The sequence below is a fragment of the Protopterus annectens genome, chromosome 3.part1, assembly GCF_019279795.1.
Source record: "Protopterus annectens isolate FY-2018-M chromosome 3.part1, PAN1.0, whole genome shotgun sequence".
Classification (NCBI taxonomy): domain Eukaryota; kingdom Metazoa; phylum Chordata; order Ceratodontiformes; family Protopteridae; genus Protopterus; species Protopterus annectens.
In genome coordinates this window covers 1,882,914,373-1,883,058,551 of record NC_056732.1, presented here as the reverse complement: position 1 = coordinate 1,883,058,551, position 144,179 = coordinate 1,882,914,373, and positions in this window count along the sequence as shown.

Genomic DNA, 144,179 nt, shown 5'->3' with positions numbered 1-144,179 from the left:
AAGGAGCATTTGAGTGATATCCAACGTACCTTCAAAGCAAAAGGAGTCTTTGGTAGACTGGCTAGACTTTGGGCTTCCATGGCAGGGAATCCCATATGTTAAGAATACTGCAGCAGCGAAGGCAAGGACATCTACCATTATGATGAGATTTTACACAGCTGTACTTTGTTTAATGTCATTTTTGGTATAGACTCTGTATATAGCTTTTGTTGATTGTTATGTTTAGTTAAAATGTATATTATGATTTCATACTATTTTAAAATCTAATAAAAAGTTTTAAAAACAATTATAAGTCTGTACAGTCCTTGTAGCTTTAAAACCTTATAGGAAATAAATCTGATATTGTACAAGGGAAAATATTCTTGTAAAGAAGTTTACTCTTCTTGCATTTCAGTAAAGAAAGGTTTTCGAGGAGTTCAAGCTACATCATATGAAGTAAATTATAAAATGATGTATGAAGGGAGATTTTAATATTGTATATTTTTGTAAGGATTTTAGGAAATATAATGAAGTCTCATGTTGTTAAAGTTATGGCTTGGACACATACCAATAACACATATGTAGATACATATATAATGGAGTAATGAGGAAGCAATGCTGTATCCCAGTGACTGTTGGACATCTGATATATAAATAATGGAAGTTATTATTTAGTTTATATGGAAAAAAGATTATATTATGGTTTGCAGATCAATAAGTATGGGAATATTGTGTATTTTGTCCTTAAGCTCGTCTACAGTTTGTATTTTATGCTTGGAAAAGTGGATACTGATAGCAAAATGTGAACAGACATTAGTGTGGATTATTTGTTTTCTGTTTTTTTCTGTGCTCCATTTATTTAGGCAAAGGAAACAAATTATTTTTTGTAATTGCTTTTTTGTGACTTTATAGAGTCTATCTTTATGAAACATTTATTGCATATCTAAACTCTTTATTAAAGTGCCATTCTGTTTTAGGAACACCTGCCTCAGGTGGGCAGCAGTGTAATGATTCCAGTTTCGGATATAAATGGAAAAGTACTGATGTGGCCTCTAGTTTAACTATTCCTATGGGAGACAGTAGCTTTGATCATGAATGGATTCAGTGAGGTAGACATTCAGTCATGCGAATTTTGCCAAAATATTTATGATCTGAAAGCAAAATAATAGTCAGTAGACATGGAACAAAAATGCCTGAATCAAAATATAAGTATTGGTGGTTAAGGAGTTTGTCCATTTTTGCATTACTTTTGGGACAAAAATCACCTGTCATTCAGGGATTTAGAAGTATTTTACCAGATGAAGAACTGGATACTATGGTCTGTCCAAGTGACTTAATCCGGAATATACAGAATAGTCATAGCAGGTGTCAGACCACTACAGATTTCGGCTGCCTGTGTTTTTATACTGTTGGTGTTTTAAGTGTTCACCCTTGGCAAATGAGCAAGTCCATTATACCTGCACTGACCTATGTCCTCATAGGAAGATTTTGTTATATTGTATAGGATGGGTCTTGGCAAAGAAAGCAGGTCCATTATACCTGCACTGCCTATGTCCTCATAGGAAGATTTTGTTAAATTGTATAAGATGGGTCTTGGCAAAAGAGCAAATCAATTATACCTGCACTGACCTATGTCCTCATAGGAAGATTTTGTTACATTGTATAAGATGGGTCTTGGCAAAAGAGCAAATCAATTATACCTGCACTGACCTATGTCCTCATAGGAAGATTTTGTTACATTGTATAAGATGGGTCTTGGCAAATGAGCAAGTCCATTATACCTGCACTGACCCATGTCCTCATTGGAAACTTTTTGTTACACTGTATAAGATGGATCTTGGAAAAGAAGAAATGTGATGCTGCAAAGTTTGAAACAATCTCTTGAGTTTGCATGTGACAGATTTTTTGTAATAAGATTTCCTTGAAAGAGGGCATGGAAGTCAATGCCACTGATATCTGCTTTAATAAAAATAAAATACAGGGTTTCTATTGTCTGCATTTGGGTTTTTACTAAATATAAAACATGCATTGATTGGAACAACTGACTGTACTTGATTGAAGAATTAAACAGATTGTAAAACTGATAGCTGTAAGTTTTTAAGTGAGAGTATTAACAGGAAAGATGTTATTTTTGGTTTCACTATGTTAGCATATCACTTCTGTAAGTAATATTTTCTAAATTTTATACATCAAAACAAAACTTTAATTTTAGAAATGAAAAAATAAATGTGTTTTCCTGACTAAATGCACCCAAATATATCCAACATACCTCTAAACTGCCCAGATTTTCATAGAATGTCCAGACTTTAGCCTTGTGTTTTTGGTCTCCTCATAGAATTTGAGGTTTTCTGGCAAATTACTGATGATTAATGTCACTAAATTATGACATACATTTGAATTTCAGGCTTCATATTATCTACAAATGCATGCTACCACAAATCCTATTATTAACGTTTTAAGTTTGTATATACAAATTGCCGCTATCACTCCTAAAGTATCCTGTAGCAAAGAGCAGCAGCACAAATGAATAGAGTAACTAGCAGGATACACCACGAGAATACCAACGTGTAGATAAAAACTTCTTTATTCCAACAAGCAGGTAAAACACAGAAGGATAAGCGCTTTCGCGTGCTTCATGCATGCTTCATCAGATCTATTGAACTTAGTCCATCATACCACTTCTTATAATGAACAATCTTGTCAATTTACCATTAACAATTGAATAATTAATTGCCTATTAAAGTTTAAAATTTGAGTTTTTAAAGCCCCATAATGCCAGTGTTCTGGTGTCATCAGCTCAAAACACCATCAAGCTATCTCATAGATTCAAATATCATATATTATGAGTGATGACTAAGTGCATCAAATAAATAAATAAATAAACAGTGTAATTGATGTCAGCATCTACTCAAGAAGACATGTAACATATATAAAAACATTTTTTAAAAAATATATTCCTAAAAGAGCTGTTTAAAAAACACAGTGATTTGACTTCATGTGCGATAAGTTAATCGCATATAAATAGATACAAAAAGGATGCTATCTATGCTGTTTCTCTGTTAGTCACTGTCATCATATCCATGGCACTGTTTTATGAACTGTTACGTAAGAAGTTATATTTCATGAGCCATAACATTGAAGTACCAATTCATCCAAAACTCACACTGCGTCTCCATTCACCTATGGCGCTAATGGACTTCCTGCGTTATAGGATGGTATTAGGGCATATATTCAGCAGAAATCCAGCAGACAACAAGTGTAAACATAAGACAGAATACCATGAATAATAAATGCTAATAAAACCCATTTATACAGTATAACAGTCAAAGAACTAATTTATGCAACCCAGAAATTAGTCCAATTTCAGAGAATTCCCATTTTAGAGTGCTTCAAACACCACAGCGGGTGTAAACTTCCATGCTGTCCTGTGATGTAAATGTTAATGTATATAGTGTTCATGATTCCTACCATCAAGGGGAACCCTTTGACTTAAACCTATCGCGATGTAGAATATTTGACTTTCTGTATGTCTAGATGTAATCCAACGGTCACGTATATCATAATTGTTTAATCAATATTTTATTCAAACCAACTAATTCTCATGTGTATGAAATATATATAAATAATATATATAAAACATATATATTCCTATCTAGTCAATCAAACAATATCAAAGAAACTCATATCATGCATTAAACGGTGCATCTATAAACTAAATATGACATGTAAATTATATGTCATCTGCCTAGTTATATGTCTAATTAAACTAATCAATTCTTATTGATGTATCATATTGTTTTAATATATAATAATAATATTTAAAAAATATATTTTTTAAATTTTTTTTTTTTTCTAAAAAGTTTTTTTAAAACCAATCAATTTTATCTTAATAGTTAACTAATAAAGATATTCATAGTTTCTACATCAATCTCTAGATCTTGTAGATTAATGTTTAAATAAATTCTATATAACAAGTCATATTTATTCTGTTCAAGTAATTAACTAATAAAAATTCATAGATTCTGCATCAGTCTCTTGTTGATGTAGGTTAATGTTTAAATAAATTCTATACTACAGGTCATATTTATTCTGTTCAAGGTAGAATCAATATAGAAAAGTGAAAGGATAGATTCATTCATAAACATGTGAGTTTATTGGTATGATTCCAATAAATAAACAACAAACTAGCCCCTTCCTGTCATATTTCCATGTCACTAATGGGAAAACCCATTGGTGAGGACTATTATAAAATAGAAGCTGTTTATGGTGGGTCAAAACTGATGATGCTTCTAGTATCATGTTAACAGAATCTAGGGACAGCTTACATCTCCTAAGTATTCTTCTAGTAGATTGAATTCCATGAGACCCCGGTCTAACCAAATAATATATTCATTGTTCCGTATACAATTCCTAATGGGTAGTATAAAGAGATCTAAAAGATGATGTAAGAAAGTACAATGGTAAAAAGAAATGTGCAGATGTAGAGGAAATCAGATTTTATTCCAGGAATGGTTTCATGGAGACATAGTTATTAATCCCCGGGTCTCTATGTGCACCTAACCTGAATATCCACTCCAACTCTAATTTCGCTAAGGCATTATTATTGTCACCCATTCTGGGACTGATCTCCAGGACTTGTAGAACTCTAAATCTAAAGTGATGCGTCGGGTTCATAAAATGCCTGGCAGGAGACACATTTAGCCATATATATTAAGTTCTTGGTGTTACAGTCTGTGTATATTCTCGGTGTAAAATCAAAGTGCCCTTGGGGATGTTTATATTCTTGTGTAGTAGTAATGTATTTACACATGTTGCACTTCTTACATGGAAACGTGCCCAGTGTTCCAGTTTATGTTGGATTAACTAAGAGGAGACTGAAAGAGCGTATTTACAATCATGTTTATGACATTTGCAAACATAATGAACTGAATGCTCTGGCCAAACACATAAATTTGAAATTTGATTTAGTGACCGTTGGATTACATCTAGACATACAGAAAGTCAAATATTCTACATCGCGATAGGTTTAAGTCAAAGGGTTCCTATTGATGGTAGGAATCATGAACACTATATACATTAACATTTACATCACAGGACAGCATGGAAGTTTACACCCGCTGTGGTGTTTGAAGCACTCTAAAATGGGAATTCTCTGAAATTGGACTAATTTCTTGGTTGCATAAATTAGTTCTTTGACTGTTATACTGTATAAATGGGTTTTATTAGCATTTATTATTCATGGTATTCTGTCTTATGTTTACACTTGTTGTCTGCTGGATTTCTGCTGAATATATGCCCTAATACCATCCTATAACGCAGGAAGTCCATTAGCGCCATAAGTGAATGGAGACGCAGTGTGAGTTTTGGATGAATTGGTACTTCAATGTTATGGCTCATGAAATATAACTTCTTACGTAACAGTTCATAAAACAGTGCCATGGATATGATGACAGTGACTAACAGAGAAACAGCCTTTTTGTATCTATTTATATGCGATTAACTTATCGCACATGAAGTCAAATCACTGTGTTTTTTATACAGCTCTTTTAGGAATATATTTTTTAAAAAATGTTTTTATATATGTTACATGTCTTCTTGAGTAGATGCTGACATCAATTACACTGTTTATTTATTTATTTATTTGATGCACTTAGTCATCACTCATAATATATGATATTTGAATCTATGAGATAGCTTGATGGTGTTTTGAGCTGATGACACCAGAACACTGGCGTTATGGGGCTTTAAAAACTCAAATTTTAAACTTTAATAGGCAATTAATTATTCAATTGTTAATGGTAAATTGACAAGATTGTTCATTATAAGAAGTGGTATGATGGACTAAGTTCAATAGATCTGATGAAGCGTGCATGAAGCACGCGAAAGCGCTTATCCTTCTGTGTTTTACCTGCTTGTTGGAATAAAGAAGTTTTTATCTACACGTTGGTATTCTCGTGGTGTATCCTGCTAGTTACTCTATTCATTCAACGTTTTAAGTTTATAAGAGCAATATTTAAAATATATCCCTATTTGCCCCCCCCCCCACACATTAGTTTAGGCTCTGTCCTGATTTCTTGCTGTAAGAGGTTGAAAGGTATGATGTCCAATAAACATTTATACTGCTCTTACTAATGTAAGTCAATCACCTTTAGATAAATTATGATACAAGAAATGTGATAAAAATCATTTCCAGAGAACATTGGCCAAGTATGAATGTACTGCTTCTGCTGTTTTTGAGTAAGACTGTGAGATAAAGTTTTCAACCGGATTTGCAGTGAAGAAACCTAGGCAACCTGTTAAAGAACTGAACAGGTTAATAACATACTCTGATAGCATGAAGTTGTGCCATGATCTATAGATGTAACAGACTTTAATATAGCAATACCCATGCCTGGGTGTGGGTAATGCTGGATTTATGAATGTCTCTCCAAACACCATCATATTGGGTGACTTCAACTACCCAAACATAGACTGGGAACATTACTCAAGCCCCAACACCCTAGCCCAAAGGTTCCTGGAGTTCATAAACTCAAATGCTATGGAACAACTAGTCACCATTCCCACAAGAGGAGAAAATATACTAGACCTGATCATCACAAACATGGGGACAAAATGCTCCACACCAGAAGTATATCCCTCATTGGTGAGATCAGACCATAAATTAATCTCACTGGAGATCCATATCCCGCCCCCAACCCCAGCAAAAAAGACCACAGTGAAGAACTTCTGAAAAGCAAACTTCACACTTCCTAAGACTGGAGTGGTATCCTTCAAGGCCCCCGAGCCAGTGGAAACCACAACCCATGCTGCTGAAACCCTTACAAATGCCTTCTACGAGCACCTCCAGGAATGTATGGATCAAGCAATCCCTAATAAAATCAAGACCCTTTCCACCAAAGGCAGGCGCCCAGTCTGGTGGACCCCAGCCATAAACAAACTCTACAACAAGAGGAGAAAGCTACTACATGACAGAGCAAAATCCCTAAAAGGGAAGGCATCTCTGATCACTACTAGCAAAAAACTACGATCACTCATAAAATCATCCAAGGCCAACTTTGAGAGAAAAATTGCCAATGACACAAAAGACAATCATAAGGCCTTCTTTAGCTATGTTAGAAACCTGGGTGGAAACTCCCAGATATGCTCAGAATTAGTCCAAAATGATACAAAAATCACTGAACCCACAGACATTGCCAACATACTGGCAGACAGGTTCAGTGCAAATTTCTCCCCTCCCTCCCCCCCAAAAGGAGAAATATCTATCCCACCAGAGTCTACCCTCCCAAACATCTCAGATGCCCAGGTGAGAGCTGCTCTCTCTAAAGCAAAAAACACAGCATCAATGGGACCGGACAGTGTCCTCGGCTGTGTGCTACATGAACTCAATGAGGAACTAAACCCACACATAAGGCTGCTGTTTAATCTTAGCCTTACTACAGGATACATACCCAAAGAATGGCGTACGGCAACTGTGGTCCCACTCCACAAAGGCGGTGCGTCTACGGACCCTGGAAATTACCGCCCCATAAGCTTGATGAGCCTTGTCTGCAAAGCTATGGAGAGGATCATAATGAAACTCATAAATAAAGACATTGGGGACCTACAGACACTGGATCCTACCCAATTTGGCTTTGTCAAGGGCAGATCCTGCCTCTTGAACTTGGTCGACTTTTTCGAAACAGTCACTAAGGCAATTGATGAGGGTAAGACAGTTCACACAGCCTACCTTGACCTAGCAAAAGCATTCGACACAATACCCCACTCGGGCATCATAGAAAAGCTCACCAGCTTAGATGTAAACCCATATGTCACAAGATGGGTTGCAAACTGGCTCAAGGACAGAACCCACAGGGTTAGAGTTGCTGGTGCCATGTCAGACTCTAAGCCAGTCACGAGCGGTGTCCCACAGGGCTCAGTCCTGGGCCCCCTCTTGTTCGGCATTTATTTTTCTGAAGTGCAGGCAAACATAGGGGGATTGTGGCTGACAAAATTTGCAGATGACTGCAAACTGGGCACCATAATTGACACTCCATCAGACACAGACATCCTCCAGAGAGGTCTCATAGAAATGGATAACTGGTGCCAGAGTCATGGCCTTCAGCTAAATGCCAAAAAATGTATAGTCATACCCTTTGGGAAAAACAAGGTAACCCCTAATTACCACATAGGTGGTAATCCATTAAACACGGAAGACGTTATCAGGGACCTGGGGACCCAAGTTGACAGTAACCTCTCTTTTGACACTCACATTGCCAAAGTGGTTAGGAAGACCTTCTACATTGTCCACCTGATCATGAAGGGATTCACATCCAGATCAGAAGAGGTCATTGTACCCCTGTACTCTTCACTTATCAGACCAATGATTGAGTACAACACCCCATTCGAATGTACCTTACCCGACACCTGCAGCAGTTGGAAAGACCCCAAAAGTTCCTCACCAAAAGGATAAAAGGGCTCAAACATATGTCATACGCTGCCCGACTGAAGAAACTCCAGCTCTATTCAGTCGCATACCATCTGCTCAGAGGTGATCTGTGCCTGACATACAAGGCCATGTCCAACCCGAATTAATGGACATGCCCCACCTCAAAAAATCCAAATCCACCAGAGCCACGAGAGCAAGAGACTTAAACCTCAACACGGATATAAATAGGACATGCTGGAGGGACAGATTCATCACCCAGAGACTCCCTGCACTATGGAACAGAATCCCAGTCCATGTGAGGCAGAGCCCCTCACTGACTCTGTTCAAGAGAAATCTTGACGAGTGGATGGGAGATCGTAGGTTTACCCTGGGAATCATCTCTGTGTCACTGCTGGACAGAGGCACAGCAAACTAATGGGTATAGTATTCTCATCCTAAGGGGTGGTAAAAGCCACACACACTCTGGCTAGGCTTATAAATGCCCTAGGGCAGATAGCCTAGTATGAACCTATGAACCTATGAACCTACCCACGGTTGGTGTGGTTTGGTCATGAGGGCGAAGCCCAATTGGCCAAACAAAGACAACCATGGGTAAATCTAGCATTACCCACACCCAGAAGTGGGTTATTGCTATTATACAATGACATTATTTAAGAAAAAAAATAATTACTTTTCTTAAATAATGGCATTGTATAACGCCTCCTTGCTGCCCTTCCGCAGTTATCTGGTATTCTGCGGCAGTTCTGATGTACTGCACATGCGTATGCTTACGCAGTACATCAGAGCTGTGGGTGGAAGCAACTGAGAAAGCAAGATCTCCGTTGCTTTTTACAAACTGTCTCTCTATGTTAAAGGAGTTTAACATAGCGAGACAGCTTTAAAAAAAAACAATGAATAATTTCGGTTGCTTTTTTAAAGCTGTCTTGCTATGTTAAACTTGTGTAAAAAAGAGTTATACTAATGGAAAAAGTCCAGGCAACTGGACCATTTTCCATTACTATAACTCTGATTTACAACATACACACTGACCAATCAGTGTGCACATTTTGGAATATTAATGGGGGTTTGTTGTATAATTGGCAATAACTCACATATGTAGCAAAAGAGCAAAGAATATTACATTAACTATAACTGCTGTACAAAGTTAATGTATTTCTAGTAAAAACAGAAGTGGCTGAAAAACGGTTTTACTTCAAAAACGATAAAACAAATGAATTTCACATAAAAACCTTACTACAATCCATAAGCGCTTTCGTTTAGCTTGTGCTAAACTTTTTCAAACAAATTACACATCACTTCCTGTTAGTTAAATACTAGCTGAATTGAATCAATTAAATCAAAAAAGACGAACAAACTGTGATCAGTTAAAGAGACAGCAACAGTATGTCAACCACATGTATGTATCATACTATTGTATTTTTAAATAACATTTATAAATTTATATTCAATAAAATTCTTACAAAGTGTATATATTTATATATTAAAGATATTGTGTTTAAATCTCTCAGCAAATTAAATCTGAACATGTCAACTTTCTGGTGTGGAACATCCGGAGCTAAAGGTACTAAAATACTGGAAATAATAAAGACGAACATGAAGACACCAAACTTCTTTCTTTTCATTTTAGGCTACATAGTGTTAGTTTGTAAACAAAAGAAGTTTGGTGTCTTCATGTTCGTCTTTATTATTTCCAGTATTTTAGTACCTTTAGCTCCGGATGTTCCACACCAGAAAGTTGACATGTTCAGATTTAATTTGCTGAGAGATTTAAACACAATATTTTTAATATATAAATATATACACTTTGTAAGAATTTTATTGAATATAAATTTATATATGTTATTTAAAAATACAATAGTATAATACATACATGTGGTTGACATACTGTTGCTGTCTCTTTAACTGATCACAGTTTGTTCGTCTTTTTTGATTTAATTGATTCAATTCAGCTAGTATTTAACTAACAGGAAGTGATGTGTAATTTGTCTTAAAAAGTTTAGCACAAGCTAAACGAAAGCCCTTACGGATTGTAGTAACGTTTTTATGTGAAATTCATTTGTTTTATCGTTTTTGAACTGAAGTAAAACCATTTTTCAGCCACTTCTGTTTTTCATTGGTTTATTTGTCAGTGTGGCTCTTATAGTCTTAGTTTTATTCCTTGGAAATGGCTGAGACAGAGACGGAGGCAGCAACGGAAAACACTTTTGGAAATCTGACTCTATTAATTCAAAAGTTAACAGACAGAATGGACAGATTTCAGAATCTGAGTCTTTCGCAGTGTTCAAATCTCTCACTCCATCCTAATCCGGTAGTGGACATTAATGGGAGCAGAACGTGTGAATCTAATGACAGGCTTTCCATTTCTTTAAACAGCGATGATGTAAATTCACTTGAACCACCTTCTACATCTGCAGTAACAAACGCATTTAAAACAAGTGGCGATGAACTTTCTAATTGGATTAACAGCACTAATGGGTTCGGAGGTATAACAAGTAGTAACGCAGGTACGAGTAAGTCTTTTAATGAAAAATTGGCTGATTTGCACTATGTACTGTTAAAGATTAAAAAGTTACAGATGGGCAACAGTTACTTTCAGGAGTGCATTAAGAAAAACATTGTCCCGAAAGGGTTTTGTGTATGGAGGTTCCCGTCAAGGTTAGTAAAATATTCTCCACTACACATTGAATTGATTAAATTGTTTGATAAGTTTGGCTTGGACTATATGAAACTGGTGGTTAGTGACAATAAAAGATTAATTGAAAATTTAACAAAACGAGCTAGTGAACTAGATACATTGGTGAAAGGATTTAGCATTTTCTACAAATGATTATGACTACAAACGTGTATTTAAATCTATTGATGAGAAAATTAAAGTTATAAAAGAAAGAAAATCTAAAAAACTAGATTGAGACACATTGGCTTACGAGCAGTGTACAGCATACCCCCCACCACCTATATCTCAAGAGTGGGGTCAAAAACTAACGGTTCAAGATGAAAGGAAAAGTATTGACCTAGATATAAGTGGTGATGAACTTGACATCGAAGAAAGTGCAGATTTTTTAGGAGCAGAAGCCTTTCCGCCCCTAAGAAGGTCCGAAAGGTTAAAGGAATGCCAACAATCTCATTCCCAAACAAGAACAAACTGGCGACCTCAAAACCAAAACTGGGGACGAGGATCTTTCACGAAGGGGAGAAACAACTCCAACAGGGGCAAATGGCGAGGTTATTAGATGATAACAATGATGAAAATCAAGGTCCAGTAATTTACACAAATCATTCTAATGACTTCACTGTATGCAATTATTCTAGTTACACATTTGATAATGAAATTTGCGATTTAATGGCACGTGAACAAACATTTATTCCTACAAGAAAAATGAATTTTGTTAAATGTATTATTGATTTAAAATTAATTGTGAGAAAATTGAATTTAAACTACTTATTTCATAACACTGAAAGATTAATAAAACCTTTTTATGTTTCCAGCTCGTATAATCCACCACAACACCAAAAGCTAGAGAATTTTGAAAAGTTATGTGAACTTGACTTTCGTGCCTTAGAACATTCAGGCACAAAAAACAACAGACAAAATTTGACAAAAAATTAATTTTTTACATTAAACACTTTAAATGAATGTAAAGATGTCAGGTTTATAAAACCCGACAAAGGAGGGGGAATGACTATATTTAACATCAGTGATTACAACCTTGAGTTGGAACATATTTTGAGTAGCAAAACATATAGATTGAGTTCTACCAATGAATTACACGGAGCATATAGGCGAATAAGGGGGATTCTTTATGATTTATTTATCGATGGAGACATCAATATAGATGAATTCAACTGTATGATTGTCGACCATCCTAGGACTCCAACTATGTTTGGAGTTCTGAAAATTCATAAAGATTTGAATAAACCCCCTTTCAGACCAATCGTAGATGCACAAGGTTCAGTAGCATATCCAATAGCTAAATTCATTGATACAAGTCTAAAATCATATATATATATATATTGAGAAAGTCATTTATTGAAAGATTTGTGGGATTTTTTATCAATTATGGGAACAACAGTTTATAATGATAATGATGTCTTTATTACCATAGACGTGAGAGACTTATATTCTGTAATCCCACATGATATCGGTATGAGATGGTTCAACCAATTCTTAACGGAAAAAGGTTTGACACAGGATAAAATCAATTTATTTGACAAATTATTGGATATAGTTTTAAAAAACAATTTTATATGGTTTAATAATAAGATTTATATGCAAAATGAAGGCGTGGCTATGGGGTCCCCATGCAGGGGCCTCTATGCAAACATAATGATGTTTATTTGGGAAAAAGAATTTGTCTTTACTTCGTCATTCTTTGAGAATTGTAAGGTATATTTACGTTTTTTAGACATATTTATTTTATGGAGAGGAAACAAGGAAGAACAAATCAATGACTTTTTATCTTACATAAATACAACAACCTCATTTTTGAAATTTACAGCTACAAAGGATATGGCTTCTATTGCATTTTTAGATGTATTATTAGAAAAGGACAGTAACAAGAAAAAATTTAAATCTAAAATATTTCGGAAGAAAACTTACTGTAACAGTTTCCTCCACTATGAAAGCTGCCACCCTCACAGTCAAAAAAGATCAGTACTAAAGGGGCAGTTTGTAAGGGCAACAAGAATGGTGAGTTGTAGGAACGACTTTATCAGTGAATGTTTGAACCTGTCCAAAATGTTCACAAGTAGAGGCTATCCAAAGAGGTTAATTAATGAAATAATATATGAAATTATAGAAAAAAAGAGATAATTTACATTTTAAACCATTATTAATTTTTGGAACAGATTGTAATTTAACGAGAGGTATTGATGAAACAATGCCAAGTGAAACAGAGTCCTTGTTGCACTCAAGGAGCATCAGTATGAAAGATGACATCACATCAACAAGATCAAAGAATTTTAATACAAGTTTTATTACTACGTATAATTCAGATAGCGTAGCCATAAGTAACATCATAAAGAAAAATTGGCAATTGGTAACATCTGATCCGTCACTGCATGATTACTTTGACAATAGTCCTACGTTTGTATTTAAAAGAGGTATGAACTTAAAACAAAGATTGGAAAACAACCGCAACAACACATTAGGTAAAACAATTAAATGCGGTAGATGTAAATATTGTTCATATGTGTTTGAAACAAATGAACTAAGAATCAATGGTGTACATATAGAATTAAAAAATAAGGCTAGTTGCAACAGTGAAAAAGTAGTTTATTGTGCCATCTGTTTTAATTGTACAATGTTTTACATAGGCAAGACAGAAAGAAAACTTAAAGAAAGAATAGATGAACACATAAGAGCAAATCGTGACAAAAATGAATTAAATGCCTTGGCAAAACATATTTGCTCATACCCAACACATTCATTTAAATTCGTTGTCTTAGATGTTTTAAAATCGAACGCCAGGGGAGGACCCTGGCAACCATTATTGGAGAAAATGGAATTGGAATGGCAAATAAGATTAAACGCTCAGAACTGGCCGGGTACGAACAGTGCCATAGCAATAGCAAGTATTTTAAAATTAAAATCATTAGAAAGATATACATAAAACATATAATTAGAGAGATGTTTTGAACTTTTTGAATTTATATTTAATATATTATTTACATATTTATATAGATACATTTAATGTCATAAAGTAGATAATACAATATATACATTTTATTTATTCATAAATATATTTACAGCTGTAGTTTGGTAGATGTACTCAAACAATATAGGAATTTTAAATCTGAGGTATGAAAAGCCATTTTAGGCTACATAGTGTTAGTTTGTAAAGAAAGAAGTTTGGTGTCTTCATGTTCGTCTTTATTATTTCCAGTATTTTAGTACCTTTAGCTCCGGATGTTCCACACCAGAAAGTTGACATGTTCAGATTTAATTTGCTGAGAGATTTAGACACAATATTTTTAATATATAAATATATACACTTTGTAAGAATTTTATTGAATATAAATTTATATGTTATTTAAAAATACAATAGTATAATACATACATGTGGTTGACATACTGTTGCTGTCTCTTTAACTGATCACAGTTTGTTTGTTTTTTTTTTATTTAATTCATTCAATTCAGCTAGTATTTAACTAACAGGAAGTGATGTGTAATTTGTTTGAAAAAGTTTAGCTGATCACAGTTTGTTCGTCTTTTTTGATTTAATTGATTCAATTCAGCTAGTATTTAACTAACAGGAAGTGATGTGTAATTTGTTTGAAAAAGTTTAGCACAAGCTAAACGAAAGCGCTTACGGATTGTAGTAACGTTTTTATGTGAAATTCATTTGTTTTATCATTTTAGAAGTAAAACCGTTTTTCAGTCACTTCTGTTTTTCGTTGGTTTATTTGTCGGTGTGGCTCTTATAGTCTTATTTCTAGTAAAAGGTTATGAACTCTGAGAATATTGATAAGGCATAAATATGTAAGGCAACTTAATTTAAATGAAGTTTGGCTGTGGGTGTAGGCACATACAGTACTTACAGTTGCTGTATTTTACAACTTCTGTAGCAGCTGAATTAAGAAACATACCCAAAAGAATCAGGTCAATTTGTGTGTACTGAATAGCAATGAATTAGCCTGTGTTGTTAAAATATTTACATTTGTTTGTTTTGGTCAATGTTTATTGCATTTTCATAAAGTGTTATATTCCCTTCATTCCTAATATAGAAGGGAATACTACTATATGCTAAGGAAATTGAGAAGGGTGGATGAACAAGCTAATTTACTGTATCTCCCCTCAGGAAATAAGCGGCTTTACTAAATGCAGCTTATTTGTGTGTGTGGGGGCACTATGTCTTTTTATGACAAAGGTTGACCTCAATGTAATTTGTAACCAGTTTACAGCGTGCCACAGTGATGTTCATTTGATGTAGCAACCATCGATTGCTCAATCTTCTCCTCCCTCCCCCTCCCCTGCCTCTACTCATGAAATATATCTTGGCATAACCCCCCCAACTATTAACAGAATGCAAGTCCTGGTGGAACTCACTAACACCAAAAACACAGCCTCGGTGGGCTCGGACAATAATCCAGGATGCCTCCTGAAAAGTTTGAAACATGACCTATCAAGACCACTTGAGTCACCTTTCAACTATAACCATGAGAATAGAGGACTATAACAGTTATCCCATTTCACAATAGTGGACCATCATATGACCACAGAAACATTAGTTTGATTAGTTTAATATGCAAAGCCATGGAACAAATTATCATGGAAATGATCAAAAAAGACATACGCAACCTTCAGATACTGGGCACAACCCAATTTGGCTTTGTCAAGGGAAGATCACGTCTATTTAGGTTAACTATTGTATTCTCGAAAGCCGACAGTGTCGAATCCGATATTGTCAACATGAGAATAGTGAAAGTGCAGAATGTTGAACGGGTAAATGGAAATCTCCGTAAGGGGAGATTTCCATTTACTTCAATGTAGTGCAGTTTCAGAGTTGGTATATTTAAGTAGCGGGCGCTGTGGGTTTGTTTAATTTATTTTTTCTGAACATTTGAAATTTTAATGGTTTGATCATTGAAGATCGACCTTTAGTGATTCGAACCATTAAACTTTCGATGTTCTAATATAGACCCATCTATTTAACCTGGTGGACTTCTATGAGAAGGTCACCAAGGCAAGTGATGAGCAGAAACAGGCATGCCACCTACCTGGACCTGACAAGCTCACCGAACTGGGTATAAACCCCTGCATAACTTGTGGGATCACCAGCTGGCTGACAGATAGGATCCAGGAAGTCATGGTTGCGGATACCACTTCCACTAAGAGACAATTCACCAGTGGGGTACCTCAGGGCTCCTTGCTGGGACCATTGCTGTTTGGCATGCACTTCTCAGAGGTAAAGGCTAATGTCAAGCGCTTTTGGCTGGCGAAGTTTGCAGAAGACTGCAAACTGGGAGCTATCATAGATTTTTCCCATGACACACACATCTTACAAGAGGGTCTAACACACACAAATGACTAGCGCTAATGCCACAGACTAAAACCTAATGCCAACAAATGCATTATAGTGCCTTTTGGGAAAACTACTACCCAGGGTAATTACTCCATCAATAAGACACCCCTAAGTGTTGACCTGGTAGTCATGGATATGGGAATGTATGCAGACAGTAATCTGGCCTTTGACCAATGTGTAGCCAAGGTAGAAACAAAATTATTCTGTCACCAACTTCTAAGTGAGGGCATGGCACCCAGGTCCAAGGAAGTCCTAGTACTACTTTATTCTGTCCTTATCAGTCCCATAATTGAGTATAATGTCCACCTTTGCATGTACCTGACCAGATATATGCAACAGTTGGAATGCCCACAAAGGTTCTTTACCAGGAGAATCCAGGGTATAAACACATTGTCCTATATAGATTGCTTTAAAGCCCTATTTCTATACTCCACCTCCTACAGGTTGCTGAGAGATGATGTATGCCTGGCATACAAGGTATTCTCCGATCCATCTCTGATGGACCTTTTGCACATCTGCAGAATTAACAGTGTCAGAACCACCAGATCCAAGGAATTAACTTTTGTGTGTGACATAAATAAAACATGATATTTGTCTCAGAGGATCTCCATGCTCTAGAATAGGCTGCCCATCCATGTGAAGCAGATTCCATCCCTAACCCAATGTAAGCGTCATCTTGACCAGTGGATGGGAAATTGGAAATTCACCCCGAGGCTGGCCACCCTGTCTGTCATAGGACAGATGCAGAATAATGCCCAAACTAACATACCCCTCACATAATCTCTAGAAACTTCCTAACTAACATAACCCCTCCTAATTTATGCCTATAATACATTGGGGCACAATTGAGTTAGATTGCATGGCTAGGCCTATGACCTATGAACCCATGATCTAAACCTTCTATTTCCAAAATGAGGAAAATTATCTTTCATGATATGTAACAAATAGGCAATCATGGAGCACTTACTAACAGATTACTAATATTTTATCTAGGAAGCTTAATTTTATTTATATTTATAAAGCATTCTTTTAACATATTAATATAATTTAGTATATAATTTAGTATTAATTACCATGGATATCATTAAAAAAATAATACTGAATGTGTGACAGACCTTTCCAATGTGGAACTTTGAGTAACGTGGACTTTTAAGACTTAAAGTGAGGAATATTCCTTATAATGAGGTACATTTAACATGTATGGTAGAAATGTACTTATTGGCATTTATTTACAATTTGATAGAAGAGAAAGTTTAATGAACTTTAATACTGTATTTTCTTCAAGTTAGATGATAATTTCTTAGAAGGAGGACAGTGATGGCAATAGCTTAACTAGCTTCTGAGGTTAGTAGATGAGAACTTATAAGTCATGTCCAACTACTTTTGAATTTTATCAGACTGGTTATGAGTTTGAGAAAGAGAAAATCAATGTTAATCTAAAAAAATAGCAAAGCATTTTTGATGAGTAGTTTGAGTAATAGATGTTCTGGCAGAATCAAAGATAGTTAGCTTTTGGGACATATTTAGCTTTTCCTGAGTTCAGAAAGACATTTACTTAGTTATTTTACATTTGTTTACCGGGAAAGTCCGACTGGATATATGTCCATTTTCAGCGGAGGCCCGGGGAGAAATGCTCCAGAAAGCAGAGTACAAATACATTAGGAACAATAGAAACATTTTGAGATAAGTATAATATGCAGTTTTCAGTAGGGTTACAAATTTAGATAAAACATAGTAGACAACATTAAAATAATGTGGCTTCAGTTTCAGACAATAATACATGCAGTTATGGGCTAAGTCTCATCAAGAATTCATACACTTATTAGAGTATATGATTGAAATGCTTAGGGAGAGTTTGCAGAACAGCGGGTGGTGATTAATCGGAGTTTGAGCATGGGGCATTGCCAATGCTGTTGGAAGTGTAGTTTGAAGCTTTTTTTGAACTGGCTTAAGGAGGATTGGTGAGCAAGTTCAGCAGGTGGAATATTCCAAGTTTTGCCTACTGAGATGGTGAATAGAGAGTCCCCAGTCAGATTTATGCTCTTAGTTGTTTGTACCAGCAGTTTGTCAGCAGTGCTTAGTGACCTCAGGTTGCTGTATGGTTTGATGATCTTATTTAGTGCTAGTGTTTTTTTGGGTTGATATAGTATTTTGTGGGTTATTACAAGTTGGTTGTATCGGAGATGACTGGGCCACTCTAGCCACCCTAGTTGAGTTGGGTTGATACAATGGTGGGTCCTAGAGGTAGCACCTGTAGCAAATCTAGAAATATGGTTGCAACAACTAGCAAGTTTGGTAAGGGTGGCTTGGTTCAGGTTAATGAAGAGGAGGGAGGCATAGAAAAGGGTAGAAAGTAGGTGGGACCAAGCGAAAGTGGTTCTTGCAAAAGGAGTGAGGAAGGGTTTGATCCCGTATAGGGAGCCCAGATTTTTGTTGACAAATTTGATGGTTTTATTGACATGGATATCATATTTTAGGGCATTATTGACTTTGATGCCCAGGATTTTTGTGTGTGTATCTGGGGATATGATTGTGCCATTGTTGGAACTTACAGTAAAGACTGGTAAAGAGGATATGCAGGTGGGGGAAAAGATGAGCAGTTTAGTTTTATTGGGTTTTATGATGGATTGTGAAACATTTTTCTGCATCATTGAAATTATTCTGGGTTAGGGCCATAAGCTCAGTTGAGGAGGAGGTGGTACATATTAAAGTAGAGTCATCTGCCTATTGGATGCAGATGGCCTTGGGAGTGATGGTGGGTAGGTCATTGATAAAGACTGAGAAGAGTAGTGGTCCTAGTATGGAGCCTTGAGGGACTCCTAGAGTAATGGGTAGACGTGTGGATAGGGTATTCTGCCATAAAACAGGTAAGATTGGAACCATTTAATAGAGCTACTATTCAGTGACAGTTCCTTCAGGATACGGAGGAGCAGTTGGTTATTGACCTTATCAAGCCCTTAGAGAGATCAAGGAAGAGAGCAGAGGTAAGTTTGTTATTGTTTTGGCTGATGTTGACAGAGTTATAGAAGGATAGGAGGACTGATGTGGTGCTGTGGTGTGGCCTAAAACCATGCTGAGAGTTGGCCAGTAGTTTATGTTGGGTGATATAGTGCATTAATTGGTTGTGGATGCACTTTTCCATAATTTTGGCCAATGGTGATAGTATGGCTATTGGTCAGAAGTTTGAGAGGTCTAAAGAATTCCCTCCTTTATGAAGGGGAATGACATGGTAAACCATCCAGAGAGAGGGGATAGTGGCTTCAGTCAAGGTGCGGTTTATTATGATCAAGACAGGGTATGCAATGGCATCTGCCCCCTTTTATAAATATTCTGGTGGGAGGAGATCAGTTGCCAGGGTAGTGGGCTTTAATTTGTTAATTAGAGATTGGATGGTGGATGTAGATACAGGTTGGAAAGCGAAAGGGAGTGGGGTAGTGCTTGTGGAGGAGTTTTGAAGGAGCTGGTGGGGGATAGTTGGCTAGCTAGTGATTGGATGGTTTTGGTAAAAAAAATTGTTAATGATGTTAGCAGTTTCCTCTCGAGTTTTAAAGTCGCAAGTTGAGGGGGTGGAGGTTTGGCCAGGGTGGAGCAGTTTGTTTATGCCTACCCAAAATTTTTGAGGTTTGTTCTGATGTTTTTGCTGAAGGTGTTGATAGAAGTTTTTTTTTGTCTAACAGTGTGGCTTTCTTGGTATTAGTCCTTAGTTGTCAGAATTTAATATGGTCAAGTGGGTCTTTGGAGGTGCGTCATTCGTCCCGTGCTTTATTTCTTGCTATGATTTTGGTTTTGGTTACTTTAGATAGCCAGGGGGTGGTCTTAGCTTTGGCTCTGAGGTTGCGGATAGGAGCGTGGGAATCTAGAATGGAGAGGAATTTAGAATTAAAGTAGGCTACAGCATCATCTAGTAGAAGTTCTTTAAGTATGGCCCATTTGCATGGTCTGAGTTCATTCTGAAAGTCAGTGGAGTTAAAGTTCTTGTTGTTTCTGATAGATTTATGTAGAACTTGGTGGTTATCTACTTTATGTTTAATTATGTAAGTGAGTAGGTGGTCACTTATATCATCTGGGAGGGTGCCCGTTTTATACAGGTCTGGGTGATTGTTGATAAGAATCCAGTCCAGGATACTGCCTTTGTAGTTGGATTTATTTATTCTGGTGGATGAGGATATAAGTTGGGTATAACCGTGAAGGTTTATATGGTTGGTGGGAGATTCAGAGGAACAATTGTTCCAGTCAATATTAACGTCTCCTAACACCATAGTTTCATGGGGGTATGTGTTGGAAAGCCATTGAAGGAAGTGTTCTAAGGTATTTGCATTGTTGCCTGGGGGGATATAAATGCAGACAATGAATATAGATTTACTTTTGTTAAGCTGTCGTTTGCTAACTAGGGCATATGCATTATTGAACAAGGGAGGTTGTTATGGGGCTAGAGTGACATCTATTGTGTTTTTAAACAGAACTGCTACTCCTCCACCTTTCCTGGTGTTATGGTCTAGTCTAAGTATGTTGTATCCTAGTGGGATAACCTCATCATTTTTAGTTCCTGGTTTTAGCCAGGTTTCTGTAAGACATAGCACATCAGGTGAGTAGGTAGCTAGAAGGGCATGAAGATTATGGACCTTGTTGTTAATACTCCTGATGTTTAGGTGACAGGTCAGGAGAGAGTTAGGGGACCTTGAATTTGACCATATGTTGAAGGTGGTAGTGGGCTGGGAGCTTGTGGGAAGGGTGGGTCCAGGGTTTGGATATATGTCCCCATCCCTCATCAGAGTAAATTGTACAGTGATTATTAGTTTCAGGACTTTACTTATTATTTTATGATAATATCTAGTTTTGGGGGAGATGACCTGTGGTCTAATTAGTTGGTGGTTGTTAAAAGTGGAGAGGATAGGTTTGTAGTGAGCTAGGGGTTGATCTGATTCACTCAAGGTGGGAACAGAGATGGTATGTGGTAAGAGCCAAGATAGGACTGGTTTTCATAGATGGTGAGGAGATATAGCCCAGGCAATATAACTGAGAGGAACATAATTGGTCTCATCTTGATAGTAGTGGTACTTGGTAAGGAATGTGGGTGGGGAATTAAGATGGTTGTTGGCAGGAAGCAGTGGTGTATGGGGGTGGTGTATGGAGGTGTGGGTTATCTGTGATAGGTTGTAGGAGGGGGAGTGGCTTATTGGACTTAAATTTATCACTAGTGGGGTGGGTGAGATTTGGGGGTAGGGTGGGGCACGGAGGAAGCCTGAGCAAAGAGAGAGTGAGTGGAGAAGGGATATACCAAGCTACAAGGATTTCCAGGGTCTGTGAGTATGCAGGCTTAAAGAATACAACTTTAGAGTGATTTTACTCGGTTCTTTTTAAACTGAGCTGCAATTTATCCAATTTTACTCAATTCTTTTGAAAGTGAGCTGTGTTTTACTCAATATTGTATTAAACAAAGTTGGTAGTTTAGCCAATTTACTGACTGTTGGGAGTAAGCAAGCTTTTAACCTGAATTTTGTATAGATATTAGTTATTTCTTTAGCAACTGTGAGATGAAGTAAGCAGAGAGAATGTGTTATACAGGCTGTATGTGCTGAAGAATGCTTATTTTATTACTTATTACAGCAGCCTGAGTAGGGAGTCTAAGACATCACTGCACTAAACAAGTTTCTACTAATGTTCTTTATTGTGATCTTACTCACATTTTGAAATATTTATTTATTTATTACAGTTGTTTACTGGATAATGTCTGATTGGACCAGAAACCCATTTTCAGCAGAGACCTGGGGAGAAAAGCTCCTGACATACAATAGAGAATTCTAACAAATACTAACAAATGTAACAATACTAATCATGCTTGATAAAAAACAGTGTATACTTCAAAAGCAAGCAATTATTAATGGTACAGATATGAAATTCAGCTTCAAAACAATATCACATATAATATCATTGTCAAATCCATATGATACTCTATAGGTTCATAGGTAGGAACTAGGCTACTAGCCCTAGGGTCTATATAAGCCTAGCCAAAAAAGTACCCTGGCTTTCACCACCCAAGAAAATTATTTTCCTGTGCTCCAGTCAAGCAGAGCCACAGAGGTGATCCCAGGGGTGAATTTCCTATTTCCCATCCAATCATCGAGATTTTTCTTGAAGAGTGCTAATGAGAAGCTTTGTTTGATATAGATTGGTAGTTTGTTCCAGAGTATGGGAAGTCTCTGGGACAGGAATCTATCCCTCCAGCATGTCCTGTTTATTGTGGTGACAAGGTTTAGGTCCCTAGAGCATGTAGCTCTATGATGATGTATGATGATTTGTTTTCCAAATCATTTCAATGTTTCTAAACTCTATTAATGTATCTTCATCTGTCTGTTCTACGTGTATTACATAGGTTGGGATCATCATTAGAGTCATGGAAGCCAAGAACCTGTGAAGCAAGATGGCTGACAGACTGTAAACAGCATCTTGGTGCAGCTCTTCTTCACAAAATCGAATCCAATGACACCCTGTTCACAAATCAAGACTATTCCTCCTTAAACCAGGACTATATAACAAAAAATGGACTAATTGGAATTCTTCACTCATGTATCTGTGGATGTTTTACTGATTATTATGCACTATTATTACACTGCAACCGATTAAAATACATGAGTACAAAGTGAGATTCACTACATCAACAGATCAACACTTCAATATTTTGTTAACCACAACTGACTGTTAAAATGGCTCAAGATACTAGCCTTATGGACAGTCAAACAACTAAACTCAAATACTCAGTGATCATGATGACTGAAGAAGTCCTTAGAAAAAGAACCAGAACTTCATCTTAGGATAAGAAAAAAATAACTCACTGTGAAAAATTCAGGCTAGATCCAAACTTCATTATAAAGAACTCAACTGTGTACTTCAACCTATCTGAAATGCAATTGATCAGATTTCTAGTAAGCTTACCAATATAAATGACACACTCACCACAATTGTGACGGATGGATTTATCCAAATCTAGCTTATCCCATTGAGAACATAAAATAAATACAATACAATCAACAGTACAACTTACATGATTTTATTTATTTTATTTATTTAGATATATGTCCATTTTCAGTAGAGGCCCGGGAGAAAAAAACCACACAATGATCAAAAAAGCATTTTAAGTAAATATGAATATACATTAGGTAATAGGAACAAATACCTAAGGCACTTACAGTTTTATACTAGGTCAAAAGTAGCATAACATTAAATTATCTAAAGATTAGCAATTAGTTATCAATAATCAGTCCTCTATCAATGAAAAGCTTTGCAACCTTGAATCCTGTAGCCATTACAACAATGTATTAATTCAAGGAGTTCCTGAACCAGTTCTACATGCAGATCTAATCAAAACAATATATGAGATTTTTGCACTTCTTTTTCTTCTCAACACCAAGACTGTAGACCACATGAAAATAGTCTTAACACTGCAAATTGTATATAACAAAATTTTAAATTATCATGAGAGTTAAACAATCCTATAGGCTTTTAGTTAAAAAATATATATATTATTTGGAACAGCAACAAAATAAGGATCTTGCAAGATGTGTCATTAGCCTGCAATCTACAGAGACAATGTTACACACTATACCGTGCTTGCCTAATCCAGAATAAGGTAAAATTTCAAATGATATCTCCTGTGTAATTGTCACATATAAGTTAGTAAATGTACAATCAAATCAACACAAGAGGCACAGCAAATATTCTTTCAGTTATTTAACTTCAGAGCTGCTTGAAAAGCAAAACGTTTAAAGGTTTTTAGAAACTTTAGAACTTACAATTTGTGAGACAGTATCTCTCTGCACGTCTGTTGATTCTTAACTGCCGAATGAAGCATGCTGCACTTGGAGACTGTTGGCTCCTTTTCCTTTTTGTATATAAACTAGAGTGCTCATTTGAACAGATCTCAAGTCCTTACTGATCATTCAAATTACTTCATATTATTTAATGGGATCTAAAGAGCATGAATTCCAGTTTTCCATTTGAACTACTTTTTGGGTTACACATCCATATGTACTTTGATATCATGTGGTTACCCGGAAACAATATCAGTACATAAACAAAATTGTATTCCTTGTGAGGCTGAACTGCTCCATGACCCATGAGACTGAATACTTATTGTTGCTGTAGTAAGTAGTCTTTAATCGACAATAAAATTATAGTTTTCCAAATGTATTGTCCATCCCTAAACTGATTATGTATGAATAGTGACTATTTCAATATGGCATTAAAATACCAGTTGAGACTAAATATTGACTGGGAAATTACTGTCATATCAAGTTATTGTTGAATGTTATCTCTTTTTTTACTATAGTTTATAATTAAAACAGTTAATATTAACGGTAGTATTATTTGAACTTATTTCAATTTATTCTGAATTAGACATTAATTACATTTGAACATAAATGACAGTCTTGGGATTATGCGACAAATGATATTTGCAAACTATTATGAGATTTCAGTTACCCTAAAGTTTGATTATAAGTGCCATGTTGTACTAAGGTATATATATTAAAATTAAGTCTCAAAAGATTTTTTACCAAGGAAGATTTTACTTGATTTGTGACCAGTTTAAATTGCTTATCTTCCTAAATCTTTTACCTGATATTCTAAATAATTTTCGTCTATGAAGCCTCTTTATCAACTATTTATATATATTACAGTTTTCAACAATAGTAATAATATAACACCTTCATTACATTTCTTTATTTATATTATTTATTTATTTAATTATTTAGCTATCCCTTGTTGACCAGGTTAGATCCATTAGGCTAGTCTCCTCTTTCAGAGGAAAGGCCAGGGTTATTAAGAGCTTCCCCTAATTTTTGGAGTTGCTAGATGGTGCCAGAGATCTCCTACAGCAGAAGAGAAGATGCCTAATGGAAGCAGCAGCCTGAAGGAAGATAGAAAAGCCATGGAGATTTTGAAGGTGGAAAGTGAGAATTTGGAGAAAAATGTGTTCAATATTGAGCTTCAGAATGTAAACAAAGATTCCCATGTGGTGGATATTACAAATGAGCTGCATATAGTTGTCTCCATACAGAATGAAGTAAGTGATTCTGTTGAAGTGCTGCAGATAGCAGAACTGGTGTCAGGAGGGATTGCAGATGGCATTCTGTTAAATATAATTAAGTAGGGTGATCCAGGTGACAATTCTGCTGTTTCATGAGGTAAGATGGTAGATATTTTTTTCCAGGAAGTGCTGAAGATTGTAATGTGGAAAAGGAACCAGGTGATTTGGCAGCAGAGAATGCAGCAGTAAAAACATATGCAGTAAGGACAGAAAGTAATGGAGGAAACCAGCAACAAACTAAGAAAGTGTCTGATTTTGCAGCAGCAGATAATGCAGTAAGTAAAACATATGCAGCAGTGACAGCAGGCAAAAAAGGAGCGCAGCAACAAACTGTAAATACAACTGTTTTAAAAGGAAGAGAATGGCAACTGTGAGAATAAGAAAAAATGAAGTAAACATTCCTGAGGAAGGACGATAAGAAGTTGGGGGAGAGCTTGAACGAGGTGATGAAGAAACTGTAGAAAAGAAAAATACGAAGTGGAAATTTGTGGGGAGAGAGAGAGTGCATGGAGGAAGGGAGGTCAGGAGAAGGGATTAAAACTAATAATCGTTTAGAAGTTCTAGCCAGTGAAAAATCTGATTCTGACTATCAAGAATTATCTGGACATAGTCCAAAGATTGTTTTCCTCAGGTAGACAGCAAATGTTGGAGGTGTGATGGGGAAGAAACAGGTAACTGGGTACATATTTTTGTTTGACTTTAAGGATTCCCTGTGGATTGCTTTGCCAGGGATGGTGGAAGAGCACATTGGTACGGCTAAGTAAATTATTTTTTGAGCTATTATACAGAATTTGAGTTGCCCAGACATAGTAAGGCCTTACTGAGTCTAATTATCATGACTGCCAAAAAAGTAATTACTAGAAAATGGAAATCAAAATCTAAACCAACTTTACTAGAAGTAATAAACATACTAAAAGAGATAAAACAACTGAAACTGAGATCTTTAGAAAAGGGTAGGGGTAAATTACATAGGAAAAAAATGGGAACTGTGGGCTCAATAAATGCAGAGGAGGAACAAGGTTTAAAAGAAGGCAGGATTTGTATGGTCTACGTAATGGCTGACTGACAATGACTGGATAATATGTAATGTTTGCAGCTATAGGTGTGCCAGCATGGTTTGTAATGTATAATGTTTGTAAATGAGATTGTGTCTGTATAGTTTACTTTCATTTATATAAATGTAAGATTGCCTATCTCATACATGATCATTTACTAAAGATGTTTCTTGTTTAAAAAAAGGATTATTTGTACATACACTTAGAAAAATATTCAGTTGATGAAAGAGTAAAAATGAGAAAATGAACATTGAAAAATATTTCCCTAAACTTAAAAAGAAGGAAAAGCAATAATTTTAGAGTGTTTTCAGTAAATGTGAGCAGTGTTACTAACACTATAAGAAGGACAGGGTTACTGCAGTGGTGGGCTAAGTGTAATGTTGATTTTTTTTTTTTTTATGTTAGAAGATGTAAGATTCCTGACAAGTGAAGAAAAACTGCAAATAGAAAAATTGTGGAGGATTAAATATTTATTTATTTATTTGTTGACATTTGGTGACCAGGAAAGTCCAACTGGGTCAGAAACCCATTTTCAGCAGAGGCCTGGCGAGAAAAGCTCTAAAACAGATATAAAACTTAAAACATTTTCAGTTAAACTAAATAATACATATGTTACATCTAAAGACATTAATAGCTAATTACAGTTACACATACGTATTAATGTTTCTAAAGATAATACAATTAGAAGTGTGGATAGATCAGAATTGCAGGAATTCTAAACAGTTCTGTCAAAGTCTAGTTTAGCAAGGTAGATTACTGAAAGAAGATGATAAGCAAACAGAAGGCGTACAATATAGAAGTTGTGGTTTGTATGGTTAAGGGTGGATGTTAAGTAATGGTAGAAGAAGACAGGAAGAAGTAAGATTAGGTAGAGAATTATAGTATAAGTTAGGGATTATTAGAGAGATGAGGTGATGAATAGGAGATAATTGTGGAATAGTTTTGTTTGAGATATCAGAGAATATTAAGGAGTGATTTTGTAGTCAGATTAATAAGGTAGATAATGTATGAGGTATAGGAGATGTTGTAGTGAGGGATTTGTTGAGAGAAGCAGGTATTGTAGATGCATTTGGAACAAAGTAGTTAAACAGAAGTAAAAGGATTCAAATATCTAAAATGCAGAAGAAGTAAAAGACCTAGTGGTGCAGTGGTTAGCATTGTTGCCTCACAGAAAGAGGTTATCCAGTTCTAATCTTGGCTGAAGTGCCTTCTGTGCAGAGTCTGCATATCCTCTTTGTGTTTGTGTGGGTTTCCTCCCACATACTAAAAACATGCATATGGAGCATTTCTCCCTAGACCACCACTGAAAATGGTGTCTGTCCCAGTCAGACTTTTCCCAGTAAACAAATTTTACATAAATAAATAATATGGAACTTAGGAAGTGAATATTGTTCTGGATTGGTTGTGTTGAATTTTTTAACAATGTTTTCATCCAGTGATGGTCTAAACAAAAATCTGTCTTGCTTTTTAACTTTGTTTGTCATAGAACGCTTTCAATTCACGATAAGTGAACTATACTACACTGCAATAACTGTATTGGAAATAACTGCATTAAACTGAGGTAGACCCCAGAAGTCATGGTGGTTCTATATCCTCTGGGTACATTTTATAGTTTGTTAAACAGTCTTTTCACCCAGTGAAGTTATGAACAAAACAGAAATTCAGTCTTTTTTGCTCTTCTATTTTTTTTGTATCAATTCAATCTACCCAATCTGACAAAGATTACTCCGTAGTAACTAAATTAAGTTGGGGATCTCAGAACTGCTAGAGTCCCAGAAGCCATTGGGTTATAAATGCTCTGATATATATTTTAGAGCTTCTTTCAACCTTTTAAATCCAGTGATCATCTGAAGAAAAATCATGCATAAGGAAAGAAATTTAATCTTACTTTTTATTTCAAGGAAGAAATAAGTGGTATCCAAGGCTTAATGCTCAAAGATGACTTTAAAGCAGTTCACATTAAACAGAGAAGGCAAATGCTTGTGATAATGCATAAAACCTATCTAGAAATAGTAACTGGCTCCCTACCCCATCTTAAAAAGGTATGCTTTTTGTGTACCCCCATCTGGTGTAAAATTGGTATGAAATTAAAGGATGTATCACCACAGTCATATATTTCAGGTTGCTGCTTTTGCATGCATATACAGCATTTCTCATCATCCATATCAGCAAAAGACAGTCACTGTCGTTGTGCCCCTCTGGAATCAGACTTGGACAAATCTGAAAAAAAAAACAAGAAACAGACCTATATAAACAGAATGCTTCTTCCCTTAAAAAAAAAAAAAAAGAATTCCACCTGTATATGCAAATGATGTTTGTAAAGGGAATGAAAAAAATATTTATAGTAATGTTAACAAATTATTACCTGACAGCACACTGCTCCTGTGCCACTTTAATGACCCTCTGTGCACTATTGTAAACTTTTTAAGGGAAGTTAAAGAAATAAAGTACATGCTGTCCCCAGTACAACACAAGACAGTAACCAGTGAGGTTTGGAAGGTAAGTTAAAGAAATAATGACATCATCCCCATCTCCATGCGCAAGCTACAGTGACCTTCTGTGTACATATCTGAGCAAGGCTTGTTCTAATTTAGTTTGATTTAGGGGAGAAGCATTTTGTTTTTGTTCAAACTAACAGTTTTCACACATAAAAATATTCCAAGTTGCTTCCCACAAATCACACTAGACCTGCAAAGATACACTAATAAGTAAAGGTCAGCGGGCAGCTAGTCAAAGATAGCCACAGCAGTTTATCCCTACTCTGTTTAATTTCTCCAAGTCTTTTGGGTTTCTAATACTATGAATGGAATAGAGCCCACTCCTCCCAGACTAGTGTCATTAGCTCATTCTACCTAACACAGAGAGAACATCTGAGAAGGCCAACCCACTTAGGTTCATAACCTTAAATTATCTTCTGTTCCTGCTTTCTCCCTTTCCACTTTACTAAAAAAATGGCTAGAAACTCCTTGTGTTCTGATTGAGTGTGCTTCTAGCTGATAAGTATATATGTTGGTACTTTTTAACTGTTCAGAGTTGAATAAAACAATAATTGAATTCAGTTCAGAATACAGTTTGAATAAATTGCATTTATTTAAACTGTATTTGCTCTAATATTGTTACACACCAGCTGGGGTAATTTCATTGTCATATATATCTCTTTTTCAGCCAGATTTGTGTAATGATTATTTCTGAGGAATATGTGGCAATACAAACAAGTATGTCCTGTATTTTATTGCATATAATAAATATGCACGCATAAATAAATAAATAAATAGATATGCTGCACCTGGGGAATAGAGAAAGACAGAATAGTAGTTTTAATATTGTGCTGTTTTTTTTATTTTTGCCGTTGTGTGATGCTAGGGCTTGGGTGAATGTCTCCACTGATTTTTTTGGTGGAAATTTTATGAAGGGAAGTGTGTAGTCAAATGCATTTGTGCTTTACTTTTATTGGATTTCATATTGTAACATACATAGATTTAAGGTACCTGTAGCTGAAAACATCTAAGAAGGTTTGCTGGCACAGTGTGGATGTTGTGGTGATTGATAGAGTTGGTCTAGACAGTGTGGGTTTGTAGGTGTACTAATTATATGCATGTGGTAGGTATGGTAGATGGTAAAGAGTGGTGGGAAGTTGCTATAATGGTTAAGGTGTTTGCCTTCTAGACACAAGATGCACAGTTTGTGTCTCACATGGAGTAATTGGAGTAATTTACTAGGCTTAAAACGGTCCACAAGGGCAGTTAGCCTAGTACTAATCTATGAATCTATGCGTGCTAATATGCTGAGGCGATACACTAGTAGGGTTTGAGTCACAATAATTTTATATGACGTGCAAGTTAGGTTTTGCTGAAAATATTGGTTTGCCCTGAAAATGTTACTGGGTAAGAGTAGTTATAGGTACAGCAGTATAAGTTATAAAATAATATGCTGGGTTGCAGCAGTTTAAGTAAATGAAACAGAGTACAAAGGACAAGTCCAGATAAAATCACTTCAGCTAGCAGATTTAGGAGAGACCATGCCTGTTACCTTCCCTGTGGGAGGAATAAAGATGCCTTATTGAAGTTTCAAGTGTTTTATTCCATTAAGTAGGTAGATGTGAGTGTTCTTGTTCTAATACATTATATTCAATATGTCAGGTATTTAAAGCCAGGTACCAACAATGGTAGAAGGGTCCAGGGAGCTGACTGGAGAAAAATCTGGGAGATTCCAAAACAAAGAGCCAATCTTAAAGCTTATAGGTTAGTTCCTTATTTTGATTTTCCTGAAGGATGTGTGGGGGTTTACCAGCTCAACAGCCTGTGGAACCTAATTCTTAGTTATTTTTTTTAACAAACAAATCATGACAACATATTATGAGCTACAACTATAGCACTACATTTAAGAAAACGTTTGCCTGAGCTTCATCAGGTCCATCTAATACAGTGGTTTACACTTTAATCATTGAAAATGCCTGCTTTTGTGAGGATATCACCAGACTTTAGTACCCTGTTTTGTACCACATGTAATATAAGAGGCTGTGTCTGCCTTTGTGGGGCTTGTAATCCTTTCAGCTAATTATGAAAGCTTTATTTTAGAAATGTTTCCAGTCTGACTTGCCCTTATCAGTGCTAGTATCGCATGTAATATGAATGGCTCTGTCCACTTTTAAAAGGCTCATATCTTCCGAAATACATTATGAAAGACTAAAGACTAGAGTCTTCTCTTTTATAGCAACAAGGTTTACAGTGTCTGCTTATAGGAAGCTCATATACATGATTAATGTGACCAGTCTCTATTCTTCGTGATAAAGGGCTTATAGGATGCTCATTATACATGATTAATGTGACCAGTCTCTATTCTTCCTGATGAAGGGTTTATAGTAAGCTCATTATACATGATTAATGTGACCAGTCTCTATTCTTCATGATGAAGGGCTTATAGTAAGCTCATTATACATGATTAATGTGACCAGTCTCTATTCTTCCTGATGAAGGGCTTATAGTAAGCTCATTATACATGATTAATGTGACCAGTCTCTATTCTTCATGATGAAGGGCTTACAGTAAGCTCATTATACATGATTAATGTGACCAGTCTCTATTCTTCCTGATGAAGGGCTTATACGAAGTTCATTATACATGATTAATGTGACCAGTCTGTATTCTTCCTGATGAAGGGCTTATAGGAAACTCTTTATACATGATTAATGTGACCAGTCTCCATTCTTCCTGATGAAGGCAGACCTTTTTATATGCAGGGGAGGTAGTTAGAGCCACCTTAGTTAGGTGGCCTATTTTTTGAACAGTACATGCATCCAGAGAAACAGCTTACAGCGGAAGTAAGATATTCATCGTGTTTCACTGTTGCAGTCATTACACTTGGGTTATCCTGCTGGCAGGCTACCCGCACTTGGCCTGAATTCCAAAATCCTGGTCCGGCATCGGTTGCTGTCGCCTCTTCCCTGACGTCAGTGCGCCAGATGTATATAAGATGCAGCCGACGCCATTTTCTTCAGTCTTTCTTGCCGCGCGGTGCCCGAAGCAAAAGCAGTTCGCAAGTGCCGGTCGGCCGACTCCTGAAATTTTCAAAATTGAATTTCAGATCCGAAGTCTTCAACAAAGCTAAGTACCCCATTGGGGAAACGTTTTCTTGCTCCAGACCGATGTCAGTAAAGGTTAACAATTGTATTTCTTGTGGGAAGCAAATACCTCATAAGGATTTTCACTCTTACTGTATTCCTTGCCTAGGTCCTGACCACAACGTTGCTAGTTGTCGGTTTTGTGCTAGATTCAACCAATGCACTGTTAAGCATCAGTTTGATTTTGCTTTGCATTACTGTGGCCGAAGGTTTAACTACATAATGCCATCAGAACAACCGACGACCGGAATTCATAAAAAACGCAAAGACAAAGAAAAGGACAGGCATCCGAGGTCCAAAACCAATGATGAAGCCTCTTCTATGCCAGTCGCCGGCTCTCAGTGAGGCGCTTTCGCAGCCCCTGACACTCACTACCTCAGAGCCACAGGCCGCCTCCGACTCCCACGTGGAGACAACTAGGCCTCTGGAAACTCAAGGTATTGGGCATGCGGAAACTATTCCCTCAGATGGTTCCGGAGCCACTGAGCAGGCATTGGCTTCTGAGGGTGTTTTCAGACCTACACAGCTTACTATCAAGTCCACTTCAGCAGCCAAGGCAAAGTCTAAAACACCATTAAAGACAAAGAAACAAGTACAGCATTCTCCTGGACAGTCATCCATGCCCAAGAAACAGATGCTTAAAATGGCCGAGGACCTAATTACTTTGATCAGGGGTTCTCATCCCCCTCCTGATAAAAGGCCTAGGCAAGACACTGATTATGACTCATCTGACCAGGTTTCTATTTCCTCTGATTCCTCTTCAGAACAGGGATATTCTATTCCTCCCTATGAGGACTCTGATGCTGAAGAATCTATCCCTTCAGCCTCTCCTCCTGAGGATTACTCTTTTGGGGAAACCTTGCACACCATGAGGGATCATTTCCATTGGGAGAGCCAGGATTATTCAGAATCCAAGAAAAGGCTCAGAGACTTACTTTTACTGCCTCAGCACAGGCCCCTTGCTAAACCCCCTGTACTAGATATTGTAGATGATGTTTTTTTCTGAATCCAGTTTGACTCCTGATTCTTTACCCCCTGCACCAGTCAAGCCAGATAGGTACTACAGGGTCCCAGACTCTCATAAATTTCTTTATAAAAACCCTGCTGCTGACCCAGAAACAATTTCTCAGAGTCCCAAAGGGGTCAAGGCTTCCACTGCAAAAAACCCTGTTTTCTCTGATAGGGATTCTAGAGCACTGGATAGATGGGGGAAAAGTTTATACTTCTGCTACTTCAGCTGTAAGGGCTTTAAACTGCCAGTTTCACATGCTTAAATATCAACATTACCTAATGTCTTTGCTAAAACAGAAAATGCTTACAAGCTCAGAATGTTCTGACAATAAGGAAATGCAGGATTTATTGCATGCAGCTGAACAAGTGGGATTGCATACTCTGCAATGTGGCTTTGATTCATTAGAGGCTTCTTGCAGAGCCGCAGTTACAGGCTCTGTCATTTGAAGGCATGCTTGGTTAAAAGAACAAAGTTTACCTGATCATGTTGGATGCTCCATTACAGCATGATACTTTGTTTCGTGTTAAGGCAGAAGAGGTGTTAAAGAAAATGGAGGATAAAGCAAAATCAATGCAGACAGTAAAGGATTTCTTACAGGTTCAGCCACCTAGATTTAGCAGGAACTGGCTGTTGAAATATTTGGTCCTTTCCAGTGTCAGACAGGCCACAAAGAGGCAGATAAAGATGCCCAAGAGGCAGATCTCAGCCCCAAGACTCATACAGACCTAAACAATGGGGTGCTTCAGCCCCCAAAGGCAGAGAAGACAAATCACAACCTTATAGGAAACAGTCCCAATGACTTTCCTCTACAAATACCAAGCACTTACCTTTTGGCAGCAACCTTAGGGGGAAAACTAGCACTTTTCTCACAAAATTTGCACATGATCACTCAGGACAAATGGGTACTGAATATTGTTTCTCAGGGTTACAGGTTCCACTTTCACACCCTACCAAGGTCAAAAGGTATGCCAGACCTGCCACAAAATCAATGAGCAGAGGCACAAAAACAAATGTCTGCTCTCATGGACATGAGAGCTATTCAAAACTATCACAGCAAGAACAGGGGCAAGGATTTTACTCAAGACTTTTCTTGGTACCCAGAAAGGACAAAGCCTGGAGACCAATACTGGACCTGTCAATTCTAAATACTTTCCTGGATGTTACAAAATTCAAAATGTTAACACTGCAGCAACTTCTACCCATGCTGGGCAAGAAGGCTTGGCTATTTACATTGGACCTCAAAGAGGCATACCTGCATGTCCCAGTCAGACAATCATGCAGAAGATACCTCAGATTCATAGCTGGCTCAATGCATTACCAATTCTCTGAACTCCCTTTGGCTTATCTACTGCACCCAGGGTCTTCACAAAATGCCTGGCACCAGTAATTGCATTTTGCAGACAAAAAGGAATTCAAATATATCCCTACTTGGACGACTGCCTTATTCAAGCAGAGAGCAAGGACATTCTACTAAAGCATTTGGTGTTTGTAAAATAATTACTAATTTGCCTTGGGTATACAGTAAATGAAAATAAATCAAAATTAGTGCCCTCTCAAGAGATAATATTCCTGGGTGCAAGCTTAAATACAACTGCCCAGATGGCTCCTCTCACGCCAGACAAGCAAAGGCAACTGACTCATTATTTTCAAATGATGGCAACAAAGACCCAGCTCCCTGCAAGAAAAATTCTGCAGGCTTTTTCGGATTCCAAGATGACTGCCGACTAGACTAGTCCCTATTCTTTGAGCTCCTCACAGATTTGTATCACCTTTATTTTTTTACAACTTGGGATTAATATTTTTCCTCAGTTTTTTTCATAAAAGGATTATACAAAGCTTTCTACATATATTTGGAATATTTTTACCTTTGGAATTTTTATTTTGAGACACATTTTACCTCAGAACAGTTTGTGGTGTTATCTGATTTGGGCACCTGCTGCTTCAGAATTTTCCTGGAACTTGTCACCCTGGTTACAACATCTAATCTCTGGGCATGGCTACTAAATCGGAGTCTATGGATGCTCAGTCCACGAAGGCCAAATTTTCTTCAGTTCACTCACCTGAAAAAGATAACACTTCCAAAAGATTGAGAACATCCAAAAATTCTCCTGAACCTGCCAAAGTAAGTAACAAAGAATTAAATGACTCAAACTTTTATTTAGATGAGCTAAAGCTAGCATTAAAGCCTATACAAAGTGCCATTCAGAACTTTTCAGAAAAATTTACTGACTTTGGTAATACATTAAAGCAAATAAATGACAGAATGAGTACTATTGAAAACAGTAATTCAGCTTTGGAGATAAAAATTGAGTCATTGGAAAGCGATTTAAAGTCTAAAGACAAAACTATTTCTGAAATACAATCTAAATTGATAGACTTAGAAGCCAGGAGCCGCAGAAACAACATTATTATTCGTGGTCTGCCAGAATCTTTTGATAAAAATAATCTGTTGTCTGTGTCCAAGTGTATTTTTGAGGCATTACTAAACTGTGAAGCATCCTCAAAAAATATAACTGTTGAGAGAGCACACAGAGCACTACGTGCAAGTCAAGATGCTTCTTCACCAAGGATAATATATACAAAATTATTAAATTTTCAAGATGCTTTTCAAATCTTGCAAGCAGCTAAAAGTAAAAAACAGTTTGTATGGAAATCACATAAGTTATCATTCTCACAGGATTTTCCTCCTCAAATAAAACTAAACAGACAAAAACTTTCTCCCTATTGTGCAGACTTAATCAAAAGAGGGATAAGATTTCGCATGTCTTATCCAAATACCTTGTCTTTTACATTTAATGAAAAAAAGTTTATCTGTTCTGATCCTAAGGGAGCAAAAGATGTTTTTTTTAAAGCATTCAAAAAGCTTCCGGATTCAATTTCCTAACATTTCATGTATATGTTTGGGTACAAATGTGTTGAAAATATATATATATATTTCTTTCTTATAAAGGATATTTACATACAGTTAATAAGTCTAATTTATTGTGAAATATATTCTTACCAAGGGTATACAAAATGTTTATATATACACAAATATGTTTATTCATTCTTTTTTCTCTTTAGAAAACAGGAAATGTTTTTGCTTTCTTTATTGTGAAGTCAGAAATGCAAACTCAGCTTTCAGCCCTTAAATAAGTCTTGTGGTTCCCTCACTCTTTGAGATTTAGTTTTTATGTGTTGTTTAATTATAACATGTTAAATGCTACTACGACAATTTTTCTCATAAATGCTAGGCTATTACAGAAAATATGAGATATATATCCTTCAATATCTGCTTCTGTCAAGAGTATGTACAGTGCCTAAATATATAAGCACAAATATATTTCTTTTTTACTTGAAGAAAAGGGAAAAACGCTAATTTGTTATGTGCTTATATGCTTTTTTCACGAGCAAGGTGTTGGCATTTAAAGTTGAATTAGCATTGCAGATATTTTTGTTTATGTCTCCCCAAATAGCGTACATGTGTTTTTTTTTTTTAGTTTAAGTAACTACAGTGCCCTAGTTTAGTCATAAACATTTTGGAGGGAGTTATTAAGACTCTCGAGACTGGTCTGAGAGAAAATCTTCTATTTACCTCATCAGCAGATGCTAGTACTATGCCACGCACCTTCATGAAGATACGGAGCTCGGCGGTGACATCATCATTGTAGAGGAGACTCGCTAGTGTTAATGTAGAGCTAGCTTTTGAAATGTAATGTGCACTAATTCACGCACATTGAATCATTCACTTTTTTCTGTTGTTCCTTTGGGTGAATCACTTCAGGGAGCGATTCGCTCATGTATAACCACCTCATTTTGAATGATCTGAAAACTATAACATATTTTGGGGCCATATCATGGAAAGCACAGTGGGTGCTCAGTGTTCTAGAAACAAAGCGCATTTGTGTACAGGTGGATGCTCTGAGGGGATGGTCCTGCATCTGTAGACAGCTGGTCGGGTGTTGATCACGGCTTCGGGGCCAGCTGATTGGGTGTCATCAAAAACAAGAGGGTTTGGTGTAGACTGTTCATGTCAATGCGATGAGCCACTAATTAGAAAAATTAATGGAATGCTTCATGACGAATTTGGAGAGAGTGAGTTGGGGTTGTGCAAGGTTGTTATATCCTAGCGGCTTTGTCAAGATGAATGGACAGGGTCCTGAAATGTGAAAGGTGTGGTTTCTCGAGTGTATAAGAGAAACGGGGGGCCTTTATACAGGACTTGAGGTGGGGAATCTCTTTAGCCATCATTGTTGGTGTCCTCGGAGAATGATACAGGATTCAGTCTTGTCATTTTCTTCAAGACAAGGTGTGCTGGATGTCCTGAAGCCCAGAAATTTGGTGACTGGTGCGCTTGTGAGGGTGTCGTTTCATGCAGAGAAATCTGAATCAGATGATTCTGCAGAGGGACATTGTTTGCTTGGATACTGACTGATGGTTATGGCTTTGAACGCATCAGTCTCACAAGATACTTGTCATCCCAGGTCATTCATTGCATAACCATATTCATTGAAACACAGTAATAATACGGCTGAGAGATTCCAAATCACTTTTGAAAAGTTACAGCTTGAACTTCAGAGAAAATGTCTGATACATTTCTCATATTGACTAATTAAAATGTCATCTGTGCTGCCTGTGCCAGATTGTACCTGCTCTCATTACAAATGTGGTTCAGGGAGCAGGGATGCGCTGCAATTCTTACAGTCATAAAGCTTTCCAATACTTCCTCAAGGCAATTATGTTGCAAACACAATTTGTGATGTTAGTATTTATCAACGCTATGACTCAGAAAAGTTATCTTGAGGGAATATGCCTTGTCTAAACAGTAACATGCAAACAAAATTGCAAATATCACAGTTGTTATAAAGATACTTATCTTTATGCTACGTGCTTCAGAGAAATGTGTGTGCTTCTCACTCCTTTAACACTGCTTCCCAAAAGAAGAGAGACAATATTTGTTGAAGTGAAACTCTTTGAAAGAAATACGCATTAGGTATGCAGGTTTCTGACTGCATATACAACTCATAACCCAGATACTCAGCAACAAGGAAATCATAAATGGTATTCAGACATACATACTTTACTTATTTTACATTTGTTAACCAGGAAAGTCTGACTGGGATGGATCCCACCTTTAGCGGAGGCACTGGGAGAAAAGCTTCATATATAGCTATTATATAAAATATATATAAGAAATTATACAAAATCTATATTGTACTAAGCGAATTATAGTCACGGAATGGCAAGTCTAAACGAAGACATACAACTCAAAAAACAGCAGTCACAAATAAAAATATGTATACGCTAAAGGGTAATTGTTCTGTTTAAATTATTTTAAGTGTACATACAAAAGATTGGTAGAGAGCATTTATTAATAGTTTACTGTTTTATTTAATTTAAGAAATGTCTCTCAATTATATAATTTTATAATAACGCATTTATTTGTTCTAGGGCTGAAGGTTGAAAGGTGCTTCAGGGGGTACAGTCATGAATGTCTTTCAGAACTATGTTTCATATGTTTACACTCTGAGTTAGTCATTATTGTTATGACTGTTCACAAATATCATCAGAATGAAACACAATGTTTTTACTGCTTAATTATTTGTTTGATTTTAATACATTTTGTTTATGCTATATATATGTCTATCCTATGCTTAGTTATAACAGCAATTTATCTTTGATACAATCAATATTAGTTTGTACAGCAAGTATTATATATATGGGGTAACATCAAACTTATTTTCCTTATACTTTTCTTATATGGTAATATTTACATAAACTTGATTCATTAATATCTGGAATACAATGTTGAGGAATTTCTTTAATTTGCTATATATTCTACTCAAAATTGGAGCTTATATAATGAATAAGTGAGTAGGGATTGTGCATGTTGGACATCTTGATTTCAGTTATATATGTAAATATGTTTGATATTACAATAAGGTTTTTTTGTTTAGTTAAGCAAATATACAAAGTTTATTATGTTTATACATTGCAATTGACATTGAAAATGTTAACCAAATTCACTTATATAATTCATTTTTATTTTTCTTCTCTAGTAGGGGTTGGGTGGCTAGGCACTGGGGTACTTGGGAAGAAATTTTTCAGAATCTTTAAAACAACTTTTTTAGGGAGACATTATGATTCAGTATAACAGGTATAAGGTACTGAGGTCTATAGTTAATATTACATTTTGTCAAATCTTAGTTATATGTTATATATCTATCTTTATTTAATATTATGACATTAAATATTGACTCATGGAATGTGAGAGGATTACAAAATAAAAACAAGAGATCCCTACTATTTCATTTGTTATTTAAATCAAAGGCTAATATTTGCTTTTTACAAGAGACACACCTAACTAAAGAAGACTTTGATAAAGAAAAAAACAAGAAATGGATTAAAATGATAGTAGCAGCTGGTAATAGTACAAAATCAAGCGGGGTCGCCATTATAATTAAAAACACATTTCAGGGAACTATTTCAGAGGTGAAATATGATGTGAATGGAAGATGGTGTTACATTATTTCCAGTTTTCATAACATTGACAAGCCAGTTATACTTTTTAATCTTTATGGCCCTTGTGAACAACAACATATCTTCTTTATACAAATATATAATATTTTATCTTCTTTCAAAGATCATTATTTAGTTCTGGGGGGGGATTGGAATGCTATCATTAATCCTGAAACTGACCATACTAGTAGATCTTCCTCGTACAACTTTCAAGCATCCATTGCTTTGGAAGAAATTATAATAGATTTAAATCTTACAGACCCTATCTCTCTCATAACACAGTATGATAAAAAAGACTTTTTCACATATTATTCAAAATGCTATAAATCATGGTCAAGATTAGATTTTTTTCTTATTTCTAACTGTCTTACTCATAGGAAGATTAATTACTCTCTTGAACCTAGATTTTTTTCTGACCACTCCAGAATATCTCTTGGAATTAGTTTGGCCTCACATGCACCAAAATTATTCTCATATAATAGTTGGACATTGAATAATAATTTACTTTCAAATGAAAATACACATAAATTAATAACTGAAACAATAAAAGAAACATATCTTAATTTAGTCACATCAGATATCCCTTTAGATATACAATGGGCCGCATGCAAGGCAACTCTTAGAGGTATATTAATTAACAAAGCATCATATTTTAAAAAACAATATAGAAATAAAGAATTACAATTAAAATCAAAAATTCAAAATTTGGAAAATCAATATAGAACATGTCCCGATTCCTCTACATATGAAATATTATTGAGTTCCCAAAAAGAATTATTGCTTCTACATCAACATAACCTTACCATTTCAGAGCAAAGGTTATTAGCTACATACTCTGAATGGGCACAGGTTCCTTCTAAAGTGTTAGCCAGAATAATAAAAGGTAATCAATCTCTTCCTAGAATTTCGTCACTAAAATATAATAACAAGAGTTACAACACTGATCAGGAAATTTTGCAGCTTTTTACATCATTGTTCTCAGAGATATACTCAAAGGAAAATAATCTTAGGGGTAAACAACATATAGTGAACTTCGCGTCTTCTATTAAATTTCCTAGATTAAATGATCGACAAAAAAACACACTCTCTGCCCCATTGACTATTAAAGAAATATCGGAAGCTATTAGTAGACTTAAGACCAGTAAATCACCGGGACCAGATGGCTTCACACCCGAATTTTTTAAAACTTACTCATCTGAGCTTTCACCCCTTCTCTTTGAAATTTTTAATTATATAATGATTCATGGTATATCTGATTTGTATTGGAATACCTCAAAAACCATTTTAATTTTGAAAAGAGACAAAGAAAAAACTGATCCTAATAATTATAGGCCTATTTCCCTGATTAACATTGATATTAAAATCTTAGCTTCTTTACTTGCTTCTAGACTAAAAAATGTTTTACCATCTTTAATTTCTTCGGAACAAGCGGGCTTTATGTCACATAGACATTCATGGGATAATACCTTGACAATTGATGCTCTTATTCACTTTACCAAAAATAACTCAAATCCTATGTATGCATTAATTCTTGACGCTAAGGCTTTTGATAGGGTTAACTGGGACTTTTGTTTCACATTATGTCTTATTTCAATATACCATCTACTTACATAGACTCTATTAAAATGCTATATAAAACTCTTATACTTTTCTTTATATTAATAGGAAAATATCCAAAAATATAAAGATCATTAATGGCACAAAGCAAGGATGCCCATTATCTCCTTTCCTATTTAATTTATATATAGAACCCCTATTATTATATATAACACAAAATACCTTCCATAATATTCCTAGAATTTTTAACACTAAAGTTTGTTTGTCCGCTTTTGCAGACGATCTTATATTATATTTTCAAACACCCTGCTCAGATTTTTCTAAACTAATTTGTTCCATTGAAAAATTCTCAGAGGTCTCTGGATATCAGATTAATACTCAAAAAACACATATTCTTCCCATAAATCCACTTGCTCACAAGTCATATTTGTTTCCTGACTCCACTTTCCGGATAGTTCAGAATTTCAAATATTTAGGGATTCATATAAATCATAATGGTCTCTCCACATTTCAAAATAATCTATCTAAAGTATGGTCATTGATTATACTTGACTTGAATAGATGGAAATTGCTAAATCTATCACTTTTATCAAAAGCAGCTATAATAAAAATGAATATTCTTTCCAGATTGTTATTTCAATTCAATGCTGTGGATCAGCTGATTCCAAAATCTTTTTTCTCAAAAATCAATAAAACTCTGGCTAACTTCTTATGGTTTCCTAAATCAGTAAGAATTTCTTACATTAAGCTAATCTCACCTAAAAATAGGGGAGGACTTGGTCTTCCCAATTTTCATCTTTACTATTTGATTATCTTGGCCAATAAATTATTATCTATCTTAAATATAAAGACTGAGAAGTATAGTCAATATCCTATTTGGACAAAATTATGGTATCAACATATTTTAACTAAAAACATCAATCCACTAGCTCTTCCTTTCCTTTCATTAGGTGTCATGAATAAGTTAAAAATTCCTAACTCTTTAAAACAAAAAATTATTGCTTTTCAAGAACTGTTAAAACTTGTAAATCTAGAAAATATATTTCAATTAATGCAACCTCTCCATTTAAATCCTAATATTAACTTAGACAATATTTCTTTTAATCTTTCAGATTTTCCCCTGATTAAGGATCTCACTGTTTGGGATCTGATACAATACAAGAATGAAACTATCTCTAATATACGCAAAATTCTCAAAGTTAATATTAATTATCTAACCATTTTACGTCAATTGAGAGATGTTATTAATGCTAAATTTCTACACATCAATGTAGATAGCACCGATATCAACAACTATAAAGTGTTTTTAAAAGTCCTCATGCTCCCAGAGAAAATGTTATCTAAATCTTATAATCTCATAAATCAAATAATTCATAATGCAGTATGTCTCTTTTCTACTTATTGGGACAAACACAACTCTCACATATCTATAAATCAGAAACTCTCAGCTATCAAAAATACATTAGAATACTCACCCTTCAAAAAACTCTTTTACACTCAACTAATGATTAACAATAACGCATATTTCACTCCTTCTAAACTTAACAAATTTGATCCTAATAAATCGCCCTCATGTTCTTGTTGTTCACATCCTAATGCAGATCTTTTACACATTTTTGGTCTTGTCATCATTCACACAAACTTTGGACCATCCTAAAAGTTCGTTTACAGAAAATGGGATATCATAAATCCACCTTATCTTGGGAGACTGCATTACTACACTTACCAAATATTTATCTCTCTAAATTGGACATGCAAGTGTTAATATACATATGTTCACTTATGAAATTATATATCACCCAAAATTGGCTGGATCGTACCAAATTGAATTGGAATAATTTTAAAATTTTGGTCCATACATACATCAGTGCGCAGAAAATGATAGTGCAAAGTCCCAAGAAGTTGACATTTATTAGCAAAGCTATAGAAAAGGTGTTACATATTATTAATAGCGTATAGATGGCCACCTTCTTTTAGGGATTTGTAGACCTCAGTCTCATTTATATTCTTATACTTATTTTTATTTTAGATTAATACTTACCTTGATATATTCTTTGGTTAACATTTGTATATGATGTAGATAGTTAAGTGTATATTCTCAAACTGCATTGAGACAAAACATTCATTTTACAAAATTGTATCTTCATAAATATCTCCTAATGTTTCATTTTTAATATGTATTCTAATTTTGTTGTTGTTGTTATAGTTCTGTCTTGTTAAAAATTCAATAAAAAAGTTTTTTGGAAAAAAAAAAACAATGCTCTAGCTAAACACACAATTGAATGTACTGATCACACTTTCAATTTTGCCATTGTGCATCAAAGGGTTCCCGAAATTAGAGGTGGCCCTTGGCAAATTAAATTAGAGATCGACGAACTTATGTGGCAAGTTCGGACTAGGGCGCATCTTACACCTGGTATTAACGATAACCTGTCCATCAAATGTGTGCTTAAGTGGTTATCACATAATCGATGACACAATCAACGAGTCAGAATTCAGTTATTTTATATTTTATATTTTTATATTTTATATTTGACTCTTTAATAGTTTTACACATGATATGGGCTTATCACAACATCTAGATTTAAAAAAGTATATCTAGGTGAGAATTTGCCCTCATTTGCCCTTACACTAGGGGATTATTGATTCACTTAGTAGCACAAATGAACATATTTTGTAAGGAATAACCAGCATTTGTATGTTCACTGGTTTGTGTAAATGTATTTCTGCTTTAATGTTCCTATGGTAACAGTGTACTAGGAAATGCACTTTATGTTGATTGGCAAAGTAAATTCTTGTTACACTATTTAAAGTTTTAACACACACTCCTATGCTGTTTGTCTGATGAAGGCTGGAGATTGCTCTGGCTGAAAGCGCTTACGTTTTACCTGGATTTAATAAATCGCTATTTTATTTCAAAAAAAAAAAAAAAAAAAAAAAATTCTGCAGGCTTTGGGCTTCATGGTATCTTGCATCCTGTTAATTCCATATGCAAGACTGCATATGAGGAAGCTACAATGGTACCTAAAAAGTGTTTGGACTCAACATTGCCACAGCCTGGAAACAATAATAACTCTTATTCCCTGCCTGTAACATGAGTTTCAATGGTGGGCACTGACCTGTCACCACAACAAGGGACAGCCTTTCACTTTACCCACAGCCAGGCAGACACTAACAACAGATGCATCGGATTATGCCTGGGGGGCACACATGGCAGGAAAATGTATTCAGGGCACGTGGCCAATGGACCAAATGCACCTCCACACCAATCAAAAAGAGATGCTAGCTGTACAGAATGCCCTGACAGCCTTCAAGGATCTACTACATCCAGGACAACTATTACTAAAGACGGACAATAGTACAATTATGTGGTGCATAAACAAGCAAGGGGGCAAACATTCCTACCCCCTCTGCAGGCAAGCTATGACTTTGTGGAACACAGTACTGATCTATCAAGTACATCTGCAGGCACAATTCCTGCGAGGAAAGAAAAATACTCTGGCAGACGAACTAAGCAGGAACCTCATGGACCCTCACAAGTGGAAACTAAATCCACAGGTCTTCAGCATGATAACAAGGAAATGGGGACGCCCAGACATAAATCTATTTGCCAAACAACAAAACCAGTAAATTTTCTTTTATTAAAAGCACAAATAAACCTCTCTCTAGCGCCTCAGCAAAAAAGCCTTCCAGAAGATAATACAAACCAAGAAAAAACTTTTCTTATAAAGATACATCAATTACTATGAGTCAACCAATAAAACAATTAGCTAATTCTATTAGCACTTTACAATAAAAATTTCTAATTACATACCTAATTTAATCCACCAGGAGTTAAAGTATTATACTTTAAAATGAAGACTGCTTCTTTGTACAATAACTTATTCTTTAAACAATGTACATTTGTTGCTGTAATTTGTTCTAGAACACAGCCTTTTAAAACTACATAAGCCCCCCCATGCATTTCATTAAAATGGGAAGCTACTGGACTTTCTAATTTTTTATTTTTAATATCATGAATATGCTCTTGCAATCTAACTTTAAAAGACCTCTTACTTTCTCCAATATAAAATAAATTGCATGGACATTTAAGAGCATAAATAATGCCCACTGCATTACAAGTATACTCTGTTACTGGTTTGTATTTTATACCACTGATTTTATCAAAATATTTAACTACATATGGACAAACTGAGTAATTTCCACATGCCCAAGTACCTGCTCTTGTAATTTCATAACTCATATTAATACTTGGTGGAGAAAAACTTGCATGAACTAACATATCTTTTAAATTGCGACCCCTCTTAAATGAAATCAAAGGAGAATGCCACACATTATTTAATTTATATCTTCCTTTTGTTAAGAAGGACCAATAATATTTTATCGCCGCTATAATATCATCAGAAAGTACATTATATGAAGTAACAAAATAGATTATTTCCTGTTGGATTTATTCTGTTTTGTAAAGAACTATTTCTGTTTTTGTTCTTATTTCTTAAATTAACATCAGAAGAGCATCATTTTTCTAGGGCTTCTCTAATAGCTTCAAAAGTATATCCCCTATTTTTAAACATCTGACAAGAATTAAGGATTTCTCTCTCTAAAGTATCAGAATCACTGCACAGCCTACTAACTCTTAGTAATTCCCCATAGGGTAAAGAATTCAAAATATGCATTGGATGACAACTATGTCCATCCACAAAATGTCCATCGTCATCAAACTTTCTATACTCGTTTGAATGTTTCGTTCTTGATTACTACCCTTCAATATTAGATCTAAAAAACAACTGAATTTCCACTTTGTAAACCTTCAAATACTAAACCTAACTGGTTAGAATTTAACAAATTAACAAAATCTGTTATAAACTCTTTACCTCCCTTACATAAAAAAATTAAATCATCTATAAATCTAGAATAACGAACTACATACTTTTTAAAAAAATCTAACCTATACAAAAAATAATTTAAAAATAACTCATAACCAGGTTTGCATACATAGGGGCAAAAGGTGCCCCCGTAGCCGTGCCTTGTATTTGCTGGTATATTACCTGATTAAATTCAAAAAAATTATTAACTAAACTAAAATAAAGTAATTCAATAACATAATTTGCCACTGGACTATTTCCCAGAAAAAATTCAAGAGCATCTATACCTATTGAATGTTTTATACTTGTGTACAGGCTCTTAACATCCAATCCAATCCAATAACAATCTTCCTCCCATGGTACATGTATAATCTTATCTAAAAAGTCAAAAGAATCCTTTATATAAGAGTCCAAACATGTTACAAATTTAGATAAATAACAATGCAGCATAATTCCAATGTTATGTAAAAAATAATTACTAGCTGCCACTAAAGGACGACCTAGTGGATTTATTGAATCTTTGTGCACCTTGAATAAGCAGCAGAATTTTGCCATAGTACAATTATCTATATTAAATTTTACATCTATGTCCTTTTTAGACAGATAACCAAGTCTGTAACCTTTTATTATATCTTTAAAATTTATCACTGCTTGTTCATATTCCCCAATATTAGATATTTTATACACTTCCCTTGAGTTTAAGTGGTTCATACACATTTGCAAATATTGAGAAAAATGTAACACCACTATTTTATTACCTTTATCTGAAGGTTTAATAACTAAATCTTTCATCTTACTTAAATTCTGTAAAGCCTTCCACTCTCTTTTACTAAGGTTATAATTTATAACATTTTTATTCTTCCAAAAATTCAAAAAAAAAAGATTATCTAATGAATGATGTACCATCGCTGAGAAATGTGAAATTCCCTCATGTCTAAAAGGCGGAATAAAGGTACTTTTGCAGTACCTATCAAACAATAAGCATTTGTTTCATCGCAGTCTAAAGAAGAAGAATCACATGTAAAAACACGTTCACTCGATTCTGAATCACTTTGGTCACTTTCTACTATTGTAAACATATCTTTGTCAAAAAAATTAGATAAATGTAACTTGCGTATCAAATGAAAGACTTCTATACATGTAACATGCTTTCTAGGAAGAGCAGTAGGTATGAACTTTAAGCCACAGTTTAACACAGCCATTTCACATTCACTTAAACTGTGACCTGATAAGTTCATAACAAAATCATTTCCTATATTTCTTTCAACATCTTTCAATAGTGACAACACATCCAAACATTAATATTTAGTCCGTTTTTGGAGGTTATCATACCTCTGATATTGTCCATCCCTATAATTGTCTGTGAGCTCTTTTTTTCTTGCATAGCTGTCCCTTTCATTCCGAAAATTGTTACGCAAGTATACTGGATCCTGTGGACTTGGTAATGAAGGAAAATTAGCTGCTACTTCTTCCAATTCTCCCAAGCTACTAATTGCTTCTGAAGATACAAAAGAAACACTTTGTTTCAAATTAGTTCCACCCACGCGTTGCCGCTTCTGTTGTTTATGTTGAACTGCTTTCTTAAAGGCATAGCCACTGTTGTAATCACGAATGTCTCTCTCAAGTTTATCAATTTTTCTTTTAATGATATCACTAGAGACTTTTTCCAACTTTACATTATAACTGCCCAATATTTGATTGAACTGTTCAGAACTAAATTGTGCACTCAAATCATTACAACAAACTTCTATATCTCTCTTTATTTTACGTTGTTTCAAGATGTCTCTATCAATGAGAATGTGTAACCATTCCGTCACACATTTGTGAGCCGCTTGTGCCCACCTAACTTCAAATTGTTTATCAATTGCATCAATGACATCAAAAGGGGTGGTTGGTGCTTTCACAAAATGTAACCCCCTTGGTGTAATGTCAAGATCTATATAACGTTGTAAACTCAAAATATTGAAATGCAATGAATTTTCTTTAAACAACAGATCTGAAGTAGTTAACTTCATTTGTGCAGCAACCTATGGGAATCGGATCCGACCTCGGATCCGAGCTGGCAGTTTTCAATAGCCTTAGATCCAAGCTCCAAGCTCCTCCCCCTACCCATAATCCCCTGCCAACCCTGACTGACCCCAGATCTAGTTTGCTGCGGTTTACTTCAGCAGCTTGATTCCGAGTTCCAGGCGTTTTCAATCACTTTTGTGAGAAAAATTTAACTTTTCTTTCTTAAACATTTGGTGTGAGTGTGTGTTCAGGTCCCTTTCCTAAATTTAATCTCTCTTAACTTATTTATATTTTTCATATTTAACCTCCCCCTTCCTTCGTGGTTCCATCGGGGTTGTGTGCGTGTGTTTGGGGCCTAGTATGTGTGGGTTTACCTTTTTTGTTAATATGTCTGAGGCCCCAAAGCCAATTTTTTCTAAGTGCACCGAGTGTGGCCATAAGCTGTCCCCAGCGGATGGCCACACTCGGTGTGTGTTGTGCCTTGGGGTTGAGCACCTGTCCTCTGGTTGTACCATTTGTGCGGTGTTCAACCCCAGAGCACTCAAGGACTGGAGGTCTAAGCTGATTCTGGTGGGTCTTCTGCCCCAGGACTCGGCTTCTACCTCCAGTCTTCCCATGGCTCCCGCTGTGGCTGCGATGGCTGCCACTCCTGCTTCCCTCCCACCAGCCAGGACTCAACCTCTCGCCTTAGGTCCAGAGGAGAGGGAGGCAAGGAAAGAGAAAAGGAGGGAGAAGCACTGCAAGCAGCGGGCCGAGGCCTCCGCTTCGCCCCCCCCTGCTAAGCAGTCTTCTCCCTCCAGGTCTTCTGGGTCTCCTCCTTCTCTGATCCGGTCCCCATGCTTTTCACCGGGTCCTGAGGAGGAGGAGACCCGATCTCCTTCGAGTTCATCGAGGCAACACTCCCGCCCCACCTCGGTGGCCTCGTCGAGATCAACCCGAAGTCTCACGGATGCAGATTTGGACCGGATGATGAGAAGATTCCTCCAGGCCCAACTGCAGATGGGAGTGCTCCTGCCTCCCTCCCCCTCCGGGGGGGGAGCTTGACCCCCTTCTTTGCCGTGATAGCTCCTTCTCCGTCCTGTTTCACTGGTTCAGAGTCTTCGGAGCTGGGTAGCCTTGGAGCCGAGGGTGTGTCGGTGCCGATAGTCTTGGGTACTTCAGCGCTGACACTTCCCTCGAGTCTGTCAGGTCCATTTTCTTCGGATTCAAGCTCTCGGAGCCGAGGGCTGAGCTTCAGATCCGGGGTATTGGTATGCCTTCAGCTCCATCCAGGTTGAAGCATACTGGTCCATCAGATCCGATCGCTTCGGCGCCGGCCCAGATCCGTCCATCGGATCCGAGCGAGGGTCTGCTTCCGGATCCCAGAGAGAGCAGCTCTCCCTCGGCATTCGACGTGATGGAGAGGGCCCTGTCGAGGGATTCCAGGCCCCTGGCCTTTGCCACAGCTCCACCCTGCACTCCCTCTCTGTTGGGTCCGACTTCCATCACCCGGCCCCAGGGACAGCTTGCTTTGATGTCCCAGGTAGTTCCATTGGAACAAGTCGTGGCTGGTGAGATGCCCTCGGACAGCCCCCCTGAGGAGGTTCCTCACAAGCGAAGGTGCAAAAGGAGGCACCTGGACTCCCCCGAGTCCTTGACTGAGGACATGGATTTGACGGAAGGGGAAGGCTCCCCAAGATCAACCCCCCAAAGATGTCTCATTTGGTGACATCATGGAGATGCTTAGAATAAGGGGGGGTGGTCTGCCCCAAAGCCTACCTTGGACAAATCCATGTTCCTGGAGGCATTTGAAGCAGGCCCGTCTACCTCTTGGGTGTCCCCTCTGGCTGACCCCCTGGTAGACTTGATTACTACCAGGGCGTGGAAGGAGCCGGACACTGTGCAGCCAGTCCCTAAGCGCCCGGACAAGATTCTTAGCCCACCCTCTGACAAGTCCCACTGGAGTAAGGGTCCGCCTGTAGATGCCATGTTGGTAGTGGCGGCCACCAAGAGGAAACTAGCTCAGGATAGTTCCTCGGTTCATCCCCCGAGCAAGGAGTCTCGGTCGATGGACCGCCTAGGGAAGCAGGTGTTTAATTCGGCTACCTTCTCTGTGAGGTCGCTGAACTACATGGCACATGTGCTTCAACTGCAGTGGGACCTTATCAAAGAGTACGCTGCGTCGCCCCCCCGAGTCCATGTCGGCAGAGGACAAGCAATTGCACTCCACCCAGATGGCCACTCTACAATCCATATGTAACACCTCTATGTGGCTACTGTCCCATACCATGGAAGGAGCTTCTAGAGCCAGTGGAGCTGGCCTCATCATGAAACGTCAGGCCTGGCTCCGGCACTGTGATTTCGCGGAACCCTTTAAGGCATCTTTCGCTAATGCCCCATTCGATGGTTCTGCCCTTTTCGGCAAAACCGTGTGAGGTACCTTGGTCCAGAGCAAAAAGGATGGGTAGACGTTGTCTGCCATCAGAGTTCGCTTCTCTGCTCCCCAGAGGTCCTTCTCTAAGAACCAAAAGGGACAGAAGAAGATGTGGTTCTGGATGTCACAGCAGTCCCATCCCACTCCGGACTCCCAGCCCTTCCGCAGCAGAGGAGGGCAGGGTGGACGCCACCCTAGAGGCAGAGGGGGCCCACGGATCTTTGGATCCAGAGACCCTTCTCGGACCAACCCATGCAACACCCCTGAGGGGTTTCCCAACTGCTCCACTCTGGAGGCAGTCAGGGGGCATTTCTCAAAGCACCCAGCAGCTTGGGAGTCCATCACGACAGACCACTGGGTGCTTTGCATCATATCCAGAGGATATCAGATCCCCTTTTCTCATTAGCCACACAGCCCCAGATACCTCCCCGATGTTCCACCTGATCAAAGGGAGGCTGCAGCAATGGAAATCCAACACTTGCTGGAAAAAAGAGCCATCCAACATGTCCCCCCAGACCAGTGCGGGTCCGGATTTTACTGCAGGTTCTTTTTGGTGCCAAAAAAGACGGGGGACTTAAGACCAATCCTCGACCTCTCTTCCCTGAACCCGTCTGTAACCAAAGAGAAGTTCCACATGGTCACTCTTCAATCCATTCTCCCCCTTTTGTGGGAGAATGATTGAATGTGCTCTATAGACCTCAAGGATGTGTACTACCACATTCTGATGGACAGGTGATCCAGGAGGTTCCTCCGCTTCCGGCTAGGAGCCAGTCATTTCCAATTCAGGGTCCTCCCCTTTGGTCTCACCACAGCCCCCAGGGTGTTAACCAAAGTGTTAGCAGTAATAGCGGCCAACTGAGGCTCCAGGCAATTCAGGTCTTGCCGTACCTGGATGACTGGCTCCTGACTGCCTTGACAAGGCATCTACTCTGTGCAGCCAGAAACTACTTTCTTCGTCTAGCTCCCCGGCTGGCGATCACTGTCAACATAGAGAAGTTGTCTCTTATTCCGACTCAGACCATAGACTTCATAGGGGCCAGATTAGACACAAACAAACTCCTAGCTTTCTTGACCACAGACCGGCTACGAACCCTGAGGCTACACGTGCGGGCCATTCTACATTCGCCAGCTCCTCTGGCGGAATTGGTCCTGAGGGCTCTTGGCTCAATGGCGGTGGCATTCAACCAATTGCCAATGGCACGTTTGAACATGAGGGTCTTACAATGGACCCTTCAGGTCCAGTGGTCCTTTCTTCAGTATCCTCTGAGCCATCCCGTTCCCCTCAGCAGGGCTTGCAAGAGGGCCCTCCTATGGTGGCTCCAAGCTCCGGACCTCCAGCAAGGATGCCCTTTTTCTATGACCCCTCCACTAGCCACGGTGACCACGGATGCCTCCTGTCTTGGGTGGGGGGGGCATTGTTCGGACAGGACAGTCCAAGGCACGTGGGACCCCACGGAGACCTCACTGCATATCAACGTCCTAGAGATGAGGGCAGTGCTGCTAGCATTGCAAGGACTTCAGGACCTTCTTCCTGTAGGAATGATTGCCATTCAGATGGACAATATGTCTGTTGTCTGGTACATCAACAAACAGGGGGGAACCAGGTCTTACCCACTCTGTCGAGAGGCCATGAGGGTGTGGGAATGGGCGATTTCCACCAACCACTTTCTCATAGCAACGCACATTCCGGGGTGGTCTAACATCCTAGCGGACAAACTAAGTCGCACCATCCTGTTACCATACGAGTGGTCTCTGAATCCCGAGATAGCAAATCGGATTTTCGCCAAATGGGGTCAACCCTGTTGCGATCTCTTTGCCTCTCCCTCGAACACAAAATGTTACAACTACTTCGCTCTCATTTCCCCCTCCAGGGAACCCCGAGAGACACTCTGGTGCATGCTTGGCCTCCCGGTCTTCTTTATGCTTACCCTCCTCTTCCTCTGATGCTGAAGTTTCTTCAGAAAGCCAGCCGGTTGGGGAGCAGGATTATCCTCATTGCCCCATTTTGGCCTCATCAAACCTGGTTCCCTTACCTTTGGTCTCATCTGGTGAATCCCTCTTGGATTCTGGATCCCTGTCCGGATCTAATATCCCACCCCCTAGATCTCCCAGTCCCGAACCTGGACAATCTCAAGCTCACAGCTTGCCTGCTCCAGTTCCACTCGTAGCTAGGACTCCCGGTATCTCTTCCCCAGTTAAAACTATTCTAGTAGCAGCGCACAAGCCTTCTACTAGAAAGATCTATAGTAGCAAATGGAAACATTTCTCCATTTGAGCGGAACGCCAAAATTTGGATCCTTTCACAGCTCCTTTGCCCACTGTATTAGACTTTCTGTCAGGGCTGTTTCATCAGGGGGCTAGCTCCTCCACAGTCAAAGTTCAACTAGCAGCTATCTCTCATTATCACGTGGGAAATGAACTGGGCCCTTTGATCACCACAAAATTGTGTAAGACCTTTTTGAAGGGCACCTTTCTGCTCAGACCTCCAGTGAAAGACGTAGTCCCTCCTTGGGATTTAACGCTGGTGCTTCAGGCCTTGACAGCACCCCTGTTTGAGCCTGTAGCTTCAGTAGATCTTAAATTCTTGTCATGGAAAACAGCCTTTCTTGTTTCTATCACCTCGGCTTGAAGGGTCTCTGAACTACAGGCCCTCTGTGTAAAACCCCCATACTTGATCTTTCACAAGGATAGAGTTTAACTCAGGACCAGTCCCTCTTTTCTTCCCAAGGTTGCCTCTGAATCAAGTATTAACCAGTCCATTAACCTGATGGTCTTTTTTCCTAATTACCGTAACAAAGGGGAATACAAGTTACACCCATTAGATGTGCATAGACAACTTCGCTTCTACATCCATAGGACATCTAGTCATAGGAAATCCGACCAGTTGTTCGTCTCCTTTGCCAAATTTAACTTGGGTAAATCAGTGTCAAAAGTTACACTGTCTGGGTGGATTTCACAGTGTATCCTATTAGCATATGAAAGTTCTGGCAGGCCCACACCTCAGGGAGTCCATGCCCACTCTACTCGATCTATGTCTACCTCTGCGGCTTTTAGAGCTAGAGTCTCTTTGGATGATATTTGCTCGGCAGCCACTTGGGCCTCATCTCATACCTTTATCAATCACTATAAATTGGACATAATCTCCAGAGGGAGAGCATCCTTTGGCTCTGCAGTGCTCCGGAACATCCTTCCATGAAGGCCACCCAAGGTTCAGGTAGCTGGGGACTCTGTCCCATAGGTTGCTGCACAAATTAAGTTAACTACTTAAGATTAAGAAGTTATGTACTCACCATAACGTTCCATCTGAGTAGGTAAACGTCATTTGTCAGCAACTGTCCCTCCCTCCTGCCCCCTCACTTGCGAATGTATTCATACTCAGGTCTATGGGTTTTACCCAAATTTACCTTGAGAATAATAATCTTCTAGCAGTTTCTGCTGTTGGGCAAACTTGATCTGAGGTCAGTCAGGGTTGGCAGGGGATTATGGGTAGGGGAGGACCTTGGAGCTTGGATCTATGGCTGTTGAAAACTGCCGGCTCGGATCCGAGGTCAGATCCGATCCCCATAGGTTGCTGACAAATGAAGTTTACCTACTCAGATGGAACGTTATGGTGAGTACATAACTTCTTATTTCTCAAGAGAATCCAAAGACTCTTGTATTTCCACTAAAACATTTGCCACATTTGGGCGACCTACACACTGAAAGGGGTTATGCGATCTTTTCTTACCCCCTTCCATAAAAATACGTTCCCAGTTTTTAACAGCATCATTGCTCTTGGACACAGAGGTGCCTTCCAATTGAATTTCTCTCACCTCTCTAACGTCTCTGGGCTGGCCCAAAAACTGTTCCATAGTTTGTCCTCACTCGGTTCCTTCTTCCCGAAACATATGGGGCAGTTGTAAAAAAGAAGAATCACTGGCCATGAAAGATTCCCAAACCACAATTGTAGAGCAAAATATTCCAAATGACAAAAAACAGCAAATTTTCTTTTATTAAAAGCACAAATAAACCTCTCTCTAGCGCCTCTGCAAAAAAGCCTTCCAGGAGATAATACAAACCAAGAAAAAACTTTTCTTATAAAGATACATCAATTTCTATGAGTCAACCAATAAAACAATTAGCTAATTCTATTAGCACTTTACAATAAAAAATTTCCAATTACATTCCTGGTTTAATCCACCAGGAGTTAAAGTATTATACTTTAAAATGAAGACTGCTTCTTTGTACAATAACTTATTATTTAAACAATGTACATTTGTTGCTGTAATTTGTTCTAGAACACAGCCTTTTAAATCTACATAAGCCCCCCCATGCATTTCATTAAAATGGGAAGCTACTGGACTTTTTAATTTTTTATTTTTAATATCACGAATATGCTCTTGCAATCTAACTTTAAAAGACCTCCACTGGGGATGCACAAGCCAGTGCATTTCTTTGTGCCGGTCCCAAGCCCGGATAAATGGGGAGGGTTGCGTCAGGAAGGGCATCCGGTGTAAAAATTCTGCCACATAACTTATGGCGTGAAAATTTCATATTTCCATACCGGATCGGTCGGGGCCCGGGTTAACAATGACCTCCACCAGTACTGTTAGCCAACAGGGTGCTGGCGGAAATTGGGCTACTGTTGGCCAAAGGAGAAGAGGAGGGCAAAGGCATGCCCGAAGGCAGGAAGAGAGGAGGAAAGTTAGGAGTGTAGTAGTGAGGGTAGGAACTTTGAATGTTGGCAGTATGACTGGTATAGGGAGAGAGCTAGCTGATATGATGGAGAGAAGGAAGGTTGATATATTGTGCGTGCAAGAGACCAGATGGAAGGGAAGTAAGGCCAGGTGTTTAGGAAACGGGTTCAAATTGTTTTATCATGGTGTGGATGGCAGGAGAAATGGGGTAGGGGTTATACTAAAGGAACAATATGCCAAGAGTGTTTTAGACGTGAAGAGAGTGTCTGACAGAGTGATGTTTATGAAGCTCGAAATTGATGGTGTAATGATGAATGTTGTTAGTGCATATGCTCCACAAGTTGGGTGTGCGATGGATGAGAAAGAGAAATGTTGGAGTGAGTTGGATGAAGTTGTGGTGAGTGTACCCAAGGGTGAGAAACTAGTGATTGGAGCGGACTTTAATGGGCATGTTGGTGAAGTGAACAGAGAGGATGAGGAAATGATGGGTAGGTATGGTGTTAAGGAGAGGAATGCAGAAGGTCAGATGATTGTGGATTTTGTGAAAAGGATGGATATGACTGTGGTGAATATGTATTTTAAGAAGAGGAAGGAGCATAGGGTGATGTACAAGAGTGGAGGAAGATGCACACAGGTGGATTATATCCTATGTAGGAGGGCCAGTCTGAATGAGATTGTAGACTGTAAAGTGGTGGCAGGGGAAAGTGTAGTTAAGCAGCATAGAATGGTGGTCTGTAGGATGACGGTGATCAAGAAGAGGAGGAGGAGTGTGAAGGCAGTGCCAAGGATTAAATGGAAGTTAAAAAAGGGTGATTGTGAAGTGGAGTTTAGGGAAGAGTTTAGACAGGCACTGGGAGGCAGTGGAGAGTTACCGAATAGCTGGGTAACTACAGCAGAACTAGTAAGGAAGACTGCTAGAAAGGTGCTTGGTGTGACAACTGGACAGAGGAAGGAGGACAAGGAGACCTGGTGGTGGAATGAGGAAGTACAGGAGAGTATACAGAGGAAGAGGCTGGCGAAGAAGAAGTAGGATTGTCAAAGAGATGAAGAAAGTAGACATGAGTATAAGGAGATGAGGCGCATGGCTAAGAGAGAGGTGGCGAAAGCTAAGGATAAGGCATATGGAGAGTTTTATGAGAGATTGGACACTAAAGAGGGAGAAAAGGACCTGTACCGATTGGCTAGACAGAGGGACAGAGCTGGGAAAGATGTGCAGCATGTAAGGGTGATAAAGGATAGTGAGGGAAAGGTACTCACAAGAGAGGAGAGTGTGTTGAGTAGATGGAAAGAGTATTTTGAGAGGCTGATGAATGAAGAGAATGAGAGATAGAGAAGGTTGGATGATGTGGGGATAGTAAATCTGGAAGTGAAACAGATTAGCAAGGAGGAAGTAAGGACAGCTATGAAGAGGATGAAGAATGGAAAGGCTGTTGGCCCAGATGACATACCAATGGAAGCATGGAGGTGCTTAGGAGAAATGGCAGTGGAATTTTTAACTAGATTGTTTAATGAAATTTTGGAAAGTTAGAGGATGCCTGAGGAGTGGAAAAAAAGTGTTTTGGTACCTATCTTTAAGAATAAGGGTGATGTGCAGAACTGCAGTAACTACAGAGGGATAAAATTGATCAGTCACAGCTTGAAGGTATGGGAGAGAGTAGTAGAAGCTAGGTTAAGAAGGGAGGTGATGATTAGTGATCAGCAGTTTGGTTTCATGCCAGGAAAGAGCACTACAGATGCGATGTTTGCTCTGAGAGTGTTATTGGAGAAATACAGAGAAGGTCAGAAGGAGTTGCATTGTGTCTTTGTAGACTTGGAGAAAGCATATGACAGGGTGCCTAGAGAAGAGTTGTGGTATTGTATGAGGAAGTCGGGAGTGGCAGAGAAGTATGTAAGAGTGGTACAGAATATGTACGAGGGTAGTGTGACAGTGGTGAGGACTGCAGTGGGAGTGACAGATCCATTTAAGGTGGAGGTGGGATTACATCAAGGATCGGAGCCCTTTCTTATTTGCAGTGGTGATGGACAGGTTGACAGATGAGATCAGACAGGAGGCCCCGTGGACTATGATGTTTGCAGATGACATTGTGATCTATAGTGAGAGTAGGAATCAGGTTGAGGAGACTCTGGAGAGGTGGAGATATGCTCTAGAGAGCAGAGGAATGAAGGTCAGCAGGGCTAAAACAGAATATATGTGTGTAAATGAAAGGGAGGGTAGAGGAATGGTGAGGATGCAGGAAGTAGAGTTGGTAAAGGTGGACGAGTTTAAGTACTTGGGATCAGCAGTTCAGAGTAATGATGAATGCGGAAGAGAGGTGAAGAAGAGAGTACAGGCAGGGTGGAATGGGTGGAGAAGAGTGTCAGGAGTGATTTGTGACAGACAGGTACCAGTAAGAGTGAAAGGGAAGGTCTACAAGAGGGTAGTGAGACCAGCTATGTTATACGGGTTGGAGACAGTGTCATTGACAAAAAGGCAGGAGTCAGAGCTTGATGTGGCAGAGTTGAAGATGTTAAGATTTGCACTTGGTGGGACTAGGATGGATAGGATTAGGAATCAGTATATTAGAGGGTCAGCTCATGTTGGACAGTTTGGAGACAAAGCAAGAGAGATGAGATTGCATTGGTTTGGACATGTGCTGAGGAGGGATGATGGGTATATTGGGAAAAAGATGCTAAGGATGGAGCTGCCAGGTAAGAGGAAAAGAGGAAGGCCTAAGATAAGCTTGATGGACGTGGTGAGATAGGACATGCAGGCAGTTGGTGTGACAGAGCAAGATGCAGAGGATAGGAAGAAATGGAAAGAGATGATCTGCTGTGGCAACCCCTAATGGGAAAAGCTGAAAGATGATGATGACTTTCTCCAATATAAAATAAATTGCATGGACATTTAAGAGCATAAATAATGCCCACTGCATTACAAGTATACTCTTTTATTGGTTTGTATTTTATACCACTGATTTTATCAAAATATTTAACTACATATGGACAAACTGAGCAATTTCCACATGCCCAAGTACCTGCCCTTGTAATTTCATAACTCATATTTATACTTGGTGGAGAAAAACTTGCATGAACTAACATATCTTTTAAATTGCGACCCCTCTTAAATGAAATCAAAGGAGAATGCCACACATTATTTAATTTATATCTTCCTTTTGTTAAGAAGGACCAATAATATTTTATCACCGCTATAATATCATCAGAAAGTACATTATATGAAGTAACAAAATAGATCTTATTTCCTGTTGGATTTATTCTTTTTTGTAAAGAACTATTTCTGTTTGATCTATTTGCCTCCCCTCATAACTGCCAACTACAGAGATTCTGCACAAGGACTTATCACTCCCAATCATAGAAAGTGGATGCTGTCTCTTTCAGCTGGAAAACCCTAACAGTTTATACCTTTCCACCATTGCCTCTCCTTCCCAAGGTGCTCCAAAAAGTCAGACAAGATTCTGATTGCCCCCGACTGGCCATGCCAGCACTGGTACCCAATCCTAAAGAGCTTGTCTCAGGGCCCAACCTGGACATTACCTCAAATTCCTCATCTTCTGACTCAACAAAACAATCAGATCCTGCACAGCCAACTCAGAACCCTAAATCTGGCTGCATGGCGGATAATATAACCACTCAGAAAACACCTCTCTCTAAAGCTGTTATGGATGTCATTTTGGAAGCCAGGAGGCCCAGCACCAGGAAATCTTATGCAGAAAAATGGAAGAGATTCTATGCTTGGAACCAGGCACAAGGACTTGAACCACTTGTTCCAAATATTCCTCAGATTTTACAATACCTAACTGAGATGCTGGACAAAGGCCTATCCTTCTCATCAATTAAGATCCATGCCTCTGCCATTTCAGCTCATTACAATACGGAACCTCCTATTTTCTCTCATCCATTGCTAAGACAGTACCTCAGAGGGGCAAAAAACATTAGACCCCCAAGGAGAGCACCGATACCTACATGGGACCTCAACTTTGTCTTAGAAAAGCTCACACTGCCTCCCTTTGAGCCAGCCAATACAGCTGACATAAAATTCTTATCATGGAAAACTGCTTTGCTCCAAGCAATAACTTCAGCAAGAAGAGTCTCAGAGTTACAGGCATTAATGTCAGTGGAACCTTTTATCATTTTCATCTGGACAGGGTTTCTCTAAGGACAAACCCAACATTTATGCCAAAGGTAGTATCCAGTGTGGCTCTTAACCAAACCATTCATTTGTCAACATTTTATCCAAATCCCCAGAATAAAGGGGAGAGACTTCTGCACTCTTTGGACATACACAGGCAGCTATGCTTCTACTTGGACAAAACAAAAGCTTTCAGAAAAACTGAGCAACTGTTTGTAGCATATGCTGCAGGATCACAAGGAAAGGCTATCTCAAAGCAGACTATTTCAAAATGGATATGACACTGTATTCGTTTCTGCTATTCACAGCATGGCAAGTCAGTGCCTAAGAATATTAGGCCACATTCTACCAGGGCAGCAGCCACTTCAGCAGCCTTTCTCAGAGGAGTACCAACCAAGGAAATTTTGGAGGCTGCAACTTGGAGTTCAGTGCACACTTTTACCAAGTATTAAAACTTACCTCTTTACTCTAAATCCAGAGCAGGCTTTGCCACTGCAGTTCTGCAGGGCCTCATAGCCACTCCTAATCCTATTTAGACCCAGCCACCCTACCTCAGCTTTGGGATTTAACCCAAGTGTAATGACTGCAACAGTGAAACACGATGAACATAGTGCAGTTGTGTACCTACCATAAATGTAGATGTTCGAGTGTATTCACTGTTGCAGTCTAGGTTACCCACCCTCCATCCCCCTTTCTTTGCTGGGACTTATCTATACTTCTCTATCCTATACAACCTATGTGGTGTATTTGTTTGTAGATGAAGGTATTGTTTTTATTTTACTATATGTTTTTATAAGCAATATGTATTGCCTGCCTTCTTGGGGGCACCTGACATCTGGGGCAAGAAAAACTGAAGAAAATGGCGTCGGCTGCATCTTATATACCCCTGGCACACTGATGTCAGGGAAGAGGTGACAGCAACCGATGCTGGACCAGGACTTTGGAATTCAGGCCGACTGCGGGTAGCCTGCCAGTAGGATAACCCAAGTGTAATGACTGCAACAGTGAATACACTCGAACATCTACATTTACGGTAGGTGCACAACTGTACTTTATGGTGCTCATTTTTACAGCGCTCATGGATGTGCACAAGTAGAAGAAAAAATGTAAGCAAAGTCTGAGGCCTCAGAACTTTTTGTATAGGCTTTCTGTGTGAATGGAATAACACTCCACCAAGTAATGAACTGCAGAGCATAAAAACTTAAAAAAAAAAATAAGACTCATGTTTGAGCAAAGGCAAACTGAGCCTGTGGTGTAACAAATACAGCAATGTGGAGTGGTGCCCTGGGATAATGAATTTCATTGTACTGCAAATAACGGAAATGTTGTTAAATGTAGGCCAAGAGGCTAAAGTGCCTATACGTGGTTACTGTGGGGTAGCTTCAGTGAACAGTCTCTATTCTTCCTGATGAAGGGCTTATAGGAAGCTCTGTGAGATGTGGAATGTTCCTGGTATCAAAAATGTATGGTTTTCCAGTCTGGGGCCTTCACTATCAAGCTTCTTCCTGAGTCTAGCAGTAAGTGAGGGCTCGTCTGTTCAGATTTTTCCCCTCTTCAGGTTCTGTATGGTGAAGTCCGAGCAAATGAGGACTAGATAGCTGTGTGCCTGACTAGATAAAGGGTTAGAAACTGGTAGGGATCAGGTGACAGGGCAGTTAACCAATCTCCTGAGAGAGGGACTGGTACCATGAGGCCTGGGGTGGGGTTAGATGATTTAAGAGGCTGATGTAATCAGTATGGGGATGAGCTGATATTTTAAATAGGAGGCTAGTGTTTGGCCCCCTTTTCTCACTCCTAACAATAAAAGGAAAGCCCAAGTCCTAAATGAGTAGTAGAAAACATTTTTAAATAACAGAGAGTTGCTGTTTGTTTGTGCCCATCATGAGAAAAAAAAGCATTTTCAAACTGATGACAGTTACTGTTTGAATTTGTAAACATCCTGAGATTGTGCAAAAAAAAATAGCAGTAGCTAGAGTTAATTAACAGTTATGTCCAAATCATGGATTAAACAGTGCAGGTGTTTTAATTGTATGATTTATGTTTTTTAGTGCAAGCACACTTTTAATGGAAATTCACGAGTTTAGACCAGGATGGTGTGGGCATCCAGCCTGATCTGCCAGCTTAAGTTCCTTTTTTTCGAATATGGCATTTTTGTTTCCTTCAAGTGGACCCATGGGGACCTTGTCCAGGATGCTGAATTGGAAACCTCCATGGTCTGGGAAATCACGGCAGTTCTTCGCTACTTGGTTTTCAAGGTCTGGATTCTGATGTGTGATAGGTGGTGTGCCACCCTGATTTTGAACTTGTTCAGTTTTCCCTACTTAAAAACTACTGCAGCCATTACACTGTGCACTGTGTATCACAAAATCAGTGGTGCATTTACCAGAACAAGTGCTGATATTTCTTCTGAGTACTGGACAAAAGAAGTAATCTTTGTTGCTCACATATTTACAGGAAATGCAAAAAGGGAGGCCGCAGGGCTAAGTTCCTCTGTTGTCCACCAATCTAAATTTACACTCTACCCAGTCTCTAATGTTCCTGACTGTCTTGAAAAGAAAACAAGGATGTGGTCCTAGGAATTGTTCTAGTTTGTCTGTAATCAGCACCCAGTTGTTGCTCATGATCTTTCTGAATGTTTTGTAATGTACTGTAAATGTGTGTGCCACGCTTCTTTTTCAAGTTGTTTATTGCCTGTAATCATCACCCAGTTGTTGGCCATGATCTTTCTGAATGTTTTGTAATGTACTGTAAATGTGTGTGCCACGCTTCGTTTTCTTTGCTCTTCCTGATGATCCCAGTGTTGGTGTCTATTGAGCCCTAATTTCTCCCAGAGGTCTCTCAAAATAGGGTCTTCTGTCTCTTTTAAAGTTCTGATGAGATTGAGGATGGAATTCATTAGTCATTTGAAAATTTGGGATCATAACATCCCAATTCTTGAGAAAATCCTTGCCTGGGCATCTACTAACATAAAAATAAAGCTATCATACTGGGAGACATAAATATCAACTGGCTAGACATATCCCCACACACCTCTCACTGCAATATCAATCTATATAAGTTCACCCAGCTAGTTAACACCATAACCAGGCCTAATAAAATTAATACTAATGGCTCAATCCTAGACTGGATTTTAGTGTCCAACCCAAATAAGATAACGTCTGCTGTTACACTCTCCAGTAGTATAAGTGACCACTTACCAGCCTTTATACAATGTGGATGTACCACAATAAACATCAGTACAAGGTTACCAGAGATGAATCCCAGTTCTGGCCATCTAGCTTTAATCAAAGTTTGCTTAGCATCAACTGGGATGCCCTAAAATCACTTTCCCTTGATGAGGCAGTTGAGTTTTTCAACTCAACCTTCCGCAGCATATTAAACAATCTTGCTCCCCTTAGACAAAAGAGAGTAAAGACCAACCATGCCAGTTGGCTAACAAAATCCACAAAGGATTTCATGAAACACAAGGACAAATCATGGAAAATGTGGCAAAAAAAAAATCCTGACCTCGCGCAGTACAAACAGCTCTGAAACCAGGTTAAGCGCCTAATACTACAAAACAAAAAAGAACACTACCTTACATTACAAAATCAACACAAGCAAAATCCAAAGAAATTCTGGAGCTCTCTCAACTCTTTATTAAACTCAGGATCTAGTAATAATTCTTGCCCAGACCCAAATATAGCACCCATTGAAATTGCTGCAACCTTTAACTACTATTTCATCGATACTATAGTCAATCTGCCCGCTAACTTTCCCAAGACCAACTTGTCCAACAACGACCTCTCCACAGCTAACACCAGTACACCTCCTATTCCCAACCTTACTCTCACCTATACCCACCTTAAATATTAAAAAATTGCTTCTAAAACTCAAACCATGCACAAATGCCCCTGACAATATACCTGCCAAATACCTACAAATCTCAGCCAACTCAATCGGTTACCCTATCAGCATGTTTCTCAACAGATCTATCCAGGAATCCTATATGCCCATCATCTGTAAAAAAGCTTATATCCTCCCTCTACACAAGGGGGGGCCCAACATAGACACCACCAACTTCCACTCCATTGCTATACTATCACCCATCTCTAAGATTTTGGAAAAATGTATTCATTCTCTTCACCATCTGACTCACAACTACATCCTCTCCCCCACCCCACACAGACTTAGGCCAGGACATAGTATCACCACTGCCCTCATATCCTTCATGGACACTGTCAACTGAGCCAGTGATACTGGTAAAATCATATCTTCACTATTTCTTGATCTTTCTAAAACTTTAGATATCCCACTCCCTACTTCTAACAAAACTCTCTAACATAGGTACCTCACATCAAACTCTAAACTGATTCACTAATTACTTCACTAACAGGCAACAATCAACTAAATGGCAGAATTCTTACTTCTCTAAACACCACCACTGGTGGTCCTCAAGGCTCCATTTTAGGCCCACTTCGGTTTAGCATATGTATCAATAACTTCCACACCGCACTGTCTCAAGGCTCAGTCATCCAGTATGCCGATGACTCCAGTATCATCTGCATTGCAAACAACTCCTTAGAACTACACCAACTCACCCAAAATGTCCTTACTTTCACTGAAATTTGGATGTTCAATAATCATCTTGCCCTGAACCCCAACAAAACCAAGCTAGTAATCTTTGCCCACAATAAGTTCACACCCATACAAAAACAGAACTTCACCAGTCAATCCCTAAATGGTACTACCACTGACATTGTACTTTGCAGAAAACTCCTAGGTGTCATCAGAGACAAAAACCTGACATTCGGCCTGCACATCCAGTCCAATGTCAAAAGCTTGGTATTCTCTACCGATACAAACATCTACTCAGTGTGTCAGCCCAACTTTCCCTTGCCTCTTCTTTTCTATTACCCTCTCTTTTATATGGTGCTCCCCTCCTCACAAACATTCAGTCCTCTCCAAAGTCCAAACTAGACTCATGCTACAACAAAATTGCTAAGTTTGTAACTATTTTATTTTACATTTGTTGACCGGGCTCCTACTCATCCCACCACTGCTTATCATTATACAACCTAAAATGGCTTGAATTCCCCAACTATCTCACCTTTATCCAACTAACTACAGCTCACACACTCATTCATAATCCATCCATATGCCCTTCTCTGTGTTCTATACTTACTTTATACCATCCTAACAGACCACTCTGATCCAACAACCAACTGCTTGTAAATGTAGAAAAACCCAAACTTTCAGCTGGCCAGATGCTTCACTCCTTTACCATCGCTAAACTTTGGAACTTCCTCCATCAACACGTAGATCCACCCACTTAGTAACTCTCAAGACATCTCTGAAACAACACCTCTCCTCATCTTGGCTGTGCACATGTGCTAACACCATATCTCATATAACCTAACTTCAACCATCACAACTATTCTCACCCCCAGTCTACTACTCTGGCATCCTCCTTTCACATCCACCTGTCTTTTTATTTACTCCGCCTCTTCATCCTGTCCACATCCCTCTTCTACTAACCCTCATTGTCCTACCACTGATCCCTCCTGTCTACTTCCTTCTCTTCCTAACACTTATAGACCTGCCATTGAACCAGGTGAGACATTCAGGTACTCTTGCAGCCTACCTTCATATCATACCACCACTTATATCTGCAACAGTATCCACCAACTTTGCTGATTCCTGCAAAAGGACTCATATAGCCTATCACTCAGCTATTACACCTCCTAAGTTTAAGTACCTAGTCTCTAACTAATTCCTATATCTGCTTTGCACCCACTGCATGAAGTGTATTGTATAAATTTTGCTAGCTGAAAACTACTCATATGGAATGTTCTCATGTATATACTCTTTATTGCTTGTATAATACCTTTGATTTGAGAATGATTACTTATGTCCTGTTTTTTCACCAACTGTATAAGCTGTCAATAATATGTACTAAATGTCTTTATTAATGTAAATTCTGTATTCTATGTGAAATGTCTTGCATGTGGAGCTTTTCTCCCTGGAACTGCAGTGAAAATGGGAACTCCTGGCCCAGCTGGACCATCCCGGTAAACAAATGCAAATAAAAGAAAATAAATAATTTGCGGTACCCCTAACCAGAATGCTTTGGTCTAGGCTGATTAGATTTGTTTATAAGCTCCTTGAAGACATTTGCAATTCTCATTTCCAGAGATTTTATAACTTTTCTCTTTGAGGTCTGGGGGTGCAGGCTTTTACTGGGCAGCAGCATATTAATCCTGGTGGGTTTTCTGAACAGGTTATTGGAGAGGAATTTGTTCTCAGTGTCCTTAGATATGGTTACGTCTAAAAAGCTGACTGCTGACTTGCTGTGAGAGGCCATGAATCTCAGGAAGCTAGTGGATATGGTTGTAAAAGCATTTCATTGTGGCTTCATCCTCATCCCAGATGGCAAAGATGCAATCAATGAAATGGAGATAGCATTTCATCTGTGCAAAATAGAGGCTTTGGTACACTACCTCCTCCTCTCATTTTCCAAAAGGCACATTGTACAGGCTTGAGGTCATGACCTCCCCATAGCTTTTTCATTCGTCTGCTTATAAAACCTGTTGTTAAACATGAGGTGTTCTTAAGGGCTACATCCAGTAACTTTCTTAGAAATTCTGTCCTGCCTGGTAATACTTTTATGTCCTTTTCATATGCCACTGTTATACCTTGAATACAGTAACTGTGTGGAAGCACTGTATAAAGTGCTTCCACATCTGTCTTGACCAAAATTGTGAAATCACTAACTGGAATATCTCTCATTTCACCCAGAGAGTCTAAACAAACTAAAAAAAATATTGACATCTGCCATTTAGTTTTATCAAGGTAGATGGGTAATGTCTCAGTTATGAAATCATCATTTGCCACTACTGGTCTGCAGGGAGCTTGGAATTTTTGGGTGGGGGTGAACAAAAAGTCAAAAAGCTTGGCATCTAGTAAATCATCCTCATGCAGCATTCTTAGTTGCTCTCTCCAACTATTACAAGCAACATTTACAGTGTTAACATTACATTTACTGTAGTTTTGCCTGTTATTGCCACGCATGTCCTGAATCTTGCAATTATAAGCAGATGTATCTGTGATGAGGATGCCTCACTCCTTATCTGTCTTCATGATTCTGCAAGCCTTATTTCTGCTCAGATTTTTAGAGCAGCCAGTTCCTCTCTGCTAATGTTGTATAACTTTGTCCTAGTTGGTTTACTGAGAGCCCTGTGGATATCAGCCTCATGATTGCAAAAGGACTTGATTAAGGAAGTTTCAAACTCATGTTCAGGGGCCACTACTGCAGAGGCCCAAACTTCTGTGGCCCCACAGTTGGCTACCCTTCAGTCAGTTGTGAATTCATCCATGAGGCTCATCTCACATGCTGCAGAAGGCACCTCAAGGGCTGTGAATTTGGGCATTTCCATCAGGAGGCATGTTGGCATGCACTTTTGTGAATTTGCAGAGGCCTTCAAGTCATCTTTTGTCAATGCTGCTTTTGACAGCTCCTCCTTGTTTGGCTCCACAGTGAAAGACACACTCTCCAGGTGTGAGAAGGATGGGAAGACCCTGTCTGCAGTGGGCATACATTTTTTTAACCCGTCAACAGACCTTTTCCAGAAACTAACACAGAGGTTGAAAGACGTGGTTCAACAAATCTCAGGGTCCTTTCCAAGACACATGCGGAGGTAGTTCTCCCAGAAGCAGAGGGAGGCAATAATGACAGAAGATAGCCCCGTGGTAGAGAAGGCCAGCAAAACTGAGGGTCAAGAGATACCTTTTGTAACATGCCCTTTCAGTGCTTCTGAATGGAGGTCTGATGGCTTCCATCTGGAAGCAGTCTGGTGGCTTATCCCTGCACCAGAAAGCTTAGCTAAAAGGTGCAAAGAATCATTTCTAGAGGTTATATTATTCATTTTTCCTTCCACTCCCATTACCCAGGAAAATCCCAGATGTTCCACCCAATCAGAGGGAAAGTAGCAGCACTAGAAATGCTAGGCAAGGCTCAAATTCTAAACCTACCACCCTAGAACACAAAAAAGGAAAAAAACTAAGGGTAATGCTGCTCAATGCCAGAAGTCTAAATCTCAAAATGCACGCACTCGAGGCCCTTCTCAGTATGGAGAACATCGATGTCTGTGCAGTGACAGAAACCTGGTTCAAGGCTCCTGAGAGCACCCCAGCACTATCAGGTTTTACCTCTTATCATGCGTTCCGGCCCCAAAATCCGGACAATACCAAGAAAGGAGGTGGGGTATCCATATTCATCAAAGACACCCACACCTCAAGACTGGTGGCAACGCACGATGCATCGGAGACCATCCAGGTGCAATTAACCATAGGCAAGACTGCTCTACAAATTGTAGCATGCTACAGGCCACCCTCACAAACTCAGGAACCTCACATGGCCTTCCTGAAAACACTAGAGGGGATAAATGTATCACCAAACACCATCATACTAGGTGACTTCAATTACCCTAATATAGACTGGGAACACTACTCAAGCCCAAACACCCTAGCCCAAAAGTTCCTGGAATTCACAAACTCAAATGCCATGGAACAACTAGTCACCATCCCCACAAGAGGAGAAAACATACTTGATCTCATCATCACGAACATGGGAGCACAATGTTCAACACCGGAAGTATACCCCTCACTGGTGAGATCAGATCACAAACTAATCTCGCTGGAGGTCCTCATCCCACCCCCACCTGAAATAAAAGACCACAGTAAAGAACTTCTCGAAAGCCGACTTCACACTTCTAAAGGCTAGTGTGGTCTCCTTTAAGGCCCGCGAGCAGGCAGAAAACAGTACTCAAGCCGCTGAATCACTTACAAATGCCTTCTACCAGCACCTGCAGGACTGCATGGATAAGGCAATCCCAAGCAAAACAAAGACTCTTTGTACCAAAGGCAATCGTCACTCTGGTGGACCCCAGCCATAAACAAACTCTACAACAAAAGGAGGAAGCTACTACAAGATAGAGCAAAATCCTTAAAAGGTAAGACACCCTTGATCACTATAAGTAAAAAACTAAGAGCTCTCATAAAATCATCCAAAGCAAATTTTGAGAGAAAAATAGCTAAAGACTCAAAAGACAATCATAAGGCCTTCTTTAGCTATGTTAGAAACCTGGGAGGAAACTCCCAGATATGCTCAGAACTAGTTCAAAATGATGTGAAGATTACTGATCCTACAGACATTGCCAACATACTGGCTGACAGGTTCAGTGCAAACTCCCCCCCCCCCCCCCCAAAAGGAGAGATATCTATACCAAGTGATTGCAGCCCCCCAAACATCTCCAACGCCCAAGTGAGAACTGCTCTCTCCAAAGCAAAAACACAGCATCCATGGGACCTGATGGTGTCCCCGGCTGTGTGCTCCATGAACTCAGCGAGGAATTAAACCCACAGCTAGGACAGCTGTTTAATCATAGTCTTACCTCTGGATACGCCCAGGAGTGGCACACTGCAACTCTGGCCCCACTTCACAAAGGCGGTGCCTCCACCGACCCTGGAAATTACCGCCCATTAGCTTGACAAGCCTTATCTGCAAAGCCATGGAGAGGATCATAATGGACCTCATAAATAAAGACATAGGGAATTTGCAGACTTTGGATCCATCCCAGTTTGGCTTTGTCAAAGGCAGATCATGCCTTCTAAACTTGGTTGACTTTTTGAAACAGTCACCAAAGCCATTGATGAGGGAAAGGCAGTCCATACAGCCTACCTCGATCTGGCGAAGGCCTTGATACAATACCCCACTCGGGTATCATTGAAAAACTCATCAGCTTAAATGTTAACCCATACATCACAAGATGGGTTGCAAACTGGCTGAGTGACAGAACCCACAGGGTCAGAGTTGCTGGCGCCATGTCAGACTCAAAGCCTGTCACAAGTGGTGTACCACAGGGCTCAGTCCTGGGCCCACTCTTGTTTGGCATCTACTTTTCCAAGTACAAGCAAACACAGGAGGGTTATGGCTGACAAAGTTTGCAGATGACTGCAAACTGGCCATAGTAGAAAACACATCTGACACAGATATCCTTCAGAAGGGTCTCACAGAAACGGATAACTGGTGCCAGAGCCATGGCCTAAAGTTAAATGCCAAAAATGCATAGTCATACCCTTCGAAAAACAAGGTTACCCCTAGCTACCAAATAGGTGGCAATCCACTGAGCACAGAAGAAGTTATCAGGGACCTGGGGACCCAGGTTGATAGTAGTCTGTCATTCGACACCCATGTAGCTAAAGTAGTTAGGAAGACCTTCTACATTGCCCACCTTATCATGAAGGGATTCTCATCTAGATCAAGGGAGGTCATAGTCTCCCTATACTCATCACTCATCAGACCAATGATTGAGTACAATGCCCCATTCGGAATGTATCTGACCCGACACTTGCAGCAGCTGGAGAGGCCACAAAAGTTCCTCACCAAAAGGATAAAGGGTCTCAAACATCTGTCCTATGCTGCCCGACTGAAAGAACTCCAGCTCTATTCAGTCGCCACAGCTTGCTCAGAGGTGACCTTTGCCTAACATACAAGGCCATGTCAAACCCAGATTTGATGAATATGCTTCACCTCAAAAATCTAGATCCGTCAGAGTCACAAGGGGAGACTTAAACCTCGACACGGCTATTAACAGGACGTGCTGGAGGGATAGATTCATCACCCAAAGACTCCCTATGCTGTGGAATAAAATCCCGGTATATGTGAGGCAGAGCACCTCGCTGGCCTTGTTCAAGAGAAATCTTGACCAATGGATGGGAGATCGCAGATATACCCCAGGGATTACCTCAGTGTCACTGCTCAACAGAGGCACAGCAAAATAATGGGTATAGTTCCCCATACTAAAGGGGTGGCGTAAGCCACAAAACTATGGGCTAGGCTTGTAAATGCCCTCGGGCAGATAGCCTAGTATGAACCTATGAACCTATGAACCTAAAAGCAGCCAGGAAAAAGTCACCCAAGGGTCCGTCCAGGTAGATAGAATCCAAAACTTATACAAGATTCTTTTTAGTGCCAAAGAAAACAGGGGACTGGAGACAAATTTTAGATCTTGGTGTATTGAACAAATTGGTTTGACATACTATGTTCTGGATGTTCACATTTCAGTCCCTTCTTCCCTTTCTGAGCAAGGACAACTGTATGTGCTTGATAGACCTTCAGGATGAGTACTATCACATAAAAAAAGACAGGCAATCCAGAAGGTACTTACTCCTCTGGCTGGGAGATGGTCATTACCAGCTCAGAGCACTGCCCTTTAACCCTACCACAACCCTCAGTGTGGTAGCAGCACCCTTGAGACGGCTGGGAGTCCAGGTGTTTCCATATTTGCATAACTGGCTCATTATCACCCTGATCAGGCATCAATTGGGAGACCAGGTGTTGGAGACTTGTTCAGATCTTGGAATAACCATCAATTACAAATCACACTTACAACCCAGTCAGATGCTTGGAATTCATAGGAGCTATGTTCAACACAGTCCACGGTAGCATCTTTCCTCATGTTGAGAGTACAAGCAGTAAAACCTCAGCTCAAGAAAATAATCATCAGTACCAAAATGTCAGCCCAGCTGGTTCTACAGGCTGTAGGTGCAATGTCAGCAGTGATAATTCTAGTTCCTTTAGCAAGATAGCATGTGCATGCTACAAACACAATGGTAAGTGCTCTCTTAACCCTTGTCCACAAAAATAAGAATAACTCAGGTGTTCAAACAGTATCTTTCCTGATGGATGCAGTAACAACAACTGTTACAAGGCTGTCCCTTTGTTCTTCCTCAACCCAAGGCCATAGTGACCATGGATGCCTCCCAGATTGCATGGGGGGGGGGGGGCATTTTTCTGGGCAAGACAGTCCACAGCACTTTGTCCCCCAAAGAGGCCAACTTGCATATCAATGTCCTGGAAATGATAGTAGTGCTTCTGGCATTGCAAACATCCCAAGACTCACTCGCTGTCAGAACAATTTCAATCCATATAGACAACATAACAGCAACAAAGAAGGGGGAAACAAATCTTACCCCCTATGTCAAGAAGCCCTAAGGGTATGGAAATGGGTGATTGTTTTTGAGAGACCACTTGTGACAAAGATGGACCTGCTCAGTTTGTCTATTACTTTAGACTTCCCCAGAATGTGCTTTGCAGTTAGAAAGCAAAGTACTGGACATGGTTTTCTGGAAGTGGGGCCAGGCTTGCTGTGATCTCTTTGGATCTCCCCTAAACAACATGTGCAGCAGCTTCTTTGCCCTAACCCCCCCACAGCGAGAGTGACTGATGGATGCTCTACTCCAAGATTGCCCCCCCAGTCTTCTGTACTCTCATTCCAGACTCCTTTAATTCCCAAATTCCTTAAGAAAGAAGCCAGGTTGAACACCAGTGTCATCCTCATTGCACCTTACTGGCCTCAACAAATTTGGCTTCCCTTTATTTGGCCTCATCTTCTGGACCCACCTTGGATTCTGGATCCAATTCTAGAAATGCTGTCTCACCCAACAAGCATGGCTCATATAGAAATCCCAGACCTCAAACTGACTACATGGTTTGTCCAGTTGCATTGATATTTCGGCAGCCCATGCTCTTGTTGCCTGTTATCCTCCCCTAAATCCTCTACAAGGAAATTCTATAGAAGTACATGGAAACAATTTGTTTATTGGGTAGAGAATAATTAGGTGGACCCCTTTTTTGCACCAATTCATTCTATTCTTGAGTTTCTAGACAGTGTGTTTAATAGGGATGCTAGTTTATTGACTATCAAGATCAACTTGCTGCCATCTATAAGCTTCACATGGGGTTAAATAATTCATCCTTGGCTTCTTCTAAACTATGTAAAGCCTTTTTAAAGGGTACACCACTACTATGACCTTCCCCTTATAAAGATCCTATACCACCATGGGATGTAAATTTGGTACTGCAGGTTTTAATACACTCTACCTTTGAACCAGCAGCTAAATGTGATTTAAAAATTTTGACCTGGAAAACTGTCTTTTTAGTAACAATTAATATGCTAGGAGAATTTCAGAACTTCAAGGTTTATCTTCCAAGCTACCATATTTGGTTTTCCACAAGGATAAGGTCACCTTGCGTACCAATGCCTCTTTCCTACCTAAGGTGGTATCCGAATCCAACATTAACCAAGCCATTAACCTGCCTGTATTTTTACCAGACTTTACAAATAAAGTAGAACATTTGTTGCACTTAATGGATGATCATAGACAATTATAGGTCTACTTGCATAGAAAAAAAGATATTAGTCAGACCAACTAGTTGTTTTCTTTGGTTTTAACAAATTGGGCAAATTGGTTACAATGGTGACCCTAGCTAGATGGCTAACAGATTGCATTTCTTTTGTGTACAGCAAATTGAATCTTCCCTTACCAAAACCTTTGAAAGCGGACTAGGTCTATGCCTACTTCCACTTTTTTTTCAGTCTAGAGTTTCTATAGACCAGTCTATATTAAAAGAACAAATGTTCAAAATTGCGAATGCTCAGATGAGCGAAAATGCATCAAATCGAGGTTTGTTTTTTTTATCGCAGTACAGTGGAGATCGGAATATTTGTCCTTTCTTCACTGTAGTGTGATCTCGGAGTTGGAATATATATTTAGCAGGGTGTGTGGGGGGACACAGCCCCCCACAATAACGTTTTCCAGTTTCTCCATTTTCACTCATCTTAGCATTCGCAATTTTGAATATTTGTTCTTTTAATATAGACCCCTATAGACAATATATGTGCAGCTGCAACTTGGCATAATCCTCATACCTTTGTCAGTCATTATAATCTAGACTTGGTCTTGAGGGGAAGGGCAGCCTTCAGCTTGACTATACTCAGGAATATCCTTCCTTAGAGTCCACCCAGGAATTCCGGTAGCTGGGGACTCTGCCCCATATGTTGAAGAATGAATGAAAATTGACCAGATCAGATAAAGAAGTCATGCACTTACCATAACATTCCACCTGCATTGTCCATTTTCATTCTTCCCCAACTTCCTTCCGTCCAGCCCACTTCCATTTCTCACAAAGAACTTCTGGAGGAATGAGTCTTCTAAGGACACCACCTGCTCTTTGTACTGAATGCCAGGTTTGGTAATTCCTTTATGGTTTCATTCTCTCTCCCTCCATCTCTGTGTCTCAAGCTATGAATAGTATCTGAGGAAATTTGGGCTGTATGCCTTATGGGTAAGATGGCAACTATGAGCTAGTGTTATGGCTGAATGGGATCCAAGGATTGGATCAGAACCCATATGTTGGGGAAGAATGAAAATGGACAGCACAAGGTTGAACGTTATGGTAAGTACATAACATCTTTTTTTTTCCTTACGTACAGTTTAACATCTATCACAGTTTTCACCAAGTTACTTCTGTTAACTCGTTCACTCCAGTGGACCTCAGGAAGTTTGCACTGTAACTTCCAATGGATGGAGCCTAAGCCTTTTGACATAATCAAATTGAATTTGTTAAGTCACAGAAAGGGTTCAGAGCTGATCCTTGATGTAATCCCACCTTCACCTTGAACGCATCCGTCACTCCTAATGCAGATCTCACCACTGTCGTCCCTCGTACATATCCTGTGCCATTTTTGCATACTTCTCTACCACTCCCAACCTCCTTATACAATACCCCAGCTCCGTCTAGGCACCCTGTGATATGCTTTCTAAGTCCAGAAAGGCACAATGCAACTCCTTCTGACCTTCTCTGTATTTCACCATTAACACCATCAGAGCAAACATTGCATCTGTAGTGCTCTTTCCTGGCATGAAACCATATTTCTGCGCACTAATCATCACCTTCCTTCTTAACCTTGCTTCCACTACTTTTTCCCATAACTTCATGCTGTGGCTACTCAGTTTTATCCCTTTGTACTTACTACAGTTCTGCACATCACCTGTATTCTTAAAAATGATAGCAATACACTTTTTCTCCACTCCTCAGACATCCTCTCACTTTCCAAGATTTTGTTAAACAATCTGGTTAACAACTCCACTGCCATCTGTCCTAAACACCTACATGCTTCCACAAGTATGTCATCTGGACCAACAGCCTTTCCATTCTTCATCCTATTTATAGCTGTTCTCAGTTCCTCCTTGCTAATCCATTGCGCTTCCTGATTCACTATCCCCACATCATCCACCCTTCTCTCTCTCTCATTCTCTTCATTGTTCAGCCACTCGAAGTACACTTCATATCATCATTTGTAATATTTTGTAAATAACTTACAGTATCTCAGCAACCTCTCAAGTTATACACATGCTGTCAGCAACACTTTATTCATCCAGATGAGAGCTTTCATATGAGGCTAAGGAGTTCTGTATGTGTTACTTGGTTGTTGAGATGTTTAGAAAAATGTGAAAATTATCTATATAAATGAATATCATAAAAACAACAGTTAATATATATCTATCCACAATAGACAAAGGTCAAATATAAATGCAGTTGAGTTTGCTATTGTATAAGCTTTAAGATGAAATCTTTTAAAACCTTGTACATAGCATGGCTTTGGAATCACTGATGCAAATATGAACAAGCAATATTTGTCACCTAGAGGCATCAGTAGGAGTTAACTATAGATGCACCTGTAGGCATCACTCAGATGTAGTGAGTTAAACGGAATAAAACTCAGATCCTTACCAAGACATAATGAGTTAAACGGAATAAAAGTCAGACCCTTACTAAGATGTAATGAGTTAAACGGAATAAAACTCAGATCCTTACTAAGACGTAATGAGTTAAATGGAATAAAAGTCAGACCCTTACTAAGATGTAATGAGTTAAACGGAATGATGTAATGAGTTAAACGGAATAAAAGTCAGACCCTTACTAAGATGTAATGAGTTAAATGGAATAAAATTCAGACCCTTACTAAGATGTAATGAATTAAACCAAGTAAAAGTCAGACCCTTACTAAGATTTCTTGCTGTAGCTGAGTCAGTGGTTTTGTCAAGTGGTTCCAGAAATTAGTACTGTTTTGTTGTTGGTTCTGATGGGTCCCTGGTGGGTCCCTGCTGTTGTGTCGATATTGCCAAGTCCCTCAGCTCTTTGGCCCCTTTCCAGGACCTGTACTTCTGTTGTTGGTGCCCTTGTGGAGACCTCTGAATCAGGGTGAAATGTTGCTCTGTTGTGTCCTTCCTTGCTAGGCCTGGTGATTCCAGTTTGGTGGGTATCTTCCTCTGTGGTATTGTCCTCATGTCCTCTTGACCCATGCTGCTGGTGGTGGGGGCACCTAAGTCAGGAAGGAGGTTCCTGGTGACCCTTGTGAAAATCCTGCCTGCTGCCTCCCTCCACATCTCTCTGGTCAGCAATAGGTGTGGCCAGGCTCTATTGTGTTCCAACATCATGCTTGGGATGGAGGTTAGGTTTGTCATGATTCCAGTGCCAGCAAGATATTTCCATTATTGTGTCTAGGTGGATATCTCCGTCTCCTGGTTGACGTATGATGGTTTTGTGGTATCTCCGTCTCCTGGTTGACGTATGATGGTTTTGTGGTATCTCCGTCTCCTGGTTGACGTATGATGGTTTTGTGGTATCTCCGTCTCCTGGTTGGTTTTGTGGTATCTCCATCTCCTGGTTGCTTTTGTGGTATCTCCATCTCCTGGTTGACTTATGATGATTTTGTGGTATCTCCATCTCCTGGTTGACGTATGATGGTTTTGTGGTATCTCCATCTCCTGTTTGACGTATGATGGTTTTGTGGTATCTTCATCTCCTGGTTGACGTATGATGGATTTGTGGTATCTCCGTCTCCTGGTTGGTTTTGTGGTATCTCCATCTCCTGGTTGACGTATGATGGTTTTGTGGTATCTCCGTCTCCTGGTTGACGTATGATGGTTTTGTGGTATCTCCGTCTCCTGGTTGACGTATGATGGTTTTGTGGTATCTCCATCTCCTGGTTGACATATGATGGTTTTGTGGTATCTCCATCTCCTGTTTGACCTATGATGGTTTTGTGGTATGTCTATCTCCTGGTTGATGTATGATGGTTTTGTGGTATCTCCATCTCCTGGTTGACGTATGATGGTTTTGTGGTATCTCCATCTCCTGGTTGACATATGATGGTTTTGTGGTATCTCCATCTCCTTGTTGATGTATGATGGTTTTGTGGTATCTCCATCTCCTGGTTGACGTATGATGGTTTTGTGGTATCTCCATCTCCTGGTTGGTTTTGTGGTATCTCCATCTCCTGGTTGGTTTTGTGGTATCTCCATCTCCTGGTTGACGTATGATGGTTTTGTGGTATCTCCATCTCCTGGTTGGTTTTGTGGTATCTCCATCTCCTGGTTGGTTTTGTGGCATCTCCATCTCCTGGTTGACGTATGATGGTTTTGTGGTATCTCCATCTCCTGGTTGACGTATGATGGTTTTGTGGTATCTCCATCTCCTGGTTGACGTATGATGGTTTTGTGGTATCTCCATCTCCTGGTTGATGTATGATGGTTTTATGGTATCTCCATCTCCTGGTTGACATATGATGGTTTTGTGGTATCTCCATCTCCTGGTTGACATATGATGGTTTTGTGGTATCTCTGTCTCCTGGTTGACGTATGATGGCTTTGTGGTATCTCCATCTCCTGGTTGACGTATGATGGTTTTGTGGTATCTCCATCTCCTGGTTGGTTTTGTGGTATCTCCATCTCCTGGTTGGTTTTGTGGTATTTCCATCTCCTGGTTGACGTATGATGGTTTTGTGGTATCTCCATCTCCTGGTTGGTTTTGTGGTATCTCCATCTCCTGGTTGGTTTTGTGGTATTTCCATCTCCTGGTTGACGTATGATGGTTTTGTGGTATCTCCATCTCCTGGTTGGTTTTGTGGTATCTCCATCTCCTGGTTGGTTTTGTGGTATCTCCATCTCCTGGTTGACGTATGATGGTTTTGTGGTATCTCCATCTCCTGGTTGACGTATGATGGTTTTGTGGTATCTCCATCTCCTGGTTGATGTATGATGGTTTTGTCATATCTCCATCTCCTGGTTGACATATGATGGTTTTGTGGTATCTCCGTCTCCTGGTTGACATATGATGGTTTTGTGGTTCCTGTTTGTCCCTTAAGTTCCTCTTGATGTTTTCCAGTTTCTTCTCTTTGACTTTCTTTTCAAAATCAGTGATTTTGTTTTCAAGATATAAAAGTCTGGAAGGGGAGTCAAGGTTGTCCTTGCATAAATTTTCTGGGTTTAGGATGGTGCAGATAGTTGAAAAATGCTTAGGCTGTAAGTCCTACCTCATGCAAACTTTACTGGATTACACATGCATATCTACTTTGAACACACACAGACACAGAAACACACCTCTTTCAAGGATGGACTTCAAGCTTTAGTGTCACTTTAAGTAAATAAGTCCAAGATACTAATTGTATGACAACTGCTATTGAGTTATGTTCTAATTGTTTTGATGCTGAGATAGGTTGGGAGAAGTGTAGTAGTGGAGCAGAGTAGGAGAGTGTCTGAATTCGGGGTGGGTAGGGGAGTCAAGTGAGCCCATGTATAGCAGATCTCAACCAATGAATCCGCAATTTAACAGTGTTAAGAAAAACATTTGGTACATTTTATCTATGGCATAAGTTAAGAAGGTTTCCTTGATAGCTAACAACTGTACGAGTTGAACAGTGTAAAACAGAAGCTGAGAGAGGAAAAAGGAGAATTGCAGGTATCAGTACACAAGGCCAGGAAGACTAAGCAGAGATTTACATGTTTGGTGAAGTATTTTGTGTATTAGTTGCAAGACACTGTAGTAAAGAAAGAAAAGGAAGGGGTAGTAGTCTTAAAATGAAAGCAAAACAAGTAGCTTGCCCTGTTTCAGTGGGGGTGAAGTAACAAGCTATGGATTGGCATTTATTTTGGACTACACAAAAACCTTTATACTGATTGTCCATTATTTTAGGCTTTAGTATTTGCCAGTGGTATAGGTATTGTTGGTTCTGTGGAGCCACAACTTCTAGTATAGAGTGAGCACTATAGAGCAACCTATGCCAGGTAACTTTACATGGATACTCATAGGTTCATAGGTAGGTTCATATGTAGGTGGCTAGGCTATCAGCCCTAGGGCCTATATAAGCCTAGCCAAAAAGGTACCCTGGCTTTCGCTAGACAGTCAAGAGGAGAAGGTTAACACCTGCATTACACCTCAAGCAACTCATAGCCCTTCAAAACCCAAACCATCAACACCCACACATAGCAACACTAAACCCACATATGCGGAGGAACTTAACATAAACCTGCCCAAGCAACAAGGACCTCCGAAGCCAAAATGCAAACAAACACCAGTCACAACCAAAGTGACACATAGCTCACAACACCAGTGTGCCAACCAACAACAGCCCCTAAGGCAAGACAATGTACCCAACACTTTAGTCATAGGTGACTCTATAGTCAGGCACACTGATGTCCGACTCACTAGGCTGAACAAGGAGAAAATTACAGTCAGCTGCCTGTCGGATGCCAGGATCTGCCACATAACGCATGCACTGAAGTCACTCCACAACATGTACAAATACGACTCTGTCATTGTCCATGCTGGAGTGAATGACTTGAGACGTACCTCCCTGGACTACATGAAAAGAGAAATGGAAGAGTTCTTGGATCATGTGACCCGGGCAAGTATGACCCTAGCCCTGAGTAGCATCCTGCCTTCACCCAGAATGATACCACAGTCTTCTTCTTCTTTTGGCTTTTCCCAGTTAGGGGTCGCCACAGCGGATCACCTGTCCGCTCATGATTGGCAGTGGAGTTTTACAGTGTCAAGTTGCCAGCTTGGTGCCCAACCTTCCACGGAAGGCACACACACACATGCAATCACACCTAGGGCCAATTTAGAGTGTCCAATCCCCCTGCAACATGTCTTTGGGATGAAACCGAAGCACCCAGAGGAAACCCATGCAACCACAGGGAGGAAATGCAGACTCCATACAGAAGGCACCCCAGCCAAGAATCGAACAGGAGAACCTCTTGCTGTGAGGTGACAATGCTAACCATTCCACCAGCATGGCCGCCCTTAGAATGATACCACAGTATAAGGACAAAATGATTGACTTCATCAATTGGCTAAGCTTCTGGTGTCATTCAAAGGGGATCCAGTATTTGTCTGCCTGGGAAGACATGATCAACAAACCACGATGCTTTGCCAAAGATGGTTTGCACCTGTCACCCCTGGGATTCAGGTTACTGGCTAAAGCCCTTGCCACCCCTATAGTGCCTTTTTTAGGCAAGGTTCAAAGGATAAACCACCACTGTAACAGATACAAGCATGCAAAATCTGAAGGTAATGCTACTCAATGCTAGAAGTCTAAACCTCAAAATGCACTCTCTCGAGGCACTCCTAAAAATGGAGAACATCGATATCTGTGCAGTAACTGAGACCTGGTTCAAGGCTCCATAGAGCACCCATGCAATACCAGGCTACAATTCTTACCACACTTTTTGGACACAAAACCAAGATTGGAACACTAAAGGTGGAGGAGTGTCCATATTCACCAAGGATATTCACACCTCCAGGCTAGTTGCCCAACACAATGCATCTGAAATTCTCCAGGTGCAATTAACACTAGGTAAGACTGCAATCCAAATTGTAGCTTGCTACAGATCCCCCACCATGCCCCAAGATTCTCACTACACCTTTCTAAACATACTGGAAAATATTAAGATACAACCAAACACCCTAATACTGGGTGATTTCAACTACCCTGCCATTAATTGGGAAAACTACTCAGGTACCAACTCCTTTTTCCAATGGTTCTTGGAATTCATAAATTCCAATGCCCTGGATCAACTAATCCATTGTCCCACCAGGGGCTCCAATATCCTAGACCTGGTCATTACCAACATGGGAGATAGATGCTCCACACCAGTGGTCATCCCTCATTGGTCAGGTCTGACCATAAGCAAATCACCCTTGACATCCACATTCCACCCCCCAGTAAGGAAAACTCCTTTAAAAACTTCTCCAAAGCCAACTTCATGCTACTGAAGTCAGAAGTGACAAACTTCACGACACCCACGCAGATGGGATCTGGAAGTTTGACTGCAGAATCCTGCACTAAGGCATTGTACAAGCACATCCACTCATGCATGAATCGTGCCATCCCAAATAGAAGCAAGATGCTCTTCTCCACAAAAAGGAAACCAATCTGGCGGTTCCCTGCTATAAACAAACTATACAACAGAAGGAAGAAACTGTTGCAGAAAAGAGGAAAATCCCATGATGCAAAAAACTCTCTCACCAGCCTCAGTAAGAAGCAGAGATCCCTCATAAAATCCTCAAAATCTAGTTACGAAAATAAAATTGCCAAAGATTCCAAAGACAACCATAAGGCATTCTATAGTTATGTCAAGAATCTAAATGGCAATGCCCAGATCTGCTCTGAGCTACAACAGAATGGCATTAAATATACTGATTCCAAGGATATTGCCAATATCTTGGCAGATCGATTTAGTGCCAACTTCACTCCCCTCTCACCCTCTAAAGGGCCCATCTCAATACCAAAGGATTGCCAAATTCCAATAATCACGGCCACACAGGTAGAAACCGCACTCTCCAAAGCTAAGACTACAGCATCCATGGGACCAGATGACATCCCAGGCTGTGTACTACATGAACTACAAAATGACCTGGCACCTCACCTAAGTGTCATGTTTAATCATAGCCTCACCTCAGGCTTTGTGCCCACTGAGTGGCGCACAACTACAGTTATCCCGTTCCACAAGGGAGGATCTGCCTGGGATCCTGGGAACTACCATCCCATCAGTCTGACAAACCTGATCTGCAAGGGCATGGAATGCATTATCATGGAACCTATAAACAAAGACATTGGCAACACTGGACCCCACCCAGTTTGGGTTTGTGAAGGGCCAATCTTGTCTCCTAAATCTGATTGACTTCTTTGAATCAGACTCCAGAGCTGTGGATGAGGGTAAGGTGGCCCACACAGCCTATCTGGACCTCGTCAAGGCCTTCAACGCCATCCCCCACTCTGGAATCATAGATAAACTTACTAACCTGGGCATAAATCCCTACATCACTCGATGGGTTGCCAACTGGCTTATTGACAGAACCCAGACTGTAAAAGTAACCGACTCCAAATCCAGCTCCAGACAAGTGACAAGTGGAGTATCTCAGAGTTCAGTCCTGGGACCACTCTTGTTTGTCATCTACTTCTCTGAAGTACAGGCCAACACTAAGGGACTCTGGCTAACAAAGTTCGCAGATGACTGCAAACTGGGAGCCATTATTGAATTCCCAAATGATGTGGATACTCTACAAAAGGGCCTTACAGAAACAGATGCCTGGTGCCAGAGCCATGGGCTCAAGCTTAATGCCAAGAAATGTATAGTTATCCCCTTTGGAAAAAAAACATGTACCCATGAATTACCACACAGGTGGCAGGACACTAAACATTGAAAGTGTGATGAGAGACTTAGGGAGGGACACAGGTGGACAGTGGTCTCACTTTTGATAGCCACATCGCCGCAACAGTCAGGAAATCCTTCTATGTGGCACATCTCATCACTAAGGGTTTTTCATCCAGAAAAAAGGAGGTCATTGTCCCATTGTACTCATCCCTTATTAGATCCATTATACAGTATAATGCCCCATTTGGTATGTACCTCACAAGACATCTGCAACAGCTGGAAAGGCCACAGAAATACCTCACTAAAAGAATCACAGGCCTAAAGCAGATGCCATATGCTGACCATCTAAAAAAACCCCAGCTATACTCTGTGGCATATCATCTACTCAGAGGTGATCTCTGCTTAACATACAAGGCTATGGCAAACTCTGAGCTGTTGGACATGCTCCACTTAAAGAAATCCTAATCCCTCAGAGCCACACACTCCAGGGATCTAAACCTTGTCATCACAATGAACAAAACATGCTGTAGGGATAGGTTACTGTCCCAGAGACTCCCCATATTCTGGAATAGACTGCCCATACATGTCAAGCAGAGCACCTCATTGGCCCTTTTCAAAAGGAACCCTGATGATAGGATGGGAGATAGGAAATTCACCCCAGGGATCATGTCAGTCACCCTGCTAGACAGGGGTCCAGAGAAGTAAATATTGTGGGAAGAAATATCCAGGGAATTGTTATGGCTAGGCTTACATAGGCCTTAGGGCTGATAGCCTAGTACCAACCTATGAATCCTATAGGTTCATCTGTCCTTATAGTTAGATTCTACAAGCTGCAAATCTTAACGTATGTTAACATTACTGGATTACACATACTTATGTACTTTGACCGCACACTGAGTCCTTTCAAGGATGGACTTCAGGCATGGGTGTCAGTTGTTGGACAGTGATAATTTTTATGTAGCCTGTGCAGTGTATTAGCTGGGGATGAGTTGCTCAGGGTCGACGAGTAGGAGTAGAGATGGCTGAAAGGGATGAGAGACGTTTGATAGACTCAGATGCTAGATATTGTCATGGTAAATGTATTACTATGTTTGACGAATTCAGAACCACAATGCCATCAATAAAAACAATAAAGTCCACAAAGCCCAGGAGTTATACCCACAGCCGCATATTTATTGAACAAACCTTGAGCACTTTCATCCTTTAGGACTTCATCAGAATAAAATTGTTCTTTTGCAGTGAGCTTGTATATAAACACACAGAAATTTTGATTAAGCAAAAATCATGAAGATTATTTAATCAATTAACTAATAAGCCAATACAGCATTTAAACACACACACACACACACACACACACACACACACACACACACACACACACACACACACACACACACACACACACACACACACACACCATTTAACAACACAGTACTAGGTGTGTTTGATGGTACTACTTTTAATGCAATGTATGAAGAAGTCAGTTTAAATCAAAAAGCTCCAGACACTGGACCCAACCCAGTTTGGTTTTGTCAAGGGCAGATCATGTCTACTCAGCCTGGTGATCTTCTTTGAGAAGGCCACCAAAGCAATGGATGAGAGCAAAATCATTCACACTGCCTACCTTGACCTGGCCAAGGCATTTGATACAATACCCCACTCGAGAATTGTTGACAAACTCAAGAGATTAGGTACAAACCCGTATGTCACCCTAGGATAGTCAACTGGCTCACAGACAGGACCAAGGAAGTTAGAATTGGGGAGTCCACCTCTACAAAGAAGTAATAGTATCCTTTGAGAAGTCATCTATTCCCTGGTAGCTATCATATTGACTAACACCCCTTATAGTTGACCCAGTAGTTAGGGTTCTTAGGGACACACATAGATAGTAATCTAGCCTTTGATCATCACGTGTCTACAGTGGTGCAGAAATCATTCTGTTGTGCAACTTATAAACAAAGGTGTGGCATCAAAGTGCAAGGAAGTCATTGTTACACTGTATTTGGCATTCATCAGACCTATCACTGAGTACAATGTCCCCTTTGGTATGTACCTAACCAGGCATATCCAACAACTGGAATGTACACAGAGGTTCCTAACTAAAAGAATACAGAGTGTAAGTAATATGTTAGCACTCAAATCTGTTTCTTTGAGCTCAGCACTTGTTCAAAAACACATTGTAAGCACTAAATAAACTACAAAGTACTACAGCACTCAACTTTCTTCACTTGTCTAAAGGAAAACAGGTTTTAGTACTTAATAAATAAGCACCTATCCAGGCATGCCTAAGGGTCAGCTCCCGGTGTTTTCTCCTGTCTACCTGATGAATCTGGGCATCTTGGGGCAATGCAGCAATTGCCATATGTACACAGACAACCCTCTCCTCCTACCAGCCAACACTACAACCTGAGAGAGATGCACTTATATAGCCAAACTGGAAGCAAAGCTCTCTTCACCCAAGACTGGACTAGACAGTCAAGAAGAGAGGATAAACACTTGCACCACACCACACTCACCAGATAGTCCCTCAAAACCTAAACCACCAAATCACACACAAAGAAACACAAAACACACACCTACATTCATGGAGGCTCTCAATAAAAATATGTCCAAGCAACAGGGACCTCCAAAGCAGAAACACAAGCAACCTCCACCCCCCAACAAAACCCAGATGACACATAGCCCACAAATGTGCCACTCGACCACAGTCCAAAAGGCATAACAACATAGACAACACTCTAGTCATAGGTGACTCTATAGTCAGGCACACTGATGTTCCACTTACCAGGCTAAATAAGGAGAAAGTTACTGTCAGCTGCCTGTCGGGTGCCAGGATCCACCACATAGTGCACGCACTCAGGTCACTCCACAACAAGTGCAAATATGACTGGGTCATTATCCATGTTGGTGTGAATGACCTGAGATGAATCTCCCTGGACTACATGAAAAGAGACATGGAGGAGCTCTCTAATCTTGTAGCCCAGGCAGGTATGACCCTAGCCCTGAGTAGCATCCTGCCATCACCCAGAATGATACCACAGTACAAGGGCAAAATGACTGACTTCAACAATTGGCTAAGCTACTGGTCTCATTCTAAGGGGATCCAAATTCTGTCTGCCTGGGGTGACATGACAGACAGGCCACAATGCTTTGTCAGAGATGGCCTGCACCTGATTCCAGATACTGGCTAAGGCTCTTGCCACCCATATAGTGCCTTGTTTAGGCAAGGTTCAAATGATAAACTCACCACCATAACAGGCACAAGAAAGAAAAATCTGAGGGTAATGCTACTCAATGCTAGAAGTCTAAACCTCAAAATGCACTCACTCGAGGCAATCGTTAAAATGAAGAACATCAACACGTGTGCAGCGGCAGAGACCTGGTTCAAGGCTCAAGAGAGCACCCCTGCATTACCAGGCTAAAATTCATACCACACTTTTCGGCCACTTAACCTAGACAGAAACACTAAAGGCGGAGGTGTGTCCATATTCATTATGGATATCCACACCTCCAGGCTAGTTGCTCAGCATTATGCATCCGAGATTATCCAAGTGCAACTAGCTCTGGGCAAGACAGCAATCCAAATTGTAGCTTGCTACAGATCCCCCACCATGCCCCAGGACTCCCACTCCTCATTTCTTGATACACTGGAAAATATTAGAGTACAACCTAACACCCTAATAATGTGTGATTTCATCTACCCCACCATTAACTGGGAAAACTACTCATGTACCAACTCTTTTGCTCAACATTTTCTGGAATTCATAAATTCTAACCCCTTGGATCAATTTATGCACACCCCCACAAGGGGCAGCAATATCTTATACCTGGTCATTACCAAAATAGGCAACCGGTGTTCCACACCAGAGGTCAATTCCTTGTTGGTCAGATCCAACCACAAGCTAATCACCCTAGGCATCCACATCCTGCCCCCAACCCCCATTAGGGAAACCACCATAAAAAATTTCTCCAAAGCCAACTTCACGCTTCTTAAGACAGAAGTGGAAAACATCACAACACCCATGCAGATGGACAATGCAGGTACAACTGCTGAATCCTACACAAATGCACTTTATAAGCACTTACACAAGTGCATGGATCATGCAGTCCGTAACAGAACCAAGATGCTATCCTCCAAAAAAAGGAAGCCAATCTGGTGGTCCCCTGCCATAAATAAAACTCTACAACAGAGGAAAGAAACTGTTGCAAAAAAGATTAAAATCCCATGATTGGAGGAACTCCCTGGTCAGAGATCCCTCATAAAATCCTCCAAAACTAGTTATGAAAACAAAATTGCCACTGATTCTAAAGATAACCACAATGCATTCTATAACAATATCAAGAATCTCAATGGCAACACTCAGATCTGCTCTGAGTTACAGCACAATGGCACTAAATATACAGAACCAACTGATATTTCCAACATCCTGGCAAATAGCTTCACTGCTAACTTTACCCTGCACTCACCCCTTAAAGGGCCCATCTCTATACCGGAAGAATGCAAAGTTCCTGTAATCATGGCTGCACAGGTAAAAACCACACTCTCCAAAGCCAAGAACACAGCATCCATGGGACTTGACAACATCCCAGGCTGTGTTCTACATGAACTACAGAATGAACTGGCACCCCACTCAATCACAGCCTCACCTCAGGCTTTGTGCCCACTGAATGTCACATAGCAACGGTTATCCCACTCCACAAAGAGGGAGCCACCATGGACCCCGGGAACTACCGCCCCATTAGCCTGATGAGCCTGGTCTGCAAGGCTATGGAATGTATCATCATAGAACTTATAAACAATGACATTAGTAATCTCCAAACTCTGAACCCCACCCAGTTTGGGTTTGTAAAAGGCAGATCATGGTTTCCTAAACCTTATAGACTTCTTTGAAGCAGTCACCAAAGCCGTAGATGTGGGTAAGGTGGTTCTAGATCTCGCCAAGATTTTTGACACCATCCCGCACTCTGGAATTATAGATAAACTCACTAAACTAGGTATAAATCCCTATGTCGCAAGATGGGTTGCCAACTGGCTCACTAACAGAACCCACACTGTGAAAGTAGCAGACGCCAAGTTCAACTTCAGACCAGTGACAAGTGGAGTACCACAAGGTTCAGTCCTGGGTCCTCTCTTGTTTGGTATCTACTTCTCAGAAGTAGAGGCTAACACAGAAGGTCTTTGGCTAACAAAGTTTACAGATGACTGCAAACTAGGAGCCATAATCAAAACTCTTAACGATGCGGACATCCTACAAAAGGGCCTCACTGAGACAGATGCCTGGTGTCAAAGCCATGGCCTCAAGTTCAATGCCAAAAATTGAATTGTCATCCCTTTTAGTAAAAACTCTATACCCATAAACTACCACATAGGCAGTAGTCTACTTAACACTGAAAGTGTGATAAAAGACCTTGGGACACAGGGGGACAGTAGTCTCTCCTTTGATAATCACATCGCCACAGTAGTCAGGAAATCCTTCTACATGGCACACCTCATCACAAAAGGTTTCTCATCCGGAAAAAAGAGGTCATTGTTCCCCTCTACTCGTCACTCATTGGACCCATTATAGAGTACTTTGCCCCTTTTGGTATGTACCTCACAAGACATCTACAACAACTAGAAAGGCCACAGAAATACCTCACAAAGAGGATTACCGGCCTCAACCAGATACCCTATGCAGACCGTCTGAAAAAACTCCAGCATTATAGGTTCATAGGTTAGTACTAAGCTAACTGCCCTTACGAGCCATTTTAAGCCTAGCCAATTATCCATTGTGAGACTCAAACCCTGCACCTTGTGCTTGCAAGACAAACACCTTCACCATTAGGCCACACTCCCAACCCTCTGTCACATATCGCCTACTCAGAGGTGATCTCTGCCTAACATACAAAGCTATGTCAAACATAGAGCTGTTGGACATGCTCCACTTAAAGAAAACCCAATCTCTCCAAGCTACATGCTCTAGGGACCTAAACCTTGTCACCACAATAAACAGAACATGCTGGAATGATAGATTCATGTCCCAGAGACTTCCCATACTTTGGAACAAACTACCTATCTGTATCAAACAAAGCTCCTCATTAGCACTCTTCAAGAAAAATCTTCATGATTGGATGGGAGATAGGAAATTCACCCCAGGGATCACTTCTGTGGCTCTGCTCGACAGGGGCACAGGAGAATAATTTACTTGGGTGGCAAAAGCTAGGGTACCCTTTTGACTAGACTTATACAGACCCTAGGACCAATAGCCTAGTACCTACCTATGAACCTATGTCCTGTGAAGACCACCTCAAGGCCCTATCCTTGTATTCCATTTCCTACAGGCTTTTGAGGGGAGATCTATGCCTGGCATACAGGGCATTGTCAAACCCCACTCTGATGGACCTTCTGCATATCTACAAAACAAACAGCACAATAATTACCCATTCTAAAGACTTAAACCTTGCCTGTGATATAAATAGGACCTGTTGGAGAGAGAGATATGTATCCCAGAGACTACCCCATTTATGGAACAAGCTCCCCATACATGTGACACAGAGTTCCTCCCTAACCCAATTCTAGTGCAACTTGGACAATTGGATAAGAAACCAGAAATGCATCCCTGCTCTGGCACCTAGTCTTTAATGGGCACTGGTAACCTGCATACGGTTGAACTCCCAGACCCATGCTTAGATTTATCAAAGGTATCAGAACTTGTCAGAGATTTGGGATGCATGGCTAGGCTTAAAAAGACCCTTGTGGTCATTAGCTGAGTAAACATTGGGACACATGGCTAGGCTTAAAAAGGCCTTTGTGGTCGTTAGCCAAGTAAACACCTATGGACCTATGAACCTATAAAAAAACAGATGGGGAAAAAAACGGTGCTTGTTACCAGGTCAGACTTCCAAAATAACTTTTGCAGCTATTTATGGACTCTTGGCAAGAAGTGAGTTTAGATGTCCTTGTTTATGCAGTAGCTCTAATTAGCAAACAAACGTTTTACATCAAACTGGCATGGGGTCATATCTGTCCTTAGAAGGAGGTACAGCAACAAACAAGGTCTACATTTAACTCTTAGCTGTAGGTTAATAAATGACAGCCGATCTGGTCAGCAGGTAGTATAACATAAACGCTACACAATTAATTAATAAGGATAAACATCTTACAGTTAAGACACTTTCTATACCTGTATTGTTAGGTTTCATGCCTGCTACATTTTGTTAGTATGTTATGTACAGTGGGAGACCTTTGTAGTGATAGGAAGACAGGAAAGACATTGAAGCAGCTACTATTGTGGGGAAAGACGAAAAAGGTAAGTGGGTGAAAAAGGAAGATTAGCAAGAGGAAATAAAGTAACACGGCTGCTTTTCAGTTAGACGGGACTTTAGTTGTTTTTTAAAGGAGCCTTCATCTTGGATAGATTTCTGTGATAAGTAAATGAGGTTCTATGCTTTGTATTGAGTATAAGAAGTCACCTGCTCTGTTGTTCGCTTCAGAGATTGCCAACAGTGATTTTTCTTTGGAACATAAAGCTCTTCTGGGTTAATATATTTGAGTATTGTTGCTCAGATTTTGGTAGTGTTCAGGTCTGTAGACAAGCACTTGCACAGTGTAGGTATTGTAGTTAGTTTACATCTCTGAATGACAGGCAGTGGTGTGCTCTGTAGTGGTGATTAATTGCAAATTTGTCAGTTATACATTACTCTGGTTTGGTTAGAAGTGTGGCTTGGGAGTTAGTAAATACAGCTTGGCATAGAGGAAGATGGCAGTAGAAAAGTGTTATGTATTTTTTGACTACTTCGGTGATGAATGCCTTAGCTGTGCATGGGGAGCCTAGTTTTTTTTTTTTATTATTATATTGCTAAGGTTTTTTTTTATTATTATTATATTGCTAGCACTGTGTAAAGGTCAATGTGGTGAATAAAAGAGCAATCTAATACCATGCAGACCAAATGCAGAAAATAAATCCGTACTAAACTGTGCCTACAGCAAAATCAAAAATGAAAATATTTGACAAATATATTTAAATGAAGATACCCGTACATGGTAACTATTACAAAAAAAGAAAGAGGGGAGCATTGTACTGCACACCAGCAGTGCAGTAGCACAGAAAATGAACAAACTGAAAATGAAGTCCTAGAATGATTTGACTGTAAATCCAAGATGCAAACTTGCTGCAGAATGATAGGTCAGTAAAACAAGGGACTGTCTCAAGAAGTGGCGGAGTAATTAAAGCGACGTATCAGTAAGGAAAATGGTTCATTAAAACACTTCTGTGCTGAAGAGGTAATTGGCCAAAGTGTTAGTAATTAAAATGTGTCACAAAACAGAATTCTGAAACTGGTCTGAGAAGCATTCACCAAACAAGATGTGGAGTGGCATATGGCCAAGATGGTGCCAGGCTAACAGCTTCATTTCTCAGCTCTGAAATTTGAGTCATATTTCTGACAGGAATTAATAACTTTTTGAAGTCGTGGACATTTCAGCTTAGAAGATTATTAGCTTTTCATCATTTTGAAAGTCTTAATTGGAAATGTATATTATTAATTTGTTCAATTCCTGTCATTATTCAACTAGAAAGAGTTGTGCCTTTTCTTCAGAATGAGCTACTCCAAAACTGCAACACAGGACCAGACATTAAAGAAGGAACTACAGTCACTTCTTAGTGGTATACAAGATCATTCGACAAAATTTGATAAAATGGACATTATACCAGACAATGTTAAAGAAAAATCCAGAAAACAAATGGAACAATTGCATGCGATATTAATGCAGCAAATGACTCAGGTTTCCAGCATGGAAGAGGCACTGAATGATATAGAGGCTAGAGTTTCCAAAGAGGAACATAGTGTTGAATTCCTATTAAATTATTATTACTTAATAAAACAGAGGGTCTAGAAAGTAGATCCAGAAGGAACAATATACGTATATATGGACTACAAGAGAAAATAAAAGTTGTGAACATGGTTAATTTTCCTACTTTGTGGCTTCCTAAGACTTTAAAATTGCCAGTCTATCTTATGGAATTGAAAGAGCTCATAGGTCTCTGGTAGCCCCTTTGTCATTAAACAAAACATAAACCCAATATCAATAACAGTAAGATTTTTCCTGCCAAGATAAGGAACTGGTTTCAAAAACAGCCTGGACAAATTCACGAATTAAATTAAATGAGAATACAATAAGATTTGGTAATGATTATGTTTCATCAGTAATACAAAATGAACAGTTCCTTTTCCTGATGAAACAATTGAAGAAGTAGATTAAAGTTCACCTATTATTCCCACCTAGGCTAAACGTTTTTTCACTAAAGGTACAAAAATTTTTGAAACTCTATAGAGTTAACTGTATCTTTTTGAAGACAACATTGTGGAACAAACTGAAGATATGGATTGGAATAATAGTTTTTGAAAAGACAAGCGGAAAGGAATGGATGGAAAACTGTAGGCAAGAAAAATAATTAAAGTACAAATAAATATCATCTTTCTTTGTGGACTAATTATCTCAAATTCATATATTCCTGGTAACATTTCACAACTTACCGCAATAATTTATTGTTTGATGCAGTCAGGAAAATATATACAAACATACATGAAGTAAGTTAAAATAACTGTTTTATTCACTTTTCCTATTTCTTCTTTTATTTCTCTTTCTCTAACATTTTTATAAAAACATAAGTAACGATTAGTATTTATTTAGATTTAATTTGCATTTAGAAAAGGGGAAGGCATGCCCGAAGGCAGGAAGAGAGGAGGAAGGTTAGGAGTGTGGTAGTGAGGGTAGGAACCTTGAATGTTGGCAGTATGACTGGTATAGGGACAGAGCTGATATGATGGAGAGAAGGAAGGTTGATATATTCTGCATGCAAGAGACCAGATGGAAGGGGAGTAAGGCCAGGTGTATAGCAGGTGGGTTCAAATTGTTCTATCATGGTGTGGATGGCAGAATAAATGGGGTAGGGTTATCCTAAAGGAACAGTATGCTAAGAGTGTTTTGGAGGTGAAGAGAGTGTCAGATAGAGTGATGTTTAAGAAGCTGGAAAGTGATGGTGTAATGAAGAATGTTGTAAGTGCATATGCTCCACAAGTTGGGTGTGCAATGGATGAGAAAGAAAAATTTTGGAGTGAGTTGGATGAAGTGGTGGTGAGTGTACCCAAGGGTGAGAGACTGGTGATTGGAGTGGATTTCAATGGGCTTGTTGGTGAAGGGAACAGAGGGGATGAGGAAGTGATGGGTAGGTATGGTGTTAAGGAGAGGAATGCAGAAGGTTTGATGGTAGTGGACTTTGTGAAGAGGATGGACATGTCTGTGGTGAATACATATTTTAAGAAGAGGGAGGAGCATAGGGTGACATACAAGAGTAGAGGAAGATGCACACAGGTGGATTATATCTTATGTAGGATGGCCAGTTTGATGGAGATTGGAGACTGTAAAGTGGTGATGCGGAAAGTGTAGTTAGGCAGCATAGGATGACATTGGTGATCAAGAAGAGGAGGAGGAGTGTGAGAGCAGTGCCAAGGACTTTGAAAGGTGATTGTGAGGTGGAGTTCAGGGAAGAGTTAAGACAGGCACTGGGGCCATTGAAGAGTTACCAAATAGCTGCATAAATACAGCAGAGCTGGTAAGGGAGACAGCTAGAAAGGTGCTTGGTGTGACATCTGGACAGAGGAAGGAGGTCAAGGAGACCTGGTAGTGGAATGAGGAAGTACAGGAGAGTATACAGAGGAAGAGGCTGGTGAAGAAGAAGTGGGATTGTCAGAGAGATGAAGAAAGTAGACAGGAGTATAAAGAGATGAGGCGCATGGCAAAGACAGGTGTGGTGAAGGCTAAGGATAAGGTGTATGAAGAGTTGTATGAAAGGTTGGACACTAAAGAGGGAGAAAAGGACCTGTACCGATTGGCTAGACAGAGGGACCGAGCTGGTAAAGATGTGCAGCAGGTAAAGCTGATAAAGGATAGTGAGGGAAACATACTTACAAGTGAGGAGTCTGTGTTGTGCAGATGGAAAGAGTACTTTGAGGGGTTGATGAATGAAGAGAATGAGAGAGAGAGAATGTTGGATTATGTGGGGATAGTGAGTCAGGAAATGAAACAGATTAGCAAGGAGGAAGTAAGGACAGCTATGAAGAGAATGAGGAATGGAAAGGCTGTTGGCCCAGATGGCATACTAGTGGAAGCGTGGAGGTGCTTAGGAGAAATGGCAGTGGAGTTTTTTAACCAGATTGTTTAATGAAATCTTGGAAAGTCAGAGGATGCCTGATGAGTGGAGAAAAAGTGTTTTGGTACCGATTGAGCCCACTGCATGATTGGGACATAGACTGTAAAGTTAAAACAAGTTCATGAGCTGACCGCATGACTGGGATGTAGACTATACAACAAGTTCATGAGCCCATAGCATGATTGGGACATAGACTGTAAAGTTAAAACAAGGTCATGAGCCCACCGCATGATTGGAAAGTAGACTATATACCGTTAAAACAAATTCATGAGCCTACCGTATGATAGGACATAGAGGTATGTGTTGTTAAAATAAATTCATGAGCCCAAAAGCATGCTGGGACTTAACAGTGTGATTGTGTGAAAGTACCCTCAGAGGGTCTGAAAGAGTGGTCAGTTCTGGACAGAGTACCTATCCGCCCCATTATTCCAACCGCAATGCTGGAGCTGTAACATTTGAGCTCACGCAGGGATGAAAGCAAGGGTGTGCTGTGGGAAAAGGCTGATCGAAACCTCTCCTCTGTTGCACAGTGACAGACTTCCTACCCTTCCCTCCCTGTATTATGTGTGGATTACTACAGTTTTCTAACTCTGGAATTGCCAGAATCCAGGAGTTGTAAGGTAAGCCTAACATTTTTATTATTACTGATTTATAAAATAAGAAGAACGAGAGCAAAGATAAGCAGCAAGATCAAATCCCTGAACAGGGAACACCTGCATATTTTATGTATTTTAATTATGGGAAGGAAAGTTGTAAATATCTGTACGACTGGTTTCAGGTTACTAAGAATTGTGCTGGTGGAGTATTTCCATTAAATGGAACTTATGCTAAGACTAAATTGATGACATTGAAAGGTATTTTGGAAGAAAAGAAAAGCAAAGTAGGTGGGGAACAAATGATAGTATTTTATTCTTTGTACAGTGAAGCACTTAAAGGGAAAAGGAGTCGACATTAAGGGGGCTGCAGGATGTTAATAAGAAATTGTTGCAACAAGGAAAAGAGGTTAAAAAGGCAGTACAGACCAGTAAAAAAGGATCTTTTTATCCTGTCTTATCAGGTTTGGAACAAACTGAAAATGGCCAAAAAGCAGAAACATCTAAAGAGGATAATAATCCTCCAGTAGCTACTACACCTCACCCCCATATATACCCGTACAAGACTCTGCTGTTTCTCAGACCTCTGCATTTTTTTGAGCACAAGGTCAGCATGGTACTGTTACATCTCAACTTAGTTCTGCTGTTAGCTCTCATCTTTAGAACAGCATCTGCAGTTAAAAAGTTTTTTTCTTCCTTCTTCCTGTCATTCTGAACAAGCTTCTACCTTTCCAACAGGAGCACTAGTGTTTGACACTCCTGTAGTTCATCACAAGTGCTCACATGATAGGGTAGGACAAAAGGCTATTGCCTCTACAGAAGATTTTTTTGGCATCTTTAAAAAAATGGGGGGGGGGGGGGGCGCTAATGCTGATTTGCATACTATATCTAAATGTTTTTTAAATGAAAGAAGAGAAAAAAACATCCAAAGGTTTAAGGAGGAATCGAGAAAAAAAAAAACTATTACAACCCTACTTTGACAGATTTAAATCAGATGCTTCAGAAAGTTAACTCCAATGAAATAAGAACACAGTTACTTGAAAAGGCTAAAATAAATTTTATTCTCACAGGAAATGCACTAATAAATAAAAGGACAGCACTGGTAAATTACAAAAGTGCATGAGGCATGTAGGCAAAATAAAGAGAAAGTCCCTACAGATTATTTGAGTCATCTTAAGCAGTGTTTGCTAAACATTTAGAAATGCCAGATCCAAACGAACAAGCTAAACCAGCTATTGCAGCTGCCTTCCTGCAGGGTTTGCAAACCCTGTTCAAAAATCAAATGAAACAAGTGTTTATAGACTGGAGGAAAAATACTTAAAGTCCATATTAAGTGCTGCAAATCACCGTACTGACTATGGCAGGGTAATAAAACAAAAATAATTCTTAAGCCCTTTGCTGCCACTAAAAACACTATGTCCCTATGTTAAAGTAAAAATAAACGCAAAGCCAATTCTATTCTTGGTAAAACTGGCAACACTAGGTCTGTATTAAGAGTTACTTCAGACAGTTAAATACCAGTATAGGAACAAAGTAAAGCAGTTGGTGTAACAAATGCTACTGTTGTGTATCCTGTTTCAGAACCCATCCCATTTCTTTAGATCTGATTGAAGAAAGGCATTCTTTTCTTTTGAGTACTACTGCATCAGTAAACCTACTAGGAAGAGATTTGTTATGTAAGCTGGGTTGTACTATTTACTGTACCCCAGAAGGGATGTATCTAAATGTTCCAACAGAATCAGAGGGGGAAGTATTGGCAGTTTTAGCAGAAGTTGAGGAACAGCCTGCTGGAGGCATACAGGCAGATGAAGAGTTACTACAGTAGGTACCTGCCAACTTGTGGACTAGGCATGAAAATGAAGTAGGTATACTGAAATCAGCAGAACCAGTAAAAATAAAATTAAATCCATCAAAACCTCTCCCCAGAGTTCTACAATATCCACTAAAGCCAAAGCAGAGCAGGGAATCAAACTGTAATTCAGTCTCTAATACAGCAAGAAATAATATTACCAGCTAAAACCCCTTGTAATGCTCCTATTTTTCCAGTGAAAAAGCCAGGAAAGGGTACTTATAGATTTGTACAAGACATAAGGGCTGTAAATAATGCAGTGCTGCCTACTTTTCCTGTTGTTCCAAAGCCAGCAACAATACTGAGTTGCATACCACCTACAGCTAGTTACTTTTCTGTGATAGATTTATGTTCAGCATTCTTTTCTATTCCAATTCACCCTGACAGTCAGTTTCTGTTTGCTTTCACTTATCAGGCACAGCAATATACATGGACACGGTTGCCACAAGGATATACTGAATCTCCTACATTATTTTCTCAAATTCTAAAAAAGATTTAGAGAATGTGACATTTCCGGGTGGGGTTGTGTTAGTACAATATGTAAATGGTAAAAGAACTACAACCCACAAGGCAAACGCTCCATTACTCACCAATAATATAACCAAAAAACAAAATGTCAACTGGTAAAGGAGCGACCAAGGCAGCATAAACAACAATAAAGTCTCTTCTTAAAAAACGTTTTATTGTATCCAAAATGAGGTGAGCGCTTTCGCATAAAATGCTTCTTCAGACCTTCAAATACACATATTAAAATAAACATATATATACATATGAATCAATTCAAATCAACCAATCCTAAAATTCCACTGATCAACCCAACCAAAATATTTAAAGACACAATACATACAAAAGTAAAACACTGACATAAAATAAAAATAAAATAACAACCTTGTAATAGAATGTAAATGAGGGCATGGAATTCACATCAGAATATAAAATACTACTAGACATTCAGCCTAAGACAACACTTACTTAGGAATCCTGTGTTTCTTTAGCAAAGGCTTAATAGAAGCTCTCTCATTCAGTCCAGAGCCTCTATCAGCCCTCAAGATAATCATCCAGTTGGTTTCCCTATATTCAGTGTGATTCCGAATATCCCCCACTCAAGGGTGCCCGCAGGCAGGTGCAAGGGGGTGCACTTGCACCCCCCTGGAATCGGCTGACTAGATCATTTAAAAAAACTTTTTTTTTTTTGTATGTGCGTTCTTCTTTAAGAAGTCTGTGCTAACAGTCCAGTCGCGGGCGTGCTGACATCATCGCTGTCGCTCATGCAATGATTTAGAGGTTTGAGAGCGGGAAGGTAGACGGATGATTCGAGCGGGAATAGAAGATGGGACACTTTCAGGTAGAGGAGTTTGCAGACGGATTATTCGAGCGGGAACGGAAGATGGGACCTGAAACGGAATAGTAAGCGGGAACGGAAGATGGGACACTTTCAGGTAGGTAGGTGTGTGTGTGTGTGTGTGTGTGTGTGCGTGTGTGTGTGTGTGAAATGGAAGAGATTTCCGGTTAACTGAGAGTTTACTGTAGATGTAAGTGGCTGCCAGCAAAGGATGAAAGTTTTCATAGCAGTTTGATCTTTTCCGTTAGGATAGTATGATGCTCCTTGTTTAATATTATTCCTTTTATTCTACCGGTTTCTACAGATAGCTGACAAATTAAAAAAAAATAGCCATCTTCCTCATTTGAATGCAGGAACCTGACAAATGATGTATGTGTTACCTACTTAATTAAAAACTGTAACTTTTGTCCGGCAGGTCCTGGCATCCATCATTTCATGCAGTCAGGTGCTCCAGTGTCCCATAACTTATTTTTTCATCATGCATATGCTGAGATTTCCTCAGGTGCAGGCAATGTGTCGTGACTAAATGATCTGCAGATAACAGAAAAATGAAGGCATACTGTTAGGAAAGCAGACATTGAGCTCATCATCGGTGTCTGGAAGAGTAAAATCAGTATGCACAGTTTTAATGAGAAAAAACTAGTTAAAAGTTGTATTATTATTGTTATTATTATGTTTATTATTTTAGTTCATAAGTTATTCATGCATTTAACCCTTTCATGCAAGTGAAATGCTAATTCAGGAGCATTTAATTTTTTTAGTCTTACTAGTGGAGGGCATTTACAGAATGACACGAGAGTAACATCGGCAGTGCTATTTTCAAAGAAATTTCTTGCGTTTATGAAGTAGCATAGGTCACTAACAGGCTGGATGTAGAGAGAGAGAGAGAGAAAGGGTGATACTTCGTTCTGTGGTGGGGATTATTATTATTATTTCCATAATTATGGTACCTGCCTTAGTAGTTGCAATAGTGTTTTTGCTGTAAGGGATAAGATAAGGGAAGAAAGTGATACAGATATGAAAGTTTTTAAGAGTCATTTTAAAGGTAAAGAAGCACCAGCATCCTGGAAGAAAGCAGTGATGACTGTAATACCTCAAGATGATAAAAAAACATCAGATCTAGTTTCATACAGACACATTTTGATTCTAAACCATGATTATAGTGTTTATATCTATAATGGCTGTAAGAATGGCAAAAGTAATGAAAAAAATGATAGATATGGACAACTGTGGTTTTGTGGAGGACAGGCAAAGATTTGACAACATTAATAGAAGAACCATGATCCAGAGGGAAGCAGATTGTAAGAAAACACTGCTGTTGTTGGTAGGTCTTGGTGCAGAGGAAGCATTCGGCAGAGTAAGCAGGGATCTTATGAGCAGGGCAATGGAAGCATTTGCATTCCATGATAAGATAATAAGGTTGATTATGAGGCTATATGAGGGACTGGAGGCAAAAATTAAAGCAGGGGGTTCCACTCTGATAAGTTTTGTTTGAGCAGAGGAACCAGGTAGGGGTGCCTCTCTTCCCTTTGTTATTTGTGTTATATTTAGAACCAATGACAAAGAAAATAAGGGTCTCAAAAATGCAAGGATATACTTGGTGTGATAACCAAGAAAAGTTGGCATTACATGCAGATGATATTATTTTGTACTGGATGAATCCAGAATAGGACATTTCAGTGCTGTGAAACATTGTGAGGCTGTGTGTGAAACGGAATAGTAAGCGGGAACGGAAGATGGGACACTTGTAGGGGTGTGTGTGTGTGTAATGCCCCAGGTGTACATGGTGGTGGGTAGAGAATAAGGCTTGAACCCTGTACCTTGGGCCCAAGTGGCAAGAGCCTGAATTCTCTACCCACCACCATTTGTAAAAATGTTGCAGGATTTTCCCTCATACTTTTTCTGTTCCTCATAAAATCTGTGGTTTCTGCATTTGTGTCCTTGTTGCCTGACAGCTAAATGTTATCTGGTTTTATTCTTGGCTGTCTGGAGTGTTTCTCCCTGGGCCTCTGCTAAAAAATTAGCTTTTTTTTTTTTTCAAAGTCAGACTTTCCTAGTTAATAAATGTTAAAAAAATGGACACATTTCAATATCGGACTTCATATTCTTCAGAAAGTGTACGGTAACAAAAGCAAGCTTTTATTCTAGCAATTTTCTAAGTGGACAAGATGAATATTTGAAATGTATCCCTGTGTTTGGGACTGTATTCCCCCCATTATTGGTGTCATCCAGGTTTTGTGCTAGGGTTGAGAGTTATGGTAAGAATTTAATTCACTGAATATGTTTGGGGGCTGTATTAACCCAGTATTGGCTTTGTTCAGATATTTATTGGTCTCATCCAGGTATTTATTGGCTTCATCCAGGTTTTTTGCTAATGTTGAGAGCTATGGTAAGAACTGATTTCACTGAAAATGTTTAGGAGCTATATTCTCTCATTACTGGCTTTGTCCGGGTGTTATTTGCTAAGAGGTTGAGAGCTATGGTGAGAACTGAATTCACTGAATGTTTGGTGGTTGTAGTCACCCATTATTGGCTTTGTTCAGGTATTTTGTGCTAAGGTTGACAGCTGTGCTATGGTGAGAACTGAATTCACTAAATGGTAAAGTTTCAGTCTTCCTCTTTCACAAAACAGCTGATTTGGCGTAGTGGTATGTTGCTTTGACTGTTTTGCACGGGGTCCCCTGGGTTCAAGACGTGGCAGTGAAATGCATGGTGGTAACACAGCATTTTATTCTAGCAACTTTCAAACATTATACAAGCAATGTTTAAAATGTGTCCCTGGTTTTTGGCCTTTTGCCCCCCCCCCCAATAAATTTCGGCTTTTTCCAGATTTCTTGTGCTGCAAAGTTCAGAGATACAGCTGAGTGTCGAGTAGATTTTACAAGGAGCTGAGAGCTGCAGGGGAGCAAAAGTTTAGTGCTGCTTATGTTTAGTCTGCTTGCATTGTTAATAGCACAACAGATAGTGTACTTCTTTAGATGCTGAAGGCTGTGGGTTCTACTCCCACAGTAGATAAATGCATTGCTGTATTGTGTTGTAAAGGGGGTGGATGCTGCAGTCCTTTTGGCAAAGATACCTAGTAACTATGAACCTGTTAACAGTTTGCTATCCATTCTCTATTGCGGTATTACTAGCTTTTCATTTTTTTACTGCATGCAACAAAGGCAATTTATTCTTCAAGGGTAACAGGCACTTTATTTGTAGATTAAACAATGACATATAAAGTGTTTGCTAGCAGCAACCTCTATTAGTTACAAATTTCTTCAATGTGGATTTTACTACAGAGATTGTGTATATTTGTTACTGATACTGGTGGACTTGAGTAGGCTTTTTATGATGGAAATGTTCTGAATTGGGCAATTTTGTCATTGGTGGATGCATTTTGTTTCTTTGTTTACTGGAAAAATTTTCAAAACAATAAATTTAAAATGCCCTTTAACAACTGTACTGTATTGTACAAGGAATATAATGTAATAGTCAGGAAGGTGTATCAAAGAGCATGTGTATGTTATGTTCGAGGGTCCTATGATTTTGAAGACAGCCCAGAGTTAATATTTGCAATTGGCAAAATGTATTCTCTCTGAAAGTGGGTTTCAGTGCTGTTTTAATGCATGTGAGTTTCAAGGGCAGAGAAGTTTTAATGTTAGTCTATTTTCATTGAGACTGCATTGCTTTAACAGATATGTATTAGGGTTTGTGCTGTAAAATGCAAAATAAAACTTTCAAATGAATTCCTAAATCATCGCAGAAGTAAAGCAGTATGCACATTAGTGTTTATGGTAAATGGGGCAAAATAACCAGGGAATGGGACATTGGAATGGCTGCAGGGGGGGAGGCTCCATTTGACCATGGTTTTGTGAGGGGGGGGTATCAAACTCAGACAGCCCCGGTTGAACTATACCTCTCAGTTGTCCATATCTTTGCAGAATTAATAGATATTTGCTGCTTATTTTTGGTTTGTTCCTCATAAAATTTGTGGTTTTCTAGCAAATCATTTAGGAATGAAGCCATTAAATGACAGACACTGAGTTTCAGATGTCATAACCTTCAGAAAAATGCATGCTAATGCAAGACTGTCTAAGTTTATACAAGAGCAATTTTTAGTAGTGTTTGTATGTTCCCCAATATATTTGGCCTTGTTCAGATTTCCTGCATTAAGAGGTTGAGAGGTACATGCAAATCACTTTGTAGATTGGGAATATCCAAACATCTCAATTGTCCCCAATTCTGGCTCAAAATGTTGCTCTCCCCTAATAATCCCTCCTCCAAAATGGCAATTTTGGAAGAAAATGTGGAGGGTTTACAATTATAACTGTAATGATCAGTTATAGATTACCTTTATTTCAGAAATGCATGTGGATGCTCTTATTTTGTTAGCTGCTTCAAGTTAACTGTTAATATTAAAAAGGTGTCCCTTTTTTGACAGGTATTTTTGCATCACATTTTGGTCTGTTTTTCATAAAATTGTGGTTTCTTTTCAAATTAGTGGCAAGTCATTAAAGATTGAAGTTAGAAAATAATGGCAGACATTTGAGTTTCAGATTTTATACCCTTCAGAAAATTTGTACTAATGCAAGATCTACCTGTTCTATTAAGTTAATAAGAGCAATATTTAAAAATTGGCTTTATTTTTGGGCCTGTGTCCCACTTCTAGTTCTATGTATGGCTTTGTCCAGATTTCTTGCTCTGAAGTTGAGAGGTAGGAGTGTCAGAGCCATCACAGTCAGCCAGAGACATTTCAAATTATGACATACTTATTGCACCCCAGCCCCCATTGTAGTGGCTCGGGATGTATCCAAGGAAGGCAAGAAGCAGTTATGCAGTAAGTGTGCAGAGTATTCCCCCATCCAAGGTAGATCACAAATACGACCGTGGCTTTTCATCTGTCCTTGATTTTGCAAAATGTTCTGGTTTTCTATCAGATTTTTATACTGTTGATTTATGCTTCTTATTATTCAGGAACTGCATGATATCACAGTGTCCTGTTGCTCTGTTTAAGTAGCCATGGTTTAATGAACATCAGGTAAGCTTGTCGGAGATTGTAAGATGCAAGTAAGCTTGTCGGACATTGTAAGATGCAAGTAAGCTTTAGTAAGCATATTGTTAAAGAATTGCTAGCATTGAAAGCCTTTTCGTTGTTGCCATGCAGAGAATATTTACATAGCTAGATAATGTATAAGCCTTGGGTATTGAAATGCATATGACGGTATTTGTAATAAAAGGACAGGATTACAGTATTTTCAGAAGCTCATTACATTTTATTGGAGACCAGTGTCTGTGTGTTGGCACACTTGTAGTTGGGTGGCTTTAATGGTATATGGTAAATAAGCATTGCTACCTTACTTAAAAGCCAAGCCCTGCAACAACTAGGTAAGCTCCACACTGAAGTCAAAACACAATAGCTCTGGTGGGTAAATGTACTCTGTAGTAATCAAAAAAAGGCAAATGTTTGAAATAACTACAGCTTATGTGCAAACACAATAGGTAGTGATGAAACAATTCTCTGCTAAAAATGCTTTAATGCTCCACATTGCTGAGCTGCAATCACTAGCTACCAGGATTTCACCCACTTCAGATCAAGCACAGTGCCGTTCAGTGCAACCTTCCCAGAACTAATTCAAGTCTGACCAGAATTATTTGGTGTGTGTATAAGAGGGAGGTAGCATACCCCTCAGCTGTCCAGCTTTTTGCCCCATATTCCTCTTAAAAAGGATTGAAGTTGCTAAATAATGAGATTTCAGTTTTAGATGTCATGTCATTTAGAAAAATGCATACTAACACAAATCCTGTTACTCTTGCAATTTTCTAAGTTTCTGAGAGCCATATTTATAATCTGTCCCTATTTATTTTAGGCTTTGTCAAGATTTCTTGCACTAAGGGTGAGGCCTTGAGGGGTGTGGTATCTTTGTAAGAGAGAAAGTGAAATGCCCAAGTTAGAGTTAGCAGGTGGAATTTTCAAGTGCATTTTCAAGGAACTGTGAGTTTTAAGGGAAGCGAAGTTCACTGCTGCTCATGCCAAGTCTATTTACAATGTGCAACCATTTTGTTTAGCAAATGGTATCTCTATTGTGGTATAAAGTTTTAAAGCTATGTTAGTAGCACCACAAGTAGAATACTTGCATCTTAATGTAAAGGCTTGAGGTTCTATTCCTACAGCATATACATTTGTATGCTGCAGTCCTCAGGATGTCCTCCTTTGGATGAAATGCCTAATAACTATGAACCTGTTTTTCAGCTTGTCATCCATTTTCTATTGCAATATACCAGCTTACCATTTTTTCTAATTTAACATAGGCAATTTATTCTTTGACGGCAGCAGGCACTGAATTTGTAGATGAAACACTGAAATATACAGTTTTCTAGCAACAATATCTTCATTAGTTTCAGATATCTTTAATGTGGAATTATTCAGATTACTTTTACTTCGGCAGCGACACTCAAACAAGTGTTGCTGTATAATACAAGGGATATAATTCAATTATATATTATAATTAATACAATCAGGTAAATCAAATAACTTTTGCATGGCCCTAACGGTGTGCAAGGAGCCTATTGCTTAAACAGTTCAAAGGTAAATAACCTGCCACTGGCCAGATGCATTTTCTTTGAATGTGGGTGTCAATGCCGTTTCATTGAATGTGAGTTTCAAAAGTAGAGAAGCTTTAATGCCAAGTCTGTTTTCATTGTAAGACTATTGCTTTGTTTAGGTTTAGTAAATGTCTCAGTGTTTGGGCTATAATGTTTGAAATAAAAGTTGTAAATTAAATCCAACTGCCTGTAATCATTATAGAACTAAAGCATAACACAGTATGCACACAGATTTGAACAGTGTCTACAGTAAATGGGGAGAAATAGCCAAGTAATGGAACACTGGAATGGCTGTGTGGGTGGGGCTTGGGGTGGGTGGACTTGGGTGGGGCTGTGTTGGCAGGGGGTGGGGTGAGATATGTGGGTGGGGCTCTGGGTTTGCACCCCCCTGCAAAAAATCCTGCGGGCTCCCTTGCCCCCACTCTAATACTAGATATAATAGCATCAATAACTCTAAAAATAAAATGATGTGCTTCACCACACTCAATAACATGTTTAGAAAGGGCATTATGCTCTAAGCCCTTCCGTATGCTATAAACATGTTCTCTCATTCTTTCCCGTAGGGACCTGTTAGTCTTTCCCACGTAGAAAGATTGACAAGAAACACAATCAGCTAAATATACCACATTCGTGGACCTACAGTTCGCATTTACCTTAAACATAAATCTCCTTCTCAAATCGGGATAATCGAAACTCTCGGATGTATTAATCAACTCACAGAAGTTACAGCTGCCACAAGGCAGCGTAACACCTGTTCCTACAGACTTAATATTATGTTCCCTATTACTACACAGCAACCTTTTCAAGTTCCTCCTAAGAGAGAGATCTCATTCTTATAATAACCCTGGAAGTTTTGTTTAAGGTGAAAGAGTTTAAGATTCATGTGTCCTTTTATCGACATTTTGTCGATGACTTGTTCTTTCGTTGGAAAGGTACGGTTTTAGAACTGAATGAGTTCTTTGGATACATTAATAAGTTATGTGTGTACTTGAAGTTTACCATGTTTTTTTCTAAGGATAGAATTGAATACTTGGAATTGTTTATTGAGAAACTACAGGGCTCCGTCATCAACATGGGGGTTTTACGTAAATCTTGTTTTAGGAATACCCTTCTAAGTAGAACTAGTATGCACCCTAATTATGTTTTTTGCAATTTGATACATGGACAGGGTATTAGAGCTTCGAGACTGAATCCAACTAATGAAGGTTTTCAGTCTGAGATTCAACATCTGGAACAGAGGCTATTTTTGTGGGGTTATTATAAGAATGAGATCTCAGTAGGTTGGGCTGACTTGGAGCATCTTAGGCAGGGTGTAGCAGTCCCATATTATGGCCCCAAAACAGAGACATCAATGGAACTGTCAGTTCCCCTGGTGAACCAGTGGAGTTGGGTGAAAGTCCCCTTGTTCTTTATACGAGATTATAGGTCACTAGGTGACCTATTTAGGCAACATTGGCCCATTTTACAGGTAGACCCAGAGATTGGTGACATTGTTGGCCCAAATCTCTCATTTCTTTACACGAATAGGAGGAGCTTATAAAACGTTTTTTAAGAAGAGACTTTATTGTTGTTTATGCTGCCTTGGTCACTCCTTTACCAGTTGACTCTTTACTTTTTGACAATATGTAAATGATTTACTGGAAGTACCAAATTCCTTTAAGCAATGTTAACAGAATACCTTGCATCTTCTGACTATCCTTGCAGGAAAAGGACACAAAGTGTCAACAAAAATATTACAGCTATGGTTACCTCAGGTACGTTATCTTGGTCATTTAATGTCTCAGAGTAGGATCTTACAGTAGCTATCCGTCACTATGAATCATCCTTATTACTTAAAATAAAACTCATCCCTCCTCGACTACACATCTAAATAGATATGAACTTACACTTCTTTCTGATCCATCTATTTCTCTGATCTGTTGTCCTGTTCTAAATCCTGCATCTCTGTTGCCTACTGCTGAGGATGGTGAAGAGCATGAGTGTGTGTGTGTGTGTGTAACTAACTATTTGCTTTCTCCTAGGGAGTACTTAAAGGACACTCCTATACCCAATGCTGACATGCATCTGTTTGTGGATGGCTCCTGTGGAAAGTTGATCTCGGTAATAGCAGTCTGCATCGAAGAAACAATATTGTTGCAACAAAGATTAGAGGGTGTTCACTCTGCTCAAATAGCTGAGCTAGTGGCTTTGCAAAAAGCCTGTGAGTTAGCCAAAGACAAGATGGCCAATATTTTTACAGACAGCCGTTATGCTTTTGGGGTGGTACATGATTTTGGGCAACTTTGGAGAGAGAGAAAGGGTATTTGACCTCTTCAGGAAATCAAATTAAAAATTCAGGATACATAAAATCATTGTTAGATGCACTTTTGTTACCTAAAAAGCTGTCTGTAATCAAATGTTGTGCCCAACCAGGGAATAGATGCTGTAACAAAGGGCAATAATTTGTCAGACCAAGCTGTTAAGCAGTAACATGGTTACAAAAGGTAACAATGTGGCAGACCAAGCTGCTAAACAAGCAGTAACATGGTTACAAATGGTAACAATTTGTCAGACCAAGCTGATAAACAAGCAGTAACATGGTTACAAAAGGTAACAATGTGGCAGACCAAGCTGCTAAACAAGCAGTAGAAGATTGTTGTAAAGATCTGTGCATGTAACTACGACAAACTCCAACAGTAACGATGTTTGATTTAAAAAAAGTTGTCAGCCTTTCAAGCTGAAGCATCACAGGGAGAAGTTCTGAGGTGGCTCATAGATGGATGTAGAAAATCCTCTGATGGCATATGGTGACATCTGGATGGCTGACTGGTGGTGCCTGCCTCTTTCCTACCTTACCTGGTAAGGGTATATCATCTAACAGCCCATACAGGTAAGACAGCTTTATTTAATCAGATTACCCGAAGTTGGTATGCCCCTCATGTCTCCTCTTTGATACTTCAGTACGTATGAATTTATAGTGTATGTTTAAAATATAATGTAAGTAAACATGCCAGCAGTAAGGCTGCATGTTTACCTCCACCTTGGGGACCTTTTGTTAACAAATGCCTAAGACTAATTATTTTCATTTTATCTTGGTTATGGTCTGTATGTTTTCTGTATGGGTGCAAGCCTAGCCATGTCACAAAGCAGATGCAGTCACAGTTGTCAAAAAGTTTTTGTATGACTATACACTGAGATTTGGTATACCATGTTCTATTAATAGAGACCAGGGAACGCATTTTAATAATGCATTGCTTAACGGACTATGTAAAGTTTTTAATACTAAGTTGAGTCTTCACTGCCCCACCCATCCACAGTCATCTGGATTAGTGGAAAGGGTGAACAGGACCCTTAAAAATAAAATTTCGAAGATTTGTGCTGAAACCCATTTAAAGTGACCCGAAGGACCCTCCTTTAGCATTAATGAGTATGAGGGCCTCACTGAATGCCACCAGGACATTGAGTCCATATGAAATATTAATGGGAAGACCCATGGCTCTTCCAGCTACCCCTCCAGTGGGACATGCTGATTTAAACTTGTCAGATGATGCTATGATTTCATACTGCAAGAAACTCCTTTATGTTTTGCAGCAATATCATTGAACAGTAAGATCAGCATTACCAAAGCCTCCTGACCAGCCCTGTCACCGACTACAACCAGGTTACTGGGTTTACCTTAAAATTTTCCAGAGGAAGAACAGCCTCAGCTCAAGGTGGAAGGGTCCTTTCCAGGTCCTGCCCACGACCCTGACTGCTGTTCGCTGTGCAGGACTACCAACGTGGATCCATTCATCTCATTGCAGGAAGGCCTGTCATGTGTGATCCCAGATGAGATATCGCAGGCAACAGAGGGAAATCAAGGTGTGACAGAGAAATCATCTGCCCCATGAGAAGGTCAGCAGGCAACAGAGGGAAATCAAGGTGTGACAGAGAAATCATCTGCCCCGTGAGAAGGTCAGCAAGCAACAGAGGGAAATCAAGATGTGACAGAGAAATCATCTGCCCCGTGAGAAGGTCAGCAGGCAACAGAGGGAAATCAAGGTGTGACAGAGAAATCATCTGCCCCGTGAGAAGGTCAGCAGGCAACAGAGGGAAATCAAGGTGTGACAGAGAAATCATCTGCCCCGTGAGGAGGTCAACGTCAGTAGCAGTCCATGTTGAATCCATTGACAAGAAGTACTTTTGCTTTGTTTCTGCTGCTGTTCCCCTCTATAAACTGGTCGAAAGAAAACTGTTTCTCGCTAGTCTTTCGGTAATATGCCAAAAATCTAAACAAAACAAACTGCTGGATATGTTCACATATACCTCATCATTCCAAGGCAGGGATTCCCATCCCTGCATCATAGGTGTAATTTGAAAAGGACCTTAATGACATCAGTTTAACCTGGCGTAATGTAACTGATTTTTCAAAGGTTGTGTTACCACACAACATGGAGACACATGTTATGCCAGAAATGGGACTGTACCAGAAGGGAAAAGTAAATGTAATGACACCAGGCATGAAAGTTTGTTACACTCTTTGCACTTAAAGCTATGACTGGGGGCGTGGCACGGGCATAAGTGACCATTACTACATCTGTGGTAATCATGCTTACCCCCGGTTGCCTACAAACTGGTCTGGATGTTGCTTTGTAGGCTATATTACTCCTGCTATTCAACATTTCAAAAACCCACCAGCAGGTAGACTGAGAAATAAACGAGCAATCCACTGGGCAGAACAAGTATTTTCAGTCTTTAATCCTGGGTATGGAATGCAAAGGACAATGCTTGAAATCACCCTGCTTGCACAAATTCTACAGAAGGTGGTCAACGAAACTTCAAGTCACATCAGGATGGCAAATCGAGAAATGACTGAAATGTGAACTGTGGTGTTACAGAATCGAATGGCACTTGATATAATGCTTACTGCAAAAGGGGGGGGTCATGTGCCCTCTTAAGGAGTCATTGCTGTTCATATATTAGTGATTATCATGATGAACAGGAAAAACTGGCAAACGTCATGGAACAAAGGGCCAAAGAGTTGGACAGCACATACAAAAACTGGACACTTTTTGGATGGTTGGGCAGTATTTTTGGTAACCTGGGAATTAGCATAATCCAGGGTATTACATTTGCGATCATTTTGGTGTTTTCTATTCTAAAGGCAGTGATCACAACATGTTTAAACTCACCTGCACATGAAATGCCAAGGCATGCACAAATCAATGAAAGTTCTATTGTGACAGAAATTGATGAATATTACGATGCTGAAGTGTATTTTATCAAGTTAAGAAAAATACAAATATAATTATATGTATGGTATGATACTGATAGTGTCAGAGGGAGGAAACTGTAATGGGACAAGACCAGCTTATTAAAAATGTATATTCATTTCAGTTTATTAATGATGCTATAATATGATTTTTTAACAAAAGCAAATAAAATTTGTCTGCAGGGCTGGGAAAAATAAAGCTTCATAAGCCACAGTATTACTGTTCATTTCAAACTGCATTCTTTTAATATGTAATAAGAGAGAATAGTATGTGTTGCATGAAGTGAGACGCAGTTATTACAAAAAGGAATTTGTTAGCCTGACTACAGGCTAGGAGTGCGTTGTTGCTCGGGTAGGTTTGAAACATCAAAGGTCAGAAGCAAGATCCCTTGGAAGCAGGTGAATCATGTATAGGAAGGTGTTTGCGTGAAGTCTGAGGTGAAAATCACAAGGGATGAGGACATTTGCAAAGTTTTCTACAGGACACAATCATTGTAATGTAATGAAAGTGCATGACTAGGTTTGAGAAGAAAAATGTATAAAAAATGTTTGTCTTTGTTCAGAGAGACTATTTTGACATCTGCTATGAAGACTGTCTCCCAGCGCTGTAAAAATAAAATTTCTGTTTGCACATCCTGAAGTGTTGTTCCTGACTAAAGGCATATAAGGTAAATTCTTAATGTTATTTATTTGTGATTATAGCAGCACCAACTAAAACGTTTTTCCATCTGCTAATGTATGATTTTCTAGCTGCAGACTTTCTTGCTTCCATTAGTACCTGCTGTAAGTCCGCAGCAAATAGGCGTCTAAAGGCAATTCAGACCCTAACAAGTTGATCGTGGCCGGTGTGTATCAAACATCTCTGTTCTTTTGCGAGTAAATCAAGTCTGTCAGGAAGCTTGTGGTAATTGTCCTTACTCATTTTCAAAAGAAGGTTGAACAACTGTTGCCTGAGCCACAATGGGGTCACCACAGTGATGTTGGGGCATTCCTTCTGAATCTTCTGACATAACTTGAATATCAGTGGGAAGGGTAGAAAAGCATACAGAAATATTTCTGTCCAAGGAAAGGAAAAGGCATCCATCTTTCAAGCCTTCTTGCATGGACTTCTGGAGCAAAATTTGCCAGCTGATTGATCTGAGAGGAGACAAAGAGGTCTACTTAGCAACTCCCCACAGATATGTCAAATCTTGGAAGACCCGTTGCTCTAGTTTTCTATTCATGAGGGTTTGCCATTGTCCTCCTCAGCTTGTCTGCCACACGATCTTGCTCCGAAGGGCTGTAGAATGCTTGTTGAAAGAGGATGTGCTGTAAAGCTATATCACAGGCTAACATGGCTAGACTGGTGGTAAGACCTGGTTCCCCCTTCCTTGTTGATGTACCAGTTGACTGTGGTATTATCTGAAACAACTTGATGAGGTCTAGGGGGCCAAAGGTGACTCAGCAAGTTGAGTGCCTTGATTAGAGCAAGCATCTCTTTTTATTTTTATGTGCTTGCATCTTCCCTTCATGTCCCAAACACCTTGCACTTTTATCCCTTCTGAAAATGCTCTACAAGCAAAGTCCAAAACATGTGTGGCGACTGATTGCTTTGGAGCAGGGGAGACAAGAAAGGGAGACCTGGATATTTGTGCTCCACCAAGTAATTTCTATTCTGTCAAATCCCAGAAATGGACTTAGAAAAGATAATGGCTATTGGTGTTGGGACCAAAGAGATTTCAGATACCATTGTATTTTTCTCATGTGAAGTCTTTACAGGGGTATCATGAGAATCACAGATGCCATGTGACCCAAACTCATGAGGTATTCCCTTGTAGAAAATGGTCTGAATGAAAAAAAACTTAACAGATAGAACCACATATATATTTTTTCCTGTTGAAGTAAAGCTCTTTGAAATAATGCATCTATCGGACACCCTGGAAAAAATAATCCTGTGTGATGGAGTCAAAAAGACTTTTGGATGTTCTCTTTAAATCCCAGTTTGTGAAGGAGATCTCTCACCCAAGTGAGAGATTCCTGACACTTTAAAAAAGACTGTGCAAAGATAAGTAAGTAATCTAAACATGTAAAAATGTTTAGATTTACCCTGTAGCCTGCAATGAGCTATAAGTGGTGCTAGACCCTTTGTGAACACTCCTGGTGCAGTGGATAGTACAAATGGTAAGACAGACAACTGATAATGTGATCCAGACACATACACAAACCCTTAAAAAACACCCGGAATCTGTATTAATATGGACATAAGGATAAACATCTTTTAAAGCTAGTGTTATCAAGAAACTTGAATGAGGAATAAGAGGTAACAAGTTCTGAAGTGACAGCATTTTGAATTTGGGCACTGTCATAAATTGGTTTAAGGAAAGAAAGATCCAAAAACTGGTCTCCATGCATTTTCTTTCTTTCTTTGGCACCAAATACATCTTTGAATAAAAACCTTTCCCAAGCTGAGAATGAGAAGTGGCTCCATTACTCCTTGAGACAACATTTGTTGAAGGGCAGGGTGGAATAGAGGAGTCTGGTCTGGTGGATGAGGAATTACCCCTGGAAATGAGGAATTTACCCTCACTGCCATCTGCAACCTTGGTGAATGAACTGAAAAACCTACTTGTATGAAACAATTTGATGCCAAAGAGAAAATATAGATTCAAAGTATATGGAATGTAAAACTGACTGCCAGGGATGGGTTGGGTGTACAGACCTTGATAGTCATTCCAAATTGTTGTATTGTCATTTGTTTGAGGAGTTCCTATATTCTTTCTGGAACACCCTTGCCATTGCTTCTTAAATGTTGATTTACTGTCATTTTGATGAGAATATTTTGCTTCTTGCAAACATTGGAAGAGGGTTAGAGAATCCCTTGGAAATTTTGGAAAAGGAGGGAGGAAAAACTTTGAGATTCCCTGTTTCAGCTTATCCATCTCATCACACTTTTTGATAATCTCTGCTGCACAAGGGACCAAACACTAAATCTTCTTCCAAAGAAGAATTTATCATTTAATTTTTCACATCATCTTAGTGGTTCTGAGAACGTAGCCATGCAAATTCCTCCGAGCAGCACCAGTAGCAATAGCCCAAAATGAAATACTAGGAGAGTCATACACACTTTAAGCAATGCATTTTGACCTGTAAGATGGAAGAAACTAAACCATTTAAAGAAAGTATTTCTTCATAAGAACACACTTCAGATGAAACATTCCTTATGCTTTCACAATTAGAATAAATTTTAACATATACGCCTGAAAATCAAAATTCTGAAAATCAAAGTTTTGTCCGCATGCTTATCAAGAATGTTTCCATCCTGGTCAGGAAGTGTATAACTGGAACTGACTAAATGTTTAGCAGCAGTAGGATGAACTAAAGATGTAGCTGATGGGTCAGGTTTCAGATGAGTGTACAGCAACTTAAAAGACCGAGGAATTTTATGCAATCTGTCTGCATTTTTAGGGGTAGCAGGCTGATAGGAAAATCGCATATAGTGACACATACATCCTCTAATGTTGACAGCACTGGAGGAATGGGTGACTGTTCTGGAAACTACATTTATAACAGCTCATTACTTTCCAAGGGACTGAGAAACCTAGGTGTTCTCTCACTGAAAACAATGGCACATTCTGGAAATAGTCTTAGAAACAGAATCCCTCCCTCCCCTGAGAGAATTAGATACTGTGCTCTCCTCTGAATCAGAAATCTGAGGAGAAGACCCTGCAACTGTTCCTTCATCTTCCTATCCAGATTCAACCTCTTGAATTTCTTTAGGAAAAGAGGCACCCTGTTATCTTTTACCAAAAAAAAAACCTTACAAAAAGAGTCATAAACCTGAATTGGAATCTGAGCCATATCTAGTAAACTACTCTTGTCCAGAGAAATTTCAGCAGAAGACAGGCCTAGTTTTCTATTTATTTTTGACAGGCAAATGGGGACAGCAGAGTTGAAAATGAGAGGAGCAACTTCCCCAGTGACAGGCGCAAGGTTCCCTTTCCCAGAACTGGCAAGAGTGGCTCCCCCTTGCCCACTGAGGGGGACCCTAACAGCCTCAGAGGGCATAGCTAAATCCCAGTACGAAGAGCTTGTAAGTGCTATACCAGAGGGATCTGGGATAAAAGATGAGTGGTCTGAGGAACCAGCTTTGCCACAGCAGAGTCACCTACTTACAGCTGAGGCTAATCACTAGCTTGCTCTCACAGCAAAGGTTATTAACGTTGTATTTTTTCCCTGGAAGATGAACCAGTTGTGAGATCAGTAGTCTGCTCCATGATCAAGCCATAAATAACACTTCTTTCCAGTGGGAAACAGGCAGCAGGAGCTCGTAAAAATTTTAAATTGTAACAAGTCAGTCTTTCCCAACAAATTTCATTAAAAGCACTTGAATAAACTTTGACAGCCCACAGCCCAAAAAGTAAAGTAAACACACAATTTCTCGCAAAAAATGGTTTTCAGCTACTTTACTGATGGGATGAAGTGTGCTCCCATTTAAAAACATAGTTATGTCTTGTGACAGTCTGTAAAAACAAAACATGTAGATGAAAGAGCAAATTTCATAGCAAGGAAAGCAAATGTAAATAATAAATTTAAAATATAGTAGGTTTTTTGCCCAAAGGGAACTTGGGAACTTGACTGCCTAGCAATGGAACAGCACAAGGCAGCCATCAATCGAAGCCTACAGAGGAGTGCTGTCTTCAGCAGTAGGAAAGCTCTGAAGGCCTTGGCTTCAGCTGCCTAATGGCTTGGCAGCAAGGAAGGTTCGCTGAAGCTTTGCAATCCATATAGCTAAGGCTGCTGCAACAGAGATCAATACACTGTGATATTGTGAACTGCAAAATACAGTTTGTACCCTTCCATTCAATTACTGTTGTTTGTTTCTCATATTCTGTATTTATTTCATTATGTACATTTGTGATTGTATTCACTTGGCTGAAATGCAAAGTGTTCACTGAGATCTGTGCACCCCCTGGTTAACAAACACTACTAAATAAATAAATGTGTAAAACTTGGTGTTCCATTTTATAACGTGTCTGAATTGTTCTGTAAGGATAGATTTAATCAAACTAGATATCTCTCAACTTGTTTCGGCATCTCAGTTATTTTGTGATAAGTGAACTTCATACATTTTATTTTCTATAGATAGAGAGCAGTAATTCTGAATAAAATAAGTTGTAGATAGGATTGGGGTTGGCATAATGGCTAAGGTGCTTACATTACAGGCACAAGTTATAGGTTACAATTTTTAACTTTGAAGGAAATTGGCTAGGCTTAAAATGACCCAGAAGAACAACTGGTCTAGCACTGACCTATTTAGAGCTGGATGAAACTAGCTACGAAAAATAAAATGTGATTCAGAAAGAAAACCCCAACTACTGAAATTCATTTGATCGCCATTAAAGCATTACTTCAGCGGTTAAGATGAGGGCTGTGCCCCCACACTACTGCAGCTTATATATACTAATTATCGCTATAATTCAGAGTAGGGTGATTACTGCACTCCAAAGCCACAATCTTACAGTGAGTGAGTGAGTGTGTGTGTGTGTGTGTGTGTGTGTGTGTGTGTGTGTGTGTGTGTGTGTGTGTGTGTGTGTGTGTGTGTGTGTGTGTGTGTGTGAATGCGCATATGTATATATGTGTGTATGTGTGCATTTCTATGTATATGTACACATATATCTATGGTACCAGTATGAATCATTAAATTATGTCTGGGACACACTAAAACCAAATCATTACATGTGGTTGTAGCTTCATCTAGATGTAAATTATAATAAAAAGTTATTTTTGCAGGGAACAACACCCAATATCCACCATATAAGACACTTTATTACTGCACCCCCATTATGTACATATACTAACTCCATGATCTCGCTACTGAAAATAAAGGGAAAAGTGAAAACTACAAACAAATGGCCATAGCTGCAGGGGTTATAATTGAAACGGTGCTGACTACAAACAAATGGCCATAGCTGCAGGGGTTGTAATTGAAACAGTGCTGACTACAAACAAATGGCCATAGCTGCAGGGGTTATAATTGAAACAGTGCTGACTACAAACAAATGGCCATAGCTGCAGGGGTTATAATTGAAACGGTGCCGACTACAAACAAATGGCCATAGCTGCAGGGGTTATAATTGAAACGGTGCTGACTACAAACAAATGGCCATAGCTGCAGGGGTTGTAATTGAAACAGTGCTGACTACAAACAAATGGCCATAGCTGCAGGGCTTGTAATTGAAACAGTGCTGACTACAAACAAATGGCCATAGCTTCAGGGGTTATAATTGAAACGGTGCTGACTACAAACAAATGGCCATAGCTGCAGGGGTTGTAATTGAAACAGTGCTGACTACAAACAAATGGCCATAGCTGCAGGGGTTGTAATTGAAACAGTGCTGACAATGATTTTCTACAAGAAACTCATCCAGTTATGTTTTTTTTACATAAATGGAGACTATACTGCTGCAAAGGTAGTTCACATTCCAAAGGCGTACATCCTAGGATTCAAACAATCCTTCACTGCTTGCACTAATTTCTGACTGTTGTGGCGATATGATTATCGAAGGTGAGACCACTGTCCACATGTGTCCCTAAGTCTCAATGTACATTGGTCAGTTTGTGCACTGACAGGAAAACATAATTCAGAGATAGCTATAGCAATGAGAGAGACCTCGTTAATGACTCATTACTATGTCTCTGGTTCAACCACTGCACTGTCAGAACTGACTGCACTACTGTTCCCATTAGCTGCCTATCCAAAGCATGAGCAAAGGCAACCCCCTGCACTCATGCACACACGTATGCACACGCACACGCAAACATGCATACATACACACGCACCCACACCCACCCACCCACATCACTTATCAATGAACAAGCCCTCAAACACAAGATCACAGTCACTAAAACACAGCCATACACTTGTACTCAGAATCCACCACATAATCATGCACACAAACATCCAACCTCTAGATTCCCTACCTAACACCCCTAGTGTGACCCCTCTGGCAGACATATAGTCACACACTTATATATTCATACACATTAATTTATGACTCTACAGACACATGTGGATACACACACACACACACACACACACACACACACACACACACACACACACACACACACACACACACACACACACACACACACACACACACACACACACACACACACACACACACACACACACACACACACACACACACACACACACACACACACACACACAGGCAACTGAGTGCTGCTCACTTCTTCCTCCTACAGTAACATTTTACTCAGGTGAGCTCAGTTGTTTAGGTGAGCAAATCAGAAGCCATTGGCATTCCTGTGTGAGATCACATGCCTAGTTAGCATTAGCCAGTCCCTCAGACTACCATACAACCCCCAAAAACTCTGGGCAGGGTTAAATAAATTACTCCTCCCTGGCAAACCTATTGCCCCAACACTAACCACTGTAAGGGACAGCAGTGACATGCCAGAAGCATTTAATACATTTTTCATAGAAACCATTTCAAAACCAGTTCATCAACAACCCACAACATCTATTACCAGCAACTCTAAGCTTGCTAGCAGTATCAAAACCACCTTCCAATTCCAACCTATTCTCACTAATTATGTAAAAAAAACTATTAGCTAAACTCAAACCAACTAGCCTAGCTGCTGACAGCATTCGTGCCGAATACCTTCAAATGGCTGCTAATGAGATAGCCTACCCAGTATCAATTCTTCTCAACAGATCAATGACAGAAAGCAAAATTCCAACAATCTGGAAGAAAACATATGTCATCCCACTACATAAAGGTGGCATCTGCACAGACTTTACCAACTATCACCCTATTATCCCCACTAGCTAAAATATTGAAAAAATGTATTCACCATCAACTTATACAATACCTACTTAAAAAACAACTTCTCACTCCTACCCAACATGGGTTTAGACCAGCCCATAGTACAACAATTGCCCTCCTCTCCTTCACTAACCTCATCAACCAAAACACGAATTTAGGCAAACTAACATCAGCCATATTTTCAGACCTATCAAAGCCTTTGACATGGTATACCATCCCAAACTTCTTGAGTCCCTCTCAGACCTTGGACTATCCAATCACTCACTAGCCTGGTTTCAGAATTGCCTACTAGTCAGACAGCAAGCAGTGAGATGTGATAACAAACTATCCACACTGCCTCCTATCACAACTGGAGTCCCACAAGGGTCAATTTTAGGCCCTCTACTATTTTCCATTTTCATTAATGATCCCAACAGCATCACTCAAGATGCAACTGTCATACAATATGCTGATGACTCAACACTAGTCTGTTCAGCCAGCAACCCTTTCACACTCTTCTCCATCACCCGACAAGTCTTCAAAACCACTGAAGCTTGGTTTCTCAGTAAAAATCTGTTACTAAACCCCAAAAAGACCAAATTATTAATTTTCAAACCAAAGAAATCCAACTTAGAGGCAGTAACTTTCAATATTATGTCCAGTGATGGTGCCATTATCTCCCCAGACTCCCACACAAAACTACTAGGAGTGACCATTGACAACAAACTGAAGTTTGACCTTCACATAAATCAAACTATCAAACATATACACAAAAAACTTGGCTGTTTGTACAATAATAAAACATACCTAAATTAACAGACTAAAATTACCATGGCTCAAACTCTGCTCCTATCCACACTTCTATATGCTGCCCCCATCTTCACCAACCTATCCAAAACTGAAATCACAAAACTAGACAAATGTTACAATCGAATTGCCAGATTTGCCACAGATGCTCCCTACTGTTCCCACCATTGCCACTCACTACTTCAACTAAATTGGCTTGAAATTTCAAATCTCATCACCTTCCATCAACTAGTCTTTGCTCAGAAACTCCTACTTCTTCTTCTTTCGGCTTTTCCCTGTTTGGGGTCACCACAGCGGATCATCTGTCCACTCATGATTGGAAGTGGAGTTTCACGGTGTCGAGTTGGCAGCCCGGCGCCCAACCTTCCACAGAAGGCACACACACATGCACACTCACACCTAGGGACAATTTAGAGTGTCCAATCCACCTACTTCATGTGTTTGGGATGTGGGAGGAAACTAGAGCACCCAGAGGAAACCCACATGACCACAGGGAGGACATGCAGACTCTGCACAGAAGGCACCCCAGCTGAGAATCGAACTGGAGAACCTCTCACTGTGAGGTGGCAAGCTCAGAAACTCCTACTATATCCTGAAAAAATACCAGCACTTTCTAATTTGCTTAAAGTACAGGAAAACCCCAGACAACCATGCTCTACTGACAAAACATTAATCAAAATTATCAAATCCAACAGCTCAGCAGGTGATTCCCTATTTCCTAACTACATAGGTGAAATCTGGAACTCACTGCCTTCTTCATAGGTTCATAGGTTAGGTTCATAGTTCATACTATTGATCCTGCCCGAGGGGGCATTTACAAACCTAGCCCATAGTTTGTTAACACCCACTTTGTATTAGTATGATATGCAACTATACTATTTTTTGTTGTGCTCTTGTTGAGAGGTGACTTGCTGAGGTAATCCCTGGGTATATATATCTGCGATCTCCATTCCATTGGTCAAGATTTCCTCTTGAACAAGGCCAGCGAGGTCACTCTTGCCTCACACATATACCGTTTTTATTCCACAGCATAGGGAGTCTTTGTCCACTGAATCTATCCCTCAGCCGATCCTAATATGGCGTGTGGGGTTTAAGTCTCCATGCCAATTTGTCCTTCTGCATATTCATCAAATCTGGTTTTGACATGGCATATTCATATCCAAAGGTCACCTCTGAATGGCCTTGAGCAAGGTCAGAGAAGGAGGTGAGCAAGGCGACTGAATAGGCTGGAGTTCTTTCAGTCGGGCAGCATGGGACTTTGGTGAGGAACCCTTTATCACTTTTGGTGAGGAACTTTTTGGAGCCTCTCCAACTGCTGCAAGTGTGGGGTCAGATACTCAATGATAGACATTGTGGTGAGTCATTGGTCTGATGAGTGATGAGTATGAGGGAACTATGGCCTCCATGATCCCTAGATGAGAATCCCTTCACTTGATAATCCTAAGGTGGTTGAGTACTTCCTAACTACTTTGCTTTAGCTATTTCTGTTATTACCTCAGCAAAATCAAGCATTACAATTTAAACTACTAAAAGAACACCTTATTATCAAAAGACAATAACCAAGCCTTCCCCCAGGTTGACCCTCTATACCTGTTTTCTCAGTTCAGAAAATACTCTTATCAACCTCCTCATACTAACTTACTTATCTACTAGCAGTCTTACTATGCTTACTTCATTTACTAGCAGTCTTACTATGCTAATGTATCTACTAGCAGTCTTACTATGCTAATGTATCTACAAGCAGTCTTACTATGCTAAATTATCTACTAGCAGTCTTACTATGCTAACTTATCTACTAGCAGTCTTACTATGCTAACTTCATCTACTGACAGTCTTACTATGCTAACTTCATCTACTAGCAGTCTTACTACGCTAGCTTCATCTACTAGCAGTCTTTTGTGCTAACTTATCTACTAGCAGTCTTACTATGCTAACTTATCTACTAGCAGTCTTGCTATGCTAACTTCATTTACTAGCAGTCTTACTATGCTAACTTCATTTACTAGCAGTCTTACTATGCTAACTTATCTACTAGCAGTCTTACTATGCTAACTTATCTAGCAGTCTTACAATGCTAACTTCATTTACTAGCAGTTTTACTATGCTAACTTATCTACCAGTCTTTCTATGCTAAAATATCTACTAGCAGTCTTACTATGCTAACTTATCTACTACCAGTCTTACTATGCTAACTTATCTAGCAGTCTTACTATGCTAACTTCATTTACTAGCAGTCTTACTATGCTAACTTATCTACCAGTCTTACTATGATAACATATCTACTAGCAGTCTTACTATGCTAACGTATCTACTAGCAGTCTTATTAAGTTAACTTATCTACTACCAGTCTTACTATGCTAACTTATCTATTAGCAGTCTTACTATGCTAACTTATCTAATTGCAGCCTTACTATGCTAACTTATCGACTAGCAGTCTTACTATGCTAACTTATCTACTACCAGTCTTACTATGCTAACTTCATGTACTAGCAGTCTTACTATGCTAACTTATCTACTACCAGTCTTACTATGCTAAGTTATCTACTAGCAGTCCTACTATGCTAACTTCATTTACTACCAGTCGTACTATGGTAACTTATCCACTAGCAGCCTTACTATGCTAACTTATCTAATTGCAGTCTTACTATGCTAACTTATCTACTACCAGTCTTACTATGCTAACTTATCTACTAGCAGCCTTACTATGCTAACTTATCTAATTGCAGCCTTACTATGCTAACTTATCTACTAGCAGTCTTACTATGCTAACTTATCTACTAGCAGTCTTACTATGCTAACTTCATGTACTAGCAGTCTTACTATGCTAACTTATCTACCACCAGTCTTACTATGCTAACTTATCTACTGGCAGTTTCACTATGTTAACTTATCTACTGGCATCTTACTATGCTAACTTCATTTACTAGCAGTCTTACTAAGCTAGCTTATCTACTAGCAGTCTTACTATGCTAACTTATCAACTAGCAGTCTTACTATACTAACCCATCTACTACCAGTCTTACTATGCTGACTCATCTACTACCAGTCTTACTATGCCGACTTATCTACTACCAGTCTTACTATGCTGACTTATCTACTAGCAGTCTTACTATGCTAACTTATCAACTAGTAGTCTTACTATGTTAACTTATCTACTACCAGTCTTACCATGCTAACTTATGAACTAGTATTCTTACTTTGCTAACTTATCTACTAACAGTCTTACTATGCTAACTTATCTACTTGCAGTCTTACTATGCTAACTTATCTACTTGCAGTCTTACTATGCTAACTAATCTACTAGCAGTCTTACTATGCTAACTTATCTACTTCCAGTCTTACTATGCTAACCTAATAGCAGTCTTACTATTCTAACTTCATCTACTAGCAGTCTTTTACGCTAACTTCATTTACTAGCAGTCTTACTATGCTAACGTATCTACTACCAGTCTTACTATTCTAACTTATATAGCAGTCTTACTATGCTAACACTATGCTAACTTCATTTACTAGCAGTCTTACTATGCTAACGTATCTACTACCAGTCTTACTATTCTAACTTATATAGCAGTCTTACTATGCTAACTTCATTTACTAGCAGTCTTACTATGCTAACTTATCTACTAGCAGTCTTACTATGCTAACTTATCTAGCAGTCTTACTATGCTAACTTCATTTACTAGCACTCTTACTATGCTAACTTATCTACTAGCAGTCTTACTATGCTAACTTATCTACTAGCAGTCTTACTATGCTAACTTCATTTACTAGCACTCTTAATATGCTAACTTATCTAATAGCAGTCTTACTATGCTAACTTATCTACTAGCAGTCTTACTATGCTAATCTATCTACTGGCAGTCTTACTATGCTAACATATCTACTAGCAGTCTTACTATGCTAACTTATCTACTAGCAGTCTTACTATGCTAACTTCATTTACTAGCACTTTTACTATGCTACCTTATCTACTAGCAGTCTTACTATGCTAACTTATCAACTAGCAGTCCTACTATGCTAACTTATCTACTACCAGTCGTACTATGGTAACTTATCCACTAGCAGCCTTACTATGCTAACTTATCTAATTGCAGTCTTACTATGCTAACTTATCTACTACCAGTCTTACTATGCTAACTTATCTACTAGCAGCCTTACTATGCTAACTTATCTACTTACTTTGCTAACTTATCTACTAGCAGCCTTACTATGCTAACTTATCTAATTGCAGCCTTACTATGCTAACTTATCTACTAGCAGTCTTACTATACTAACGTATCTACTAGCAGTCTTACTATGCTAACTTCATGTACTAGCAGTCTTACTATGCTAACTTATCTACCACCAGTCTTACTATGCTAACTTATCTACTGGCAGTATTACTATGTTAACTTATCTACTGGCATCTTACTATGCTAACTTCATTTACTAGCAGTCTTACTAAGCTAACTTATCTACTAGCAGTCTTACTATGCTAACTAATCACCTAGCAGTCTTACTATACTAACCCATCTACTACCAGTCTTACTATGCTGACTCATCTACTAGCAGTCTTACTATGCTAACTTATCTACTTCCAGTATTACTATGCTAACTTATGAACTAGTATTCTTACTTTGCTAACTTATCTACTAACAGTCATACTATGCTAACTTATCTACTTGCAGTCTTACTATGCTAACTTATCTACTAGCAGTCTTACTATGCTAACTTATCAACTAGCAGTCTTACTATACTAACCCATCTACTACCAGTCTTACTATGCTGACTCATCTACTACTAGTCTTACTATGCTAACTTATCTACTTCCAGTATTACTATGTTAACCTATCTACTAGCAGTCTAACTATTCTAACTTCATCTACTAGCAGTCTTTTACGCTAACTTATCGACTAGCAGTCTTACTTTGCTAACTTATCTACTAGCAGTCTTACTATGCTACTACCAGTCACACTATGCTAACCTATCTAGCAGTATTACTATGCTAACTTCATTTACTAGCAGTCTTACTATGCTAACTTATCTACCCGTCTTACTATGCTAACATATCTACTAGCAGTCTTTCTATGCTAACTTATCTACTACCAGTCTTACTATGCTAACTTATCTACTAGCAGTCTTATTATGTTAAATTATCTATTACCAGTCTTACTATGCTAACTTATCTACTAGCAGCCTAACTATGCTAACTTATCTAATTGCAGCCTTACTATGCTAACTTATCTACTAGCAGTCTTACTATGCTAACTTATCTACTACCAGTCTTACTATGCTAACTTCATGTACTAGCAGTCTTACTATGCTAACTTATCTACTAACAGTCTTAGTATGCGAACTTCATTTACTAGCAGTCTTACTATGCTAACTTATCTACTAGCAGTCTTACTATGCTAACTTATCTACTACCAGTCTTACTATGCTAACTTATCTAGCAGTCTTATTATGCTAACTTCATTTACTAGCAGTCTTACTATGCTAACTTATCTACCAGTCTTACTATGCTAACATATCTACTAGCAGTCTTACTATGCTAACGTATCTACTAGCAGTCTTATTATGTTAACTTATCTACTACCAGTCTTACTATGCTAACTTATCTATTAGCAGCCTTACTATGCTAACTTATCTACTACCAGTCTTACTATGCTAACTTCATGTACTAGCAGTCTTACTATGCTAACTTATCTACTACCAGTCTTACTATCCTAACTTATCTACTACCAGTCTTACTATGCTGACTTATCTACTAGCAGTTTTACTATGATAACTTATCAACTAGTAGTCTTACTATGCTAACTTATCTACTAGCAGTCTTACTATGCTAACTTATTTACTACCTGTCTTACTATGCTTACTTATCTACTAGCAGTCTTACTATGCTAACTTATCCACTACCAGTCTTAGTACTCTAACTTCACTTACTAGCAGTCTTACTATGATTACTTATCTACTACCAGTCTTACTAAGCTAACTTATTTACTAGCAGTCTTACTTTGCTGACTTCATTTACTAGCAGTTTACTATGCTAACTTATCTACTACCAGTCTTACTATTTTAACTTCATTTACTAGCAGTCTTACTACGGTAACTTCATTTACTAGCAGTCTTACTATGCTAACTTATCTACTGCCAGTCTTACTAAGCTAACTTATCTACTAGCAGTCTTACTTTGCTAACTTCATTTACTAGCAGTCTTACTATGCTAACTTATCTACTAGCAGTCTTACTATGCAAACGTATCTACTACCAGTCTTACTATGCTAACGTATCTTCTAGCAGTCTTACTATGTTGACTTATCTACTAGCAGTCTTACTATGCTAACTTATGAACTAGTATTCTTACTTTGCTAACTTATCTACTAGCAGTCTTACTATGCTAACTTATCTACTACCAGTCTTACTATGCTAACATATCTACTACCAGTCTTACTATGCTGACTTATCTACTAGCAGTTTTACTATGCTAACTTATCAACTAGTAGTCTTACTATGCTAACTTATCAACTAGCAGTCTTACTATGCTAACTTAATTTGCTAGCAGTCTTACTATGCTAACTAATCTACTAGCAGTCTTACTATGCCAACTTATCTACTTCCAGTCTTGCTATGCTAACCTATCTACTAGCAGTCTTACTATGCTACCCTATCTACTAGCAGTCTTACTATGCCAACTTATCAACTTGCAGTCTTACTATGCTAACTTCTCTTCTAGCAGTCTTACTATGCTAACTTATCTACTTCCAGTCATCTTACGATGCTAACTTATCTACTTCCAGTCTTAGTATGCTAACTTATCTACTTGCAGTCTTACTATGCAAACTTATCTACTACCAGTCTTACTATGCTAATGTATCTTCTAGCAGTCTTACTATGCTAACTTATCTACTAGCAGTCTTACTATGCTAACTTATGAACTAGTATTCATACTTTGCTAACTTATCTACTAGCAGTCTTACTATGCTAACTTATCTACTACCAGTCTTACTATGCTAACATGTCTACTAGAAGTCTTACATACTAACTTATCTACTACCAGTCTTACTAAGCTAACTTATTTACTAGCAGTCTTACTTTGCTGACTTCATTTACTAGCAGTCTTACTATGCTAACTTACCTACTACCAGTCTTACTATTCTAACTTCATTTACTAGCAGTCGTACTACGGTAACTTCATTTACTAGCAGTCTTACTATGCTAACTTATCTACTACCAGTCTTACTAAGCTAACTTATCTACTAGCAGTCTTACTTTGCTAACTTCATTTACTAGCAGTCTTACTATGCTAACTTATCTACTAGCAGTCTTACTATGCAAACTTATCTACTACCAGTCTTACTATGCTAACGTATCTTCTAGCAGTCTTACTATGTTGACTTATCTACTAGCAGTCTTACTATGCTAACTTATGAACTAGTATTCTTACTTTGCTAACTTATCTACTAGCAGTCTTACTATGCTAACTTATCTACTATCAGTCTTACTATGCTAACTTATCTACTACCAGTCTTACTATGCTGACTTATCTACTAGCAGTTTTACTATGCTAACTTATCAACTAGTAGTCTTACTATGCTAACTTATCTACTAGCAGTCTTACTATGCTAACTTAATTTGCTAGCAGTCTTACTATGCTAACTAATCTACTAGCAGTCTTACTATGCCAACTTATCTACTTCCAGTCTTACTATGCTAACCTATCTACTAGCAGTCTTACTATGCTAACCTATCTACTAGCAGTCTTACTATGCCAACTTATCTACTTGCAGTCTTACTATGCTAACTTATCTTCTAGCAGTCTTACTATGCTAACTTATCTACTTCCAGTCGTCTTACGATGCTAACTTATCTACTTCCAGTCATCTTACGATGCTAACTTATCTACGTCCAGTCTTAGTATGCTAACTAATCTACTAGCAGTCTTACTATGCCAACTTATCTACTTCCAGTCTTACTATGCTAACCTATCTACTAGCAGTCTTACTATGCTAACTTATCTACTTGCAGTCTTACTATGCTAACTTATCTTCTAGCAGTCTTACTATGCTAACTTTTCTACTTCCAGTCTTAGTATGCTAACTTATCTACTTGCAGTCTTACTATGCAAACTTATCTACTACCAGTCTTACTATGCTAACGTATCTTCTAGCAGTCTTACTAAGCTAACTTATCTACTAGCAGTCTTACTATGCTAACTTATGAACTAGTATTCTTACTTTGCTAATTTATCTACTAGCAGTCTTACTATGCTAACTTATCTACTACCAGTCTTACTATGCTAACTCACCTACTAGAAGTCTTACATACTAACTTATCTACTACCAGTCTTACTATGCTAACTTAATTTGCTAGCAGTCTTACTATGCTAACTAATCTACTAGCAGTCTTAGTATGCTAACTTATCTACTAGCAGTCTTACTATGCTAACTGATCTACTAGCAGTCTTACTGTGCTAACTGATCTACTGGCAGTCTTACTATGCTAACTAATCTACTTGCAGTTTTACTATGCTAACTAATCTACTACCAGTCTTACTATGCTAACTAATCTACTTGCAGTCTTACTATGCTAACTAATCTACTAGCAGTCTTACTATGCTAACTAATCTACTTGCAGTCTTACTATGCTAACTAATCTACTAGCAGTCTTACTATGCTAACTTATCTACTTGCAGTCTTACTATGCTAACTAATCTACTTGCAGTCTTACTATGCTAACTAATCTACTAGCAGTCTTACTATGCTAACTAATCTACTTGCAGTCTTACTATGCTAACTAATCTACTTGCAGTCTTACTATGCTAACTAATCTACTAGCAGTCTTACTATGCTAACTAATCTACTTGCAGTCTTACTATGCTAACTAATCTACTAGCAGTCTTACTATGCTAACTAATCTACTTGCAGTCTTACTATGCTAACTAATCTACTAGCAGTCTTACTATGCTAACTAATCTACTTGCAGTCTTACTATGCTAACTAATCTACTAGCAGTCTTACTATGCTAACTAATCTACTTGCAGTCTTACTATGCTAACTAATCTACTAGCAGTCTTACTATGCTAACTAATCTACTTGCAGTCTTACTATGCTAACTAATCTACTTGCAGTCTTACTATGCTAACTAATCTACTAGCAGTCTTACTATGCTAACTAATCTACTAGCAGTCTTACTATGCTAACTAATCTACTAGCAGTCTTACTATGCCAACTAATCTACTAGCAGTCTTACTATGCTAACTAATCTACTTGCAGTCTTACTATGCTAACTAATCTACTAGCAGTCTTACTATGCTAACTAATCTACTAGCAGTCTTACTATGCTAACTAATCTACTTGCAGTCTTACTATGCTAACTAATCTACTAGCAGTCTTACTATGCTAACTAATCTACTTGCAGTCTTACTATGCTAACTAATCTACTAGCAGTCTTACTATGCTAACTTATCTACTTGCAGTCTTACTATGCTAACTAATCTACTTGCAGTCTTACTATGCTAACTAATCTACTAGCAGTCTTACTATGCTAACTAATCTACTAGCAGTCTTACTATGCTAACTAATCTACTAGCAGTCTTACTATGCTAACTAATCTACTAGCAGTCTTACTATGCTAACTAATCTACTAACAGTCTTACTATGCTAACTAATCTACTAGCAGTCTTACTATGCCAACTAATCTACTAGCAGTCTTACTATGCCAACTAATCTACTAGCAGTCTTACTATGCTAACTAATCTACTTGCAGTCTTACTATGCTAACTAATCTACTAGCAGTCTTACTATGCTAACTAATCTACTTGCAGTCTTACTATGCTAACTAATCTACTAGCAGTCTTACTATGCTAACTAATCTACTTGCAGTCTTACTATGCTAACTAATCTACTAGCAGTCTTACTATGCTAACTAATCTACTAGCAGTCTTACTATGCCAACTAATCTACTAGCAGTCTTACTATGCTAACTAATCTACTTGCAGTCTTACTATGCTAACTAATCTACTAGCAGTCTTACTATGCTAACTTATCTACTAGCAGCCTTACTATGCTAACTAATCTACTAGCAGTCTTACTATGCTAACTAATCTACTGGCAGTCTTACTATGCTAACTAATCTACTTGCAGTCTTACTATGCTAACTAATCTACTAGCAGTCTTACTATGCTAACTAATCTACTTGCAGTCTTACTATGCTAACTAATCTACTAGCAGTCTTACTATGCTAACTAATCTACTTGCAGTCTTACTATGCTAACTAATCTACTAGCAGTCTTACTATGCTAACTAATCTACTAGCAGTCTTACTATGCTAACTAATCTACTTGCAGTCTTACTATGCTAACTAATCTACTAGCAGTCTTACTATGCTAACTAATCTACTTGCAGTCTTACTATGCTAACTAATCTACTAGCAGTCTTACTATGCTAACTTATCTACTTGCAGTCTTACTATGCTAACTAATCTACTAGCAGTCTTACTATGCTAACTAATCTACTTGCAGTCTTACTATGCTAACTAATCTACTTGCAGTCTTACTATGCTAACTAATCTACTAGCAGTCTTACTATGCTAACTAATCTACTTGCAGTCTTACTATGCTAACTAATCTACTAGCAGTCTTACTATGCTAACTAATCTACTTGCAGTCTTACTATGCTAACTAATCTACTAGCAGTCTTACTATGCTAACTTATCTACTTGCAGTCTTACTATGCTAACTAATCTACTAGCAGTCTTACTATGCTAACTTATCTACTTGCAGTCTTACTATGCTAACTAATCTACTTGCAGTCTTACTATGCTAACTAATCTACTAGCAGTCTTACTATGCTAACTAATCTACTTGCAGTCTTACTATGCTAACTAATCTACTAGCAGTCTTACTATGCTAACTTATCTACTAGCAGTCTTACTATGCTAACTGATCTACTAGCAGTCTTACTGTGCTAACTGATCTACTGGCAGTCTTACTATGCTAACTAATCTACTTGCAGTTTTACTATGCTAACTAATCTACTACCAGTCTTACTATGCTAACTAATCTACTTGCAGTCTTACTATGCTAGCTAATCTACTAGCAGTCTTACTATGCTAACTAATCTACTTGCAGTCTTACTATGCTAACTAATCTACTTGCAGTCTTACTATGCTAACTAATCTACTAGCAGTCTTACTATGCTAACTTATGTACTTGCATTCTTACTATGCTAACTAATCTACTAGCAGTCTTACTATGCTAACTTTTCTACTTGCAGTCTTACTATGCTAACTAATCTACTAGCAGTCTTACTATGCTAACTAATCTACTGGCAGTCTTACTATGCTAACTAATCTACTTGCAGTCTTACTATGCTAACTTATCTACTTGCAGTCTTACTATGCTAACTAATCTACTACCAGTCTTACTATGCTAACTAATCTACTTGCAGTCTTACTGTGCTAACTAATCTACTAGCAGTCTTACTATGCTAAGTAATCTACTTGCAGTCTTACTATGCTAACTAATCTACTAGCAGTCTTACTATGCTAACTAATCTACTAGCAGTCTTACTATGCCAACTTATCTACTTGCATTCTTACTATGCTAACTAATCTACTAGCAGTCTTACTATGCCAACTAATCTACTAGCAGTCTTACTATGCTAACTAATCTACTAGCAGTCTTACTATGCTAACTAATCTACTAGCAGTCTTACTATGCTCCAAACAAGTTTTGTCTACTCTTTGTATTATCTATTTCTTTCTAATGCCACCATATTCAAAATACACTTCTTGGTAAACTATGCATATTCCTGTTTATATAACTTGTCAAGTAAATATTACTGTGCATAAAACTAACTTGTCCTTCTATAACATTTATATGCTAAAAATGTTTTTCTTTCTCTGTAAGCTAAAATGTTTTTTTGTATTTTGTCTTTGTATATGTTAAATGACTTAGCTGTATATTAACAAACTGTGGAGCTTTTATCCCTCTGGCCTCTGCTGAAAACGGACATGCATTCAGTCCAATTCTCCCAGTCAACAAATGTAAAATAAAAATGAATAGAATAAATAAATATTAGCATGTAACTTCACCCATCAGACAACTGTCTGTGCTGAGGCCCCCACAAGGGGAAAGCCTCAGTGGTTAGAAGTGTCTGAATCCAAAAGGCTTAAGTGATGTAGTGACCTTCCAAGCTAAGGCTTATTCATTGAAATAAACCTTTTGAAATAAACCCACACAGCCTTCCTGAAGATACTGGAGGGTATAAATGTATCTCCAAACACCATCATATTGGGTGACTTCAACTACCCGAATATAGACTGGGAACATTACTCAAGCCCTAACTTTCTAGCCCAACGGTTCCTGGAGTTCATAAATTCAAATGCCATGGAACAGCTAGTCACTGTTCCCACGAGAGGAGAAAATATACTAGATCTCATTGTCACAAACATGGGGACAAAATGCTCCACACCGGAAGTATATCCCTCATTGGTGAGATCTGATCATAAACTAATCTCACAGGAAATCCACATCCCCCACCCCAAACAAAAAGACCATAGTGAAGAACTTCTAAAGCAAACTTCACACTACTCAAGACTGGTGTGGTATCCTTCAAGGCCCCTGAGCCAGTGGAAACCACAACCCAAGCTGCGGAAGCCCTTACAAATGCCTTCTATGAACACCTCCAGGACTGCATGGATCAGGCAATCCCAAATAAAACCAAGACTCTTTCCACAAAGGGCAAACGTCCAGTCTGGTGGACCCCAGCCATTAACAAACTTTACAATAAGAGGAGAAAGCTATTACATGATAGATCAAAATCCATAAAAGGGAAGTCACCTCTGGTCATTATTAGTAAAAAAATACGAGCACTCATAAAATCAACTAAGGCCAATTTTGAGAGAAAAATTGCCATGGATTCAAAGGACAATCATAAGGCCTTTTTCAGCTATGTTAGGAACCTGGGTGGAAACTCCCAGATATGCTCAGAATTAGTCCAAAATGATACAAAAATCACTGAACCCACAGACATTGCCAACATACTGGCAGACAGGTTCAGTGCAAACTTCACCCCTCCCCCCCAAAGGAGAGATAACTATCCCAGCCGAGTGTAGCCTCCCGGACATCTCAAATGCGCAGGTGAAAGCTGCTCTCTCTAAAGCTAAAAACACAGCATCAATGGGACCGGATGGTGTCCCCGGCTGTGTGCTACACGAGCTAAATGAGGAATTAAACCCGCACATAAGGCAGCTGTTTAATCTCAGCCTTACCACAGGATACGTGCCCAAGGAGTGGTGTACGGCAACTGTGGTCCCACTCCACAAAGGCGGCGCCTCTACGGATCCTGGTAATTACCACCCCATAAGCTTAACAAGTCTAGTCTGCAAAGCTATGGAGAGGATCATAATGGAGCTCATAAACAAAGATATAGGGGACTTGCAGACATTGGACCCGACCCAGTTTGGCTTTGTCAAGGGAAGATCATGCCTTTTGAACTTGGTCGACTTCTTCGAAACAGTCACCAAGGCCATTGATGAGGGAAAGGCAGTCCATACAGCCTACCTTGACCTTGCAAAGGCTTTCGACACAATACCCCACTCAGGTATTGTAGAAAAACTTACCAGCTTAAATGTAAACCCATATGTCACAAGATGGGTTGCAAACTGGCTTAAGGACAGAACCCACAGGGTTAGAGTTGCTGGCGCTATGTCAGACTCCAAGCCGGTCACAAGTGGTGTCCCACAAGGCTCGGTCCTTGGCCCCTATTGTTTGGCATCTACTTCTCAGAAGTACAGGCCAACATGGGAGGACTTTGGCTGACAAAGTTTGCAGACGACTGCAAACTGGGCGCCATAGTGGAAAGTGCATCGGACACGGATATCCTTCAGAAGGGACTCACGGAAACAGATAGCTGGTGCCAGAGCCATGGCCTGAAGTTAAACGCCAAAAAAGTATAGTCATACCCTTTGGGAAAAACAAGGTAACCCCAAGCTACCATATAGGTGGCAATCCACTAAGCACAGAAGAGGTTATCAGGGACCTGGGGACCCAGGTTGACAGTGGCCTTTCTTTGACACTCACGTTGCTAAAGTGGTTAGAAAGACCTTCTACATTGCCCACCTGATCATGAAGCGATTCACATCCAGATCTAGTGAGGTCATTGTTCCCTGTACTCTTCACTTATCAGACCAATGATCGAGTACAATGCCCCATTCAGGATGTATCTCACCCAACATCTGCAGCAATTGGAGAGACCCCAAAAGTTCCTCACCAAAAGGATAAAGGGACTCCAAAATCTGTCATATGCTGCCAGATTGAAGAAACTCCAGCTCTATTCAGTCGCATACCGTCTGCTCAGAGGTGACATGTGCCTGACATACAAGGCCATGTCCAACCCGGAATTAATGGACATGCTCCACCTCAAAAAATCCAAATCCACCAAAACCACTAGAGCAAGTGACTTAAACCTTAGCATGGATATAAATAGGACGTGCTGGAGGGATAGATTTATCACTCAGAGACTCCCTATGCTGTGGAATAAAATCCCGGTCCATGTGAGGCAGAGCACCTCGCTGACTCTGTTTAAGAGAAATCTAGACCTGTGGATGGGAGATCGTAGGTTTACCCCGGGAATCATCTCTGTGTCACTGCTGGACAGAGGCACAACAAACTAATGGGCACAGTATTTTTTCATATAAGGGGTGGCGTAAGCCACAAAAATTTGGGCTAGGCTTATAAATGCCTTAGGGCAGATAGCCTAGTATAAACCTATGAACCTATGAACCTATGAACCTATGAATCTCACAGATAATGTTCACAATTAAAATAGCTAGATCTGAACTGCAGGTACTAAACCATCTGCCCGTTTTGTCGTTGTACTACACATTAAGCTCCCTTTTCCCATTCTTACACACAGTAATGCTCTCATTTGAATTAATATTTCTCAGGTAACAAAGGTGTCTTTTTAGTGACCCCATGTTTTTATAAATAAAATTTGGTCTATGGTTGACTAACTCTGCGATCTCATCATCAGAGAGATCAGAAGGTACTACCCGTCCAGCCATTGTTTGGCTTGTCAAGACATAGACAGTAGCAATATGTTTAAATATCCAGACCAGGACAAGCTTTATACATTTAATATATCAGCCACATGTAATACTTCTCACGTGGTTTACTTAGCTTATTGTAAAGTATGCTCTAAGTTCTATATAGGAAAGAGTGACAGGTCTTTAACAGATAGAATTTGAGAGCATTGCTATCATATTACTAAAAGAAGTACTGTTAGTGCTTTGTCTAAACATATACGAGACACTGATAGCACACATACTTTTATGTTCCTAGTTATAGGAAGGGTGTATGAGAATGTTAGAAAGGGTGATGTTAGAAATGTATATCAGGACAACTGGAGGTGAAATGGATAGTTAGGTTCAGGGGAGATTATGGGCATGTGGCCTGAATGATAGAGTTCCTATCAAACCTAAACTAAAGGCCAGACTACTAAAAAGATATTAATTATATGTGTGTGTGTGTATATATATATATATATATATATATATAGTTTATACTATATATATTACATTTGATTTTATATATATTTTTAGGTATGTTTTTATGGAATTATTAACAAAGGATAGTTTTATATATGTTTGCAAGTCAAAGTGTTATATGTGTAAATGTCTGCATTTACCTGTGTTTTAGCCTTATGTCTTTTTAAGAAGTGAGTGGACAGAGTCATGTGACTATTTGAAATTCTCGTATAAAAAGATCTCTGGTTGAATTAATTTTGCACCTGAAGAAGCAACATAGCTGCAAAAGCGCTTATGTTTTTATTCTTCTCCTGAGTTAAACACATTTTATACTGGATTACTTGGCTGTTCCTGGGTCCATTTGTTTTTTCACTGTTTTATACTTGTGTTTCTTCTGTGAACCTAAGGTTTGCTACAAGCTCATGGTAGTTGTTTCTTTTATAATTTTATTTAGCATGAGTCTTTAAGAATATACAGACCACATATGTTCTGTCAGTAAGCAGGGCATGAGGGTTTATCATCTTGCAGAACAGTAAACATGGCACCTTAGCTTCAAGGGGTACTGCTGTTCTAGAGATGAATCTCAAAGAAATAGGGAAGTCCCTAACGTGTTTCATTAAGGACAAGCAGTGACCACCAGATTAATAACTCTACTGCTCCTGCAGCACTCAGAACAGCTAAACGTATATGGCTCACCTGGAGAGGGTGTCTCCTTTTGTAAGTTGAATATTCTGGAAACAGAACAGCAAATCAGCTGGCATTGTTGACACTCACTATATTCCCAAACCCAGCATAAGATGTGAATGTGTAAGGCTAAGTCTGTGACAATGACAAGTAACAGTAAGGCACTGAACATCTTCTTAGCTTCTCATGATGACATGGGCTCAAAAATCTGGAGAAACCCACCTTTGTGAAGGAAATCAAGGCACTTACCATCCATCCATTTTTCTGGAGACATTGATTCATATAATTAGTAGTGAGGCAGGGGCCTGGGACTGCTGGGCCAAGGATTCAGCTCTGTAAGTAAGCATGTGCTAGTGAGGCAGGGGCCTGGGACTGCTGGGACAAGGATTCAGCTCTGTAAGTAAGCATGTGATAGTGAGGCAGGGACCTGGGACTGCTGGGACAAGGATTCAGCTCTGTAAGTAAGCATGTGCTAGTGAGGCAGGGGCCTGGGACTGCTGACCCAAGGATTCAGCTCTGTAAGTAAGCATGTGCTAGTGAGGCAGGGGCCTGGGACTGCTGGGCCAAGGATTCAGCTCTGTAAGTAAGCATGTGATAGTGAGGCAGGGGCCTGGGACTGCTGGGACAAGGATTCAGCTCTGTAAGTAAGCATGTGATAGTGAGGCAGGGGCCTGGGACTGCTGGGACAAGGATTCAGCTCTGTAAGTAAGCATGTGCTAGTGAGGCAGGGGCCTGGGACTGCTGGGACAAGGATTCAGCTCTGTAAGTAAGCATGTGATAGTGAGGCAGGGGCCTGGGACTGCTGGGACAAGGATTCAGCTCTGTAAGTAAGCATGTGCTAGTGAGGCAGGGGCCTGGGACTGCTGGGCCAAGGATTCAGCTCTGTAAGTAAGCATGTGATAGTGAGGCAGGGGCCTGGGACTGCTGGGACAAGGATTCAGCTCTGTAAGTAAGCATGTGCTAGTGAGGCAGGGGCCTGGGACTGCTGACCCAAGGATTCAGCTCTGTAAGTAAGCATGTGATAGTGAGGCAGGGGCCTGGGACTGCTGGGCCAAGGATTCAGCTCTGTAAGTAAGCATGTGATAGTGAGGCAGGGGCCTGGGACTGCTGGGCCAAGGATTCAGCTCTGTAAGTAAGCATGTGCTAGTGAGGCAGGGGCCTGGGACTGCTGGGACAAGGATTCAGCTCTGTAAGTAAACATGTGCTAGTGAGGCAGGGGCCTGGGACTGCTGGGACAAGGATTCAGCTCTGTAAGTAAGCATGTGCTAGTGAGGCAGGGGCCTGGGACTGCTGGGCCAAGGATTCAGCTCTGTAAGTAAAAGTGTGCTAGTGAGGCAGGGGCCTGGGACTGCTGGGACAAGGATTCAGCTCTGTAAGTAAGCATGTGATAGTGAGGCAGGGGCCTGGGACTGCTGGGACAAGGATTCAGCTCTGTAAGTAAAAGTGTGCTAGTGAGGCAGGGGCCTGGGACTGCTGGGCCAAGGATTCAGCTCTGTAAGTAAGCATGTGATAGTGAGGCAGGGGCCTGGGACTGCTGGGCCAAGGATTCAGCTCTGTAAGTAAGCATGTGATAGTGAGGCAGGGGCCTGGGACTGCTGGGACAAGGATTCAGCTCTGTAAGTAAGCATGTGATAGTGAGGCAGGGGCCTGGGACTGCTGGGCCAAGGATTCAGCTCTGTAAGTAAGCATGTGCTAGTGAGGCAGGGGCCTGGGACTGCTGGGCCAAGGATTCAGCTCTGTAAGTAAGCATGTGATAGTGAGGCAGGGGCCTGGGACTGCTGGGACAAGGATTCAGCTCTGTAAGTAAGCATGTGATAGTGAGGCAGGGGCCTGGGACTGCTGGGACAAGGATTCAGCTCTGTAAGTAAGCATGTGATAGTGAGGCAGGGGCCTGGGACTGCTGGGACAAGGATTCAGCTCTGTAAGTAAGCATGTGATAGTGAGGCAGGGGCCTGGGACTGCTGGGCCAAGGATTCAGCTCTGTAAGTAAGCATGTGATAGTGAGGCAGGGGCCTGGGACTGCTGGGACAAGGATTCAGCTCTGTAAGTAAGCATGTGATAGTGAGGCAGGGGCCTGGGACTGCTGGGACAATGATACAGCTCTGTAAGTAAGCAGGGTGCACTTCAATTTGGGTATGGAGGTTGGAAACCCATACCCAGGACAGCTGTGTACATTTATTTTATGCTTTCACTGCCGTGTTGTATTTTGTGGATTCATCAATGAAACATGTCTGCATGAGCTTTGTTGCTATTACTTCACCCACTGTGGAGACAGTATTAACACGTCATCCTTTGCATTGACAGGTCATCCTTTGCATTGAGTGGAGACAGTATTGACAGGTCATCCTTTGCATTGAATGGCAGACAGTATCGACATGTTATCCTTTGCATTGAGTGGCAGACAGTATTGACACGTCATCCTTTGCATTGAGTGGCAGTGATGCAGCTCATCCTTCGCATATGGGTGGGAGGATTATTGCTGAAAGAGTAAAGTTATTAAGGGAAAACCCAACAGCTGTATGTCCAGAGGATCTTGTAGGTCAAGTGGCAGGTACACTAGCATGGTATGCTGGGCATTTTGAGTTCAAGTCACAAATGAAAGCTATTAAATTTTCAATTCTACTATGCTGTTCTCTCATCTGACATCTGTGTTATTTGCATTATGTTATGATGTTATACTGTAAAAACATTGAAATATTGCACAGGGTATAATGTCAGAGGATAGGTTCCCTGTTGTAAGCCACCTGCTCAGAGTCTCTCATGACATACAGGTTAACCCATAAAATCAATAGCTTTTATTTATTCAGTTAACATTTATTAAAATGGTTTATGTATATTCACCCAACAGCATATAATTTTCATCATAGTTTCTTACATCATACAGCACCAGTCTGACTACCACTAAATCATCTTGGTTATAGCTGAATAGTTAGTTCCTGGTAAACTGTGTTGTGTTACACATTTTATTTTCCCAGGGGAAAGGCATACTGACCCAGGAAACTCTATGGAATACTACTTTGTATAGAATAACTAGAAGGTATGTATTCTGCATCTTACTGTATGTATACTGTTGTACTATCTAATTATTGTATATTGTTTGTATTTCTGTGGAGCTTTTCTCCCTGGGCCTCCACTGAAAATGGGCTTCTGGCCCAGTCGGACTTTCCCGGTAAACAAATGTAAATAAATAAATAAATAAACAGCAGAGAGTTCATGTTACATCCATTTAAACCAGATAGAACACCTGCTGTACATTTATAATGTTAAGCCTGTCATCACTGGATACACATTAACAAAAGAAAAACATTATATAACAAACCGAAACATATTTACTATATTGTACTCTGATTTCTAGCAAGACATGCACATAAAATGCCAGGAAACAACTAACAACTTGTTATGTATTTAACCCCTTATGAAGCATCTACTTACCGTCAGCAGTAGAATGTAAAACTACAGAGTTCATTATCTTAAAATATAAAAGCGAACTCTAGTAATATCTTAAAGTCAAAAAAGGACAGTTAATTTTCAAAAGATGATGAATCATTGAACTCAACTGACCCATTTTAACTACTGTCTGGGCCAGAAGTAAATACAAGAATATAAATGATTATGATAATGTATATTTCATAATTTACCAAATTATGATGATAAGAAATACATGTATCAATGTTTGACTCAAAGAAGTAATGTCTTTACATCATTGTAGTTTGGTATCAGAAAGTGCAGTTTAACAAGACTAACACAACACAAAAATGTGGACAGAGATGCTAACCTAATACAGGCGTTTGAATCTATAGGTCAGCAATATAAATGTAATGCTAGAGGTAGAATGTAAAATGACAAAGATGAAGGAAAACTAATCATGAAATACTACTTGAAACCAGAGATCAGTGACACATAACTGATCAGGATAAAATAAATGAGAAGTACATAAACTTAAATTACATTAACTCTATGCTTCCTTAGAGTATGTTGTATTTTAAAGAAAAAATGAATTTTACGATAGTTTCACTAGCATGCCTACGACAGCATGAGCTGTAGAGTGAATCGTCAAATCTAATCATTCCCTTTGCATTTAAATGGGCATCAGAAAGCCATAAAACAGACTTTCCGAAAGCATTTAGCATTTTGGGTGATACGATGACAAACCTCCTTTATATAAAAGTTTGCGGCACAAACAATACAAATGACATCACAGAGGTTCCAGGAGATTGTATGAAGTGAAATATGATGTCACAAGACCATATTGAACACCTCCATGGTACTCTTCTCAAATTGACTTGCATTTATCCATCAGGTTCTCCCACAGTACCCCTACTTTCTTCATCAGGCCCTCCACTCTCTCATTTCCTATTCGCTTAAGCTTCACTTAAAACTTTCTGACTTTCCTTTTTTTCCACTTCTCTGGAAAACTGTATTACCTGCTCATACTTCTGACCACCCCTACAGTACCAGGGAGAAAAACCAAACTAATCAATACAAAAAAAGCACCTCCAAAGATATTCAAAGAGAAATACAGATAAAGACACCCAGATATGGAAAATTTCACAATAGAAAAACAAGATCACAAAGAGAGAATGTAGAACAGAAGATTAGTAAAGTACAAGTGAAAAAAATAGAAGTTGAAGTTATGGAATATCTTCAAAGTGAAGGATTTAGTGTAGAAAGTCTAACATGGGTTACATCACAGCATGATGGAACGATGAGTCTCCCAAGTAAGTAGAAACAGGATGATCAGGAGATATCTGAAGGAAAAATATGGACATGGGAAAGAAAAAGAGATTTAATATGGTGTAATATTTATGTAAAGGAGAAAGCAAAACTAATCAATACAAAAAGAGCAGCACCAAAGATATCTGAAGAGAAATACAGGCAAATGTATCCGGACATGGAAAATTACAATACAAAAAATAAAAACAAAGAGGAAAAGTAGAAACGAGGATTAGTCATGGAGAAGTTAGAGAAATAAATAACTGAGGATTTGGATTAGCTGCAAAATAAAGGATTTAGTGTAGAAAATCTAACCCGGATAACACCACAGCATGATAGAGCAATGGATTCCTAAATTAAGGAAAAAGCAGTGGAACAGAAAACATCTGATCAGTTGCCATATGAAGATATTTCGGAGCCTTCCACAGGGAAACCAGTACAAATGTTCAGTTGGAGATGTAGAGCAAGGGAAACAACAGGAAACTGTGGCAACTCTGACACAGTCAATATTGTGGGGTGATAGGCCAGTGAGTTCCCATATGAAAGAGCAACGGGTGACACAAGGATGAAACTGAAAAGAATGTGACACAGGAAGATGCTCTGGAACTTTCTGTAGAATGTCCAGAGGAAATGAAGAACAAAGAATGTGCCCTCAGTTTAGATGAAAAATGATCTAACAGGAGAACTGCTTGATTTAATAGAGATGGATATACATATTAAGATCAATGAAAGAAACAGACTAAAGTTAAAAGTTTGATAAAACAAATAAACACAGTAATTAGGACTGTTCACAGAAATTCATGCGATAAAACAGAAGTAAATAGGATATAATACTGTGCGGCTAAATTAATAACAGATAAAATCTTACCATAAAAACATAGGGCAGTAAGGGAAAGGAAGGGGAGAAATCAAATGCCTCATGGAAGCATCTAATAGAGAAAACTATAAAGCAATTAACAGAGGAAGCATCACCGTTAAAGAGTCCAGAAGAGGAAACAGATCAACAAAACTACTCAGAGATAGAAGTGATAAAAGAAATTCACAGTGTCAGAACTGATCAGGATCTATCATGCACTATCACAAATAATAAACTAAAGATATCAGAAAAGGCAGAAAAATTAGAAGATATGCAGATAAATATAAAGGGAAAGTACTGAATAAGTAATTTATTGATGACCAAAAATGTTTTATACAGGATATGGAAACCAGGCAAAAGGAATTGAAACACCACCAAAAAAAGAAGAAATGGACACATTTTGACAAATATTTATGAAGATCTTGCAAAACATAATAAAGATGCCGAATGGATAGAAGAAGTAAAAGAAAGAATAAGTTCAAATGTACAGGATATAAAATGGGATGAAGTAATGGCCAGAGAGATTGAAACAAAGATAAGAAAAACTCCGAACTGGAAAACCACAGGCCCAGATGCAGTACCTAACTTCTGGCAAGTCAGCTCCACTCGAGTAATCCACACATGCGACCTCAACCTGGTCTGTGACATAAATAGGACTTGTTGGTGGGACAGATTTGTGTCCCAGAGACTCCTCCATCTGTGGAATAGACTCCCTCTCCACGTCAAGCAAAGTACCTCATTGTCCCTTTTCAAGCGCAACCTGGATAAATGAATGGAAAACAGAAAATACACCCTGGGATTCCACCCATGTCCCTGCTGGACAGGGGCGTTGGGTGCTGACTTGTATAAACATGGGCTAAACTCTTGGTTAGGCTTATAAGGGAGTAACTTCCTATGATCCTATGATAAGATTTAGCCGTGAAAAAGAAATATTCATATGTGCACCCCGAACATATGCCAACCTGGTTAACAACAGGAAAAACAATACTCCTAATAAAGAGTGAACTTGCAAGCTATCCTAAAAATTACAGGCCAATATCTTGCCTTCCAATGACATATAAACACAGAGTTTATAGTCATTTAGAAGAAAACTCATTCATGGCAATAGAACAAAAGGGTAACAAAAGAAAGCCATATGGAACAAAGGATCATTTGCGGTTAAAGAAAGTCATAATGGAGAACTGTAAAAAGGGGAAGAATTAAAGTATGGCAATGATAAACTACAAAAAAGCATTTGACAGTGTTGCTCATCCCCTTGTACACTGAAGATGAAGCAGGCGGGGTAGTTCTTTTAAGAGTCTATATTACTTAGAAACACATCAGGATAGATAGCAGCTTCATTAAATATAAACAAACTGATTAACACACAGATCTTGCACACATACATGCTTACATCTCAACAGCTAACTTCAAAATGACACTCTGACTTGCACATGCTCAGTACTCATACACTTCAACAAGTTGGCTTTGACTGATTTCTTGTTCTTGACATGTGGAACCAACAATTTACTACTGATTGGTAATGTGGTTCTCGCTTGTCTCAACAAAAGTCTCTGAGCAGGTGAACCAAGATGTTTATAACAAGGAATGTTTCTGAGATTGAAGAGATTCAGGAAAACATCACTATTGTCTTACTTGCACTTTTCTAGTAACTGTTTTGCACTTTGAAATGCACGTTCTGCCAAACCATTGGACTGAGGATACTCTGGGCTACTCATGACATGAGTAAAGTTCCACTCTACTGTAAATCTTTTGAATTTGTGGCTCGTAACCTGCGTGCCATTGTCTGAAACAACTTTGTACAGGGTCATCCATGACAGTCTATGAATCTGGTTTAGCTGATGTGGTTCTTTCTGTTGCTGTGGCTTAGTACTGTTACACACAGAACAAGATGAAAGTGTTCTTTCAATATCTTGTGACAGAGAAGGCCAAAATACTATTCCTCTTACCCTTCTTTTGATAGACTGTTCCTGGGTGACCTCTATGCAAAACAGAAATGTACTCTGATTGCAAGGACTTTGGAGAAATGACTTTCAGACCTTTCATAACAATATCATGGTCTGACAAAATCTCATCTCTCTCTAAGGAAAATAAGGATGCACTTCTGGAGGTAAACTAGAATCCTTTGACAGCCATCCATGGTTGAGAAAGTAGTTGAGTTTCTGTAAAACTGGATCTGTGGCTGTATGACTCTTCCATGACTTCAAAATCATCAACCGAATGAAAAATTTGATTTTCATGCTGTTCCGTGGTATTTCTGGGTGATCTGGATAACGTAACAGCAAGATATAGAAGTTTTCCTTTCTTGTAGACAAGATCAAAAATGATACTTTTGCAATCTCAACATCATGCATTGCAATCAAGTTGGAGCTGCATGCATAGGCTTTCTCAAAATGGTAACTAGTGGTTGGTGGTCTGTTTTGATCTGGATAGGTTTACCATAAATATAACCATGAAACTTGGAACATGCAAACACAATTTCCAAAAGCTCTTTCTCTATTTGAGCAAACTGCATTTCACCTTGGGTTACAGTTCTGGATGGACAGGCAACAATTTGACCCCCTTGTAGAATGACTGCACCAAGACCAAATTTTGAAGCATCACATGAAAGAATAACTGGCTTGTGGACATTATAGTATCTGAGAGTTGGTGGACTGGCAATTCTGTTTCAGGACATCAAATGCACTCTGGTGCTATTTTAACCAAGACTAGGCTACATCTTTACATGTCAGCTCATTGAGTGGGTTGGATATTTAACTCGTCTGGAATGAACTTGCGTAGGTAGTTAACCATGCCAAGAAAATGTTGCAGGACTTAAACATTATCTGGAGCTGGCATCTCAAGAACGGCTGTTTGCTAAGAAGGGTCTGGTCACAGGCCTGAACTGGTGAATAAATGACCAACATAAGTCACTTCTCGTAACCTAAATTTCCATTTCTGATTATTCAGCTTAAGATCCACTTCATGAGCTCTTTCCAGAACATTTTTGAGGTTTCTGTCATGCTCGACTTCATCATTGCCTCTACTAGTATGTCGTCTACCATAATAGCACATGGATACCCAGAAAACAATTGCTCTATTGTATGTTGAAAGACTTCACTTGCAGAATTTATCCCAAATGGCATTCTCAAAAATCTGTACCTGCCAAATGGAGTACTGAAAGTATTGAGCAGTGAGGATTTCTTGTCAAATAAATTTGCCAAAATGAACTCTTTGCATCTAACACAGAAAAAACAGTGGCATTTGGCATAATAGCTGCAACTTCTTGGACTGCAAGCATTAGATGGTGAGATATTTTTTAGATCTTTGTTTAAATCTCATGCATCAGTAAATATTTTGATGTCATTTGAGCTTCTCTTATGAGCTATCACCATGGAAGATACCCATACAGTCGGTTCACTAACTGGACAAATCACACCTCGTTGCACCATTTTATCTAGCTCGGCTTTAACTCCGTTATGCATGGCTGGAACTTTTCTGACTGGCCCAACAACTGAGCTAATATTTGGGTCTAACTTCAAGGAGTACACAACTGGAATCTTGCCTAGTTTGTCTTTGAAGAGATCAGCACAGGTAGAATAACAGACTGGGCAAAATTAGAATAGTGGTCTTTCAAGCTAAGATGGTGAACTTCCTTGTTAAATGAATGCAGTCCCATTTTCAAACTGTCGCTGAACCCTAATAATGACTAGAAGTGCCGTTTGACTACATAAAATAATAAGTCGTAGCGACTCCCAGAAGAGTAACATGAAAGCACTACTGAGCCTTCAGTTTGAATCTCTTCACCACCACATGCAACAAGCTTAGCACACTTTGCCAAATTAAGCCTTTCACCATCACATACTCTAGCAAATATGTCTGCAGACATAACCCTGCACTTTGAGCCAGTGTCAACTTTGAGCTCTGTGGTTTTGCCATTTATCTTCTTCTTTTGGCTTTTCCCAGTTAGGGGTTGCCACAGTGGATCACCTGTCCGCTCATGATTGGCAGTGGAATTTTACGGTGTTGAGTTGCCAGCCCGCCACCCAACCTTCCACAGAAGGCACACACTCACACCTAGGGCCAATTTAGAGTGTCCAATCCACCTACAGCATGTTTTTGGGATGTGGGAGGAAACCGGAGCACCCGGAGGAATCCCACACGACCACAGGGAGGACATGCAGACTCTGCACAGAAGGCACCCCAGCTGAGGATCGAACCGGAGAACCTCTTGCTGTGAGGCAGTAACACTAACCGCTGCACCACCGTGGCTGCCCGGGTTTGCCATTTATCTGAACAGTACAAAAACATCACCCTTGGCCCATAAATCACCTACATTGACTGTTTCACAAAGCACTAACACACCATCAACATAAAAAAATGAGACCTCGAGTCATGGCTTTCTAATTGATTAACTCATTTCTTGAAATGTTCCCTTTCAATAAAAGAATGTGTGGCTTTTGATTTACAAAATCTTTTAAAATGGTTCCACTTGTTACATTTATGGCATTGCTGACCAAAAGCTAAGCATTTCTGTCTTTTAGATTCATGATTTCCACCATAATTATGACAACTGGCAATGAAATTAGATAGCAGCTCTTGTTTACCCTTATGCCTATTTGCTGACTCACTCTTATGCTTCGCTGAGGCTGTGAGAACTTTAGGACTTGCTAGAAAGTTCTGGGTATCACCAGTGAGTGCTGCCGGGACTACAGTAGCTGCCATGTGCTTGGGCCTGTTTCTCTTAACCACATACTGCATGCTATCAATGAGAGACTTAGAAGTTACTGGAAACATGCATTTCTCATTTGTAAGCATATTTGTGTGCTTTTCTGTAAGCTCATATATCTGACAAGTCTCAATAACCTTATTCAAAATTAAATCATGGTCACGAAGCAAATTCTTTCTCACAGCATAATCTTTAATGCCACACATGTCTGTCCTTTATCAACTCATCCTTTAAATCACCAAATCTGCATATTTTAGCTTTGTTTCTCAAGTCAGTTATATATGCTGCAAAAGTTTTGCCAGGTTTTTGATCCCTTATGCAAAATAAGTGCCTTTCCATTGCAATGTTTGTCTGGGGCTTACACATTTCTCTAAATCTATGTTTTAAGCACTCAGGGCCCTCGCTTGACCAGCTGGTTCAACAACATGATGGCTTTCCCCCTCTCCTGCAAATATAGCTGCCTTTCTATGGCTTCTGACCCAGCTAAATTAAGTAGAATAAATGCCTTTGTATGGTCATCTTTATCAGAAAATGCAGCCTGTATGAAAATGTTGTACTCTTGCTCAAACACTGTCCAGTTCTCTGCAATATTATTATCAAACAAAAGTGGAGCTGGTTTTTGAAATCCATGTGC